At 43.7% G+C, this 144,179-nt stretch overlaps 1 protein-coding gene across 1 annotated transcript; it reads left to right on the forward strand.

Moving 5' to 3' along the window:
• The first annotated feature begins 107,078 nt into the window (after positions 1 to 107,078).
• On the forward strand, positions 107,079 to 108,017 carry LOC138262350 (olfactory receptor 1f45-like). The gene has a single exon (XM_069212248.1). The coding sequence runs from the start codon at positions 107,079 to 107,081 to the stop codon at positions 108,015 to 108,017; it is 939 nt and encodes a 312-aa protein (XP_069068349.1).
• The last annotated feature ends 36,162 nt before the right edge of the window (positions 108,018 to 144,179 follow it).

The following is a 144,179-nucleotide window of genomic DNA, read 5'->3' on the forward strand; positions in this document are numbered from 1 at the left end:
TATAGAAGGCTAAACCCGCTTTGTATTCACTTTAAAACTTTTTTGGGGAAGCTAACTGTTCATTCTTTTGTCCAAGAGTATTTCCTTGCCTATCCTATTTGTGGACAGCATAAATCCCTATATTTTAAGAATTTTGAATATTTTCAGCCAATTCCAGTGGCCCCTGAACCTTGGCATATGATTTCCAGGGGATTTATAGCAGAGATTCCACCTTAAGGGGAATACTCTATGATTTTAGCAGAAAAATATTTTTATAGCAAATGCATCAACAGTTACTAAATGCCACCACGTGTTGCCGTGTAATGGAAGGCCATTTGGAAATAATAACTTATCACCTTTCAGTTGGTCATTTCTTTACTTAGGTGTTAACTGATGCTAATAAGGTGAAACCTTTGCTCAGACAGTATTAGCATATGCAAAATGACAAAATAATGAAGTCATGCTGTCACTGAAAGTGCCCCACTACGCTGCATAATTTAGTCAACCCCACAACATAATTTAACAGCCCACCTGCATAATTTCAGACCCTCTACGTGTGATAGTTGCTATACTAAACACAATTCCACTTCTTGTGCTCCAGAGCAGAGCATTTTGATGTAGTCTCATTTCATTCCAGTCCAGGCATTGTTAATTATATATTTTCACAGTTTTTTGTCAATTTGTGATAACTCATCAATAACTCCTGTGGCCTTTTGGTTGAACTTGACTTTCGCTTTTAAGACTCATTCAGACTTTCATTCATCCTCAGTCAAACCATTTGTTCCTGATCCTTATAATCAGGCTTTGTCTGAACTTCTACCTTTTATGGTCTGAGGGCAAACAATTTGAAATTCTGGAGCATTACATTTACTAATGTTCATACCCTGGCTGGCTGCTGAAGGTCATCATCCTTTACCCATCTTCAACCACATCTTCAGCTCTTCTTTGCCCATCAAATCTGGATGATGTTACAAGGTTTGTGTTCCTATTTGTCCCTCTTTGGAGAAATGAGAGGAACTGGGGAGAACCAAAATCACAATTCCAAAGATCTATGTACACTCAGCTTCATTGCTCGGATATGGAGAAAATAAGCAAGAGAGTGAGCAAGCTGAGTGTGAGCTCATGTCTATCAATATCATAAACTACTTGAATTCCTATCACTTCATTAATGGCATTTCCTCAAATACTTTCTGTTAGACCTGTCATCCTTGGCATAGTTTCACCTGTCTTTTTGCCTCTCCTTCCTGTATTTTTGACTGTGTGCTGGACTTCGTTTTTGCTGGTTTTGGTACTCTGGACACCTTAACACTGCTGACCAGTGCTAAAATGCAAGGGCTCCCTGTGTAAACTGTGATTATGACTGGTTTTCCATGATTAGCATATTTGATTTATCAGTAAGTTCCAAATAAAGTGCACTAGATGTGCCCAGGGCCTGTTACTCAAAAGCTACCATTGGGCCTGCAGCACTGATTGTGCCATCCACATGGAGAGCCCTGTAAACATGTCTCAGACTTGCCGCTGCATTGTCTGTGTGTGTAGTTTTGCCCTGCCAAGTAAACCTGGCAAGTGTACCCACCTGCCAAGCCCAAACCTTCCGTTTTACTACATGTTAGTCACCCCTAAGGTAGGCCCCAGGTAGCCACATGGGCAGGGTGCAGTGCATTTAAAAGATAGGACATGTACTGACGTGTTTTACATGTCCTGATAGTGAAATACTGCCAAATCTAGTTTTCACTATTGCAAGTCCTAGCTCTCTCATAGATTAACATGGGGATTGCCTTTAAATATCTTTTAAGTGCAGTTTCCCATTGGGAGCAGATGGAGAAATGGAGTTCAGCGTCTCTGAACTCACAATTTAAAAACACATATTTTGGTAAAGTTGGTTTTTAGATTGTCTGAAAATGCCACATTTAGAAAGTAGGCATTTTCTTGCTTAACCATTCTGTGCCTCTGCCTGGCTGCTGAATCAACATCTGGGTCAGGCTGACAATTGGGCTTTTTGTGAATTCACTCTAGACAGTAACACAAAGGGAGCTAAGGTGTGTTCTGCATATCCTCATGAGTCTTCTTTAGTTAGAGTGGGAGAGAGAAGCTGTCACCTGTACTTGAAAGGGCTGTGTCTGTCCCCTCATAATACAGTCTCAAACCACCTAGAGTGTGGCTGGGCAGGGTAAGGAAGAGGCAGGGTCTTGTGCACTACAAAGACTTTCCTTTGAAGTTTGCCTATTTCAAAGGCAGAAATGAGTATAAGTAGTGGACCCAAAACTCCAGACTTTTAGAACACTTCTGGATCATGAGGAACCTCTGCCAAGGAGAAGGGCTGAGGAGCTGTGAGGAGGAGTACTGCCCCTTTGTTGTGTGTGCTTTGCTGGGTTGACCTGCAGTTGCTGCTTCTGCCTTAAGACAAAGACTGGACTTTGCTGTTTGTGAAGTTTTTCCAAGGGCTTGGACTGAGCTTGTTTCCTATTAAGAACTCTCAGGGTCATCAAAGACTTCATCTGCCAGCTCCTGGACTCTCTTGCTCAGACCCCCTGACTTGCCAAGTGGTGAAAGTTGTTCTGAACATGTGCCCCCAAAACAGTCTGGCCCAGGGCCCCCAAATACCTTACAATGACCCTGTCTCCATCAGCTGCTTGCACTTTTTACTAGCAAGGCTAGTGGGCTAGTGGGCTAGTGTTAGATCATAGTCCTGTGTTCACAGACAGAGCTTATGGCACCAAAGTTCCACATACATGTACCTTCAGTAATTCATTGCTGGTTATTCTATGGACAACTTTGGGAGATGTGCAGGGTACTGCAACATGGTATGTGTGGCCACCAGCACAGTTAGGTGCTGTCTCTCTGATCTACCCAAAAAACAACTGTTGGCTGATGGGGGTCCACACACCACTGTGTCCTTCCACTGATTCTCCCTGCCACAGTGCTGCATGCTGCTGTGAATGCTGTGAAATGTGTATGAAGTCTGTACGGAGTGAGAGGACAAGACACTTTACTAGGTAATTAGTTTCATTTCACTTACTCTCTGTGGCAGTCATTTTTATCTAGTAGGCCAAGGTAAATTTCAGTCTCTGTGATCACTCCTAATTAATTTTCTGAATTTTTCCAGACAAGGCCCAGAAAGTCAGAGGCCCCAGTGGACTACATCCCCAGGAGCCATAGTAAGGTGAATACTGGGTAACAATCAATCTTGTAAGACTTCACAGAAGACCTTTGTGAACTGAAAATCTCATTCTCATTCTCTTTCATCGTGAATAAACACACCCGGAAATTCATACTAGGAATACTTGTTATGGTTTTAATTAAGTCCAAAACCCATCCTAGTCCTAGTGCACACAATATTAATTGTTGTTACTTCGAAAATAAACATGATAGTGGCAACAATGTTTACTAGGAGGCAGAGCAATTGAGGTACTGGGTTTTTCAGAACCGGTACTGATCCGGTAACCCAGCGGTGCCAGGGTACACCCAAAGACCTCGGGTACTTTCCTGATTCAGACTACAGAAACTCAGAGTCTTCTAGGTGAAGTCAAAGATCGAATTTATTGGCTGCAACCAATTGACAAGTGTCCTAGAAGTACAACAGCACGATTTGTATGTTCTCAGGAGACTGTGTTTCAATGCAAAGTCAGGTTTCCTTATATACAGTTTTTTTAGCTTCAGGCAAACATTCTTGACATTTTGGTTGGTCATTCACATGTTTTTACTACAAAGGAAAAAACAGTGTCATGATGAAACCTTATATTTCATGTCATCCAACCCATAATAAATTACCCAGCAAGGCCTAGTATTTTACATCAGATAAGTGTGGACCCCAATAAAAACGGGCACCTCCCCCTCGTAAAGTAAGAAGAAGAAAAGAGCAGGTGCAGGTGTGAGCAAGATTAGGCAGGGTGTGTGAGCGATAATAAGGGTTTTATGGCATGGTGTGCCTTGATGCTATCTGATTCGGCCACTGGGAGAGGGACTGACCAAACAGGTTTGGCCTGAGGCAATGGTTCCAGCTTGCCCAGGCCAGAGAGAAGTCAATCAAGGTGTACGTGTCCTTGGAATCAAATCTGACTGTATTATAAGCCTATGTGAGGGCAACTTTTAAAAATGGCTGCTGTGTATAAAATGGGAGCCACGAGTGCAGGACGAAAATGGCGATTTCGAGGTGAAAACGCTGCTGGAATTGAGCGAAAATGCTCATGCTTAGTGTACTAGTCATTATCGGTCTTTTGATACTAAAATCGTACTGCTGTGGCAAAGTAAATTACATGGGTCCAGAATTTTTAGAACCACAAACCCTCCTTTTGCCCTTACATAGGCAATAAACCTATTCTCATGCTAATCTGAGTCCAGGTCTATGTTTATAAGGCCATGGAGATGTTGCTGGAGCAAAATTCTAGTACTTGGTAACTCTCTCTGGACAGGTCTCCTCGAACATGAAGTAGCACAAAAAGGCCACATATGGCAGGACAAAATAAGGAATATCTCTATCTGCAGTAGGTGGCATAAGATCACACACCCAACAATTAGTGATGTTCACTACTAACTAGTGTTGATGCAGAAGCTGTACAAAAGAATTGCTTACGAATTCTGATCTTCTAACCTGCTCATGTTCAGGAAAAGGGTGAAAAGAGTGCAAAGAAACAATAGTAGGAAAAGACATAGGTTGGGAAGTGGGTGCAGAAGTAAATTGAGTAGAGAAAAACAATCCTACCCATAAATGACAACGTCATGTTTAAAAGACACTAGAAAACACGTTATTAAGAACATATAGACAACGGGAGAAAGTAGTGACCACTATGAAATAATAATTTTTCACAACCCTAACCAAAAAGCAAATCCTAAAATTATCTAGTAACATTTTTAGGGCTCCCCTGCATTTCAGTAATTTTTGTATGTTCAGGTGGAACAGTGGTGACTCTCATCAATGCTCTAAGGTGAAAAGGGGGTACTCTTTCCACAGAAAATGGACTTTATTCTGCTTTTACTAAACAGAATAGTACTTTAAAACAATGCCAGCAAAACAATCAGTCTCCTAACACCTAGTCTATACAATCACATGGAAACCTCTTGTGAAACCAACTATGCCCAGAGTCCGTTCAAAAAGCCTCTCTGGCAGGCTTCTATTGTCCATCAAATTTTCTTTTGTTGTTTTCTTTCGCATGGGCCTCTCAATTCAGGCTTCTTCGTGAGAAAATACTGCTTAGTTGGAGTGCCCTCCTGGCAAACACCCACAGCTCACTCGAAAGTCTCAATGTCTTAAAGCAATGCACCAGTGTCTCTCCTCTGTGGCAGACACTACAAACAATGTGCTCTTCATTGATCAAGGGCACAAATCATCTCGTGCAGAAGCAAGCACCATTAATTGGGAAATAGCTCAAGCTCAGCAGCACTTTCAGACTCCAACACTCATTATTTAGTGTCAGAGGACGCTCAAACTGCTCTTTCATGGGCACCACAATATAGTGCCTTTTTCCAAACTTGAAATCTCCGGTGCACTGCCCTTCTTCCGTTGGAGCAAAGAAAAGGGGGGGTGTGGCCAAAACTCAGGCCAAGGGGCTCAAGGGATTGCACACTGTCAGAGGTTACCAGCACATGACAGGTAGAGAAATGAAACCTCAAAACAGCTCTGCCATCAACAACAGGAATCCTTCTCTTTAGCTCTTTTACACTGAAACTTTGGTTTTGTGATGTCCAACGCCGTCTGATGGAGCAAGTACGATACCATGCGCTGGCGATCGCTGTCCAGCTTTGCTACTTTCTGGGTGCTGAGACTGTAGGGCCAAGACGTCCGTCTTTCATCTGTAGCTGTCACTGATGGGAATTAGGCTTAAATCAATGTCCTGCAGGTTATTATGACTTGATACCCGCAGAATCTAGTGACGTAGGAAATGTGCCACAGTTGTTAGTTTCCTTCAATTTAGTAAAAAAAAAACAGTTCATGTTTTTTAACAAGGGGACTGCAAGCAGGTGGTCTGCAATCTTCAAAGGAGTAGCCATACACCATGGGCATAAAATACAAAGACAAAGGCAGAAGGGCAAAACAGGGTCTCTAGCTTCTGTAATTGGGTTCTCTCCATTATTCTCTGCCATCTATAGCTACATGAGAATTCTATCTGAATGGATTTCCTCACACAGTGGCATTGTCTAATGGGGTAAACACATATTTGCCTCAATGATTAAGTCTAGGTGTTCCTCCTTACCTTAGAACATCTCAATAGAGAAATCACATGATACCGATTATCAGGGACATGTAGAAACCTTCCTTTAAAAACTGTGCATCAGGTGCACTATGCAATACACAGGCTAATAGTCAAATGTGCAAACAAAAAGACAAGAACTAGAGGGTCCTGATATTTGCATGATTAAGACACATCTGATCCCACCAAAAATTAAAGTAGCAGGAACAGAAGGGAACCGAAAACCAAATTAAAATAGACATTGAAAATTCATCATGTTCAAAAAGGTAAACATAAGATATCTCCTATTGAGATGGAAAACTTGTCTTACTATAATATTGAGTCAGTTAACCAGTCTATCGCTACCCTGACAGTCAGGCTGGAAAACATTGAAGCAGGCCTAAGGCAAATTCTTGAAAACCAGTCTGGTCATACCAAAGGGAATTATACATAACATGGGGGTCCCATGGTACATCACTGCAGTCTGGAAATGTGAACCTGAACAATACATCAATAATAATAAAAGGGCTGACTGGTGAAAGGAATTCGAAAAAGAGAAATGGGACTAGGACATAGCTAAAATCTCAATAACTAAGCATGATGCGACATTGGTCAGGGGAAGTAACAAAAGAAAAAATCTATAGGAAGAACAAAAAAAATTATTTGGGTGATAGTCAGGCATGTGACAGAACACCGAGAGTACGGGTGATACACAAAGGCCAAAGTTACACAAATTTTAACTCTACCGTTGGCGACTACAACATATACGGTACTCCTAGCTAATGTTTCAGTTCCTTCTTCAGGAAAAAATGAAAACCTGGTTTTCTTTTAAGGAACGAAAGCCATATGCTACTTAGGAAACACAACATCATTAACTAATGTAATATAGAAATTAGGCCACCTTGAGTCACAGATCTATAATTTCATCCTTAGGTCCAATCAAGGATACATAAATGTAGGGCTGCCTGTTCCTTTAAGGGAAGGGGCAGTAACGTGACTAACTGCAGGTGACACACTTTGATCCTGTATATCTCTTTTTATTTTCCTTCAATACCATTATAGCCAAATAGACATTCACTGGTGAAGTGTTGTCTTTTATGTTCACAGCATGAAATATCATTATCTGTGGAATTTAGTAACCAGAACAAGTTCAACCAACTGTTGCGTAGCGATGGGCATCGTCATGACCATCCCCTCACAACACAGGGGAGCTTGTAATAGTATCAAAAGCAGCAACAAACATGCAAAAAACAAATAAAAAATAATAAAAACGCACAAAACGTCAAGCCATCAGATATACTTGCTGTGTATCAAGCACAAAAAGCATAGACAAAACAATAGCATGTGTGAATAAGCGGTGACACACAACACCATGTCATGTACTTTATGCACTGTAAACCTGCAGCCCAAAACCCAATATTTGGGCCTGTTTAATTTGTCAGGTTTAAAATCCTAACCCTCCTTTTGACAGTAGATCACCAGGCAATGGAAATCTGCTGTCAAATATAACTTTACTGTTTCTCTTCTAACATACAGGACCAGCAAGAACAATTCATGATAGGACCAAATACATGAAAATAAATTTCCATTACTTAACTGTTACCCTCTTGTCAGTTACTTCGCAACATCAAGCCACCTTAGTTTTACCTTTCTAAAAGTAAAAATTGTTACACTGACACTCCATATTAATTTGGCACCTACAATTTCCACTGTGAAAAATAAGTCTTAATTAGCAAATCGTTCTCATTAAGGCATGTAGCCTTCAAAATTTGAGAAAAGGGCTGCATCTTATTTTCTGTCTAAGACTTAATGCAACACTTCGTTTTCTGTCAAATAAAAGCATCTAGCAGGCATCATTTTATTTTTTTAGAGCGGAGACACAAATGTATCAGTTCTGCAGAGCATTTAACATGATGTTGGGACTTTCGAAGAAACCCCTTTTTTTTATATTTTCCCTTTGGAATTAAGTTCTTTAATTGTATTGATGTTCTTCTGGAGAAACCAGAAATCCCACTTTTAGAGGCCCGTAGGGTCATTCTGCATTTTACAGAGACAAGGCCCTAATTTAAAAGGTCACAAGTGTCAACACGACAGCCTCCTCCATTGTTTATGGGAAAACTAAAGATAGCATCTCAGCAGCATGACTTGAGCCAGCCTCTGTAGCTCTCCTAGCTTCTGCCACTCTGAATCTGTCAAAGACAGTAGGCCTTTCTATTTTCCTTCTAACCTGCAATAATTCACTCTATTTAAAAAATATATTTTTTCCTTTTTAGGCGCTAAAAAAAACGATCTCTATTTCCAGATTATTAAACTACATTTACTGTGAATAATTCACAAACCTTAATAACACACATACCAGTTGTTAGAATAAATGCTTGTTGCAATCCCATGCAATGGTACATATTTCATCAACCTCGAATGAATGAACGTCTCAGTAGGCCCAGCTGAAGTTAGAACCTTCAACCTTGATATTAAAACAAGCCTTTGTACTGGCACATTGACTCATTGAATCATAAGAAGGCACAACCTGCAAATATATATTAAACCTAAATGTATGCATTTACTGAAGCCTGAGACACTTTAAAAAGTACTCTGAATGAAAGAAAATGCAGTTTAAACAGTGCTTTTGCCCAAAATCGACTTTGATATTTTAGGCATTAAAAAATCAATATCCTACAATTTTCTTGCATAATATGCATTACCAGAATGTCTATTACACAATCCATGAGTCAGCCATTGAAAATATTAACTTATACTTTATAGAAATGAGCTTGTTTGCTCCTGCGCCAAGGGAAAATTGCACATACAAATGTCATTTTAGTGGTGCAACATAACTTAAATTAAATTTTAATGTTAGGAGGTCATAGAATAGGTATTAAGCTTTATAAATATTAAAAAACTATTTTGAAAGGCACTTATTTTTTTAAATAATTTTTCCATAATTAATAATTTTCTTTAAAAAAAAATAAAAACCCAATTATTCTTTTTTTTGTGATAATTCCACATATAAAAGCAAGCTGCATCCCTTGCCTATTATTTGGGATACATTAACTCACAAGCCTAAGCGCATAAGCCTAACTTGAAATGCGTCACATTTTTGCGCCACTTTCATTTAAAAGGAAGGTTATGCAAAATTCCACCCATGTTTAACTGGGAAAGTGCTGGCTGAATTGAAAATAGATAATTTCGTTTTTTTTTGGGGGGGCCCTATTTATATCTATTGAATGTGTTTTCTAATTTATTAAGCATTTAACGGCAGTTTTGTATATGTGCACAATTGCTCATTCTATAAATTAAAGAGCAACATATAGCTATGTTAGCACATCACATGGTTCATTTCTGGATTTTTTCTAAGTTTCTACTTAATATTAATTAACCAACATTTTACTTAACAAACTGTAAACATCAAGAAGACCCACAAACACACATTGAGCTCATTTCAGATATAAACAGAAAACACTCAGTACACATAATACAGCGCGCTTTAGCCATTTTTCATAAATAGCGCCGTCGCAATTTACTTACAGAACCGTTTGCAGATCCTAGTTGTAAGTCATATTTACAAGAAAAAAAAAGAAAACTTTTCTCAATTATTTCCAAGAATAGCGGACCCATACTTTATTAAACGTGATGGGGCCCACTCCGTGCTTCACATATAGTTCATAGGTTGGAGTTCCAATCGGAGGAACCGGACATGAGTCCTCCAACCGGGAGTCCCTTTTACAACCAAGACAAAACAAATTTCCAAGTCTGCTAAGACCAGGCATCTTCGCTCACTAGTCTAGCTTCAAACTTCAAAGGATTATCGTTTACGATAGTCTCGTGAATACACGAGTCCTTCAGCTTTGGTACTTGCAAGTTCCAAATCAAAGTGATCCCAAAGGGATACCAAACCAAATGTCCAACTAAGGACCAAACCAAGTGTCCAACTAAGGACCAAACCAAGTGTCCAACTAAGGACCAAACCAAGTGTCCAACTAAGGACTGGGAGACGCTCCACTTATACTTAACTGAAAATATCAATGACGTCACCAGAAGACTCGTCTTATCGTTTCGCTCTACCAAAAATCAAGGGTCCAAATCAGGGCGATAGCCAGGGCAGCAGTCCTTCATAGCCGTCGGGAAGCGGGGAACCTCGCAACAAAGACTTTCGGACCACGTCGACATGCAGGGGTCGATGAAGTGGCGGCCTTCCTCCAGAATTTTCACACGAAGCTCCCCACGGACCTCAGGCTTGGACCGGTACCGCTGGTATCGCCCCACGTTTGGGCGCCAACTGAGGTACTGGGTTTTTCAGAACCGGTACTGATCCGGTAACCCAGCGGTGCCAGGGTACACCCAAAGACCTCGGGTACTTTCCTGATTCAGACTACAGAAACTCAGAGTCTTCTAGGTGAAGTCAAAGATCGAATTTATTGGCTGCAACCAATTGACAAGTGTCCTAGAAGTACAACAGCACGATTTGTATGTTCTCAGGAGACTGTGTTTCAATGCAAAGTCAGGTTTCCTTATATACAGTTTTTTAAGCTTCAGGCAAACATTCTTGACATTTTGGTTGGTCATTCACATGTTTTTACTACAAAGGAAAAAACAGTGACATGATGAAACCTTATATTTCATGTCATCCAACCCATAATAAATTACCCGGCAAGGCCTAGTATTTTACATCAGATAAGTGTGGACCCCCAATAAAAACGGGCACCTCCCCCTCGTAAAGTAAGAAGAAGAAAAGAGCAGGTGCAGGTGTGAGCAAGATTAGGCAGGGTGTGTGAGCGATAATAAGGGTTTTATGGCATGGTGTGCCTTGATGCTATCTGATTCGGCCACTGGGAGAGGGACTGACCAAACAGGTTTGGCCTGAGGCAATGGTTCCAGCTTGCCCAGGCCAGAGAGAAGTCAATCAAGGTGTACGTGTCCTTGGAATCAAATCTGACTGTATTATAAGCCTATGTGAGGGCAACTTTTAAAAATGGCTGCTGTGTATAAAATGGGAGCCACGAGTGCAGGACGAAAATGGCGATTTCGAGGTGAAAACGCTGCTGGAATTGAGCGAAAATGCTCATGCTTAGTGTACTAGTCATTATCGGTCTTTTGATACTAAAATCGTACTGCTGTGGCAAAGTAAATTACATGGGTCCAGAATTTTTAGAACCACACAATAGACAACATTGGAACATAGTTACAATAGTTTTGAAATAGTATACATTACTTTCCAAACACCCCCCTCAGCTAATTAAGCTAATGTTAGCACTAGAAGTAGCCTATTGAGGTTACTAGATGGACTTCTCTGCATCTGCAAAACAGAAGCAGTGTTTCCTTGTGAGACAGCTGTCAACATCATCAACAGGTTGATAAGCTTGCCAGGAGATGAAAAGTGCCTTCTTTCACCCTTCAACAAGTTAAGGTGTTTACATGCTGGACCTCTGCAAAGTCCAAGAATGAAGACACTCTCTAGCTAATGATACATCGCCAAAGCTTATATACTTCTTTCTGAGCAGTGCTGAATATTGTGTAAAATAAACATAAAAACATGACCTACTCTAACCTTTCACTTAACATTCACTGTTTGTGTTTTAGTCTTGGTGAACAATGAAAAAACCTGACACAGACATAGTAAACCTGACACAGGGCCCCCAGACACCAAGCAAAGAATGTGTTTCTGTGAGTGATGTCTGTTTGACCTGGCATCCTTAGTGGGGTCTTCCCTAACTTTTTGGCTCTACTTCCCAGGGTGTTGCTGTGTGCTGGACTCTGTTTTTGTTACTCTGGGCTCTTTACCACTGCTGACCAGTGCTAAAGTGCAAGTGCTCCCTAGGTGAAATTGTATGCGTTATTGGTTTTCCATAATTGGCATATTTGATTTACTAGTAAGTCCCTAGTAAAGTGCACTAGAGCTGCCCAGGGCCTGTACATCAAATGATACTAGTGGGCCTTCAGCACTGATTGTGGCACCTACATGAGTAGCCCTGTAAACATGGCTCAGACCTGCCACTGCAGTGTCTGTGTGTGCAGTTTTTAAACTGCCAATTCACCCTGGTAAGTGTACCCACTTGCCAGGCCCAAACCTTGCCTTCTTATACATGTAAGGCACCTCTAAGGTAGGCCCTAGGTAGCCCCATATGCAGGAAGGTGGGATATGTACTAATGTGTTTTACATGTCCTAACAGTGACATACTGCCAAATTCGTTTTTCTCTGATGCAAGGCCTATCTCTCTCATAGGTTAACATGAGGGCTGCCTTTAAATACCTTTTAAGTTCAGTTTCTATTTGAGAGTAGATAGAAATATGGAGTTCGGTGTCGCTGAACTCACAATTTAAAAATACATCTTTTGGTAAAGTTGGTTTTTAAGCTGTCAGTTTGGTACCCAAAGGTAGGCCTATGGGCAGGGTGCAGTGTATGTTAAAGGTGGGACATGTACTGATGTGTTTTACATGTCTTAACAGTGAAATACTGCCAAATTTAGTTTTCACTGTTGGAAAGCCTATTTTTCTCCTAGGTTAACATGGGGGCTGCCTTTAAATATTCTTATAGTGTAGTTTCTCTTTGAGAGTAGATAGAAATATGGAGTTTGAGGTCTCTCACCTCACAATGTAAAGATAGATCTTTTACTGAGTCGGTTTTTAGATTGTTAGTTTGAAAATGCCACTTTTAGAAAGTAGGCGTTTTCTTGCTTAAACCATTCTGTGACTCTGCCCGTTTGTAGATTCCCTCTCTGGGTCAGACTGGCAGTTGGGCTGGTTGTTAATCTCCTCTAGAAAGTTACACAAAGGGAGCTGGGGTGTAGCCTTCATAACCTGATGAGCCTTCTGGACTACAGTGGAGGAAGGAGTGGTCACTTACACCTGAATGGGTTGTGCCTGCCCTCACACAATGCAGTCTCCAACCCCCTGGTGTGTGTCTGAGGCCTGGCCTGGGCAAGTCAGGATCCTGTAAACAACAAATACTTTTTCTTTGAAGTTGGGGAACATCAAAGCCAGAAAGGGGTGATAAGTATTAGAACCAAAACCCCAGACTTTAGATTTTCTTCAAGATTTGCTTCTGGAACCAAGAGGAACCTCTGCCAAGGAGAGAGCTGAGGAGAAGTGCTGCCCCTGCCTGTGACTGTGCTTCGTTGGGCTATCCTGCAGTTGCTGCTTCTACCTGTGAGAGGGGACAAAGACTGGACTTTGTGGTATATTCCTGCTTGAGAAGAATCTCCAAGGGCTTGGACTAAACTTGCCCCTCTTCTGAAGTCTCAGGGCCATCAAAGATTTCCTCTGCCAGCACCTGGACTCTCTTCTGAGACTCCTGCCCTGCCAATCAGTACCTAACCCAATCCCTAGGCCCTTGGAATGAGAAGCTGGTGGAAAATCAAGAAGATTCAAGGAAACCAACTTTGGACAACTCCAGACTGACGCCACTGCCAAATCCTGTGATGCTGACTGCAACCAAAGGGGTGGTCCTCGCTGGAGTGCAATGACCCAACAGCCCCGTCACCACTGTAGCCTCGCGGAAGTCTGCGACTCTTGGCAGTCGCTGCACCATATCGTGACTGCCGAATATTGACTTCGCTGGACTCTGCGCGGATCCAATGCTTTCCACTGGCGCTGTCTCACTTCCACCAATTCAAGGACCCGATGCCTCTTTGTGAGGCCTCTGCTCCTTCGTTTCACAGCACCGGAACCAGGACCGCCTTGGATCTAGCGATGCTGGGATCCCCAACTCCGTGCACAGGCTTATTTTCTCATTTTCTCAAGGTACTTTACCTGGGGGTCCGTTTGACTCCATGACTGGCGCCATTGGCGTCGGATTGTTGGGAACGACTCCGTCACGATGCCGTGATATCACCAATTTGCAGCATTTGTGTTTCAAAGCGCTATATTGAAGTTTATTCTTTCAAAATTCATAACTTTGCCTGTGTATGTTGGATTTTTGTAGTTTTGGCCTTGTTTTGTTCAGATAAATATTGGCTATTTTTCTAACCTGGTGTTGTGTCATTTTGTAGTGTTTTCACTGTATTGCTGTGTCTGTTGGTACAAATACTTTACACATAGTCTCTGGGTTAAGGCTTTCTACTCGTGCCACGCTACCAAGGTGGTGAGGGGAGGTTTACCAGGTGTGTTTCTCCTTTGCCTTGACTAGCGTGAGGGTCCGTGCTTGGGCAGGGGGTAACCTGACTGTGAACCAAAGACCCCATTTCTAACAGTGTCACACCCCAAACACCCCTGAATCTACGATCCTGTGTGGGCATACCCGTCTCACTTAGGATGTCACCCTGAAGTATACAAAAACTGATGGATGAAATGCTTGAATTAATCTCAGCCAGTGGTAAATACTTGGAGTTGCATTGCAGTTTATTATTATTTTGCACACCTATCATCTTACTTTGGATTAATACAAGTATTACTTCCATTGTTTTTTGTTTTGCAGTAGATTCCCTAAGTGCAGCAGGTATGCTCAGAGATGGGTCCTGTATCATTGTGCCACAGGGCTCAAATTATACCCCACTGATGAGACCTAAAGTATGTCAAAACTGTTCTGAGGTTGCTAGTGTTCCCTTCTGAAGAGGACTGGGCAGTTCCTGCTCGGCTGTTTCTATCTGAGCAGGACCAAGAATGATTTGCATAAGAGTTGCCTCTGTCTAGAATGGAAAAGTGGGCAAAAGGACGGTTGCCTGAAATGAGGTCTGGTCAATTACAAGTGGCTGTGATTAATTTAAGCACCTTGTCAATGTTGAAGAAAAATGGCAGTCCGGAGCCTGGGGTCAGCTCTGATGCTAGCAGCGTGAATCCTTCAAATGGTGTTGACTGACAGCCTTGTGGCTTTGTCAATGCTTGTGTTGACTAGTGTTATGCAAAATGTATTGTGCCAAACCCCATCAATCCACAAAAAAGAGAATCATTAGCTGCAAGCAAAAATCATTTTTGTCTTTAAAAGCACATTTTGCTATAGCAGTCCCAAGCAATGAAGGCAATTACTTTGTGTGTGAAAGTGTTCCATGTGAAAGGGCAAATGCTGTTGCTCACAGTGAAGTTAGTTAATGGCTTAAATGGGCTGACTCATGGTTCCATGCTGTGTGCTTTAATGGGAAGAAGAAAATATGAATCAAATAACCACTGCACTTTAGATGAAAGGTTTACCAGATTCATCACCCTGCAAGTGATGAATCTGGTAAACAGTCTACCTTTTGCAGTCTTGCTAGTGACAACTCCAGGTGTCTTTTGCAGACAGTTTTCTATGATATATTCCAACAAGCAAGCCCTTGCTCAAAGTTAGATGGCTGTTGTGTCAATGTCGTTTGTGTTGGTTGGTTGGTGGCTTTCTTCCCTATTCTGTGTTTGATCCATCAAGCTTTTTGGGTTGGTTTCACCACGGGCACATTTGTATTTTCAAATCTGACATTGTTTAAAAATATTTTCTTGTTTGCTAGAGAGGGGCTGCTGTTGGCTTGATGTAGTTCTGAAACATTCTGCAGCACACATAGAAAGAACAAATTGCCATTCAAGATTGTTTTTGTTCTGGAAGGTGATCCTTACTGCACAAAAACCATCTCCCCCTCAGTGCAGCCATCCTTGCACTTTGGTGCAAGGGTTGCTGCATTGGCGCACAGCATCAAATTTAGCACCGGTGCAGGGGGAAACACAGGGGTACGCCATATTCTAGTAAATACAGTGCATCCCTGAGTTTTGAAAATGACGGTGCTCGATGCTGCCAAATTTGGCATAGAGACACGCACTGTCATTTTCTGTTAAATCTGGCCCTCTATCTGGTAAGTAACAGCAAGATATGCAGGACATTAAAACTTTGCATTAGACTTAAACTTGTACATCTTAAACTTGGACCGCATGTCTAAGCATATGTCTAAAACAGGCTGTGACTAGTAGGTAACAACAGTGAGGTATACAGGGCACTAGAAAAAGCTTCGCATTAAACTTTTATAATAGTGAAAAACAGATTGCGATTTAAAGATGTGAAGGATATAACTTAGTGAGTTATTTGGGTGTCTGACATGTTTCAAAAAGTATTCTAGATCTTTAGGTTCATCAAAGAAATGTGGATTTCTTTCAAAGACGACTTTCATCTTGGCTGGACCTACAAAAGAAAAACATAAATATTCAAAGATCTCAATATAGAGCTTGATGCAGTAATTTGTTTGCGTCTCTCTATCATAGGCTTGGCATGGTCTTGAGATATTCCCACTCAATGACCTTTCTAGTTATTAGTTTGAATTTGTTGCATCCGTTCCAAAATTTGCTGTGTGTTCCTAATGAATTGGCCTGAAAATGAGTGTTGTAGGACGACTAGGTAAAACAAAGTTGATGTTTTGGAATCCTGTGGGCTCTTTCAATCTCGAAGGTATGGCCAAAGGATAATTCCAATACTCGTGGTAGCCATCATTCCAGGAAGACAACACGTGAGCCCTCATTGCTTTCAGTGTTTTCTGGGAGCCCAACAAATCTATTCTATTCCTGCCTACTAAAGCCGATAATTCTTTCCCTAGAGACAGCACTTTTTGTGACATTATATCAGAGTTCTAGACAAGAGAGTTCTATGTATTCTCCATAGTGCTTATTCTTGACTCAGCTCCTTCTAGGACATCTTGTCCAAGGCCACCCATTTCCTGTTATAGATTTTCCATGTTGGGTAGATCAGGTTAAGCCATGCAAAGCTTTGAGCTTTAACAAGATCCTTTCAAAGTTATTAGAAAAGTCTTGTTTCCCTTTGATTAGGGAGTCTGGTTATGGGGTTCCTGGTTTGTACATTTTTGCGTAGGTTTTGGTTCCCTTTCTTCTTTGATTCCCTTCTGCTCTTCTCTAATCAACTCCTCATTAGTGTCTGCCATATTCAGTATAGGTGCAAGTTCAGCCAGTATCAGTGAAAGAGCAGTATTGTTCTGATGAATTAAAAAAGTCCTTGCATATAGCCCATTGTTCTATACCTGAACCAAGAAGTGCCTCCTGGCATTTTTAAAATAAGTTCAAAATGCCATGACACACTTCTTGGTTGAGTTTATTCAAAGATAAATAGTTGTGCGGTAACACCTTACCAATGTTGCTCTGTAGGCCTTATCCATTTGAGAGCTGTATACTTTGTGTGTACTAAGCAGTACTATACCTAACTATTGTATATTCAGAGCTCCTGTAGTTAGTGTTGTAAATCACCACAAATCAGTCACTAGTATTGTGAATCTTCACCAATCAGCCTGATTCGCCATGAGAGGAAGGTTGTAGTAGTATAGGATTACACCGGCAATCATGTGAGGAGATGCAGTGTTCATGTTATTGCACTGCCGGGAAGGCCTCATTTATAGATATTTTCAGAGTGGACTTGTTCACTGTTAGATAGCCCGCATCCCACAAGTGGTTTCTTGGGTATGTAGAACTGAGCATGCGCGCAACAAATCAGGCCTCAATTTTAAAAGCAGTTATCATTTTGTGTGCATTCAGGCGGTGAATGTAGTGTTTATTTTGTTTTGTTTTTTTGCTTGAATCCTGTAAGACTTTCAGCCCACATAACATACAAATCTTACCTTTGGAGATGAACAGGATTGGGTTGGAAAGTGGTATAAATTCACAACACCGCTAACTTAAGCTGATTTTGTGCACTCATTTCATCTGGTGCAGGCACCATTTTTGAGCTCACTAGTGTCTTCAGGAGTCGCTTTGTCAAGAATCCAAATATGTTTTTGGAGCCAAGAATAAGCACTCAAATTGTGTCCAACCTAGTGCTGGGGCCATCATATTTTTGGACCCATGTTCCTTTTCAGCAAAGGGATCCTCTGGAACAACTTTATTGTAGTTGGAAGTCCACTTGCATCCAGAGCTTTGCTCCTACGCCGCCATCTTCATCAGGTGTTAGCCAGGCCACCATGGGAGCCTGACTTCTGCGTGTTTCCATGTGTTGGGGAAGGCGATCAGGGATGCGTTGAGGGTGGAGGTAAGTGCCACATTGATTTCTTTGTTCCTGAGGTTAAAGATGTGGTGTGGGCAGGGGTCTGTGGGTGCTCCAGAGAGGATGGATTTCATGATGGCTGTACTGCTCTGTGTGGTGAGCTGTTCCCATGCCGTGAGCAGCTGTGTGGTGTACAATGGTGTGGGGAGGCTGTCGAGGTCAGTGGGTTGGGGTTCGAAGTGACTGAAGATAGTGGATATCTTGTTGTGGAAGTAGTTGTAAAAGTGTGTGTGAAAGTGTGTAAAAATATAGCATTCAAAAAAAGCAAATACAGGTACACACTTCTGTCCTCACTGGCCTTCATCCCTACATTGACAGTCATTTTCAGGAAGTCACCAGCTGAATCAATCTTCATGAAAAATAACGAGGCAAAGGTTTTTGTGATTCCCTGAAAGTGGGCATTTTGTGCTGCATCTAACTAGTACATTAGTCACTGCACGAAACTAAGGTTAATTTGAACAGCAGTTAGTGTACAGAAAACAGCAACTGGTTGCAGGTATACTTAAGTATGCTGAGCATATAGGTATATTAAATGGGACAGAGAAACATCCTTTGTATACAACAGCAACATGTATCTCTGTCCATCTTGTATGTCTGGGAAAGAGTCACATGATTCTGATACTTAAGTGATGTGTATTTGATTCTAGCTGCATAGAAGATGCCAAAGCAATTATTATTGGTTTGTAAGTTGACCGATGAACAGTGTGTGGGACATTCAAATGCCTCTCTCATCTTTAAATATTGAATAGTATTTTCAGAAACACTAGGCACATGTAAAAGCTTGGGATAGCTGTAATTGTTATCACAAATTCTGCAAACACAGACGCAAGTTGAACTCCTGCATTAAAGTGCATAATTAGGCACAAACAATGATTAAAGTGGCTGTATTTCTATCAATTCGTCAGAGCCCTGATGCAGGGAAGTCCCTAATGTGAGTTACAGTCTGAACAGGAGAACATTTGTGGCAGAAGTAGAAACATTGCCCATGAGTCTATGCTTCAATCCCTATTGGCCCACCATGCCTTAGCCTTTCAGTTTTAAGCCAGCCTTGTTTCCCTGCCGCAAAACATTGTCTCAATATGTGGATCAGACAGTATTTTAGTGCCAAAACCAGATGTTTGTTTATGTGTATCTTTCATGTCCTGCCAAAGCAAGCAGAAGTTGATCAAGTATCCCTTCCTCCACAACAGTGAGATTCCAACATCTCATCATTAACAAGACGTCTTCTTTATGAAATTCAAATAAAACATGAAGATCTCTTTATTGAGTAGTGTTGGACTTCATGATTTTTGGATAAGATTCTAAAATCTCTTCATTAAGAAGAGCAGTGCTTAGTGAATTTTAGACAAATTTCCAGGATTAAAAAGCATTAAATTGAACATAAAGTTCAGTCAAATTATCCTTATGTATGTGAACGTTTTTTGGTTTAATCAGAAGGATGTTTTGTTTAACTAATGTAAATCAAAGGGTCCACCTGCTCATCATTGACTGGTCTTCAAAAAAGGCACCTCAGTTCTACTGGCAGCCATTTAATAAAACAATAAGCAGGTGAGACATCTGTTTGCATCCGTGCTTAAGCAAGCTGGTTGATCAAATTTTTGATCAGGTGTTTATTACTATATGCAGTTTAGTTTTTGTAAGTCTTCCATAGATGCATGGACCCCTAAGAATTGTTTGCAGCCAATATACCGTCTGTATGCTGGAACACAGCATACCCTCTGTTTTAGACTTGGCATCCTTAGCATGGTTTCCCTGAATTTTTGCCTTCAGACCTCCTGTTTTGCTTACCTCATTTTTGCTGGCTTTAGGACTCTGGGCCCTTAACCACTGCTAACCAGTGCTTAAGTGTTTGTGCTCGCTGCTTAAAACATGGTTACTTTCTTGTATCCACAATTGCCATATTTAGTTTACTTTTAAATCCCTAGTAAAGTGCACTACCTGTGCCCAGGACCTGTAAATTAAATGCTACTAGTGGACCTGCAACACTGTTTGTGCCACCCACTTTACTAACACTTCAAACATGTCCCAGGCCTGCCATTTCAGAGCCTGTGTGAGCAGTTTTAAACTGCAATCTTGACCAGTCAAGTTAACACGCTTGCCAGGCCCAAACCTTCCTCTTTAATACATATGTCACCATCAAGGTAGGCCATGGATAGCCCAAGGTCGGGGTGCAGTTTATCTAAAAAGTAGGACAGGTCTGTTAATTTTTTCATGTCCTAGTAGTGAAAACTTATAAATTTGTTGTTTACTTCTACAAGGCCTATCTTTCCCATAGGATAACATTGGGATTACCTTATTACATGCTATAAGTGCAATTTCTAACTGGGAAGATGAGACCCCCAGGCTTGGTGTCTGTGGAATCAACATTTAAAATCACAAATAATAGTGAAGTCGGATTTTAAATTCTAATTCTGAAAATGCCACTTTTAGAAAGTTGCAATTTCTTACATTAATCATTTGGTGCCTTCTGTCTGTCTCTAAATACAGGTCTAGGGTGGGTGATAGCTGAGCTTACTGCATTCCCTCTAGATAGCCACACAATGGAGCTTAGGTGTGACTGATGGGCCATCTACAGCCTGATGGGTAATCCTGGGTAGGATTGGAGGGAGGGGCTGACACACCTGAATAGGCTGAGTCCTGTCCCCACACAAAGGGCCTCATACCCCTCTGTATTGAGCCTGGAGCCAGGGCAGGAAAGGCAGGGAACCTGTGCAATTCAAAGGCCTCTCTTTGAAGTTTCCCCCACTTCAAAGGCACAACTGGGCATAAGTACTGGACTTCAGACACCACCAACTCGTAACACGTCTGGACCTGTGGATACTCTTCCAGGAAGAAGGACTTCTGTGTTGCTACAAGTTCTACATTTTGGGTTTTTGTCATTTTGATCTTGTTTTATTTATTAAACTAAGATCTAATTTTCTAACCAAGTGTGGTATCTGTTTGTGTGGTGTAAACACTGTTTCACTGTTTGAAGTGTTGCACAAATACTTAAGACATTGCTTCTTAAGTTAAGCCTGACTGATCTGTGCCACGCTATGAGAGAATGAGCACAGGTTAACCTAGAGTGTGTATGTGACTTATCCTGACCAGGACTGTTGTTCCTGCTTGGACAGGGTGCATACCTTTGTCAACCAGAAACCCACTTTCTAACATTCTAGGTCATCAGCTACGCTGTTTAGCTCAAATGTATAACCCTTAGTATTTTTGTAATCTGTCAAACTTTTACTCTTGGCCTGTCCTGTTATCCTGATGGAAGGCAGTTCAGTTAATTAGGCATTCTTGAATTGAATGTGGTAGTTTTCCCAAATCTGCACCTTCCTTTGCAAGCCTAGACTTAAGATGAATTGCTCTGGAACTACCTTTATGGTGAAATATGTTTTCCCTTTATATTCTATCAATACATCTTAGATCTGTAAAGACCATGCTTGTATGGCTTCTCCATGCATAGATGGTGTTCTTGTCTCTCTTCGTACAATTTCTGGTGAAGACCTTTCACTGTCCTCGTACCTCTCCTCCAAAATGTCCATTACATTTTCTTTTGGAGGTGTGGCTCCCTCCTCTGCAAATTTAACAAATGTTAATATAAAATCATTAAAATGTATGCAAAATTGTAGCAGATTTGCACGTCACCTTCTTCTCAGTTCAAATTGAAAAGGGTGTTGCTCAGAGACTCTTTGTAATGCCTTATAAGGGCATTCAGAAATCTGAGTACAGTGTAAACTCATGTCAAAATCAGCTTAGTAACTCTCACTTCACGAGATGAACTTCTTTCTGTAGCATCCTTGTCCTCTGTCACTGGTACAGGAAACACATTCAACTGTTATCCCATCACTGTTAATTAAATTGTTTTTATATGCATTTCATTTTTCAGAACTTTTGTAGATTTTTTTTTCATCTTGTTAATAATATTCATTAAGTTTCACATATTTTTCAATGAAGAGCAATGGCTTATGTACACCATGGATGTTTGCAATTTATGTAGAAACATTATACACCTGAGACCACTTGATATATATAACTCATTACCACACTATGTGCCACAGTGAACTGTTAAGTCTGTACAGTAGGTGCAGATGAGGAAATTGTGCCATATCACAGCAAATGTGCTGTTCCAACTGCAGGTGCGAACCCACACTTGCACTAAGAACTGAATATTGTTGAAAGATGAGTCATTTGAAGCTGCCAGTCCAACTTTCACTGAGTAGGTGGCACCCAACCTGCATATCAAATAGAAGCAGATATCGTCCTGCATGCATCTGCCTGCAGGGGGATTCCTAAGGCGTACATTGAAGTCCTATCCCTCCTTTCAAGAAGTGCCATCAGGGTGCATACTGATTGTGCACCACCTCTAAGTAGTACACAGACAACATGCCTCCTGGTGGCCTCTTTGCTTCTACACCTGGGTGTTTAGACCAAAACATCACGTTTTAAATGTTTTGAAACCAGAATATCATCACAAGAATATCATGATGTAGATAATTCCATTGGCAGGAATATTGCAGATAAAAATATTTTTTTTAATGTTTATTTAATATAATTGTTAAGAATATTGTGATTATTTGTAATGTTGTTTGTAGTATTTATTGTATGTTTTTGTGTGAGAATGTTTTATATTTTTTAATTTAGAAGTTATGTTTTTATTTTTAAAAAGTAAGAGTTTAAATAATTGAACAATTGCAGAATATTTTTTAAATAAAAATATAAATTTTTAATTTTAAATGAAATTATTTTTGTATTATTGGGATCTTAGGTTTGTAGGAGAAAATAGTGAGGAGATTATTCAGGAAACCAATACACGCATGTACACACATTTATATATATAAAAAGAATTCAAATTTAAAAATTGAATTCTAATTTCACCTTTTAAATATGTAATTCTGTACTTTTGTACAGATTAGTTGAACTTTATTGTTGCTTTGTTTGTTACTTTATGTAGGTAATATAATATGTTTTTAAGTTATTTGAAAATTGTAATTATAATTTGGAATCAAAATTAAAATATTTCATATATTTATTTACACATTATGATTGGTTTTGATTTGAAATGTAGAAATTTTAAATGAATGCTTATGTCAGATGAAACAATTGATATATACCTATATTTACACCTAACTATAGCTACCTAGTAAATATTTTGGGCCTAATTTAGAAATTGGTGGATGAGTTATTCTGTCACAACGGTGACAGATATCCCATGCGCCAAAATCTGAATCCCATTATATCCTTTGGGATTTAGATTTCAGCAGACAGAATATATGTCACCATCGTGATGGAGTAACTCATCCACCAATATCTAAATCAGACCCTTAGTTTTCTTTAAATAATGGAAAATTAATTAATTTTATATTTAGTTTGATGTAATTTTTAATTTTAGAAATGTATTTTATAGTATTTGGTTAAAGAGTTTTCTTTAAATTGAGTTACCATTTTAGTTTTCACTAGTAGTAGTATATGTAATATCTTTATTGGTTTCTTTAATATAACTTTTATTTGTATTGGGAATAGTAAATCTGAACCTTTCACTGTGCAATGCCTTCCCTAAAATGGTTTGGATTAGAGTGAGAATAGTAAATTTGACCCATTCAATGTCCAAGAACTTCCGCAAAATGGGATAGGAGTAGGTATAGTACATTTGGCCCATTTATTGTGCAACACCTGCCACAAAATGGTCTAGATTTAGGATAGAATAGTAAATCTGGTCTCTTCAATGTTTAACTGCTTCTCCAAAATGGTTTAAATTGGAGTGAGAAGAGCTAACCTGACCCTTTATGTCTAAACCTTCAACAAAATGGATAATATTGCAGTGGGAATAGTACATGTTTGTGTCTCCCACACCCCATATCAGGTCCTGTTCATTTTTTTGCCCTTGTCCCTGTGGTTGATGCATTCTCCTTCCCTTGATCCCCACTTATCCACAGGCCGCTACAATTCACAATATGTTTGCCATGGCTGCCATAGGTTTTACAACTTCTATGGACAGCCCCTGCCCTCATAAATCTGTTTTTCAACCATCCTTCACCAATCAATGTCATTTTTCAAAGAGGTCAAGTGGGGGGATGTGTCAGATCCCTAATTTGGGCCACTTTTCTTTTTGCTACTTTCAGCCTCACCATCAGGAGGATTTTTGTATGTGGGGGTTGCGTTCCATTTCCCCATATGTTGAGTATCATTAGTTTAGGAAAGGGTTTAGTCTGCATTCCGGTGACGCACCTCAGACAAGTCACCAGTGCCTCCCAGTAGCTAGTTAATCTCATTAAAAGTCTTCCCAAGCGATTACCTCCGTGATTATGATAAGGTCCTCCTCCCACTCCCCTTCCTCAATGTCTCCTAGATCATGCTCCCAGTCCCTTTTTCAGTTTCTCCATGATGTTCAGGGAGTTGTTAAGCAATTTTCCATAACTTAGAAAGATAGCCTTTTTGACTGGTGATTCTGAGAGTAGGTGGTATTCCAGGGGGGACACCTCCATGATCTATGCCCTATCACTATGTGGTTTGAAGGAATAGTAAATTTGACCCTTTGAATGTCCAACACCTTCCCTAAAATGGTTTAGATTGGAGTGGAATTAGTAATTCTGACCCGTTCAATATCCATCACTTTCCATAGAGTAGTTTAGCTTTGAGTAGGAATACTAAACATTACCCCTTCAATGTCCAACACTTCCCCCAAAATCTTTTTTTAGAACGAGTATAGTATGTTTTATCCTTTTGAAATTCAATTTCACAGAAATTGTATTGTAGAAAGAATAGGAAAAAATAGTTTTTTATTACATTGTTGTGTGTTGTAGTGCTGGTTGCTTTGTAGTGTTATTATGCTTTGACAAATAAAAATTCACTTGTATAGCAGTATATGTATTTTATTCATCCGTTTAACTAATTACAACACATAGGTATATGTAGTATAATATTATTTTTCACAAAAGTATATTCATTCACATACTTCTGCAGTGTCACACATTTTACATATTTATAATATTATTTTTATGACGTTGTAAAGCACTTTTTCATGTGACACACACATATATAGATAAATATATATACACACATATGTAGTTTACTTTGTAACATGTTTACACACCTTTTATATGTACATTTGTTTCTTTTAAAGAATAGAATAAATGAACAATTTTTAAAATATATATATTTTTATGATGGTATTATTGAGTACTATTTATTAATGACATTAAGTTTACAGCACTATTCAATATATTTAAAAAAAAAAATTGCATACTTTCATTATACTTCTTACCAAGTGTAAATATTTTTATATAATTTTTCATCTCATGCATTTTATAGTTTTAAATATTTTAGATGATTTTTGATTTGTATTGCAAGATAGTCTTTTTTATTATCATTTAGAAGCCATTTTCACTGTTACCTATTTTTGCTATGTTGTTAACAGCATTGTAAGGTGAATTTGGTTCCTGCCGCGGCAGTTCCCTGTTGGTCTATGGATAAGGTAAGTCAACTTGTATGTTATTTTGGGGGGATGTGGGGCAAGATAAGGGTAGTGGAATAGTATTGGGGTGTAGTGGTTGTATAACTTTGAGTCAAGTTGTCTTTCTTTTTTATCTCTTACCTTTAATATGCGAGTATTTTTTGTAAATGAACGTTATATTGTGTGTAATATATTTTGGGTGTGTTTTGCAAAGGTTGGGTTATTGTGCTTTTTTACAGGTTAATTGGTCAGAGTGGAAGACTTTTCTTATTTTGAATGTGTTTTTAAAGAAAATTAGTTTAAACAAGGTTACTTTTTAATTTCCTTTAATTTTTTGTTTTTTATGGATCAGTTTTTAAATGAATGTTTCATGTTTTATGGTTCTCCAGAACTGTGGATTCATTTTGTGGACACCCGTGTACCACCTATGTAACGCCCCCTCAGTGCTAAGTAATGCAAAGCTGTGTTTCCTGTTGCTTTGCGTTAATTTTAGGGTACTTTCCAGTGCAAAACAAGTTTTGGGCTGGAAAGTAAATTAGGAAAAAAACATTTTGTGACACTAAATCAGCACAAAATGTTTGTAAATCTCCCAACATGTCCTGGCTTTGAAAATATAAAAAATGTAAATATGCCAATTGCTCGATTTTTTAACTGGCAACAGTTAGTTAATTTTACTGAAGATGAGCTTAATAACATGGTACAAAAAGGTACATACAATTCTTCAATTTCTGACTCAGGCTGGTGGTTATTATGGCTAGTTGATACCAATGGGTGTAATACTGTTTTTTTAAATTCTTCAACTGAGTTCAAGGCTCACAAGCCAGACCGTCAGTATGAACAGTCACTACACTCTGGAGTTGTCACTACGTATAGTGTGGGTACACTATGCCAACAGTGGTTAGAACACTCAACTTTGTCAGCAGTTTAAGAGCACTCATCACTCCTCTCCGATAAAATGGATTTGGAAGATTTTCTGTTGGGTCCCAGGTCTCCTTGTTCTAAACATTTTATATATGCCACTCATAATGACATTTAGAAACTTTCTCAGCAGGATGTAGCTGATCGTTTATGAAAAATTGATTAAGAAAACCTGGACAAGGCTTTAGCTGTTGCTGACATTGGAATCCCCCACTGTCCACTCATATTTATTATTTACATTATTTTATTTTATCTGCTTTTGCTGTCATATGGAATGACATGCCTATGCTTCATCATGGCCAGAGTCAGGTGAGGTCAGTTTTGCAATTGAGTTGGAATTTGCAGGTCTTGAATTTGAATTCAGTGCCATGGAATTATCAGAATGCAACTGATTATTGAGAAAAAGGAAGCCACCTACACTCTTCCGATTTCCAAGTTTTATTTCACCTCTTGCCGTAGACATTTTCAGGTTTGTAAATATAAGCAGATGGGAAGACAATTTTACACAAAGTCTAGTATCTCCCTTTTCACTACAGATGCCTGCACAAAAACAAAGAGGCTTTTGTTAGTCTTCGAGATTGTGGGGCTTGTGTGGGTCTTTCCTTAGGTTGCAGGGAGATTACACTCCATGGAGTTTGTAATGCATCTGTAGCTAATTTAGCTAGTTTTTTAAAGGTGCCCCCATGACATTGATCAAAAGTGACTTACGGACCGCCGTATTGCAAGTCATGCGTGCCTATGAAGCAAAGACCGCCACGGTTCCGCCAATACCGTCAGGTAGCACTGACTCCCACGGCGGCAAAGCAGCACAAACAGACCGGCAGATCTTGTGTTTCTACTAGCCACATTACAAGGTTGCGCACCATTAATCTGACAATGGCAGTCAAAGCAACACATCTCAACAGGTGGAAACAGGAAATATATAGGGAGACACTCACCTGCAGGAAGCCTTACACATCCAGTGCCACTATAGACCCCATCACATGTCCTGCTGCTGCTGCTGATCATCAAAGGAGATCAAAATCCATGCCTTCATGGACGCAACTTACCGTAAGTACACACATGTACCTGTGTCATGCAGCTCAACAACAGGTCCTCACACCTTCAGCCACATTATATGTGATCATGTTATGGGCACCAAGTACACTTCTCATTGTGTACCGCTTCTGAATCATATCCAAAGAAGGACACATGGGCGAAGCTTGGTTAGTGAGGTGGGGGAGGGACCCTTAGATTTACCTACAATCAGGCTGGCATACAATGTTGAAATACATCTTACGACAAGCAGGGTGCATGAGAGGGGCCTAAGAGGCAATGGAAAGGGAGGAATGTGGCTTGAAAGGAGTATTAAGAGAGAAAACACAACATTTTGTAAAACAACCCACATTTTTGAAGACCACCTAAACAGAGACGAAGAGAGTGTGTGTGCATTTGTATCTGTGTTCATGTAAACATTCATGGTAAAACCTGATAGACACCTCAACATACCTGACTGAGAGCAACTGAAGCCAAATATTTCATCAGAAAAATACATTTAATAGGGGGGTGTAGCACCCCATACACCCCTGCCCCCGAAGCTACGCTCCTGCATGCACATTCATAATACTCCCTCTGTGGGCAGGTCACTCACGCCGTTTCACAACACCGCACACCAACACATGTCTGACCAGCTCAGGCACAGGGAAAGTGAACTCTACACAACATTATCTCATACAACACCAATAACACACCAACGTCACATATACAAATACAACTCACACACTCACATCCTTCGCATGTCATGGATTGTAGTCACATTCAACACACATATGTATGGAGGTTGCAAGGAACACAAATTCCACTCCCAATAAACAGCCCTGCTATGGACACACACAAACCCCACATTGCAACACAATGGAAGGACAATGGGATGCACAAAAGTCTGAGACACAAATATACAAAGATCACTATGCAAACAATACATGCACAAGAGGGATGGGGCATCAGGAACATTCAGGGAAGGGGGCTGCACGGAGACACAAATCACTTTGCACATGCTCAAGACAACATTTGAACTGGAACTGGCCCTACATGTATCTCAGGGACCAACAAAACTAGACCCAAATGACATGACGATCTGCACAATGTGGAAGTGCAAGTCAACAAAACACATGCAACTCCAACAGCATGGGACATACCTCTACATGAAGTAGCTGCACAGTACATACAGCTAAATTGACACATGCACAGGCAAATGCAAGCAAAGGTAGCACAATACACTGCATGTCTGCATAAACAAAATCCAAGCTAACACAAATCATATGAACCGATAATCAATATCAGGGGGAACAAAGCAAACACCATACATGCTCACATTGGACAACACAAGATGAAATAATTACCATACCAAACAGTACACAATGCTTCTACAACACAATTGCATTTACACTTAAATGTCCATAGAGTCAACATATACCTTTTCTTGGGGGACACCAGCATTGCCCACACAGTCAGATATTGCAAACAACAGCAAAATGATCAGCAAGCAGGATAAAATGCACACAACTGTAGGCAGACAACACAAGTCACTCAGAAACACCAGTAAGGTAAAAAAGGAATTACAGGACAAATGTATATGCAAACAAATTTAACTGTTTTGGATGTGTAATATACTAAGTTCTTCAAGGCCATTGGCCAGTCTATTAGGTCCCACACAGGCACATCACTGTGCTGTAACTTGACTCCCTACTGCCAGGGAGGAGGTGGTGGGTTTGGGAGGGGTGAACTGCTTCTTGGGAGGGGTGGGCTTCTTGGGAGGGGTGGGCTTCTTGAGGGGAGAGGTATGGCTGCTTGTAGGGGGGCAGAAGTGACAGGGGAGTACTTGGAGGTGGAAGGGATGGGTTGGGACATGGGTCAGGGCCTTTTGTATTTAGGAGAGGGGATGGAGGGAACAGGGGAAAGGGCAAGATGAAACAAAAAACCTTTTTTAGGTACACAGGGACTGTCATTAGAAGGGGGTAGGGTTTTGTAGGTCAAGGGAGTGGGTGTCTGCTGTGATGGTGGGATGTCATGGGTGTGTGCATGTGGGATGTATGTTTATGTTTGGGTGCTGTCTGTTGTGTGGGTGTGTGTGCATTTGTGTGTCTTGGGGGCTGGGAGGTGGAGGTGCTAGGGGATGGAGTGGTAGATTGTGTGTCTGTTGGTGTTGTGACTGTAGGTATGCTGGATGTGGTGGATATCTGGGTGTCTGTTTGCGTGGTGGCTGCAGGTATGCTGGGGGTTGAGGGTGTGTCAATGACTGTTGTGGTGGTGTCTGTGGGTATGTTTGATGTGCTGTGTATGCTGGTGGGGTGGTGAGGGTGTCTGGTGAAGTGGTCACTGTTGTTTTATCTGTGTGTGTCTGTTGTTTGCTTGCATGCCGGTGTGTTTTGTGGGGTTTGTGTCTGTGTGCGCTGCTCTTGTGTGTTGATGTAGGTACATTCGGGTCGGGCTGTGTAATGGGGGTAGGTAGGGGACTTGGGGATTTTGATTGGGAAGAAGGAGGTGGTGGGAGTACAGAAGGTGCAAGGTAACTGGCTGCCATCAGTGAAGAGGCCAAAGCCTGAAAAGATCTCTCCAGGCCATTGGGTTTCTCCTTGTCGCTGGTCTTGTGACCCATGGTCCCGTAGCCAGATGCTTCCCCACTCGGCTGTGCCCTGCCTCCTTTGGTTGTTGGTGCTGAGGCTGCAAAGATAAAGGGAAACAGGGTCATCACATGTCCATGATCACACTTGAACAATAGCTCTGATTAAAAAACACTACCATGATTTCAAGTAGGCCCCAGCAACAAGCTACAGTGAAGTGGCCCACACATGTGTCAGACCTTATGCATGTATGCCATCTGAACTGGCAACAGTTTCCCACTGGAAAATCAGGAGCTCACACACAACTGCAATTGCATGGCTGAATTTGGGCAATCACAGAAACCATTGGACTTGTGGGAGATCTCATGACTCAAAGTTGTGGCCCATGGAGCCTCAGTTACCTGTTGTCACCCAATAGTGGACCAATGCCAAAAGGCATTTCCACTGAACCCACACAAGGGCATGCACACATCCATTTGTCACATACATAATGGGACATGACTACAGACATATGTATTGGCATCTGCAGACCAATCCACTATCCTGTTCATTGCCTACAATGACAAAGTAAGCTTAATGACATCAGGTAGTCCATGCTCTAGCAACCTGTACTGTGATGTGAGCCGCTATGAAACACTATACACCTATGCAAGGTAAACTCCTTAGGCGTGAATGGACAAACACATTCACACTTTCTGAGAATGTCTCACTGCATGCAGTCCCTAAAGGCAGCTGCCAGAATACAAACTTAAACATTACACATGAGTAACAATCAAGGGACTGGCATGGTGGGTAGAGAAAGTGTCTACCTTGTGCGTGTGTGGACATGTGGCCTACCGAATGCAGACTCAGGGAGTGGAGTTCTGTGGCATGTACCTGTACCACAACTGAGTCTTTTGTATATATGTGTCTATCCTAGAGATGGAATCCAAAAACCAAAGGCATGCACTGTACTGTTTCTTCTATGTATTCAAGCTACTGAATCACATATAATGGCCTCCCAGGAATCAACACACTGTCTGTACTGTGGGACCTTCATTTCTGCAATGCACCTATACAGGACAAATCTGACCTGTGTGAATGTGACAGCAGAGCTGTGGGAGTAATTGACGTGTGATGAGTCTAAGACACACATTGACAATGAAGCTAATTGCACATATGGACTATTTCATTGATATAGTTCTGAACCCATTTCTTATCTACTCAAAGAAATGGGGCATTCAGGGCAGGTTTAGCCACCAGAGCATCCTATTGTCCACCTGACTGGATCTGCTGGTGTACAGGGAGTGGGCACGGTGCCAAACTTGCATAGCCACAGTGGTCCTACCACAGGCTAGACTAGGTCCCTTATTGGGAAATACTTTTGACAGACCCTGGTCTCTGCAGGCTGAGCTGGCATAACCTACATGACACTGCATTTCCATCACTTCCATGCATGTCAGTACATCATGTATCCAACATCAATTTGGCATGTGGTCTGTGTTGCAACCTGAAAGGCAGAGTGACTCATGATATGCCTTCCACATACGTTTCGCAAGGGCAGAAGTGATTTAAAGATCTGTGGCAGTATGCACATTGCTCACCTGACTCTCAAATGACTCCCACAACATCCATACACAGCTCATGCTGCCATGCACATACATGTTTTCTGCCATTTACAACAATCATGAGGAAAGATATGGCAGTGTATAGGAGTAATATCTCCCTACCTACTCATGTGTATCCAACACAAGGAAGATCTACGACCCCAAATTATATCACACAACAGAATGTGACTGAACTTGATATATGACACTGGCACCAATACCTGCAATGTCCATCATATTGATGCCACACAGACTTCTACAAGACGCACACAAGAAGTCAAACTTGCACACATAGGCACATTGCAGCCTGTGAGGAGGGAAAGGGTGGTAAAGTACAAAGAAAATTGTGCACATGAGGTACTAACCTGGTCCTCTGGTGGGACATAGAGTTGTCCATACAGGGGTAGAACCACATCCACCAGCCTCTCCAGCTGTTCTGGTGAGAAGGCTGAGGCCCTATCACCTGCAGGACATGGCATGACTGCCCCCAGCTGCGGCACGCAGCAGCTCATGTCATTGAGGTGTTGCTGGCAGCAGTGTCAGGAGTCAAGTGACTGGCGGGGTCATTCCGAGTTTGGCAGGTGGTTGAAGCCGCCCGCCAAACTTAACCCGCTACCTGACCACTGGTGCCATCAGGAGACCACCGGCCCTATTATGACTTCACCGCAGTGCCAGCAGGCGGAAACAGTGTTTCTCAGTGGGCCTCAACATTGACGTCTCCTCGGAATCGAGCCAGCGCCAATGTGTCAGTGCAGCGGGGGCTGCAGCAGCCGTCGCACATTTTACTGCCCGTAATTCAGACAGTGACATGCGCGATGGTGCTGTACATGGGGGCCCCTGCACTGCCCATGCCACTTGCATGGGCAGTGCAGGAGGCCCCTGGCATCCCCATTCTGCCAGCTTTTCCACGGTGCCATGGAAAGGCTGGCAGAATGGAACTCGTACCACCGGGACCGCTAGGCTGGAGGCTGACTCCAGCATGGCGATGTCGGCAGTATTACCGAGCCGTTTCAGCCGCATTTAGAATGTGGCGGATCGGACCGCCACTACTGCAGCAGTTCGATGGTCACCCCAGTCTGGCGGTCCCAAGACCGCCAGACTCGGAATGACCCCCTCAATCTGCAGAATATGGCGGTCACGTCAGCCACATACATTTTCATCACCATTGGCAGGCATAGCATTTGGCCTGTAACTGGCAACAACGTTAGCCTGTGGCTGTGTCTGCCACGGTAGCAACCACCTACCACCATGACGACTTTTGCTGGCGGTTCCTAATGTCCAGTGGAGAAGGTCAGGCAGCCACCTCTTTGGTGCACTGAAAAGCTGTACTGGACATTTGCACTGCATCACATGCTATAAATATGTCATGTTAACTCACAAACATCCTGGTTTTGAATTGCCAAGGAGGTCCTTCTAGTCAAACTCCACTGTAGCATGTTGCACGGCATAGATGGCATTTCTCAGTGGTGCATAATCCAGCACCGCATACGGTAATTTTTGTACTTGGGGAAGGCCTTCACATTTTGAGGGTCAATTGTGTCGCATAAAATCCATTTTGGGACAATCACATGTTGTGGACATGTATGTGAAACCATGTGGGTCACATGTGACTCTTGTGTAGTTGCCTGCTGGGATGGGTCTTGGGTGCCATGTCTATGCAGTCTGAAATGCTATGTCATGAAAAACTTGGCATGCATCATGTATGTTGCTGTGGACACACTGACTAATGTTAAAAATCACATCTTGTCACACATAGGTACCCCGGGAAAGGGAGGAGGTGACAACCTCTTGTCTTCCATCCACTACCAGACCGTGGAACAAAAGCACATCATAATGTACTACCACCTGGATAGGCAAACAATAGTAGACTTATGTTGTCAGTTGGAGCCAGATCTGGTGCCAGCTATTAGTTATCCAACCAGCATACCACCCATTGTACTAGTCATGACAGTGTTGCATTTCCTGGCCACAGGGTCCTTCCAACATTCAGTGGCCCTGTCTTCTGGTATGTCCCAGCCTATGTTCAGTATGGTGTTGAGGGATATCCTCACAGCAATATTGGTAAACACCTTGACACCTACATCTGGTTTCCCCGACGTGAGGATTTAGCCAATCTGAAGCTAACTTTTATGGTTTTGCAGAGTTTGGGTGTATGAGACCTGTGCCAAGACAGCTTGCACAGTGTTTTAGTGGAAGGTCAGAAGTGCCCAGTGGACTTGTTTTATGTGTTGTGTTGTGCTGGGCCACTTGCATCATGTGTGTCATCATGTGAGCATGACATATGTGACCATGTATTGCAAATAGATCACTTTACCCTCACATTGGCTAATCACTTTTTTCATGGTTGGTATGTAGCTGTAGATGTGTTTCATCATTGCAAGCGACATAGCATGTGTCACAACACTGACACATGTTTGTATTATACCACCAAATGCATAGTAACTGGGTCATGATGGGCCTGTGATAAGGGACTTTTGTACTGCTACCTGTATCTTGGATTATGTGGTGTTGGATTACTTTGGTGTGGTATGTGATAAGGATCAAGCTGGTGACATGATCCACTTCCATACTTGCCTATTCTACAGGACAATGTCTGGCAAATCCCTTTCCTACATGGTCTTGGGTGGTGTACCATGGGATATGTACTATGACTCAGTATGACAGCCTATGTGCTGTACTCTGGAATAATAGTTTTTTGGTGTAACCAGACCTAAGCAGGACTCTGTGGCTCATATTTACAAGACACTGGTGCATCTGTGCTGATGCACTAGTTTTCTTGCATCAACCCTGCCCCACATAACAACATCAAGGGTGCAGCGTATTTACAATGCAGTGCCCATGACAGTTGTTAGGCCAATAGTGTCAACATTTGTGACGCTATTGTGGCGCTTTGCTGCACTAGTGTCAAACATTTTGACGCTAGTGCAGCAAAATGCAAGGATGCCCATAGGTTTCTATGGGTGCCTCATTTGAACGCCTGCTTTGAGCAGGCTCTAAAAATGACACCAAAAATGGCACTGTGAAATCTTGTAGATTTCACTGCACCATTTTTGTGGGCCTCCTAGGGCCAAAATGCCCCCTTGCATACATTATGCCTGGTGCAGGCATAATGTGCTGCAAGGGAGTGAAAAGTGGCACAATGTGAGCAGTGCACCACTTTTTAAATGCGGCGCAGCAAAAAAGCCTTCCCAATGCCACATTAGCTTAAAATATTTGACGCTAATGTGGCGCAAGAAGGTGTTAGGGGCACATAAATATGCCCCTGTGTACCTGTGACACATCCATCCGTGCACAAATAGCTTGTGTCCTCATCATATAGTTCATAGAGTCTTACATCTCTATATAACAATTATTGGAAATTGAGCAAGCAGACAACAAGTTAGTGATGGGTGGATTTATTTCAATGCTGCTGCAGAACGTAAATTGTACACATTTTAGAAAATAGAAGTAAAATGAAGGGGTCAGTCAAGGTGGATCAAATCAACTGAGCAGAAGCCACACCATTGGGATTCAAAAGTTCAGAGTACTCCTCCCATTGGAACAGGTAGGTGGTTAAGAATAATTCAACAGAGTGAATGTGTGGCACAAAAAGGAGGTCTCATATGAAGAGGTCATTTGCTGGCAGTGGTGGGTGTCTTGCCTTCTGTACCTCCTGGATTCTTGGATGGGCATCTCCGCTTGCATGGGGGGGATCAGCTGCTACAGAGGCAGGCGCTGGTTGGTCCTCTGGTAGGGCCCCCTTCCAGTGGCTGGCATGGATATCGATGTGCCTAGTGTTGCTTCGCCGAAGGAAGGGTTGGAGTGTTGTTCAATAGCACTGCCTAGGGTGGTGGTGATGTTCCTCAACACCCCTCTTAGGGAGGCCATGTTGGTATTGTGGGCCTCCCATTGCTCCCACATGCCCTATGAATGTCCCTCTGCAGCTTCTTGATTTCCCCGAGTTCAGTCAATACCTTGCCCATCACGCCTTGGGACCCCTGATAGACCCCTAGGAGGTGGTTGATGGTGTGCTGTCTGACAGCAGCCCTAGTGGCCTCATACCGCTGGCCCACAGCATCCCTCTCATGCACACCACCCCATAGACCTGTGTCCTTGCAACAGGGTGCCCTCTCCCACTTGTTCCTGGTCCCTCATTATCAGAAGTGTTGCGCTGCAACTCAGGTTCCAGGACTGGGGGGCACGAGATGGTTGACATTGTGCTCGATACAGAGGTGGGGGGTGAATGGTTGCCTGTAATATAGAGGCAACCGGGCTGGGAGATGTTGATGTGGGGACAGTGAGACAATGTTACAGGTTGTGTTGTGACATCTACCTCCAACAGCCTAGTGTTGCAGTAAGTAGAGACCTAGCACAAAGTGGCATTGCAGTTAATCCAAATGTGGCAAGTACCCATATCATTGTTTGTGTTGAAATGACATTTGTGGAGCATGCCAGATCTTTTTGACAGGCGCAGCTGCTGGAATATGCAGCTCATTGACCCTTGGGAGTAGGGGCTGAGAATTCCATCTTGTCACCAGTGCAGGCAAAAGAGTTGCTATGCAGGATGTGGCTTTGGTCATTTTGTGGCCTAGTTGATTGTGATATAGGCAGAGGCATGGGTTTGTTGTATAGGTGACTGGAGTGATCATGTTGTCTGTGCCGTGTGAATGTGTCTGCTGCCAATCCCATTCTGGTTGTGCATCTTGAGGCCTTCGTAGGTCATTGTTTTGCACATGGGGTAAGCTGTCCTTCCTGCCCTCATTAGTTCCATCTTGAGTTAGCATGTCAGGATGGAGCTAGAAAGCCGGACACATCTCTGCGTAGAGCATGATCTGTATTTTGCTCACTCCCAGGTGAATAAACTTCAATTGAAAGTTATCAAGCAAGTGTATTTTGACAAGTGACCACTGGTCTGGTGTTTGGAGTAACAGTTACAGGGCCTGCTGTGAGCGCAGTCAGGTCACTCCCTATTGTGACAACTGGGCTTGAGTTAGTCATTTCAGAAACAGTTTCCTCCTGGCCTTCACAATCGTGTCACTCCCTCCAATTCCAACACTTGACACATGTTGTTCTCCCAGGTGGCTACACTTTATTTGTGGGTTACCTAACAAGGGTATCTTGAGTTGAGAACCCTGAACTGGTGGTTGGAGTGACAGTACCAGAGCCTCCTAGGATTTGTAGTCTGGTCATTCCCTCTACTCTACAAACTAGACAAATGTTCTCTGCCCAGGTGAGTAAACTTAATTTGTAAGTTGAAACACAGGTGTATTTGGATTGAGATACACTGGTCTGCTGGTTTGAGTTACAGAAACGGTCTGTTGGTAGCTGTAGTCAGCTCAGTCCCTCTACTTCACTCTGTATAGCAATGTTCTTCCCCCAGGTGAGTAAACTTAATTTGTAAGTTGAGACACAGGTGTATTTGGCATGAGGTACACTGGTCTGGTGGTTTGAGTTACAGAAACAGTGCCTAGTGGCAGCTGTAGTTAGCTCACTTCCTCTACTTCACACAGTATAGCAATGTTCTCCCCCCCAGTGGAGTAAACTTAATTTGTAAGTTGAGACACAGGTGTATGTGGCATGAGGTACACTGGTCTGGTGATTTGAGTTACAGGGCCTATTGGTAGTTGTAGTCAGCTCATTCCCTCTCGTACACACACTCAACAGATGGTATTCCCCAGGTGAGTACACTTCATTTTGCAATTGACTTACATGGGTATCCTGCCAGTTGAGCAGTGGGGTGGTGTTTGTAATAGTTGAGACAGTGCCTGCTGGGAGCTATAGTCAGCTCAGTTCCTCAACTTCACACAGTATAGCAATGGTATTCCCCCTGTGTGTGCACTTCATTTGGAAGTTGTTACACAGGAGTGTTCGGTCAGAGGCACTGGCCTGGTGTTTGTAGTTAGTTACAGCGACAGTGCCTGCTGGGAACTGTGGTCAGCTCAGTCCCTCTACTTCACACAGTATAGGTATCTTCTCTACCCAGGTGAGTACACTTCATTTGGGGGTTTACAAACAGGAGTATTTGGACAGATGAGCACTGGTCTAATGCTTGTAATTACAACAACATTCCCTTCTGGGAGTTGTATTTATATCACTCTCTCTACTACATTCACTAAAACAAATTTGAGTATGATATGTGTCAGTCTGCAGACTGCATTTAAGGTTTGGGCATACAGTTACCTTTTGAGACATACCCGGAGTCCTTATATTGTTGTTGTATATTACAAGCCTTACAAGCCCCATTAGTACCAATGATATATGATGGACCTTAGTAGCTGTGATGTTGGGTCTGACGATACAGATTAACAGTGTGGGCACCCAGATTCTCTGAATGTAGGAAGGCCAATCCCTTCTCCTCCTGTTGCACCTGGCCCTTTTTGCAGGGTCATCCCCAAGCATTATGTCTCCTTCCTCCTATTTTTTCTGACCAGTTTGTGTTGGCTTTAGGACTCTGGGCACTTTATCACTGCTGACCAGTGCTAAAGTGCATATGTTTCCTGTTTAAATTGTATGTGTAATAGGTTTTTCCATGATTGGTATATTTGGTTTACGAGTTTGTTCCAAATAAAGAGCACTAGAGGTGTCCAGGGCCTGTAAATCAAATGAATGCTATTAGTGGGCCTGCAGCACTGGTTGTGCCACCCACATGAGTAGCCCTGTAAACATGGCTGAGACCTGCCACTACAGTGTCTGTGTGTGCAGTTTTAAACTGTCAGTTCGACCTGGCAAGTGTACCCACTTGCAAGCCCCAAACCTTCCCTTTTTATACATGTAAGGCACCCCTAAGGTAGGCCCTAGGTAGCCCCATGGGCAGGAAGGTGGGTTATGTAATGATGTGTTTTACATGTCCTAACAGTGACATACTGCCAAATTTGGTTTTCACTGATGCAAGGCATATCTCTCTCATAGGTTAACATGAGGGCTGTCTTTAAATACCTTTTAAGTTCAGTTTCCCTTTGAGAGTAGATAGAAATGTGGAGTTCGGTGTCGCTGAACTCACAATTTAAAAATACATCTTTTGGTAAAGTTGGTTTTTAAATTGTCAGTTTGAAAATGCCACTTTTATAAAGTGGACATTTTCTTGCTTAAACCATTTTGTGACTGTGCCTGCTGGTGTGTTCCCTGTCTAGGTCAGACTGACAGTTGTGCTGTTTGTGAATCTCCACGAGACAGTGACACAAAGGGAGCTGGGGTGTAGCCTTCATATCCTGATGGGCCATCTGGGCTAGAGTGGATGGAGGAGGGATCACTTACACCTGAATGGGCTGTGCCTGCCCTCACACAATGCAGTCTCCAACCCACTGGTGTGAGTATGGAGCCAGGCCTGGTCAAGACAGGATCTTGTGATCAACATAGTCTTTACTTTGAAGTTTGCCTACTACAAAGGCAGAAAGGGGTATAAGTATTGGACCCAAAACCCCAGATTTTCAAATTACGTCTGGATTCAAGAGGAACCTCTGCCAAGGAGAAGAGCTGAGGAGCTGGAGGAGCAGTACTGCCCCTTTGCCTGTGACTGTGCTTTGCTGGGTTGGCCTGAAGTTGTTGCTTCTGCCTCAGAGGACAAAGGTTGGACTTTGTGATATATTCCAGCTTGCGAAGAATCTCTTGGCCTGGACAGAGCTTGCCTCCTGTTTTGAAGTCTCAGTGCCATCAAAGACTTCCTCTGCCAGCACCTGGACTTTCTGCTGAGACTCCTGCCTGCCAAGTGGTGCCCCATCCACTCCCTGGGCCCTTGAAAGGTGAAGCTGGTAGAACAAGGACTGAAATCCATGCACAGGACACCGACTGTAAAAAAAAGATGCACCACCCACTTTGTGGCTGAAATCGACGTACCACCTGCATCACGGCTGGGAAATCGATGTATCACCTGCATCGCAACTGGAGAAACGACGCAACACCCACTTGCGGCTGCTGAGAGTGATGCAAACTCCATGTAGCACGGTTTTCGATCACTGTGCCGCTGGATTTCACATGCATTATTGCTGGGCATCAAAAATCCATGCGGACCCGAGGTGCCCATCTAGAAATCGATGCATTGCTCTCTTGCAAGAGAGAAAAATGACGCAGTGCCGACCTGACCGGAGAAGAAAGGACACACGGTTTTGCTTGCGAGTGAGAAATCGATGCATTGCTGACTTTTTCGACACACGCTCACCCGTGCAGCTGTATTTGTGACACAAACCAGGTACCTTGGTAATAACAAGGTTTCTATTGTTTTCTATGGAGTAAGACTCGTATTATTTTAAAAATTCATATCTTGACTTGTATATCCTGGATTTTTGTCATTTTGGTCGTGTTTGCTTTAGATAAATATTGCCTAGTTTTCTAAACTGGTGTGGTGCCCATTTTGGAGTGTTTTCACTGTTTTTAGGTGTGTGTTGGTACAAATCCTTTACACATTGCCTTTGAGATAAGCCTGACTGCTTGTACCAAGCTACCAAGGGGGTGCAGCAGGGGATATAAAAATAGGCCAATCTGCCCCCAAGGGGGGCAGAAATGGCCTAAATATAATTTGCCCCCTATGGTAGTGACCCTTGCCTAAGGGGTCGCTCCCCACCTCTAAAACAAAAAACTAAACAAAAACAAAACAAAAAAATTTATCCCTGGTGCCTAGAGGTTTCTGCCTCCGGGGGGGGGCAGAAAAGGCCTTAAAAAAAATGCTCTCCCTGGGAGCGACCCTTGCCCAAGGGGTTGCTCCCTTATGCCAATTTCCTTTTTGAAATAAAATCCCTGGTGTCTAGTGGGTGTTTTGACAGACGGATTGCTTTCAATCCGGCTGCCAAAACGCAGAGAGAGACTTCAAAGGGAAGGAAATAACTTTTCTCTTCCGATGGGAAGAGGCCCTGTGACAAACAGCGCGCGATCGCCCACTGACGTCACATGGGGGGTGGGGGAGGTCATGGTGGAAGGGGAAGGGCTTCCTCTTCCATCCCTGCCTTGGGGGGAACCCCACAGAGGGAGTGCTAGCGCTCCCTCTGGGCTGTGTGCCCAGGACGTAATGGTTACATCCTGGGCACAGCAGCACTGTGCCGCAGGACGTAACCATTACGTCCGCGGCACAGAAGGGGTTATGTTGTGTTTCACTTTATTACAGTTTGTGTATGGTGTCCATATTTTATGTATTGTCTCTAAGTTAAGTCCAGGGTTAAGCACAGGTTAATTTAGTGACTTTTTTTGGATCAGCCTGCTGAGGGTTGTGGCTTTTGCTTGACCAGAGCTCAAAACCCAGTCAACCCACAACACAATTTCTTAATGTTGCATGGTTTATATGAATTTAGTAGGGCAGTGTATTTGGATCAACAAAACGTCATAATATAGGGACCGAGTCCTCATATAATTAGTGAATGTTGGTGCCGCTAGCTCACAGTACCACATCTAAACTCCTAAATGTCTAGAGTTATAGATGTTGTCAGTAAGTTTGCACATGAACACTCTTATTCACAAGCAAATCGTGGAAAAAGATCTACCCTTTCATATGTCACTTTTGCATGCTAAAGTGCTACAAAGAAAATAAATAATAATAATTTTTCAAAGATTTATTGCAAACATCTAATCCTTGTAAATAAAACATGAACTGATATTGTTAGACAGATGGGACACATTATTTTGACAAGCATTATTAGAATGGTGAAAAACACAAATAATTAAACCATATTGTTTTGTACCTAAAAATACTCCTCTCTAGCATTAAGGGTCCTTTGCTAGCATTCTGCCAGACATAGGGCCCCATTACGAGTTTGGTGGTCGGGCCGCCAGACCACCATGTTGGCGGTTCCAAAAAGACTGCCATGTTGATGATCATTCAGACCGCCCTCTCATGAGATGTACAGGCAGGACCACCGCCCGCCAACCAAAAAAGCCTGACCGCAAGTGGTGCGGCGGACTGGAAAAAGGCAGTCAGACCTCTTTTCCCACCAGCCCCACCACCAACCACCAAGCAATTACAAGCACCGAGTCGCCGTAGTGGTCCTTCAATGGTGGTCTGAACCACTGAATATTATGGTCTGCAGATTAGAAGACAAACTGCACGTTTGCACAAGAATTTAAAAACAACACAGCTGACACACATTGCCACACTGGACACACCTGCAAAGGATACTACAAAACATACCCCTTCACACACCACAATCCTTTGCATGTACACAGCAAACCAAGAAACCCAAAAACGTATTTTTGGGAGAGAAAATTGATTAGGCACCTTTATTTATTTCAACACCCTGCACACACTTCTAACCATACACACCCTATTGCACCACCCCTGTTTAGGAAATCCCTATCACCCTAATGATTTTTTCTCCAACATGTCATGCCTTAAAAATCCCAATTTTTCCTACGATGAGTTAAGGGTCATGGTGGATGAAATCATAAGAATAGAGCCACAATTGTTTGGAACTCACATCCAGCATATTCCTCTCAGTAGGAAAATGGAAATGTGGGACAGGATAGTTGACAGAGTCAGTGCTGTGGGCACCACCGTACGCACAAGGGAGGACATCAGGAAGATGTGGAACAACCTCAGGGGCAAGGTCCGTTACCTGGTCTCCAGGCACAAGCTGCAGGCCAAGAAGACTGGCGGTGGCCCTCCCACTTCCCCATTACAGCTGTTACATTTGGAGGTGTTAGAAATTGGGTCTCTGGTTGGCAGTCAGTTTGCACTCTGTCCAAGCAGGAACCCTAACTCTAGTCAGATCAAGGCACCGGGGATTTTTGTTGTTGTTGTTGTTTTATAGATGGGGAGCGTCCCCTTGGGCAAGGGTCGCTCCCCTGGAGGGGCAAATTGTATTTAGGCCATTTCTGCCCGCTTTGGGGGCAGATGGGCCGATTTTAGGTCAATCTGCCCCCAAGGGGGGCAGAAACCACTAGGCACCAGGGATCTTTTTTTTTTGTGCTGTCACGCAAGGGGAGCGACCCCGTAGGCAAGGGTCGCTCCCCGGGGGGGATGAGGGGGCACATTTATTTTAGGCCATTTCTGCCCCCCCTGGGGGCAGATCGGCCTATTGTTATTAGGTGATCTGCCCCGGGGGGCAGAAACCTCTAAGCGCCAGGGCAATTTGTTTTTTGTTTGTTTGTTTTTTTAGAGATGGGGAGCGACTCCTTAGGCAAGGGTCGCTCCCCTGGAGGGGCAAATTGTATTTAGGCCATTTCTGCCCGCTTTGGGGGCAGATCGGCTGATTTTAGGTCAATCTGCCCCCAAGGGGGGCAGAAACCACTAGGCACCAGGGATCTTTTTTTTTGCGCCGTCACGCAGGGGGAGCGACCCCGTAGGCAAGGATCGCTCCCCGGGTGGGGGGCAAATTTATTTTAGGCCATTTTTGCCCCCCTAGGGGCAGATCGGCCTATTGTTATTAGACGATCTGCCCCCGGGGAGCAGAAACCTCTAGGTGCCAGGGCTACTTTGTTTTTGGGTGGGTTTTTTTGTTTTTTTTTTTTCAGAGATGGGGAGCGACCCCCGAGGCAAGGGTCGCTCCCCTGGAGGGGCAAATTGTATTTAGACCATTTCTGCCCACCTTGGGGGCAAATTGGCCGATTTTAGGTGAATCTGCCCCGAAGAGGGGCAGAAACCACTAGTCACCGGGGATCTTTTTTTTTTGTGCCGTCACGCAAGGGGAGCAACCCCGTTGGTAAGGTTCGCTCCCCGGGAGGGTTGGGGAGGCAAATTTATTTTAGGCCATTTCTGCCCCCCCTGGGGCCGGCTGAGCTAGAGGCCAAAATCCACAGGTAGGCATTTTGCAAAAAACACCTCTGTTTTCTGTGAAAAAATGTGATGTGTCCATGTTGTGTTTTGGGCCATTTCTTTTCGTGGGCCCTAGGCCTACCCACACAAGTGAGGTACCATTTTTATCGGGAGACTTGGGGGAACGCTGGGTGGAAGGAAATTTGTGACTCCTCTCAGATTCCAGAACTTTCTGTCACCGAAATGTGAGGATTATGTGTTTTTTTAGCCACATTTTGAGGTTTGCAAAGGATTCTGGGTCACAGAACCTGTTCAGAGCCCCACAAGTCACCCCATCTTGGATTCCCCCAGGTCTCTAGTTTTAAAAAATGCACAGGTTTGGTAGGTTTCCCTAGGTGCCGGCTGAGCTAGAGGCCAAAATCTACAGGTAGGCACTTTACAGAAAACACCTCTGTTTTCTGTCAAAAAATGGGATGTGTCCACGTTGTGTTTTGGGGCATTTCCAGTCGCGGGCGCTAGGCCTACCCACACAAGAGAGGTATCATTTTTATTGGGAGACTTGGGGGAACGCTGAGTGGAAGGAAATTTGTGGCTCCTCTCAGATTCCAGAACTTTCTGTCACCGAAATGTGAGGAAAATTTGTTTTTTTAGCCAAATGTTGAGGTTTGCAAAGGATTCTGGGTAACAGAACCTGGTCAGAGCCCCACAAGTCACCCCATCCTGGATTCCCCTAGGTCTCTAGTTTTCAAAAATGCACAGGTTTGGCAGGTTTCCCTAGGTGTCGGCTGAGCTAGGGGCCAAAATCTACAGTTAGGCAATTTGCAAAAAAACATCTCTGTTTTCTGTAAAAAAATGGGATGTGTCCACGTTGTGTTTTAGGCCATTTCCTTTCGTGGGCGCTAGGGCTACCCACACAAGTGAGGTACCATTTTTATCGGGAGACTTGGGGGAACGCTGGGTGGAAGGAAATTTGTGGCTCCTCTCAGATTCCAGAACTTTCTTTCACCGAAATGTAAGGAAAATGTGTTTTTTTAGCCAAATTTTGAGGTTTGCAAAAGATTCTGGGTAACAGAACCTGGTCAGAGCCCCACAAGTCACCCCATCTTGGATTCCCCTAGGTCTCTAGTTTAAAAAAATGCACAGGTTTGGTAGGTTTCCCTAGGTGCCGGCTGAGCTAGGGGCCTAAATCTACAGGTAGGCACTTTGCAGAAAACACCTCTGTTTTCTGTCAAAAAATGGGATGTGTCCACGTTGTGTTTTGGGGAATTTCCTGTCGCGGGCGCTAGGCCTACCTACACAAGTGAGGTATCATTTATATCGGGAGACTTGGGGGAACATAAAATAGCAAAACAAGTGTTATTGCCCCTTGTCTTTCTCTACATTTTTTCCTTCCAAATATAAGAGAGTGTGTAAAAAAGACGTCTATTTGAGAAATGCCCTGTAATTCACATGCTAGTATGGGCACCCCGGAATTCAGAGATGTGCAAATAACCACTGCTCCTCAACACCTTATCTTGTGCCCATTTTGGAAATACAAAGGATTTCTTGATAGCTATTTTTTACTCTTTATATTTCAGCAAATGAATTGCTGTATACCCGGTATAGAATGAAAACCCACTGCAGGGAGCAGGTCATTTATTGGCTCTGGGTACCTAGAGTTCTTAATGAACCTACAAGCCCTATATATCCCCACAACCAGAAGAGTCCAGCAGACGTAACGGTATATTGCTTTAAAAAATCTGACATTGCAGGAAAAAGTTACAGAGTAAAACGTAGAGAAGAATTGCAGATTTTTTCACCTCAGTTTCAATATTTATTTTTTTCAGTTGTTATTTTCTGTAGGAAACCCTTGTAGGATCTACACAAATTACCCCTTGCTGAATTCAGAATTTTGTTTACTTTTCAGAAATGTTTCGGTTTCTGGGATCCAGCATTGGTTCCACGCCCATTTCTGGCACTGACTGGAAGGAGGCTGAAAGCACAAAAAATCATAAAAATGGGGTATGTCCCAGTAAAATGCCAAAATTGTGTTGAAAAATTGGGTTTTCTGATTCAAGTCTACCTGTTCCTGAAATCTGGGCAGCTGGTGATTTTAGCACCGCAAACCCTTTGTTAATGCCATTTTCAGGGAAAAAAACACAAGCCTTCTTCTCCTGCCCCTTTTTCCCATTTTTTTGAAAAAAACGAAATTTTCACTGTATTTTGGCTAATTTCTTGGCCTCCTTCTGGGGAACCCACAAAGTCTGTGTACCTCTAGAATCCCTAGGAGGTTGGAAAAAAGGACGCAATTTTGGAGTGGGTAGCTTATGTGAACAAAAAGTTATGAGGGCCTAAGCGCGAACTTCCCCAAATAGCCAAAAAAAGGCTCGGCACAGGAGGGGGAAAAGGCCTGGCAGCGAAGGGGTTAATACAAATCTAAAACCACTTTATAAAAATAGAGTTCATTTTAATAAATAATTTGACACCAAAAACGACAAAAATCTAATTAGTAGAAGCAGAGTTATGAATTTTTAAACTTTAAGATTCAGAATGGCACCTAAAAGATCAAAAAGCCAACCACGATCATCTAGCCGAAAAGTTAAATTCGAAAGGTAAGGTTCACCGCGATGGTGCATGGTTCGGATACAAGAAGTGGAATGGGCTCTGTCAACCCTTACTTTCAGACTTGGAACAATTTGGAAGAAAAATATCTGAGATGGTAAAGTTTAGTAGGGCAAGGCTGCACAAGATGTCCGAGGAGGGAGCATCAACATCAGATGGCCTTGGGTTGAAGCCGAGGTGAAGATTTCTATGTTCTGACTATGTTGCTGAAATGGAAGTCAAACACCTCTAGCGGGATTAAGCAGATGTCTGTAGTGGAAGACAGTTCCACAAGGTCATATGCCCATTTGGTGAAGAACAGGTGAAATGGATTTCCTGCTGTGGAGACTAATGTAGCAAAGAAGCTGCAAAGTCAATCTTACTGGGGATGCACCTTGGGCGGATTGGTGAGCAGGTTAGTCCCTGTCTCTTCCTGATTCTCAGAGCATGTTTTGGCCAAATTTTGTCTAAGTCCTCTGTTTAGGAAATTGGCTGTCTTTCAGCACCACAACCAAAGGCCCAGGGCTGGTAGTACCCCTCTTGAAAGTTCAGCACTTACTCAGGTGACAGCTCTTGGGGGTTCAGTACTCACTCTTAAATATCTTGTAACTCTGAGTCCCTTATTCCCTCCCAATTGGACCCTCATGCTGAGCCAAATCCATTAGAGTCTACTTCTCTCTTGTCTTGTATCACTCCTCCTACACATGAACTGATGGAGCTTTATCTCCTCAGTATGAAATCAGTCTCTCCACTTGAACCCTGTTCTCCCAATATTATGCTGGTAGCTGGGAGCTAATATGATTGCTCCTCATTTTACCGCAACTTTGAAAAAAGCCATTGCCCATGGCTGTTACCCTCAGCTAATCTGGACCCTTCCATTTTTAAAAACTATCGGCCCATTTCCTCGATTCCAGGTACCGCAGCAGTTGGGCAGAGTACATAGCAGGTTACTGCAGCAGGCAGTCCTCTGAGAACCCTTCCACAGGTCCAGTAGTGAACTGAAGGGTGGGTATGAAGGTCCTATCTTTATAACCTTTTGCCCTTCTTCTGGAAGGTGAGGGAAACTTCTGGAAAGGTTCTTTGAAGTGCATGGATTTTCCTGATTTCCATGCCCCGGCTCCAAGCTGGCTGCAGTGACAATAGAACAGTGTTAGGTCCTTTGTGTGAAGGCAGAGCACAGGTTATTGAGATATAAGTGGGGCTGTCCTCAGCTGTGCCCCTCCCATCCTGCCAGCAACTGGCTTATTGTGGTAAACCTAATCCCTCTATTGTGTGACTGTCTGGGAGGAATTCACAAAGTCTAACTGTCAGCTACACCCAGTCATGTGTCCAGGCTGCAGGCACAAAGGGCTGAGGACAGGAAAATGCCAACTTTCTAAAAGTGGCATTTTCAAAATTGTAATGAAAAATGTGACTTTACCATTAAAGAGGGTTGAACATTACAATCTCTTAGGCACCAAACATGACATATCTACCTCTTCTTAATTAGGAATTACAGCTCATTAAATGTAATATGGAAACCCCAATGTCATTCTATGGGAGGGGTAGGCCTCTCAGTAGTTAAAAACTAATTTGGGAGTTTTTCACTACCAGGACATATAAAACTCAAAAGTCAAACCTAATACTTGCACAGCACCCTGCTATGTGGACAATCAATGCCCTCTCTTAAGGGTTACTTATTTGTAAAAAAAAAAGGGGGAGTTTAAGGCTTGGAAATGGGATTTTAATACCTAGTTTTCTGCATTCAGGCTACCATTGAAGGCCTGGGAAAATGTTTAGGGTGCTACTTAGGTGGGTGGCACAATATGTGCTGCAGGCCTACTGGTAGCATTTAATTTTCAGGCCGTGGGTATATGGTATATCACTCTGCAAGGTGACTTATAATTAAATTAAATATGCCAGTTAGGTACATGTCAGTCATACCATGTTTAGTGGGTTGAGCAAAAGTACTTTAGGACTGGTTAGCAGTGGTAAAGTGCACTGATTCCTAAGGACAGCAAAATCCGGCAAAAATTTGAGGTAAGTAAGCAAAAGCTTTGGGGGAACACCAATCAAAGGCAGACATGCCTAATAATAATTAATTGGAACAACAGTTTTTAAATTTAGTTAAACAATATTTTTTGTGTTCATTATTCTTGTTTTGTATTTGTATATATGTTATTGTGAAGACAATGTTTTAAAATATTTTCGTGTTCGATATTATGGTATTTCAGATATTTTTAAACGCAATATGCTTGTTAGCTATATTTAAGTATTTCTTGTTTGTGTATAGGGTGAAGATATTTTGGTAAACAATATTTATTGACAATAGTTCCAAAATTTAATATTCTGTTATATACCCCTTCACTAGCATCTGTAATATGGAACTGGCTAAAATATGACAAGTAAAGATTTTCCAAATCTTTACTTCACCCTGAAATTGTTATGAAAAGGGACCTTGATTACACTGATGTATGTTTGAGTCTGATCAAGTTTTAGATCAACTGATAGAAGACACATACCAGGAGTTTGATATTTTGTTGGTTATTACTAATGGGCCATTAACTGTGCTGAAAACATTTTGTAATATTTACCCTAAGGCAATGTATCTTACCAGCAGACCTCACAGGAATAGGAATTCACCTTCAGCTCCAAATTGGTTCAAATGACATTGCTTCTTGGCTAATCAAAATGTAGATGTTCCCCATATCAGGGAAGAGGTGTCTTTCCTTGAGCATGTATATAGAAAGAATCCATTAGTAATCAAATATTAGCTATTAAGAAAAAATCGTAGGAAAAGCTTCTAACTCCTAGTGTAGATAAGGGTTGTAAAGTATTTTGGAGCATTGCTAATAGCCTTTTTTCCAAAATTGAGAATGTCCATCTTTAGATGCACATAACATGGCTGGTATATGGTTATCACATTTTGTTAACATCTAAAACTCATCATATATATCCAACTACTTCCCTGCCATAATAATTCAGATGCTACAATGATTTTTATATGCAATAGCTCACTTGAGCTGATCATGTGAGTTCCTCAGGTAAAGCCCCAGACCCCAACAGAGTTTGCATGGATTTAGTTAAACACAGTCCTGCTTTGTGGGCACTTATTGTTTCTAGGTTACTGAATGCATCAAGTACCAATCTTATCCCTCCTTCCCTGTCTTAATTAAGCCCAAGCTAAATGTGTTTAATTTATTCTTACGCGCAATTACATGAAAAACATGTACATAACTATTTGTATATTTTAGTGCGTAGCCCTAACTGCCTCAGGTATGCCCAGACGTGGGTCATGTGCACACTATGTAACTGGAACTAAATTATACCTGGCTGATGAGCCCTACTAGGGAAAAACCAGTCATGGGTTGCTTGTGTTCTGGTTCAGGGAGGGCCTGGCAATCACAGTTGGACTGTTCACATTGGAGCAGGATCAAGACTGATTTGCATATGACTGGGTCCAAACTGAAGAGGCATGATGTAGAAAATAATGATGGAATTGGATGTGGCTTGAGTGATTACCAGTGGTTAGGATTGCTTGCCCACTGAAAAACTAGAAGAAACAAAATAATCATTCTCATGTAGGCACTACGCCTGCAGGCACACATCTTTGGAGACTAATGCCCTGAGTATGGCCAAGTCCTGTTAGGTGGCTGACCTTCATTCAATGTCGAAGCATTCACAAACAACTAACCCCTTGTGGGCAACCATAGTCTTTGCTCATGGTCTTTGCCCTGTGCATTAGCCCTCATGGAGGGCTCACTTTCTCCAGACTACCAAGCCTCCTTAGATGGCCAAGCCGGTTGAGGGGATCCAATCGCACACAGGTGGCCTTTACTGTGTATACAACCACTTATTGAGAGCCTGCTTGCTTGAGACTCTCAACCCTCTTTTGGAGGCCAAAGCCCCACTTATGCACAGCTTTTGCCCTATTCCAAAACCTTTTCAGACAGCCAACCTCTTGTTGGGAATTTACTGCACATGGGTGGACAATCGTCTGGTGCACACTGTCTACACTTTATGCACTAGCCCTCATGGACAGACCACTCCCTTCAGACACTGAACCATTGCACTCAGGTGAGCAAGCTCATACTGCAAATGATCTTCCCACTTAGCACAACCCATCATGGAGAGTCCTGTACTCCCAGACACCCAAGCCCCCTCAGGAAACAAAACCCTGTTTTGCATTGCTTTCACCCTGTTACAAACCATTTGTTGAAACCTAATGCCTTGTTGGCAACCAACTGCACCTGTGTAGGCAAGCCCTTGGTACACACGATGTACACTAAGTAGGGCCACAATTTTAATTACATCAGAGTAATCAGAGTAATTTGGGTAATTTCTTTTTACTTTTGTGATGTAAAATTACAGAAAATTACATGATTATGCCCGCTTGCATAATTTAGAGTAATTTGTGGCAAAAATGCCTCCCTCTAGAGCACAGGAACAGATCATGAGCATCAAAAGGCTGCTACTGTTCTTGGTCTGTTGCATTTAACACTATTTTCTTAGTACAAAACACATCCACAGGTCTATTTTGAACACAAGCATGCATATTGCACTAAGAATATAGGGCCTGATTATGACTTCGGCGGAGGGGATTACTCCATCTCAAATGTGACAGATATCCTGCCCGCCGAATTACGAGTCCATTACATCCTATGAAGCTCGTAATACGGCGGACGGGATACCCGTCACATTTGGGATGGAGTAATCCCCCCGCCGAAGTCGTAATCAGGCCCATAGTGCTAAATGCAGGGTTATGATCCTCATATAATTCGGTGTAATTTTATAAACATGTTGGGTATTATGGTTGCACAAATGTGAATTTACCTTAAAAAACTGAAGACAAGAGGCTTTTGGCAAAACAGGATTGGTTTGTTTAATTAAACACTACAGCCAGGAGAGCAGTTACAGAATCAGGGCTGAGGACTGTCTCTCGATGTACAGCAGTTTGGAGTGGTGTTTTATACATTTCTCTGAGTACCATGAAGTAAATAAACAATCCTTTCTTGGTTAAGAATACAAACAGTTGTCATGGAGTCATAAATAAGGTTTTGATAACAAATGCAGGTGGGCCTCGACCTTGCGTTGACACAATGTTGGCCAGTGAGTATATGTCAAGATGCCTGTCCTGAGGGGCACCTGGTCACTGTGTGTGCTGTGTTCTGATTGACTACGTGTTTCTAACTACATGTGGCATTCCACTTAATGGTGTTTTTGCGAATGCTTGTACCTCTCTGGCCATGTGTGATTTATTGGGGCCAATCTTCTGAGATCATTGTGGTGTTGCTGCGCCTACCTGTTGGATTTCTTCTAAGTTTTCTGTTCGTGTGTTTGTCTGCTAGCTACGTGTTACCCCACCTGTGATATGTCAAGGCCACCCAGGGATCACAGATGGAAGTGGGAGAGTTTGTGCACTGGTTAGTTGGTTTTGCTACCTCCAAGAATCTTGAGGCCAAACAGCACACTCCCCTATAGCACCCTTTCGGTGAATCCTATCTAGCTCAGTTTGGATATTGCTAGGCTCAGTGAGAAGGTACAATGCTGTGGGATTGTGGATCGTAGTGGATCAGATTTACTACTACCCTAAAGTGGCTGTACTCTATTAGGTTGTATTTTGGCCCTTATCCTACATAGGTATAAATTCAGAAGGCATTTTGCTTTTTCAAGGGCTAACTCTTGGGATAAGTAAAGCCTGTCTGCACATACTGCATGTGGTATCAGTGAACAGATGTAACATGACCCGACTCATGTCTGGGAACCTACAGTGGTCATGTGCGCATACCACTTGTTGTATAAAATAGTGCTGTGAAGTGCATGTAGGATGCTAGTGTTGGGGGCAGTGTAACTATAGGTGATATGGGAGAGGTCCCTACGCAAGAGTGGTGGTGATTTCTGAATACACTCCATTAGACTAGGCCGCTCCTTGGAAATGCATGGATGCAGTGGCACCCCTAGTAAACAGAGGGTGTATAAATGTATAAAAGCACATAACTTGTAGAACATTGTACGTCTTGAGATGATACTGGTGGAGATGTTTGTAGTCCTCTGGTGGTGGGGGTTTCTTGGTTGTAAACTGTTCAAGAAAGTCTTGGGAGCAGGGTGTGGTTCAGGATCTCGCTGGGGGTAGTGATGTGGAAGTTCTTGGAGTGGGTTGTAGCTCTTGATCCTGTTGGGGGTATTGGTGTGGAAAGTTTTAGGAGCAGAGCATGGCTCTCAATCCTGTTGAGGGTACTGTTGCGGTGGCTGAGAAAGTGATAGTCCACTGAAGAGGTGGTTCATTTAGCTGCTCGACTGCAGACTTGTTGGATAAGTGCTAGGTTTGGTTGTTATAGAAGAAGAAATATTACTTCCTTGCAGGTCGCCAATTAGTTCTTAGGGGTTCCTGTGCTTATCTCTGGGGAGATGTTTCCTCATTTGTATATGCACTGGAGGGTGGCCCCAATTGAGGTATCTATTTTGGAAAAAGTGGGTTATTAATTTTTCATGGGTTGTTTTAATGTTTTAGTTTTTTGTGGGCTGTTGAGCCTTCCCCCTCTTCGTTCCTGACTAGGGGTATGGTGGTAAGTGTTTTACAAGATGATTTTGTGAGCCTGTGGGTAATGTGTTAATTGGTGCTTTGTGGGCACCACCAGTCCTCCAGTATCCTATTGTGCGCATGGGGTGTCATCGGTGTGGGTGGTGTTTTCTAACTGCACGTGCGCAGGAGATGTAGAATAAGGAGGTATACAGTGCTGAACGTTTGTTGGCAATTGCACAATGCCCTGAGGTCACGTGTGTACACATGCCTATTCTCTGCATGTGGCATGCAATGTGACCCTCCCAAGTGGTGCCAAGTGTCTTGACTACACACTTTTCTAGAGGCTTCCTTTGGGGTTCCTTTTATTGGTCTTTGGGCACTTTCTTAGACCTCTGCATGATCAGTTTTTTTTTAATTGTCATGAACCTGAGGGGGTTGGAGAGTTCTACTGCGGCCTGTGTGCCTCTGATTTGCATTGCTCGAAATGGGGTTGTTGCTCCCTTTAGACAGTGTGTGTGAGGCTTTGTGTGTTTCCTGATTGCTAGGCCTGATACAGGAGTGATCATATCTTTGTGTTCTTGTTCTGCTCAGAACTATGATGGTTCTGTGGGGCTCCCTATTTCACCGGGACCCACTCTCCCTCAGGCCATATCTTACTTGGACCTATGGTTATCAGCTGCTACTTGGAAAACTTTGAGGGAAAGGAGGAGACAAAAATATCACCACATGGAGAGTCTGGAGCAAGGCCAAGAACTTTTCTAAGTTTGCCCAGGTTATAGAATGGACTGGGATGGTTGGATGTTCTGTTCAAGCCCCTCTACACCACGAAGTGCTCCATGATCTGTTGGAACTAGTGCATGTGCTGTGGGGGTTAAGGGGTCTTCGCTATCCCAAGCATACAGGAAGCCTGGCTCCTGACACTGAAGAACAGTTTCGTTTTGGTACTCAAAGTGGGGCCTCCCTTTGGCTGGCGGCCACTAGCTTTCTGGGGGCTCTATTGCTGCTGGGAATACACCCCCAAAAAAACTTTTGGGCCCACCTAGGTGCCCGAAAATGGGGAACTCTTGACCTGGTTATTGGAACTCGTCCTATTTGACTGATGGATGCAAGAACCTGGATGTTGTTTTTAAGCTGTACTTGGAGAGCCATCCTACCCCCCTCATCAGGCTGCCTTCCCTCCGGGTAGTGGCTGCCTAACCAGAGATCATCAGCAGAGTGGCGCCTACGCTGCCATGGGCACCCCAAATGGCGGACTCTAGTGAGGATACCCGGTCGACAGAACACATACAGCAGCCCTCAGTTTTCTGAATGCAAGTAAAAGTGTTGAATCTCTAATGTTGTCCCATTTGTCCTTCTTTTGAGTTTTAGCACAGTGAATTTTAACTGGCTCTGTGCCCAGGATGTAATGGTTACGTCCTGAGGCACAGTGCTGCTGTGCCCAGGACGTAACTATTATGTCCTGGTCACAGAGCCCAGAGGGAGCGCTAGCGCTCACTCTGTGGGGTTCCCCCCCAACCCCCCAAGTCAGGGATGGAAGGGGAAGCACTTCCACCCCCGATCCCCCCCACCCCCCCTGTGACGGCAGCACGCAAGCGCATGCTGATTTGTCACAGGGCCTCCCCCATCCAGCACGATCGAAAGAGAAATGCTCAGCATTTCTCTTTCAATCACGTAGGGGAGGCCTGGAGAGGCTTCAAAGGGAAGGAAATGTAATTCCTTCCCTTTGAAGTCTCTCCCAGCGTTTCAAAAGCCGGATTGCTTGCAATCCGGCTTTTGAAACCCCACTAGACACCAGGGATTTTTTTTTTTTTTTAATGGACATAAGGGAGCGACCCCTTGGGCAAGGGTTGCTCCCAGGAGGGGTATTTTTTTGGGAAGGCCTTTTCTGCCCCCAGGGGGGACAGAAACCTCTAGGCAGCAGGGATCTTTTTTTTTGTTTTTTTTTGTTTTGTTTTGGTTCTTTTTTAGGTGGGGAGCGACCCCTTAGGCAAGGGTTGCTCCCCTAGGAGGCAAATTATATTTAGTCCATTTCTGCCCCCCTATTTTGATGAGGCCAATCTGCCCCCAAGGGGGGCAGAAACCACTAGACACCAGGGAGTTTTTTTTGTTTTCATGAATTTCACGAAAGGGGAGTGACCCCTTAGGCCTTTTAGGCCATTTCTGCCCCCCGGGGGGGTAGATCAGCCTATTTTGATTAACCACTAGGCACCAGGGATTTTTTTGTTTTACAGATGGGGAGCGATCCCTTGGACAAGGGTCGCTCCCCTGGAGGGGAAAATTGTATTTAGGCCATTTCTGCCCCCTTTGGGGCAAATCGGCCGATTTTTGCTACGCCAATCTGCCCCCAGGGGGGGCAGAAACCTGAGGTACTGGGTTTTTCAGAACCGGTACTGATCCGGTAACCCAGCGGTGCCAGGGTACACCCAAAGACCTCGGGTACTTTCCTGATTCAGACCACAGAAACTCAGAGACTTCTAGGTGAAGTCATAGATCGAATTTATTGGCTGCAGCCAAGTGACAAGCGTCCTAGAAGTACAACAGCACAGTTTGTATGTTCTCAGGAGACTGTGTTTCAATGCAAAGTCAGGTTTCCTTATATACAGTTTTTTAAGCTTCAGGCAAACATTCTTGACATTTTGGTTGGTCATTCACATGTTTTCACTACAAAGGAAAAATCAGTGTCATGATGAAACCTCATATTTCATGTCATCCAACCTATAATAAATTACCCGGCAAGGCCTAGTATTTTACATCAGATAAGTGTGGACCCCCAATAAAAACGGGCACCTCCCCCTCGTAAAGTAAGAAGAAGAAAAGAGCAGGTGCAGGTGTGAGCAAGATTAGGCAGGGTGTGTGAGCGATAATAAGGGTTTTATGGCATGGTGTGCCTTGATGCTATCTGATTCGGCCACTGGGAGAGGGACTGACCAAACAGGTTTGGCCTGAGGCAATGGTTCCAGCTTGCCCAGGTCAGAGAAAAGTCAATCAAGGTGTATGTGTCCTTGGAATCAAATCTGACTGTATTATAAGCCTATGTGAGGGCAACTTTTAAAAATGGCTGCCGTGTATAAAATGGGAGCCACGAGTGCAGGATGAAAATGGCGATTTCGAGGTGAAAACGCTGCTGGAATTGAGCGCAAATGCTCATGCTTAGTGTACTAGTCATTATCGGTCTTTTGATACTAAAATCGTACTGCTGTGGCAAAGTAAATTACATGGGTCCAGAATTTTTAGAACCACAAACCCTCCTTTTGCCCTTACATAGGCAATAAACCTATTCTCATGCTAATCTGAGTCCAGGTCTATGTTTATAAGGCCATGGAGATGTTGCTGGAGCAAAATTCTAGTACTTGGTAACTCTCTCTGGACAGGTCTCCTCGAACATGAAGTAGCACAAAAGGCCACATATGGCAGGACAAAATAAGGAATACCTCTATCTGCAGTAGGTGGCATAAGATCACACACCCAACAATTAGTGATGTTCACTACTAACTAGTGTTGATGCAGAAGCTGTACAAAAGAATTGCTTACGAATTCTGATCTTCTAACCTGCTCATGTTCAGGAAAAGGGTGAAAAGAGTGCAAAGAAACAATAGTAGGAAAAGACATAGGTTGGGAAGTGGGTGCAGAAGTCAACTGAGTAGAGAAAAACAATCCTACCCATAAATGACAACGTCATGTTTAAAAGACACTAGAAAACACGTTATTAAGAACATATAGACAACGGGAGAAAGTAGTGACCACTATTACAAATGAAATAATAATTTTTCACAACCCTAACCAAAAAGCAAATCCTCAAATTATCTAGTAACATTTTTAGGGCTCCTCTGCATTTCAGTTATTTTTGTATGTTCAGGTGGAACAGTGGTGACTCTCATCAATGCTCTAAGGTGAAAAGGGGGTACTCTTTCCACAGAAAATGGACTTTATTCTGCTGTTACTAAACAGAATAGTACTTTAAAACAATGCCAGCAAAACAATCAGTCTCCTTACACCTAGTCTATACAATCACACGGAAACCTCTTGTGAAACCAACTATGCCCAGAGTCCGTTCAAAAAGCCTCTCTGGCAGGCTTCTATTGTCCATCAAATTTTCTTTTGTTGTTTTCTTTCGCATGGGCCTCTCAATTCAGGCCTTTTCGTGAGAAAAGTACTGCTTAGTTGGAGTGCCCTCCTGGCAAACACCCACAGCTCACTCGAAAGTCTCAATGTCTTAAAGCAATGCACCAGTGTCTCTCCTCTGTGGCAGACACTACAAACAATGTGCTCTTCATTGATCAAGGGCACAAATCATCTCGTGCAGACCCAAGCACCATTAATTGGGAAATAGCTCAAGCTCAGCAGCACTTTCAGACTCCAACACTCATTATTTAGTGTCAGAGGACGCTCAAGCTGCTCTTTCATGGGCACCACAATATAGTGCCTTTTTCCAAACTTGAAATCTCCGGTGCACTGCCCTTCTTCCGTTGGAGCAAAGAAAAGGGGGTGTGTGGCCAAAACTCAGGCCAAGGGGCTCAAGGGATTGCACACTGTCAGAGGTTACCAGCACATGACAGTTAGAGAAATGAAACCTCAAAACAGCTCTGCCATCAACAACAGGAATCCTTCTCTTTAGCTCTTTTACACTGAAACTTTGGTTTTGTGATGTCCAACACCGTCTGATGGAGCAAGTACGATACCATGCGCTGGCGATCGCTGTCCAGCTTTGCTACTTTCTGGGTGCTGAGACTGTAGGGCCAAGACGTCCGTCTTTCATCTGTAGCTGTCACTGATGGGAATTAGGCTTAAATCAATGTCCTGCAGGTTATTATGACTTGATACCCGCAGAATCTAGTGACGTAGGAAATGTGCCACAGTTGTTAGTTTCCTTCAATTTAGTACAAAAACAGTTCATGGTTTTTAACAAGGGGACTGCAAGCAGGTGGTCTGCAATCTTCAAAGGAGTAGCCATACACCATGGGCATAAAATACAAAGACAAAGGCAGAAGGGCAAAACAGGGTCTCTAGCATCTTTAATTGGGTTCTCTCCATTATTCTCTGCCATCTATAGCTACATGAGAATTCTATCTGAATGGATTTCCCCACACAGTGGCATTGTCTAATGGGGTAAACACATATTTTCCTCAATGATTAAGTCTAGGTGTTCCTCCTTACCTTAGAACATCTCAATAGAGAAATCACATGATACCGATTACCAGTGACATGTAGAAACCTTCCTTTAAAAACTGTGCATCAGGTGCACTATGCAATACACAGGCCAATAGTCAAATGTGCAAACAAAAAGACAAGAACTAGAGGGTCCTGATAGTTGCATGATTAGGACACATCTGATCCCACCAAAAATTAAAGTAGCAGGAACAGAAGGGAACCGAAAACCAAATTAAAATAGACATTGAAAATTCGTCATGTTGAAAAAGGTAAACATAAGATATCTCCTATTGAGATGGAAAACTTGTATTACTATAATATTGAGTCAGTTAACCAGTCTATCGCTACCCTGACAGTCAGGCTGGAAAACATTGAAGCAGGCCTAAGGCAAATTCTTGAAAACCAGTCTGGTCATACCAAAGGGAATTATACATAACATGGGGGTCCCTGGTACATCACTGCAGTCTGGAAATGTGAACCTGAACAATACATCAATAATAATAAAAGGGCTGACTGGTGAAAGAAATTCGAAAAAGAGAAATGGGACTAGGACATAGCTAAAATCTCAATAACTAAGCATGATGCGACATTGGTCAGGGGAAGTAACAAAAGAAAAAATCTATAGGAAGAACAAAAAAAATTATTTGGGTGATAGTCAGGCATGTGACACAACACCGAGAGTACGGGTGATACACAAAGGCCAAAGTTACACAAATTTTAACTCTACCGTTGGCGACTACACCATATACGGTACTCCTAGCTAATGTTTCAGTTCCTTCTTCAGGAAAAAATGAAAACCTGGTTTTCTTTTAAGGAACGAAAGCCATATGCTACTTAGGAAACAGAACATCATTAACTAATGTAATATAGAAATTAGGCCACCATGAGTCACAGATCTATAATTTCATCCTTAGGTCCAATCAAGGCTACATAAATGTAGGGCTGCCTGTTCCTTTAAGGGAAGGGGCAGTAACGTGACTAACTGCAGGTGACACACTTTGATCCTGTATATCTCTTTTATTTTCCTTCAATACCATTATAGCCAAATAGACATGCACTGGTGAAGTGTTGTCTTTTATGTTCACAGCATGAAATATCATTATCTGTGGAATTTAGTAACCAGAACAAGTTCAACCAACTGTTGCGTAGCGATGGGCATCGTCATGACCATCCCCTCACAACACAGGGGAGCTTGTAATAGTATCAAAAGCAGCAACAAACATGCAAAAACAAAAATAATAATAATAAAAATGCACAAAACGTCAAGCCATCAGATATACTTGCTGTGTATCAAGCACAAAAAGCATAGACAAAACAATAGCATGTGTGAATAAGCGGTGACACACAACACCATGTCATGTACTTTATGCACTGTAAACCTGCAGCCCAAAACCCAATATTTGGGCCTGTTTAATTTGTCAGGTTTAAAATCCTTACCCTCCTTTTGACAGTAGATCACCAGGCAATGGAAATCTGCTGTCAAATATAACTTTACTGTTTCTCTTCTAACATACAGGACCAGCAAGAACAATTCATGATAGGACCAAATACATGAAAATAAATTTCCATTACTTAACTGTTACCCTCTTGTCAGTTACTTCGCAACATCAAGCCACCTTAGTTTTACCTTTCTAAAAGTAAAAATTGTTACACTGACACTCCATATTAATTTGGCACCTACAATTTCCACTGTGAAAAATAAGTCTTAATTGGCAAATCGTTCTCATTAAGGTCATGTAGCCTTCAAAATTTTAGAAAAGGGCTGCATCTTATTTTCTGTCTAAGACTTAATGCAACACTTCGTTTTCTGTCAAATAAAAGCAACTAGCAGGCATCATTTTATTTTTTTAGAGCGGAGACACAAATGTATCAGTTCTGCAGAGCATTTAACATGATGTTGGGACTTTCGAAGAAACCCCTTTTTTTTATATTTTCCCTTTGGAATTAAGTTCTTTAATTGTATTGATGTTCTTCTGGAGAAACCAGAAATCCCACTTTTAGAGGCCCGTATGGTCATTCTGCATTTCACAGAGACAAGGACCTAATTTAAAAGGTCACAAGTGTCAACATGACAGCCTCCTCCATTGTTTATGGGAAAACTAAAGATAGCATCTCAGCAGCGTGACTTGAGCCAGCCTCTGTAGCTCTCCTAGCTTCTGCCACTCTGAATCTGTCAAAGACAGTAGGCCTTCCTATTTTCCTTCTAACCTGCAATAATTCACTCTATTTAAAAAAAAAAAAATCCTTTTTAGGCGCTAAAAAAATGTATCTCTATTTCCAGATTATTAAACTACATTTACTGTGAATAATTCACAAACCTTAATAACACACATACCAGTTGTTAGAATAAATTCTTGTTGCAATCCCATGCAATGGTACATATTTCATCAACCTCGAATGAATGAACGTCTCAGTAGGCCCAGCTGAAGTTAGAACCTTCAACCTTGATATTAAAACAAGCCTTTGTACTGGCACATTGACTCATCGAATCATAAGAAGGCACAACCTGCAAATATATATCAAACCTAAATGTATGCATTTACTGAAGCCTGAGACACTTTAAAAAGAACTCTGAATGAAAGAAAATGCAGTTTAAACAGTGCTTTTGCCCAAAATCGACTTTGATATTTTAGGCATTAAAAAATCAATATCCTACAATTTTCTTGCATAATATGCATTACCAGAATGTCTATTACACAATCCATGAGTCAGCCATTGAAAATATTAACTTATACTTTATAGAAATGAGCTTGTTTGCTCCTGCGCCAAGGGAAAATTGCACATACAAATGTCATTTAGCGGTGCAACATAACTTAAATTAAATTTTAATGTTAGGAGGTCATAGTATAGGTATTAAGCTTTATAAATATTAAAAAACGATTTTGAAAGGCACTTATTTTTTAAATACTTTTTCCATAATTAATAATTTTCTTTTTTTAAAAAAAATAAAAACCCAATTATTCTTTTTATTTGGTGATAATTCCACATATAAAAGCAAGCTGCATCCCTTGCCTATTATTTAGGATACATTAACTCACAAGCCTAAGTGCATAAGCCTAACTTGAAATGCGTCACATTTTTGCACCACTTTCATTTAAAAGGAAGGTTATGCAAAATTCCACCTGTGTTTAACTGGGAAAGTGCTGGCTGAATTGAACATTCCTATCAAATATACTGCAGCTGAAAAGTTTGCCTGTGAACATCTAATACAATGCATCTAAGAAAAATGCTGTAAATGTTTTTTTTTTTTTTTTGTTGCAAAAATAGATAATTTCGTTTTTTTGGGGGCCCTATTTATATCTATTGAATGTGTTTTCTAATTTATTAAGCATTTAACGGCAGTTTTGTATGTGTGCACAATTGCTCATTCTATAAATTAAAGAGCAACATATAGCTATGTTAGCACATCACATGGTTCATTTCTGGATTTTTTCTAAGTTTCTACTTAATATTAATTAACCAACATTTTACCAAACTGTAAACATCAAGAAGACCCACAAACACACATTGAGCTCATTTCAGATATAAACAGAAAACACTCAGTACACACAATACAGCGCGCTTTAGCCATTTTTCATAAATAGCTCCGTCGCAATTTACTTACAGAACCGTTTGCAGATCCTAGTTGTAAGTCATATTCACAAGAAAAAAAGAAAACTTTTCTCAATTATTTCCAAGAATAGCGGACCCATACTTTATTAAACGTGATGGGGCCTACTCCGTGCTTCACATATAGTTCATAGGTTGGAGTTCCAATCGGAGGAACCGGACATGAGTCCTCCAACCGGGAGTCCCTTTTACAACCAAGACAAAACAAATTTCCAAGTCTGCTATGACCAGGCATCTTCGCTCACTAGTCTAGCTTCAAACTTCAAAGGATTATCATTTATGATAGTCTCGTGAATACACAAGTCCTTCGGCTTTGGTACTTGCAAGTTCCAAATCAAAGTGATCCCGAAGGGATACCAAACCAAATGTCCACCTAAGGACCAAACCAAGTGTCCAACTAAGGACTGGGAGACGGTCCACTTATACTTAACTGAAAATATCGATGACGTCACCAGAAGACTCGTCTTATCGTTTCGCTCTACTCATCATCAAGGGTCCAAATCAGGGCGAAAGCCAGGGCAGCAGTCCTTCGTAGCCGCCGGGAAGCGGGGAACCTCGCAGCAAAGACTTTCGGACCACGTCGACATGCAGGGGTCGATGAAGTGGCGGCCTTCCTCCAGAATTTTCAGACGAAGCTCCCCACGGACCTCAGGCTTGGACCGGTACCGCTGGTATCGCCCCACGTTGGGCGCCAACTGAGGTACTGGGTTTTTCAGAACCGGTACTGATCCGGTAACCCAGCGGTGCCAGGGTACACCCAAAGACCTCGGGTACTTTCCTGATTCAGACCACAGAAACTCAGAGTCTTCTAGGTGAAGTCAAAGATCGAATTTATTGGCTGCAGACAAGTAACAAGCGTCCTAGAAGTACAACAGCACGGTTTGTATGTTCTCAGGAGACTGTGTTTCAATGCAAAGTCAGGTTTCCTTATATACAGTTTTTTAAGCTTCAGGCAAACATTCTTGACATTTTGGTTGGTCATTCACATGTTTTCACTACAAAGGAAAAAACAGTGTCATGATGAAACCTCATATTTCATGTCATCCAACCTATAATAAATTACCCTGCAAGGCCTAGTATTTTACATCAGATAAGTGTGGACCCCCAATAAAAACGGGCACCTCCCCCTCGTAAAGTAAGAAGAAGAAAAGAGCAGGTGCAGGTGTGAGCAAGATTAGGCAGGGTGTGTGAGCGATAATAAGGGTTTTATGGCATGGTGTGCCTTGATGCTATCTGATTCGGCCACTGGGAGAGGGACTGACCAAACAGGTTTGGCCTGAGGCAATGGTTCCAGCTTGCCCAGGTCAGAGAAAAGTCAATCAAGGTGTATGTGTCCTTGGAATCAAATCTGACTGTATTATAAGCCTATGTGAGGGCAACTTTTAAAAATGGCTGCCGTGTATAAAATGGGAGCCACGAGTGCAGGACGAAAATGGCGATTTCGAGGTGAAAACGCTGCTGGAATTGAGCGAAAATGCTCATGCTTAGTGTACTAGTCATTATCGGTCTTTTGATACTAAAATCGTACTGCTGTGGCAAAGTAAATTACATGGGTCCAGAATTTTTAGAACCACAAACCACTGGGCACCGTGGATTATTTTTTTTTACGCCAATGTCACGCAGGGGGAGCGACCCCGTAGGCAAGGGTCGCTCCCGGAAGGAGTTGGGGGGGCAAATTTATTTTAGGCCATTTCTGCCCCCCCTGGGGGCAGATCGACCTATTGTTATTAGGCCGATCTGCCCCCAAGGGGGGCAGAAACCTCTAGGCGCCAGGGCATTATTTTTTTTTTTGTTTGTTTGTTTTTTTAGAGATGGGGAGTGACCCATTAAGCAAGGGTCGCTCCCCTGGGGGGCAAATTGTATTTAGACTATGGCCGATTTTGGGTCAATATGGCCCCCAAAGGGGCAGAAACCACTAGGCCCAGGGGATTTTATTGTTGACGCCAATGTCACGCGGGGAGCGATCCCGTAGGCAAGGGTCCCTCCCGGAGGGGTGGGTTGGGGGGGCAAATTTATTTTAGGCCATTTCTGCCCCCCCCGGGGGCAGATCGGCCTATTGTTATTAGGCCGATCTGCACCCAGGGGGGGCAGAAACCTCTAGGCGCCAGGGCAAATTTTTTTGTGTGTTTTTTTTTTTGAGATGGGGAGCGACCCAATAGGCAAGGGTCGCTCCCTTGGGGGGCAAATTGTATTTAGACCATTTCTGCCCCCCTTGGGGGCAGATTGGCCGATTTTAGGTCAATCTGCCCCCAAGGGGGGCAGAAACCACTAGGCACTGGGGATTTTTTTTTTGGCGCCAATGTCACGCAGGGGGAGCGATCCCGTGGGCAAGGGTAGCTCCCGGGGGGGAATTTATTTTAGGCCATTTCTGCCCCCCCTGGCGGCAGATCGGCCTATTGTTATTAGGCCGATCTGCCCCCGGGGGGGCAGAAACCTCTAGGCGCCAGGGCAAATTTTTTTTTGTGTTTTTTTTTTGTTTGTTTGTTTTTTTAGAGATGGGGAGCGACCCAATAGGCAAGGGTCGCTCCCCTGGGGGGCAAATAGTATTTAGACCATTTCTGCCCCCCTACCCCCCAGGTAGACACTGTTTTCTATGAAAAAATGTGATGTGTCCACGTTGTGTTTTGGGCCATTTCCTGTCGCGGGCGCTCGGCCTACCCACACAAGTGAGGTATCATTTTTATCGGTAGACTTGGGGGAACGCTGGGTGGAAGGAAATTTGTGGCTCCTCTCTGATTCCAGAACTTTCTGTCACCAAAATGTGAGGAAAATGTGTTTTTTTTAGCCAAATTTTGAGGTTTGCAAAGGATTCTGGGTAACAGAACCTGGTCAGAGCCCCACAAGTCACCCCATCTTGGATTCCCCTAGGTCTCTAGTTTTCAAAAATGCACAGGTTTGGTAGGTTTCCCTAGGTGCCGGCTGAGCTAGAGGCCAAAATCTACAGGTAGGCACTTTGCAAAAAACACCTCTGTTTTCTTTAAAAAAATGTGATGTGTCCACGTTGCCTTTTGGGGCGTTTCCTGTCGCGGGCGCTAGGCCTACCCACACAAGTGAGGTATCATTTTTATCAGGAGACTTGGGGGAATGCTGGGTGGAAGGAAATTTGTGGCTCCTCTCTGATTCCAGAACTTTCTGTCACCAAAATGTGAGGAAAACGTGTTTTTTAGCCAAATTTTGAGGTTTGCAAACGATTCTGGGTAACAGAACCTGGTCAGAGCCCCACAAGTCACCCCATCTTGGATTCCCCTAGGTCTCTAGTTTTCAAAAATGCACAGGTTTGGTAGGTTTCCCTAAGTGCCGGCTGAGCTAGAGGCCAAAATCTACAGGTAGGCACTTTGCAAAAAACACCTCTGAATGTTATGTGTCCACGTTGCATTTTGGGGCATTTCCTGTCGCGGGCGCTAGGCCCACCCACACAAGTGAGGTATCATTATTATCGGGAGACTTGGAGGAACGCTGGGTGGAAGGAAATTTGTGGCTCCTCTCAGATTCCAGAACTTTCTGTCTCCGAAATGTGAGGAAAATTTGTTTTTTTAGCCAAATTTTGAGGTGTGCAAAGGATTCTGGGTAACAGAACCTGGTCAGAGCCCCACAAGTCACCCCATCTTGGATTCCCCTAGGTCTCTAGTTTTCAAAAATGCACAGGTTTGGTAGGTTTCCCTAGGTGCCGGTTGAGCTAGAGGCCAAAATCTACAGGTAGGCACTTTGCAAAAAACACCTCTGTTTTCTTTCAAAAAATGTGATGTGTCCACGTTGCGTTTTGGGGCGTTTCCTGTCACGGGCGCTAGGCCTACCCACACAAGTGAGGTATCATTTTTATCAGGAGACTTGGGGGAACATAGATTAGCAAAACAAGTGTTATTGCCCCTTGTCTTTCTCTACATTTTTTCCTTCCAAATTTAAGAGAGTGTGTAAAAAAGACATCTATTTGAGAAATGCCCTGTAATTCACATGCTAGTATGGTCACCCGGAATTCAGAGATGTGCAAATAACCACTGCTCCCCAACACCTTATCTTGTGCCCTTTTTGGAAATACAAAGGTTTTCTTGATAGCTATTTTTCACTCTTTATATTTCAGCAAATGAATTGCTGTATACCCGGTATAGAATGAAAACGCACTGCAGGGTGCAGCTCATTTATTGGCTCTGGGTAACTAGGGTTCTTGATGAACCTACAAGCCCTATATATCCCCGCAACCAGAGGAGTCCAGCAGACGTAACGGTATATTGCTTTCGAAAATCTGACATTGCAGGAAAAAGTTACAGAGTAAAACGTAGAGAAAAATTGATGTTTTTTTTACCTCAATTTCAATATTTTTCTTTTTCAGTTGTTATTTTCTGTAGGAAACCCTTGTAGGATCTACACAAATGACCCCTTGCTGAATTCAGAATTTTGTCTACTTTTCAGAAATGTTTAGGTTTCTGGGATCCAGCATTGGTTTCACATCCATTTTGTCACTGACTGGAAGGAGGCTGAAAGCCCAAAAAAGTGTAAAAATGGGGTATGTCCCAGTAAAATGCCAAATTTGTGTTGAAAAATTGGGTTTTCTGATTCAAGTCTGCCTGTTCCTGAAAGCTGGGAAGCTGGTGATTTTAGCACCGCAAACCCTTTGTTGATGGCATTTTCAGGGAAAAAACCACAAGCCTTCTTCTGCAGCCACTTTTTTCCATTTTTTTGAACCAAACGAAATGTTCACTGTATTTTGGCTAATTTCTTGGCCTGCTTCAAGGGAACCCACAAAGTCTGGGTACCTCTAGAATCCCTAGGATGTTGGAAAAAAAGGACGCAAGTTTGGCGTGGGTAGCTTATGTGACCAAAAAGTTATGAGGGCCTAAGCGCGAACTGCCCCAAATAGCCCAAAAAAGGCTCGGCACAGGAGGGGGAAAAGGCCCGGCAGCGAAGGGGTTAAGGTGCACGCAAAATTGATGCTTTGCATTCTGGGTATTACATTTTAGGGCCCATTTAGATTCTGCGTCTGGGTGAAGGCATTACTTCCCCAAAAAGTAACCCCACCCTGTTGCAGATGGGGCCCTGGTCCTATTGGGGCTGGGTTCCCTGTCTCTGGTTGCTGATGTCATGTGTTGGTCCAACTACCTGAGCCCTGTTGTGGCGGTGCGGCAGTGGACTGACTTCCCTGAGGCTGAATGTAAGGTGCATTCAGGTCTCCCTGGGACTGGTTTGGCGGACGGAAACTTTGTGGGACCTAGCCCCGGCTCATCATTTTCTTCTCGTGGTATGCCTTTAGTCAGCATCTGTTTGCCACGTGGCTCATTCTGTGGCAATAGTAACATTCTGCGGGATCTGGCTGCTGCCAACCTTCCTGGTTTCTATTGTAATAGCTATATTGAAAACCTCTAGGGTTTTGCAGTAGAGCTCCCTTCAGAACTGGTGCCATGTGCGGCCCCTCGAGGCCAGTCTTCCTCAGTTTATGTTGGATCAACTTAGTAGTATCTCTCTGGGCTTGCTCCTGTTTTCCCTGTTATTTTCCTGTTTCCTTTTGTGAAATTGCAATATGTGCGCTTGCATCTCCCACCAGGGTTTGGTGTCTATCCCTACCATAATGTCCAATCTACTTTATATTTCCATAACCAGCCCTTTTTCCAGGATGTTGTAAAAGAATATGACCTGGGGGCCCGTATCGGTCCAAGGCCATCCTGTCTGCTGTACCCACTGTTCTCTCATCCTGTCTGGAAAATCAGATATGGTCTTTCATGGTTTCTGCCATTAACTCTCCTACATCTGGGCAGTCAGGGAACACTTCCGTCAGGGCTGTCCATATTTGGTGCCTGTCTGAATTGAATGTGACTCCATTCTGCTCTGTGTTTGTCAGTGTGATTGCTGGGATGCAAGCTCGGGCGAACACCATGTTAGTCTGCTCGCCGATACTACTTAGTAGACTTCTAAACACTAGGGTTATTCAGGTGGTGTTCTTCTCAAAGTATGACATCCATTTCCCCACCCCATCCAACAACAATTATGCAGTTTGGCTCTTAGCCCTTTCTTATCCATCGGAGCCCATGTCACGTAGATGGTCCCGGACATGCCCTTCTTCAGTAGCAGCATATTCTTGTTTTGGGCAGCTCCACTGATTTCTTCTCAACATAGCGTTCCCATCACCTTAGACAGTTCTTCATGTAAGGTAAGTTCCACTTGGGATGTCATCCACTCTGTGCCGGATGCAGTCTTCCACAACAGCTCTGTTCTCTGGTTCGAAGGATGTCTCCTCTGGCCAGGGTCTATCATACTGGTCCATTCTTTATGTCCAGTGGACTAGGAGGTGACCAAATAGTTGTGCAAAGATCTTGTCTTCCTCTTGAGCTACTATATCCTTTAGGGTTCACTTATACGTCCTGCTGGTTCAGGAGGAGCAGCAGACGTCTTTGTTGCTGGTGAGGCTCTGACTCCAGTCAAAAGCCCCTCCTCTAATTCTACCTTGGATTCTTCCTCAACCGGGGCTCTGCACCTATCCCTGCTCTCCTCAGGTGGAGGGCGCACTGCTCTACTCTCTTGTTGGGCTTACAGGGTGCTCTCTCTGTCTCTCTCCTTAGTTCATGCCTTGCCTCTAAATCCCACCTAGATTGTCTCCTTTGGTGTGAGCTATGCACTGTTCTGATTAGTCTGGACCTGACCTCAACTTGCTTTCTGTTGTTTTCTTTGGATACCTGAGTATACCGTATGGCTCCTCCCTTGTCATCAGATCCTGGAGGACTGGGTCTCCTTTCCTCATCCTAACTAGTTGTCTCATTGTCTATGATTGATTTGAAATTCCTTGTCACTTGGGTGTGTTCCCTGGAACCAGTCAGAGTGCATGTTCTCCCTGTCACTGAGGTTCGGTGAGCTGAACGCAGTGAATGGGGGGGTTAAACTTCGGGAGCTCTAGCGCTGGACTGAGGTGGTGCTGGGAGTGCTTGGGCTTGTTGGCCTGTTAGTCTGTCATGCCTAGATCTGACAGCTAGTTGTTCGGTAGGGGCCCCGTGGGCTCTCTTGACTGGCAGATTGGTGTATTTTAATGCGGGGATAGCAGGCATCAGGGAGAGCTCCTCCATTCCTCCAGATGGCAGGCGAGGTACAAACGCCTTGCTTGCTAATTGAGGGTTAGTGTTATCAGCCTAGGCCTCATCGAAGATGGCCCATAGTTATAGTAATGCTTCTCTTTTGTCCTTTTTTGCCCAATGTATTTTGTTCATATGTGTGCTCACATGTGTTCAATTATGTTAGTGTCAAAGGTTCCCTCTTCTGGCCAGAGAAATGTGTGTGCCTTAGTGTGTGTGTGCCATTTGTGACAAAACGTATCAAGCTTTTAAGCCTGTGTGGGGAACTTGGCCTGCATATGCTTTAGTGGTGAATCAATGATAAATTTAGGTAGTTTTTAGGGAACAGTTAAATTTCTAGCATCTATGACTTTAGGGGATCTTAATTTAAATACATCTAACTTTTCTGTTCTGTAGATAATTTTAGGCTTTACCTTGGTAGTGGGGAAATTTGTACACAGGGATTACAAGTTCTACTCTGGTAGTGGGGAAATATAGACACTAGATCTAATGAGCTCAACGTTATTTGCAGATGCATCAAAATAAACATTTAACAAGCACAAATATCTACACATATGAAGAATCACCACCTAGGAAAAAGTGCAATTGTTAATTCAAACAGCATGAAATTTGGGATCAAAATAGCGAGCCTTACTTTGGTATTAAATAGCAATGTGTAAAAATCAGCAACGCCTTCATAGCACATTACGTCATCAACAAAACAAAACACTTAAGGCAAACACAGTTACATTAATTTTAATTTACCAGTGTCACAATATCAAAACGACACCACTTCAACTGGCACGAAGAAAAGCTGACAAAGTACAAAAAAGTAAAGGGATACTTTTGTCAGAAATACCTTAGCCTGCTCCTAGTGAATGCAATCCTCTGACCAGGGGAAGCTCCGTGGAGTACTCAGGACTAGGTGAGCCTGATAATGTTGTCAATATCAACTCCGGGACGAAGATAACAACTACTTAGGCTGAGAAAGAAAGGAATAACTTCAACAACCATAGGCTCTTCCTGGTCAAACACCAGCTATGCCCAATCTCCTGGATGCCTATTGTTCTTGTTCCTTAATGTCTGAATTATACCCTATGTCACACCAAGGAGTCATGCATACCATCTGTATCACGCGCAGTGGTCCAACCAAACACACAACTCACTTCTTTCAGATACTAAGGGGGTCCTTACGACCCTGGCGGTGAGTGGTAATGTGGCAGCAGTACCGCCAACAGGCTGGTGGTACATACTGCCACATTATGAGAATGGCGGGTTGGCTGCAGCCAACCCACCACTTCTCCACTCAGACTGTCATGGCCGTAGATGTAAATCTCCAGCCTGACGGCCGGCATAGTACAGCCGGCGGCATTATCAGCCTGCCTACTACCATTGTTTTTGTGGCGTTAGCAAGGCCACGAAAACCATGGCAGTAGGCCCTACTGGTGATAGGGAATTCCTTCCCTGTCACTTGTAGGTGGCTCACCCACCCCCGCAACACTCCCCACTGCCCCCACCACCCTCCATCCACACTCTCCCCCTTCCGATCCCCTCACCCGCACCATACATGCACACACCCACAGACACGCACCACGCACACACCCACTCACTCACACTGGCATACATGCATTCATACATCCACTCATGCTCGCACACATTCGTACACACATTCACACTGACATGCAGGCACGCACGCACATTACCATTCTTACATGCATTCACACACATGCATACACCCACGCAAACTTACACACACTCACACATTCATGCACACAACCCCACATGCACACACACAACACCCCCCTCCCCTGTTGGAAGCCCATTTTACCTTCTTCAAGGTGGTCTTCCATCAGGGAACGGGAAGGGGCGTTGCTACCGCCAGCAGCACCCGCCAGCAGAACACCACCAGGCTGTATCACAGGTCATGATACGGCTGGCGGCGGTCTACTGGTGTGGCGGTGCTGGTGGTAGCAGTGCCACCTTACCACCATCTGCCACTATGATCACTGCCTGATTTCTGCCCTTCTTGTGGCAGAAGTCCGGCAGTGATCATAGTATGGCGGACGGATGGTAGCTGCGGTGATGGTCTTTTGGTGGCCGTCACCACGGCGGTAGGCGTTTTTTACCACCAGTGACATAATTAGGGCCTAAGTGTTAAGAAACTGGTAGCACAGAGACAACCAGCTTAGCCTAATAAGATTGAGGTGTGGACCCTATATCACACCCAGAGCCTGTACGTACCATCTGTGTCACGACAAGCAGTAGAAGTGATAGACGCCTTTTAAAACCAAGATGCCTGCTCTACATCACACTCAGAGCCTATGCGAAACATCCGTGTCAGCGGTCCCAGAGAAAACAATAAACAAAATTCACCTTTCCTAACACGCTGACTATGGAAAAAAGGTGATGCCCACGAGTTACGATTTTTCCTAGTTTGCCATACACCAAATGCTAGGGCTAAGGCTCTCATGTAGTCTCTTACCCTTCTGATGGCACCTTCAGGACAGGCCTCCCCTGTGGATTCAGCAGAACTTCAAATCAATTGTGGCGCCTGCTCACATTTATTGTTGCACAAATGTAAATCCATCTGGTTGGGGTCCCTTTCCTTCAGTCGCAGTCGGGTCCGAGGAACCAACCAGCTCCTGGCTGATCACAAAAATGTTGCTTGGATGCGACTTCACCTAAAGAAACAGAAGACAAGAGGCATTTACAAAACAGAAACTGTGTTTTTAATTAAACATTACAGCCCGGAGAGCAGTTACAGAACCAGGGTCTGAGGACTGTTTCTTGATGTACATTAGTTTGGAGGGGTGTTTTATACATTAAACATTCCTTTCTTGGTTAAGAATGTGAACAGTTGTCATGGAGTCATAAATGAGGTTCTAAAAACAAATGCTGGTGGACCCCAACCTTGTGTGGACACAATATGGGCCTACGTTTACGTGTCCAGATGTTCGGCCTGAGGGGTGCGTGGTCACTGCATCCTGATTAGCTCCTAACTACATGTGTCATCTAACTTTATGGTGTTTTTTGGAATGCGTGCACCGCTATGGCCATGTGTGTTTCACTGGGGCCAGTCTCCTGGGATCATTGTGGTGTTGCTGCCCCTATCTGTGGGATTTGATCTAAATTTCTTGTTTGTGTGTTTTACGGCTATGTGTTACCCCACCTGTGACCTGTCAATCAGTATCCTCAGACCTAGGTCTTACAGCCTGGCTGTACCTTCGTGCCAGGGTCGGTGGAGAGTTCACAACGGGGGAATCTAATAATGGTGATGCAACATTGTTCTTAAGTATGAATGCATCGTCGTGTTCATTAACATTGATTACTCCAATATTAACATTATGCTACAACAAATTACATGAGTTACACCCACCCCTAGTGCACACCATGTGCATAAACCCTGACAGAGAGCCCACTCCTTTGAATCACTGAAAGAATTGTAATCGGGTGGGCAAGCATCTTCTGCACATGGTATTTGCCATGTGCCCAAACTGCCAAAGAGACTCACTCCCTTCTGACACTCAAGACACCATAGTTTGCTCACCCTCTACCTCAGATGGGATTTGCCCAGTACTTAACCACTTGCAGACAGCAACTCCCTGTGGGCAACCAGCTCACACAGGTGGGCAAACTGCTACCTTGCACCATCTTTGCCCTGTCCACAACCACTCATGGACTGCCAACTCCCCCCAGACAAATAAGATCGCTTATGTGGCTAACTCCACATTACACACAGGTTTCATCCTGTGTGAATCCATGGGTCATTTAACAACACACAGGTGGCCAGCCCCTGCTGACCACGGTGTTTACCCTGTGCTCGAACTGTCTCCGAATGTACACTCTCTGTAGACATTCAAGCATGTTTAGGTGGCCAAATCCCTACTGTCATGGCTTTCACTTTGTCCAGAACCATTTGCAGACAGCCAAGCCCTTGTGGGCACACAACCACACTCCGGTGGGTAAGCTCCTTCTTGTGCATAGTCTTTGCACTGTGTACAACCTATCATGGAGAGGGCATTCCCTCTAGACAAAGTATGTATTTTAGTTGGCCAAACCCCTACTATGTACAGCTTTTGCTCTGTTTCTTACTCCTTGTAGACAGAGAACCTCTTGTGTGAACCAACATCATGAGTGGGCAAGTCTCTGGTTCATACTGTCTTTGCTCTGTAGACAACTCCTATGGACAGCACTCTCTTTGCAGACTGCAAAGCTCCCTTTGGTGATCAAACCCCCTAGTGATACAGGAAGCTTGGAAGGAATAATAGAATAATTATGCTCTAATTTTATCACCTTGGCCTATGCCAAGATGTTGACTAACATTTTGGCACAGCTGAAGGATGAATAGAGTGACTGTTGAATATTTTTACTGTTCTTTTGGTGACTGTGTGTGTGCTGCTAAATACCACACACATACAGCTAAAGCTGGGTAAGCTACTCAGGTGTAAGAGGTTCATGCAGTTGTGAACCTTCTACATTTCCCCGGAATCTGCTTTGTTAATCTAGTATTGAATTTCCTATTAGTTTTATAGACTATCATAGTGGCATATGCCAGCTATTAAAGGTCTACTCCCTTGTCCTAAACCCTCATTTTTTACTATGGCTAATTAATCTAGAGTGGGTCACTCATGACGTTCAATTACATCATTGATGACATTGTGGGAGCAAACCAGTAACCCAAAATTCAGAAATTCAGCCAAAAGCTCTTTACCTGGTGGGTTTCTCCCACAGGCTGATCTTGCATGTTACGGCAACTGCCTTTATATTTCTTGCATGTTACAGCAGCTTCTCAACATCAATTAGCTGAGTAAAAAATTCTAAATAATGAGTTCCCCTCAGTAATTGAGTTGTTCTAGTTCACTGAAAAACTAAAGAATGTTATTACAAAATTCAACAACAATTGGCACAGATTCAGTGCAAATGAGGCTCTCAGATGAAGAGTAATATGGATAATGCTAAGTAAGAAAATTATTCCAAGTCCCAAATGAGCAGCAAAATTATAAAAGAGTCGGACATGATCCCCAGTAGCATCAAGGAAAGCTCAAAAGCCTCTGGCTCACCCTCAAAATTAAGGGGTTCTTGTCATCATCCCAATCCTGCATAATATTATTTATAGAAATGCACCCTCTTTTTGGCATGGTTACCCCCACCTTTTGCCTACTGTCAGTGTGTTTTGACTGTGTTCACTGGGATCCTGCTAACCAGAACCCCAGTGACTGTGCTCTCACCCTCTAAATGTGGTTGTCTCTGATGTTGTACACCCCACAATTGGCATAGTGGTGCCCCATGTAAGTCCCTAGTATAGGGTACCTAGGTACCCACGGCATTGGGGCACCAGGGGTTCCCTACCCATGGGAGACAATGCAAAAGGTGTCTGCAGACTTGCCCTTGTAGCCTGCTTGAAAAGGCATGCAACCTTTCACTACATGTCACTACACCAGGTCATTGTAAGTCACCCCTATGGCAGGCTCTCCTGGCCCAGAGAGCAGGGTGCAAGCATCTGTGTATAAGGGCATCCCTGTATGAGCAGAGGTGCCCCTGTGAACTCCAGCTCCATTTTCGTGGACTTTGTAAGTGCAGGGAAGCCATTTTACGTGTGTACTGGACACAACTACATAATGGTAACTCTGAACCTGGGAATATTTGGTGTCAAACATGTGGGAATAATACCCCAACACTGTTGCCAATATTGGTTGTATGATTCCATGCACTCTGGGGTCTCCCTAGAGCACCCCCCAGCGTTGCTTTTAGCAGTTTGCAGGGTTTTCCCAGGCAGCTTTCTGCCCTCCTGCTGCTTGACTAGCTGGTTTCTGCCCTCCTGCTGCTTGACTAGCTGAATCCTAGGAAGGCAGAACATAGGATTTCCTTTGGGAGTGGGAGGCAACACCCTCTCCCTTTGTAAATAGCGTTACATGGCTTGGGAGGGGTAGCCTCCCTAAGCCATTGGTATGCTTTAAAGGGAACATTTGTGCCCTCCTTGCATAAACTGGTTTGCACCATTCCAGGGATCCCAGGTACCTGCTCTTGCATGAAACTGGATAATGGAAAGGGGAGTGACCACCCCCCATCCACCACCACCCCAGGGGTGGTACCCAGCGCTCCTTCAGGTGGCCACTTGATTCTGCCATCTTGAATTCAAAGTGGGCAGAGGCCCCTGGGAGCATCTGAGTGACCAGGTCGGGCAGGTGATATCACAGCCACCTCTTGATTGGTGGTCACCCTGCTAGGTGACCAGTCCCCCTTCCTGGGTTGTTTAAGGTCTCCCTCTTGGGTGGGTCCTCAGATTCATTGTGCAAGATTCCAGCAGGACTCATCCGCATCATTTACTTCAACTTCTGGCCACCGAGACTGCAACTGGACCCTACAGAAACCGACAATCTGCAACTCCGGTGATCACTTTGCTTTGCAACATTGTTTCCCCGGCTCCTTCCAGCAACTGCAACATTTCCTTGGCTGCACATACTCTGAGGGTGACGAGTCTTCAGCCTGAACAAGAAGAGAGAAGGAATTTCCCTTAGAGTGAAGGAGTCACTCCTCTGCATCTGCAGGCACTAGCTGCAATGACTACCAGCTGTGTGGATCTTCTCCCCTACAAAATTGCATGGACCCTACAACACAGGTGGAAGTCTGCAGTGGTCCTCTTGGTCCTCTCTACCAGCTTTCCAAAGTGGGCGACAGTATGGCCTTGCATCTCCTTGCAGGACAGTAACCGCACCACATCTCTTGTTACTATCAAGACTTGTTGGCTCCACTTTCAAGGGATCTGCAGGCTCGGTGTAACCCTGGCCTTGAACATTCTTCCCTGTAAAGCACAGTGTCCTGCCTGCTGCTCCAGTGATGTAGGACTCCTCTCCAGGTGTGCAGAATGGACCTCACTGCGATTCCTGTGCCTGCTGTCTGTGACTTTCCTCCGGGGGGGATGCATCCTTGAATTCTGACTCTCTTCACTGCTGAGGGTCACCTGGGACTCCCCTCCTTGGGATGAGCCCCCAGACCTTCCTGGTCCCCAACAGCTCTCCAACTCTTCATCTGAGACTCTTGCCTTTGCCAAGGCTTGTTGGTGTTTCTTCCATACCACTGACTGACTGCAACTCTTCTTCCGATGAGGGACATCGACTGCATCACTCTTGGAACTCTTTTCCTGCTCCTGTGCTGCATAGCCGACTCCTGGTCTTCACTGTTGACCTGGTCCTGTAGCTCCAGAAGGGTGAGTAGTGGCTCCTTCCCCAACCGGGCACTCCAACTCAAACTGGACTTCGTCCCCTTCGTTTGCAGGTCCTTCTCCTTCATGATCCACCTTCTGTTCCTTTCAGTCTTGTTTGGGTCTTGCACAATCCTTTAACAAAGTTTACCTGTGGGTTTTGGGAAACACCAGGTATTTACCTCTTCTTTCCTGATACTTACCTTTTGGGGTTCCTAGTTCCTCCAGCTCCCCTCTACAGATTCCACTTCCTTGGGTGGGGGACCGACTTTCGTATTCCACTTACATAGTATATGGCTTGGTCTCCCCCCAGGGTCTCCATTATTTTCTGATATTTCACTGTTTTCTATTGCTTTCTGTGCCAATTCCTGACTTCTAATGTGTATATAATAGTGTGTTTACTCACCTGCTAGTAGAGTATTGCCTATGCAGTATATTAGTATTTATGTTACCATAATAAAGTAGCTTTACTTTTGTAACACTGTGTGGTTCTTTCATGTGTGTAAGTCCTGTGTGACTATAGTGGTATTACATAAACTTTGTATGTCTCCTAGATAGGTCTTCACTGCTCATTTATAACTGCCTCTAGAGAGCCCTGGCTTCCTAGGCACCGCCGACATCTCACTAATAGGGGATGCCCGGACCTGGTATAAGGTGATAACACCATAGGTGCTCACTATACACCAGGCCACCTTCCTACATTATTCAACACCATCTATGCCATTGCCACATGAAGATGTCCTAATAAATATGAAACATTTAACAATAGGGCTTTCAACTACTGAATAGACCAGTGAAATCACAGTGAAAGAGCCTTGAAAATGTTATATGTCTTGTGAACCCAGAAATGTTAATCAAAAGCAATGTAATCATAACAGTGGAAATAAACCATTGCACATCAGCTTGTCTGTGCCCTGTGAAGCCTCTGGAGAGAAGACACATGCAAGTTGGGGGGGGGGATCAGGAGTCACTGTCAGAGATGAAATCCATCTTGTCCGCTTGGTATTTCACATGGAAATGTGCCATAATTAAACACTTTAATAAATACATTTCTAAACATTGTAAGAAAATTGTTTAAATTGCAAACATATTAATTCAGCCAATATATGTAAATGTGTAAGTAACAAACAACATTAGTGATCATTGTTAATGCACAAAATAGAAAACGTCTTAAACAATCTGAAAACGTCAGTGATGACTTCTCAAATGATATCACTGATGATATCATCCAACGTACTGCTGTTTAAATTACTTTACAAACCGGTACATCATTTGAGATAAGAATGTGACCAGTAAATGGTGCAGAATCATGTAATCCATAAATTGCCTGAACGCTCACGTATACATGTACAAAATACTAATAGTGTAGATCTGCATGCAAATGTTATTTACTGGGTGTAAAGGTTAAATGGTGCAAACTGTAGCTAACTGTAAAGTATTTCATTAGAAACAATACTTCATGTAAATAAGGAAAAGACAGCACACATATACTAAGAGTTGGAGACATATATTTCGGAAAGTTTGTAGCTTAAATAAAAAATCTGTTCTCAAAAATGTAAGGGAAAAAGTAAAACTTCGCTTTTCATAACATTGATTGTCCATACATTTCAGTAGGTAAGCTGATGTGATAGAGTTGGCAGTAGTCCTGGAAACAAATAGAATGTACACTGCAATTTTTTAAGATGAGCACATTTCTGTGATTTCTGAAACAATTATGACACATCCGATATTTTGCACAATATATAATGTTTGACTAATGCACAACATAACCAAGTGTGTTTCTCAGTTTTTTTGTAATGCTCTATGCCATTCTCCTAATTTCAAGATTATGTCAAACATTTTCAAACACTTTGGGCAGTTGTGTATATAATCTGCTTGTCAAGCTCATTAGTGCTTTAACAATAGCTGTGAACATATTGACTTATGATTTTTGTCAGATGAAGTATTTAATAGATTCATCACATTAAAATAAATGAACTTTCATTTAAACAGTATTGGTTCAACGAAATGGTGATTGCATAAATATCTAGAAAGTAATTATGTTTCTTATGTAGCTGAACACCAATAAAGAAAAAACATGGGCCCTCATTCTGACCTTGGCGGGCGGCGGAGGCCGCCCGCCAAAGTCCCTCCGTCAGGTTACCGTTCCGCGGTCGAAAGACCGCGGCGGTAATTCTGACATTCCCGCTGGGCTGGCGGGCGGCCGCCTTCAGGCCGCCCGCCAGCCCAGCGGGAAAGAGGCTTCCACGATGAAGCCGGCTCGGAATCGAGCCGGCGGAGTGAAAGCTGTGCGACGGGTGCAGTTGCACCCGTCGCGTATTTCACTGTCTGCGCAGCAGACAGTGAAATACTTGTAGGGGCCCTCTTACGGGGGCCCCTGCAGTGCCCATGCCAGTGGCATGGGCACTGCAGGGGCCCCCAGGGGCCCCGCGACCCCCCCTACCGCCATCCGGTTCCCGGCGGTCCGGCGGTAGGGGGGGTCGGAATCCCCTCGGCGGCGCAGCAAGCTGCGCCGCCTTGGAGGATTCAATGGGGCGGCGGGACACTGGCGGGAGACCGCCAGTGTTGCCGGTCCGACCGCGGCTTTACCACCGCGGTCGGAATCCCCATTGGAGCACCGCTGGCCTGTCGGCGGTGCTCCCGCGGTCCTCCGCCCTGGCGGTCTTTGACCGCCAGGGTCAGAATGACCGCCATGGTGTCTTATAAATATGGCTGAATGCCTTCCACTATGAAAAGAAAAGTGTATGGCAAATTGTCACTTTCATTGGATGATGCCATCATTGATGTCACCAATGAGGATTGAACATGTCAAGAGTGATTTAAAATATGAGATCATGTGCAGTGGAAGACAGGAGAGTAAGTTATAGCTAGCTCAATGAACTATAACAGGCAAATGGCAAATTTCTGGGTTAATCCGGTTTGAAACATTATGGTCCAAATTTAAGAGGCCCTGGCACCTCCTTGCACCACATTAGTGTAATTTTTTATGACACTGATGTGGCCCGAAACCTGGCCTTCAGGAGGCCAAAGGTACATTCAATTATCCTTCTTGTTCGCCAATGTGCCTCATTGTAACGTTCCTCTGCCCTCGTCCTGGGATTCCTCACAGGGGTCAGTAGCCATGATAGGTTGGGGTAATCTGAGTCACCTGCAAATATTGAGGGACAACATTTAGCCACACACTATGCCATATGGCCCACACCATAACCATACACCGACATCCACTGGGTGGGAACCAGGGCTCACCTATTAGCCACACCCTGTGCCTCTGTAGTTGGGCCATCACATTTGGGATGCTGCTATTCCTCAGGTTAAAGGCATTATGCACCAACCCAAGATACTTAGCATTGACGTGGGAGATGTGCTGGTCCCCCAGGCACACCATCTGGACACTCATTGAGTGAAAACTCTTTTGATTTCTGAACACCTGTTCATTTTGCTAGGGAGGGGACAAATGCAAAATGTGTGCCATCAATTGCCCAGTTATGTTGGGGATATGTCCCATTGCATAGAAGTCAGCCTTCACTGTTGACAAATCCTTCACCTGGGGGAAAACAATGTAGCTGCACATGTGTTTAATCAGGGCAGACAACACTCTGGTCAGCACTATTGAGAACATTTGCTGTGACATTCCTGCTGCCAAGCCCAATGTCACTTGGAAAGGACTTGCACAAGAGAGGGGATCCGAGTGAGGTGAGGGATATCAGATATCAGGTCAGTCTCCAGTCTGTGGGAACACAACTCCATGATTGTGGCCCTGTCAAGTCTGTAGGTGAGGATAATGTGCTGTCCTCCATTGTTGCCAGTCTACCAGGGATCTGTACACTGGGGTATGTCTCCATCTCCTATTCATCCGTAGCGGTAGCAATCTAGGGGGCAAAAGAGTGAGGAGCCGGTCACAAACTGTACATTGTAGCCACAACAGTACAATGCATGATGTTAATAATTTGAAATGTATAAGTGGCATTTGTCCTGTATGTCCAATTGTGAACTGTGACACAGTTATAATCCGGAGGCAGTCGGGAATCGCCGTGCAACGCCTCATTGGATAATATTGGGCCCTATGGGGTACAGTGGCCAGTGGTGTTCTACGCCGGCGGTGATGGTATGCACCTCCACGAACGTCACCGCCATTTTCTATTTGTTCACTCACTTGCTACCTGACCTTCAAAAGGAGAGGACCTACACTGCATGTGCTGCTGTGACCTGTGTCTGGAACCTACCATGGCCCATGTGACTGGGGAAGGGCCCCTGCCTTCACCTTGGCAGAGTTGGAGAGACTGGTGTATGGGGTCATACCCCAGGACGGACTGCTGTATGGTCCTCCAGACCAACAGGTGAGTACACTGTGAGCACAAAGCATGGGCCATGAATGCATGAAGTGGTGTGTGTAAAGGCCTCGTGTGGGGGGGGGGGGGGTTGGTGGATGTCCCCAGGGCGGCATGCAGCTTGTGTGCTGGGCCATGTCTGTTTAAATAGGATTGGGAAAGGGTATGGTGGGCCATGAGTGTAACACGCAGGATGTTCTGAATAATAGCTTTCCCTGTGTCTTCTTCCTCTGCAGGTCGGCGCCCATCAAAATTAGGGCATATGGCGTGCCATCGCCAAGGATGTGTGGACCCTGGGGGTCTTCGGCAGGTGGAGCACCTACTGTCAGAAATGGTGGGAGGACCTGAGATGCTGGGCACAGAAGACGGCGGAGGCCCAGCTGGGTATGGACTCCCAACGAGGAAGGGGTGCCTGTCGAACCCGGCCCCCCCGATGGCCTGCATACTGGCGGTGGCCTATCCGGAGCTGGATGGGCGCTTGAGGGCATCACAGCAGCCACAAGGGGGTGAGTACAGTGCCCATCATTACAACATACGCCTTGTGGGGTGGTATCTGGGTGGGGGTGCCCCTAGTCCAGGCCTGACATTGCAGAGTAGGTCCCATGTTAGGCAGAGTTCTGATGTGCTATTCCTCCTACCTAGCTCATTGGCATCCACTACTGGGCAGGGCTGTGTGGGTCCCAGGTATGCTGCAGTTTGCGGTATGTGTCCCTCCCCATGCCCTGGTGACTAGCATTGTTACTAGTAGTGCATTGCATAGTGCATAGGCCTGTTCCCCGTGTGTGAGTGTGTTGTGTACGGCAACGATGGTGTTTGTGCAGCCATTGACCCAGTGTATCTTTTGTCTCTCCCCCCCTTTTTTCTTTTGTCATCCTGTCCTTCTGTGCATTACCATCATTTGGCGGAGGAGCAGAGGCAACGACGATGGAGGGAGCTGCATCCCACAGGACCCAGGCGGCAGAGTCCACCGACGGTGAGGGCACTAGTGGGATGGAGGGTGAGGGGAGCACCATGGCGGAGACTGGAGGGGACAGTTCAGACACAGATACCTCCTCCAATGGAAGCTCTGTGGTGGTGGCAGACACCTCTGTGCCCATCCCAGCTACAGGTACAGCCGCCACCCTGTACCAGCACCGCCCTCCCATCAGCTCCTCAGTGAGTTGCACGTGCCTGCTCACCCAGGAGGGTGGGCATCTCCTTTGCCCCAGGCACCTCAGGCCCTGCCCCAGTTAGCCCTGCTGCACTGAGTGAGGAGTCTATTGACTGCCTGAGATCCATCTCTGTTGGGCAGTCAACCATTGTGAATGCCATCCAGGGGCTGGCAGCCTAAATGCAACAGACCAATGTATTTCTGAAGGGCAATCACACTGGCTTGGCGGCCCAACAGAGATCAATCTAGACTCTGGCTTCCTCTCTGATGGCAGCTATTGTCCCTGTTCCACCCTCCCCTCTCCAACTTCCTCTTCCCAGTCCCATTCCCCTGAACCCCAACCTATCAGCATGCACACAAGACAACACACAAGAGTGTCACAGGCAAACACAAACACCACACATCATCCCACAGGCACTCACACAAACACCATCCAGATGCAGACATACCAACATCCACTGACTCCACTGTGTCCCCCTCCTCCTCCAGCTCCCTCCCAATTCCGTCTACACTCACACCTGCATGCACTACATCCTCATCCACTACCGCCATCACCAGCACACCTATCAGTACACACACCTCACTGGCAGACACCACCCCAACAGCCATGCACATGTCCTGTGTGTCCTCTCCCACTGTGTCTGTCCCCCCCAAGGTACACAAACGCAAGCACTCAGACACCCAACAGCCATACACCTCACAACAGCATTCATCCCATGCACCTGCACCCAAACACTGCAGACAGACACCTCCTACAACCACTCCCTCTTCCTACGCTCCCAAACCTTCTCCCTCTTCCTGCCCCAATGTCCCTAAGCAGCTTTTCCTCTCCAACATTGACCTCTTCCCTATCTCTCCCCTCATCCTTCACTTCTGGCCAGGGTGATTAACACCTAGGCAAGCACCTCAGCCACCCAGTCCACGGGCCCAGTAGTGTCCACAGCAACTTGTGCTGGTAATGGATCCAGGGCACCAGGAAGCCCCACTGAAAGGGTGCCTGCCCCAAGTGCTGACTGGAAGGGCAAGGAGCCATCCCTAGCTGCTGCCAGGAAGGGCAAGGAGCCTGCACCAAGCGCTGCCAGGAAGGGCAAGGAGCCAGCACCAAGTGCTGCCAGGAAGGGCAAGGTGCCTGCACCAGGTGCTTCCAGGAAGGGCAAGGAACCATCACCAGCTGCTGCCAGGAAGGGCAAGGGGCCTGCACCAGCAAGCAGGAAGGACAGGGACCTGCACTAGCAGGCAGGAAGGAAAAGGGACCTGGTGCTGGGACTCAGTTGGAGCTCCCACCACCAACCATGGTTATGCAGCTGTCCGAGGCTGCAGGGGATGGGCAGGAGATTCCTTCCACAACCACCAGCACCAGCAGTGGGCAGCCGTCCAAGGCTGCCGGGGATTGGCTGGAGCCTCCCCCAACACTACCAGCAGTAGCACCACCACCACCACGAGCAGTGGGCAGCCATCCAAGGCTGCAGGGGATGGGCAGGAGCTTCCACCCACAACCACCACCAGCAGCAGCACCACTGACACCACTGAGCAGCCGTCACTGCCGGCGAACATTCTGTAGCCCTGCCTCCATGGGCTGTCGTGCGGCCTGCCCCCTGCAAATCTTGTGGGTATGACACAGCTGAGAGACTGTGACCTTGCACTCCCCAAGATCTGCATCACTGGGCATGATGCCCCCTCCAGAACTAGTGGGTAAGACACCCACTCACCGAATGCTCCCCAGGATGAAAAGCACAGGGCACGATGCCCCCTCCAGAACCAGTGGGAAAGACAACCACTCACCCCATCCTCCCCAGGATGAAGAGCACAGGGCACGATGCCCCCTCCAGAGCATGTGGGCGAGTCACCCACTTCAGAGACTGTGGCCTTGCACTCCCCAGGACAGAGCAATGGGCATGTTGCCCCCTCCAGGACCAGTGGTGTTGTTCCATCTGAAGGCTGAGGTGACCCCTATTCCCTGTCCCCCTGAGGTGCCTGCCTATTTTCCAACTGATGCCCCTGCAGTGTTCTCTCCGTGTTGTTGCAGGAGACAAGTGGGGCCTTGGACTTTGTCATGTGGCCCTGTGGCCCACGCACATTGAATTGTACATATGTAAATATTTTTACATTGGATGTTCGTAATTTTACTGTATTTATATTATAACACTCACTTTCATCTATTCGTGTTATCCTTGCATTATTCCTGAGGGGTATAGGGTAAATATGTTTTCTTACTGCATCTGATTGTGTGTATGGTGTTGGGGGGGGTGTGTGTTGTGTGTGTGTGTGTCACTCTCTTTTTCCTCCTCCTCTCCCCTGTGTGCTAGGTGGCTGTACTCACTGTGGTCGTCTTCGCAATCATTGGTGTTCATGGTGGAGCAGGACGTAAAATATTATCGGAAATATTTGCAGCTCGGGCTCCATGGTGGCGTGGTTCTTCCTTGTGTCTCCAATGGTGAGTCCTTTCCCTTAAGTGCAGTGTTTCCCCCAGCCTTTTGATGTTGTTGGTACAGTTCCGGAACCGTTCGGTGTGGTGAAGTGGCTGTCTATCTGAGCTCTTACCGCCGTGGTCATAATTTGGCGGTATTTACCACCAGCCGGTTGGCGGTATTAGCGCCACTTTATCACTGACCGCCAGCGTTGTAATGAGGGCCTACATGTGTAAGTAGCTCTTTGAAGCAAGTAGTGCCTGTTGGGATATCTGGCCCTGCTGGACCGTGAAAAAGTCAAGAGTGCAGACCGACGGCGATGGAGCTCATGCCGGATCCAGGACCCACATAGGTCCCACTGAGTAACAGTATCTAAATCCTTGTCACAGCACAAGATGCACCATTGATCCACACGCAATTGGGGTGTTGCGCCACAACTGTCCAAGCAACTGTGGTAAGAGGGGGATGTGTCGGGTCCAGGTGTAGCGGTTCTGGATGAGATGCACCGTGTAAGTCCAGGCTGGAGGGGCAATGTGTGTACCTTCTCCACTCATTGGCAGCGAAGCATTGGTTTTGAAGTGGTAGATCAGGGCCAGTGCAGTAGTTCTGAGTGCAATGTGCTGGTCCGGACCCTGCAGCGGCAGTGATGCATCCATCCTGCTCTTGCAACAGGTGATGCTTCAGTTCCCATCAGCAGAACGGCAGTGATTCAACTTTCTTCTTTGCTGCTTCTAAAACCGAATCAGAATAGCTCCTCTCTTTGAAGTGATCTATCATCACTTTATACTCTTCAATGAATTTTCATTGATGGTGCAGTTAGGTTTCGCCTGCAGCAATTTGCTGAAGGTTATTTACATTTTATAGTTTCAGGATGGCGGTTTTGAGCTTGAAGCATGTTATTTACTCATGTAATTTTCATATATAAGGAAATTGTTATGTAACAGTTCTCAATCTCTAATTCGATATCTACAAAAATAACACTCTCCTTTCTCATGTTATATGTAAAGTCTAAATTCATGTTATCTCTGTTGAGTCCCTGAATGAAACTTTCTAGGTGACCTGCTTTTTTTTCCAGACGAAAAACAGGTCATTATGTATCATCATCATTATAAAAGTGTATTCGATTTGACAAGCAAATCATGAAAGCACACAAATGACAATTCATCCCATCAAAAGTTCTGATAATAAAAGTGCATAAAATGATTAAAAGACACATATTCATTAGATCGTTGCTGAGTCAAATAAGAACAGTAGAAAACACAGACAAATAAGTTGGACAAATAAAAATAGCGATCCAAGTTAAATCTGTTCCAGCTTTCCTTACTCACCTGTCCTAAAATAAATACAAAAAAGCCACAACCCTGCTCTGCAGGGTGAATGAAGTGCAGAGAAGAGGAGAACTACAGCTTGATGGGGTAATTTACCCGTATCGTTCTTGTATTTTAAGTGCACCTCTTATAGAATTTAAAACAGCCACACGAATGTCAGACAAGTTGAGGGAATGTAAATGACTAAGGGCCAGATGTAGCAAAGGTTTTTACCCATTCTGTGTCTATGGGAAAAAGTGTTTGTACATATGGCCCTAAATCCTTCTCTAAAGAACAGGGGCAGTGAGACCTCAGTATTGGAAGAAGAAATTAATCACATTTTTATACAAAGCACAGAATAAGACGGGGAACATGGCAGCCAGTTATCGGACTGGGCCGCGAGCTCTCCGTCGGACGGGAGATGTCGGAAGCGTAACGCCGCATCGCGTTGTGCCTGGAGCGTTGGAGCTCCTAGGCCGGCGTTCGTTAAGCCGCTTTGCCGTTGCTGTTGTTTTTCTGCAGTGGCAGACCTGGAGATACGGGGAACGGATTTGGCTGGAGCCCGTTTGCGAAAAAAAAGACGCGGGGCGGAGCAGGATCGAATTGGCAGGTTTTTTCTTTCCTCTTTGTCATGCGGCCCGGCACGGTGTGTTTTTTTCTCGTGGGGGGGTTTGTCTGTGCTCCTGCGGTGTAGCTGTGCACGGGGGAGTGTGGTTTTTTTTTGAGCTGGGGACAGATTCAAGCAGTTAATCACGTCTTTGTTCATCATTGAACTACACATTATATACAGAACAACCAACTCGGTGTATATTCTTATCATTAAATCTGTCTGTCTTATTGACCGTCTCATAGGTTTTTAGTCCTATGTTTAAGTAGAGAGCGGAGAGCAGCCATTAATAAGGCTACATGTTATCTCTCTCAAGTCGGCGTCCTCGTCCTCCTAAGACAGTGCAGGAGGTCTTGCTGGGGGGATACTGATGGATCTGGATTGAGGCATTGTCCCGGGCTTCCAATCGCACATATGTACCCCTGGTGTAATTAACAAGGTCCTTTTCTGAATATACTGGGGAAACATAGGCCACTGCAGACTTGTGTTTTTATTTTTATTTTTTTCTCTCAGCAATAGAGGCACTAATAAAATCTTCAGGAGACCACAGGAGTACAGGCTTTTTTCACCAAGTCGGTGCGCACAAGGATTAAAATAAATAGTTGGAGTGTTTTTTTTTCTCTTTCTTCTCTTCCTTCTGCCACAGCCCTGTTGGGCCTGAGAGCATAACGGCGGATAGGGGATTTTAAAGGTTATACTTCACTATTTATCTATCAAAATATATATTTTTTTCTGCTTCACTGCCTTCCCGGCCCGGGTCGGGTCATTAAGAAAAACGTCGGATAGGAGAAGGGAGTTACGTGCTCCGGCGAAAGGTGGTGAGGTGGTGGGCCGGAAGCACTTAGCGGACTCCAGCATCTGGGCAGAGGCGGTGAGGGGTGTGCGACGCGGGAGATCTTACACCTCTCGCTGTTCTCTTCGTGGAGGCTTACCAGAGACTCCGGGGTTTTCAACTAGGAGGAATTTAAATAGAAGTTTGATAAGAGGAGAACGGAACAGAGTTGGAGCTTCACGGTGTATGTCGCCAGTCAAGCGTCACCCCAGGGTTGTCCGGGCAGAGGTTAACGACTTGATAGGTGTGAAGAAAGGTAAGCCTGGCCCCCTGGGGGCGAGTACAAATCCCCAGCTACCAAAGACCATAGCAGCAGCTATTGTAAGTACAGGATTCGAAACTCGTGGTGATGGTTCAGTAAGGGGGATTGAGCATATAGTGTCACATTTGGAACTGCCTCAACTCCCCCTAGAGGAAGTCCGAAGTGAGCCTCTGGGAAAGAGTGAGTCGTTGATCACAAGGTATTTTCGGGTCACAACCCTCCCCCCGCAGGTTATGGCAAATGCTCAACCTCTTTTAGGCGATTTGGGAGCATCAAAACAAGCCATGAGCTTGGACAAAAATATGTCAGATCAAGCAGTTAAGGAGGTAGAAGGACAGAGGGGGGACTCTTCCATTACATTAACCTTGCCGGAAGCAGAGGGTATCCCCCCTGGCGGTTCAGCAATTTACAGTAAAGTGGACAGGTTTTGTTAATTTTCCTTACTAAAGAGATTAGGGAGAAATTCGAGATCTCAGAAAATAATCAAGCCAGAATCCGGGAAGCCTGTGAAGTTTTGGAAAGCAAAATCAACCTGTTATCAGACCGGTTGGGTAAGCTGGAAGCTGTGGTAGAGACTCAGGAGGAGCGGTTGTTAGTACAATCTAAGGATATTTCTCAGTTAAAACGCGGAGAAAAGATGTTGCAGGATAAGCTAGAGTCATTGGAAAATAACATGAGGAGAAACAATATTAGGCTTTTGGGAGTTCCTGAGGGAATGGAAGGGGGGGATATTAAAGGCTATGTGATTGCTCTAAACAAGGAGGCTATCCCAAGCATAGCAGTGCTTAATTTAGAGGAGGATATCCAAAGAGTCCATCAGGATCCGTTCAAGAAGAACCCCGGAAGGAAAAACCCCAGGACGATTTTGATAAACTTTAGTACATATACAATTAAGGAGAGAATCTTGTCTGAAGCCCTTAAAGTTGGAGTCTTCTCCAAGGGAGACTGGTCCTTCCGTATAAGATCGGATGTGTCTAAAGCAACGTTAGATAGGCAGTGGGAATTGGGAAATTTTATGCGGGAGCTCCGCTCTCTTGGGCCTACGGTTCAATTAAGATTTCCGGCTGCTCTACGTATTATGTGGAAAAACAAAATGTATAATATGAGAGATCCGGAAGAGGTTAGCGCTTTTATAGAACAGATTAAGGCGTCTTAATGAGATCTGGGAAATTCCCGTCCGACGGTGAGTTCAAATAAAGGATAACAGGATGGCTATCCTAGGAGAAATAGGGAGGGTTCCCTTGGGGGGAGTTTTGGGTGTGTGTTGGTGTTGGTGGAGGGTGAGGGTGGCACTGGATGTAGGGGTTAGTTTTGGGTTAGGTGGTTAGAAAATGATAAAAAGAGGAAAGTCCTTATAATCTGCTTAGATAGGAGGGGGGAGGTTTGTGTTCAATTCTTTTTTTTTCCTTCTGGGAATGACTAAGTATGGTAATGTATGTTTAAAATTCCTATCTTGGAATGTTAATGGCCTAAGGGTGCTACATAGGAGGAGGAAGATTTTTGAATATTTAAGATTGGCTGAGGAGGATATTATTATACTGCAGGAAACTCATCTTCAACGAGAGGAGTGGGAGAGTTGGCTTAAACGATTGAATTGGGTTTTATTTAGTGTATGCTCTTCCCAAACTGGTGCGATTAAAGGTGTGGCAGTTCTGTTTAAAAAGTCTATAAGGTTTAAGATAGGAGAGGTGCAAGTAGACTCCAGGGGTAGATGGGTAGTGGTAGAAGTGTGTGTATGTGGCTACTGGGTTACAGTTGCAGGTTATTATGGTCCAAATCTAGATGACCCGAAGCCATTTCAAGACCTATTTAACATTTTACTTCTAGCTAGGTACCCAGTGGTACTAGGTGGGGATTTTAATATACTGTTAGATCCCGTTCTTGATAAATCAACCCCCCGGGGTACGGTCAATTCACCTAAAACAAGGGCACAGGTGAAGCAAGCCATGCGGGATCTAGGATTGATAGACATATGGCACTGGAAAGGGGGTGAGCGAGATAGATACACATTCCACAATTAAAAATATGGACATAGATCTAGAATAGATTTCTTTTTAATGCATAAGAGTTTATGTTCAGAGGTGATAAAGGTATCCCACAATCCAGCACACCTTTCGGACCACTCAGCTGTAAAACTACTTTTGGATATCAGGGTTGTAAGTAAGGTATTAGGAGTACAATCAATCGCTCTTTACTCTTAAATGATTCAATAGTAGAGGTGTTAAAGAAAGATACAAGAGATTTTTTCTATTTAAATTGAGGAACAGCAAGTTTATGGTGTGTCTGGGATGCTTATAAGGCTTATATTAGAGGGAGGCTTGTGAGTCTGGCAATATACAAGCGTTGCGAAGAAAGGAAGCAGTTGGGGGGAATGGAATCATCCTAAAATACTTTTCAAGTTTTAATTCATAATGCACGAAGAGAAGGGAAGGAAGAATTACTAGAGGAGTTGATACGCCAAGAGGAAAAGGTTCGGATCGACTTAGATTCTTTTTTGGAGAAGCGTAAAAGGTTAAAGTGGGAAAGTAGTCGATATGCACATTACGAATACAGAGAAGGTTGTAGCAAACTGTTAGCTTGGAAGGTTAAGTCAGATGTCTCTAAAAGGCATATTTTATCGGTTAAATCAGATCTTATGAATCAGATTTGTGTGGAGCAAGATGAGATTGAGGGGGCATTTGTATCTTTTTTTCAAGAAATGTATTCAGAAAGTTTGGTAAATTCAGAGGAGTCGATAAGAAAATTTTTGGAAAAAGTGCATCTTCCGGTTCTGGACGAGTCAGCAAAGCTGTCATTGAATTCTGAGATAAGTGGGGCTGAGCTTGCCGATGCCATAAAAGCTTTGAAGAAAGGGAAGGCAGTTGGCCCAGATAATTTACCTAATGAGTTATATAAGGTACTGGGGGAAGAACTTACTCCGATTTTACTGGAACTATTCAATTCTATGCTTGTAGAAGGGGCACAGGTACCTAAATCCTGGAGAGAAGCTATAATTTGTTTATTGTTAAAACCAGGTAAGGACTCAATGTCTTGTTCATCATACAGACTGATTTCCTTGTTGAATTAGGATTACAAACTGTATACAGGGATCTTATCTAGGAGACTGGGGAAAGTTATGGGTAACTTGATTCACTTGGATCAAAAGGGATTTATGAAAGGTAGACAACTCTACGAGTTAACTCACGAGTTATTCGCTGCAGTAGTCCTGGCAGAACAAGAAAAGGCTCCATTAGCGATTCTGACTTTTGATGCAGCGAAAGCCTTTGATCGAGTTAATTGGTCTTTCTTGGGGGTTGTGTTGGAAATAGGGGGATTGGGAACTCCTTTTATTAGGGCTGTTAGGGAACTGTATAGATGCCCTTCTGCAAGAATCTCGGTTAATGGTCAGCTATCACAGGAATTTAGGATTTGTCGGGGTACGCGACAGGGGTGTCCTTTATCTCCCTTGCTTTTTAATTTATATATTGAACCTTTGGCAATCTTATTACGGGTTTGTAAGGACATTCCCCTGTTTTGGATTGGGGGTTGGAAAAAGAAAGTAGCGTTATATGCGGACGATCTAATGTTATACACTAGTGATGTGATGACTACTTTACCTATTGTCAATACATTGATGGAGCAATTTGGTAGATTTTCAGGTTATAGTATAAATACAGAAAAGACGGAAATTATGTGTTGGAATTTGGCTTATGTTTCTCCCTTAGTTAAACAAGGGATCAAATACTTGGGAATTCGGTTTACAACTGATCTAAATGATGTAGCTAAGTTAAATTTTTACATAACTTATAGGGAAACAAAAAAATTGTTAAAGGCGTGGGCTGTTCTTCCACTTTCTATAATTGGAAGATCTAATATCTTGAAGATGTGTATTCTTCCAAAGTTTACTTTTTTATTTAATACAATCCCACTAGAGTTTAAGGGGAGTTGGTTCAAAAAATTACAGGGAGATTTATCCTCGTTTGTTTGGGCTTCCAAGGGAGTGAGGATTTCTTGGAAAAAGATGAGTAGAAAGAAAAAGTGGGGTGGTATTGCATCTCCAGATTTTTTTAGATACTATCTGGCCTTTCAACTAAAAAACACTAGAATGTTATTGAATAAGAAGTCAGAGTACTCATTGGTCTGGAGAGCTCTGACGGCACATCTTGAGGAAGGAGCGGATTATTTCTTATATAAATTTGGACACCCAAAGTTCTTCAAGAAGGTGCGTTTGAAGCTCCCCAGACAGGCTTGTAATGTTTGGATTCATCTTCGGAAGGTGCTAGGGATACCTTATTATTGTAATTCCGCTCCTATCTGGGACTCACCCGGTACTCCTGAATGTCTTATCGATAAACTATCAATTCCTTTGAGAACCAGCGGGATGGTAAGATGGGGTCAGATTATAGAAGGTTCTGAATTGTTAACCTGGCCTGCATTTCAGGAGTGTACTAGAGGGACAATGTCTAAATTTAAGTACCTTCAGTTATCTAGTTAGGTTAAATCTCGACGAGCAGGAGAATTAGGGAGGAGCTCATGGGAAGGGAAACTAAACCAGACAGCTATTAAAAAAGAAGTTGCTTTTTGGTATCATGCTCTGTTGGAATCAGTAGATGACGTCCCTTCCCTCCCTTTGTTGAAATGGGGGAGGATCTTTCCAACCCTAGAAGTTACAGCTTTGTGGCAGAAGTATTGTTCAGAACTGTGGTTTACTACTAAACCAGCGGGGTTGAAGAAAAACCATTTGTTTACACTACATGGGGTTTATTGGACACCTGCTAGATTAACAGCTGTCGGGAAATTCAAGAAAAACTGTCTGCGGTGTGGGGAAGACAATGCAGATGATGTTCACATGTTTTGGCAATGCTCAATGTTGATTAAGTATTGTAAGGATATAGGAAGTATTTTGAAGGTAATTTTTGATGTAAACTTAAGAATAAACCTTCTTATGGTGGTGTTTGGGGTTTGTGAACCGGGCATAAATTACCAGAAATTGTCAGTACAACAGGAGCACTTGTTGTTTGTCCTAATGCTTTTGGCTAGACGGGAAATATGTCGTAAATGGGTGGATCCATTGCCCCCCTTGTTCAGGATTGGCAATCATCAGTAAATCGATTGTGTAAAATGGAACAATGCGGTCCTCTTACTAGAAGAGATAATTTTTGGGTGGATTGGGAAAATGCTTATCAGTAGTTTATAAGTGTGGAGTAGTTTCAGTCATATAATTTATGTTTTGTGGTTTCTTTGTTTGCTTTCCTCCTCCTGGAATTTAAGTCCAATGATTAGAACTCCCCTCACCTTATTGGGTGCTGCTTTGGTTATGATCAGGTCTCGAAGAAAACAGTAAGACTTGGTTGATCGGGAAAAGGGCAATATATAGAACAGGTGGGGCGGCCCAGCAGCGCTGTGGTCCGCACACCTGGATTCATACCATAAGTGCCTCGGCCTTTGCCTTTTTCCTCTTAACCAAAGCGTGAGTGGCGAAATGAGGACAAAAAAAAAGAAAAAAGCACAGAATAAGACAAAATGCAGAGTGGATTGTTTTGCAAGATTATCACATGGACACGGCAAAAGATTATCACACAAACTGCCTTGGTTGGGAAAAGCTACCAAAAAATGCCCAGCGTGCAAGTTAGATCTCATTAGATAAAATCTATTTTGCGACTCCATAAAAAAATTAAATAAGGTGGTATCTCGTTTATAAAAAAAAAGCTACCATTAACCGTGCTCCAAGAGCTTCGCTGGTTCGGTGACTGTTTGTGATCAGCACTAATGCTTGAATGATATAAAGACTTGATTAAAAGTCTTGCTTGAGGAGGCATTTTGAGAGGGTCGTTAATATACTCTAATACACCCAGTTCACTAAATATGCATTTCAGGTAACCTAGCCTTGAAATCCTCTCAGCGTTGGACAAAAGAAGGCAATCCGAGATGTTGCGTCTTGTAAAATCTACTTCAGGTGTGTGCCAGATTTTCATCCGTAATAGCAGAGGTGCAAGACGGATACAATCCTCTATATACTCCATACCCTGTTTGGAGTGACAAAAGATGTCGGTGCACTCCTGGGGACCATCAGAAGCTCTCTGCTAATTTTATTCTCCACTATTTGGAGCGTACCACAATTACTAAGGCCCCACACTTCAGCTCCATAAGTGGCAATAGAGTGGCATTTAGCTTTATATAGAGTGGTCATCTCTTTGATAGGCCTTTGACACAATTTTGCTGCAAATCAAAACAATGTCCCCATGGCTCTTATCGTTTCTGTGCCCTTAGGGTCAGCAGTAGGTCCCACAATGAATATGTGTGAAAAAGAATCTCTAAGCATGAGAATTTTTCGATGTTCTCGATCCCATTGCCCAGGACAGTAAAAGATGGTGACTTTGTTGACTTAGGGTGGCATACCATACCGTAGGATGTTTATGGTTCACTTTTAAGTCCGGAGATTACATTAAGTCAACAAAGGCGTCTAAGGATCTCTGAAGGCTCATGGCAGTCATTGCATGAAACACAGCATTGTCTGCATATAGTAATATTGCTACAAAGTTTTTCCTGATGTTTGAGTAGTCTAAACCTTTTTGTAGGAAAAAAGCCTCTAAACTGTTTGTATAAACAAGAAATAGAAAAGGGGTCAAAATAAAACCTTGACGGACCCCCTCCTCCGAGGCAATTGGATTTGTTCTCTCACCATTGTTACCATAACGTATTTTAACAGTAGTGTTAAAATGTAGCCCATTCAATAGGACAACTAGAGGTTCCTCCACCCCATATTCCCATCATGCTCCACTATTTTTTACAACCAGGCCACAATATATTTAATAAAAGGTGTAAAGTCTTCTCCATGGAGTGCCTGCTCCTCCCACTAGCCCATATACAAGTTAGAATAGCTCTGGGACAAGCAGGTACCCATAAATGTTTTATCAAAAATAATAATATTCTCAGTCAGACACTACTCCATCATTTTTAGTAGCAATTTCATGTGATCACAGAGTGTTATTGGCCTGAATCTCAAAAAATTTTGCTAGGCTGGTAAGCCATTTCTATGTTGTCTATTTGTGTACAGGAAGGATAAATCCATTGTCTCAATCATAGAACTGGATCCCCATTTTCATCATCATCATCAACACACCTTTATTCGGCTATCAGCCATAAAAGGAAAATACAATCAAAAGAAGCATCATTTCAATAACAGATAGTCGCATAAATACTAAAACCAGTTTACATAAATAACAAATGGTGCTCCTAAGATCAATAAATAAGAATAATTTTTCATCATTACTTAAACTAAAAAGATTAAAAATGTCTATAATTAGTATCCTACCCAAAATAATACCATTACTTTATTATCTATCTAATAGAAAGCTATTTAACCATTGTATAAAACAATAAATATGGAATAATATTCTTAAGATGCAAAAATAACTATATTCTTCCTTCATATATAAAAACTAAAATTACATCTTAACCAAAATAACTACCCGGGGTCGATTAGCTTGCAGGGAGGGGAACCCATTAGCCATTTAAAACGTCATAAAATGTATCTATTTTGTTAAATCTGAACTTATTAAAACCTCAGGCCCTCCTTGTCCCTAATAACTGAAGTCGCTAGGAGAAAGCGGCTTATTCCAAAGATGGTAGATGGAGTAATGGTAGACCTTAACAGTCTGGCCGCTTCATTGTAATTTCTAATTCCTAGATTCCTACAAATGGGTCTAATCCATTTTTTCCTTGGCTTATCGTAGGCTTTACAGATTAACAAAACATGATCCATCGTTTCAATGGTCTCCATATTACACAACCCACACTTCGCCTCATGACTATTCTCGCTCTGAGGGCCACATTTGATAGTAAATGCCTTAATCTGAAGGATCCCATATCGAAACTTCATAAATAGTGCTTTCGCTCGCCTAGGCTGGATTGTGTCTAACCAATCCTCAGCTCTTGGTGTTGGTTTAATGTCCAAAAAGCTCGATGTCAGTCTACCTAAGTCCTTACTATGGAAAAGACTAATCGAAGAAAATTACCAGTATACTTGCTTTAATCGAGTCTTAGATTGTAGCGTAAGTGTATGGGGTTCATCCCAATAAGATTTCAGCCCTAGGTTATAAAACCAATACCTTATATGATGGAGCCACGGAAGGGAGACTGATTTATCAAGGTCCATTATCTCAATTAGTGCTTGCCTGTAATGAATCAGTTCAGGAATTGTCTAAAGTCTACACCAATAGAGTAATGGCCTCTAAACTGCCAATTTACCTATTTGCTTCATGTTTAAGTCATAAGTAAGAGGGATCAATGGAGTAGATGGTGGCAATCCCATTACCCCCCTCATAAAGCTGTTTTTCTCGTATACTAATGAGGTTAGGTTTGCAATTCCCCAAAGTTCAGCACCATATAAAGCAGCAGCCTGCACTTTATATCTATAGACCTCAAACACTGGTGAAACAATCCCAGTTCTTGAACTTTTATAATTGTTATTTATCGCCGTGGAGCTGTGGTCTAGAGAAGTTGCAGCTTTATTGACATGCGGCGTCCAGGACAACTTAGCATCCAACAATATCCCTAAGTAATAAAAGTTTTTTACTCGTTCCAGTTCGTGCCCCTTGATCGAGATACTTCTTTTAAGTGCTTTATGGGGATTGACAGTCAGATATTTTGTCTTGTTTGCATTTATTTCCAGCCCCTTCAAGCTACAGTATTTACTAAACATTCCTAGTAAGGTTTGTAGACCCATTGGAGTTTGCAATAGTAAGATGGTATCATCTGCAAAAAGGAGAGCAGGAACTGGATCTCCATTCAATCTTGGCGAGTCATGATTACTCCCTTTAAGATACTCTACCAGGTCGTTGATATATAACAAAAAGAGGGTTGGGGCAAGCACACAGCCCTGCCTCACTCCCATCTTAATAGGGATTGGGTCAGTCAGTTCTCCATTTGGGCCCCACCGTACCTTTGCGTATGTATTCTTGTGCAACCTCTTTGTCTGGTACAAGAGATTCCCCGGCATGCCTTGATTCCCTAACGCAGCCCATAGACAGTCTCTTGGAACCAGATTGAAGGCCGCACGCAAATCCACAAATGCAATATAAAGATGGCCCTTCTTTAGTTCTGTGTATTTCCACATTTTTACTAGTAGCCTGAAGGCCTCGTCAATTGTGCTTGTCTGCTGCCTGAAACCTGACTGGTATATTGTCAAAATGCTTTTTTCTTCTATCCAACAGCCTATTCTATTCAGCAGCTGCCTAGCATAAATTTTTTGCATGACATCGATAAGGCTATTTGGCCTGTAGTTCCCAGGGTCCTCACTAGATCCTTTTTTATAAACAGGGATTATTTCCGCACCTTTCCATGTCTCAGGAGATGGCTCTCCCCTTGCTATGGCATTACTGAGTATATTTAAATAGGGTGCCTAGATTTCTATGTTGTGTTTGAACAGATCCCCAGGGATTTTATCCAAACCTGGGGCTTTGCCTATTTTGATCGCTTCAATGGCAGTCACTGTTTCATCCAGGCTAAACTGTATAACAGTTAAAGTACCCCAGGAGGGTACTTCTTTATACCGGGAAGGATGTGAATCAAGGTTGGGAAAATCAGAATAGAGGTGCGTAAAATGGTTGACCCACGCACTGGGATCTATATGATGTTCATTACTGTATGTCCCTTCTTTCCTGCCGTGAGTATCTATCTTCCAAAAAGCCACTGCATCGTTGTGTTTGGCTGCCTCTAAGAGGTCATGCCATTTTTGGTCCTGCTATAGCCAGAATTTTCCTGTAATCAGCCCTTGCCTGTTGCACGGCTAATGAGTTATTCTGTTTTAGGGCCTATACCAATAATGTTTTTCCCTCTCTACATTCAGTGGTATACCAGGGATTAGATGAAGTGATTTGCTCCTTGCCCTTTTTATACTTTTGTTGTATCTGTTTAGTGAAATAGGGTCTTAGTGCAGTACTCATTGATTGATGAATATCCACGATAGGGATATCAGTACAGTTTTTATGGGTATGGGGTTCTAGCAGTTCTGTATATGTGTTATAAATGTTTATCATAACACCCAAGTTGCCCAATATCACCGGCCATTTTACTGCCCTTCGATTATTACTTAGAGTAGGTTGCAACTCCACCTTATCCTTTTCCATGCAGTTCAGGTCTATGAGGTAACCCCTAAGTTCAATTACTAATGGAAAATGATCACTTTCCCTCCTCTTATCTATTTTGAAAGTCAATATTCTCTCCCATGTAATAGTGCTATGCATAATATAATATAATTTTGAACCTATATTACCTCTCTGGAAAGTGTCCATGTTAAGACCACCTTGGCCCACTCTACCATTGCACGCCCTCAATCCATGCTTTAGTGTGAGGCCCATGAGTTGCAAAGCAGCAACCGTGCCGGGGACAGACTCTTCGATTGATAAGTGGGGGACTGCTCTTGCTAAGTCTTCATCTTCTGCCAGAAATTCAAGACCAATTATAGGTTTGTAGTTGCAATTAAAATCTCCCCCTATCATAATTGTCTCTCCTACCAGGATTTTTTTAAGCATGTCATCTAATATTTCTATTTCATGTGACTCCTGGTTTAATCTTCTGGGCCTTATATACACATTAAACAAATGGGATAGCACCTTGTTTTTGTCCCCTAATTCCAACCACAGAATGTCAGCAGACTCTGTATCATGTTTACATATCTCGATATTAAGGGAAATTTTCACCCATATAACCAACCCCCCAGACGGCCTCCCTCTTGCTGCTGCAGTTGCACTAATAAAAAAAGTTTTATATCCCAATTTGTGTGGTGAATCCTTTAACCAAGTCTCTTGAAAGAGACAAACATGGAATTGTTCAATATAATCATGCCAGTCAGGGTCTATAAGCTTACTTTTTAGGCCTGCTACATTCCAGGAGACCATAGTGACTAATCCCCTTCCAGTTGGGGTCATATCATTGGTAATAGGGCTCTGAGATATGGTTGGTTCCTTTCTACGGGGCAAGTGCTCCTCAATGCTTCCTACCCCTGTAACTTGATGATTATTTTCTTTCTGGGAATCAGCTACTATTGGGTCTCTAATCGGTCCCCAATATACTTGATTTAGTCAATCAACTATTTCAAGATCAGAATATCCTTTTCTCATTTGCACTCCCCCATTCCTGTGTTTGCTCCTCTGTGCTCTAAACTTACAAGTATATGGATCCAGGCTAAACCTCATAGCATTTTTTTGGGAGCACTGGCTCTCTGTTCTATAATAATCAGGCCTTCAATTAGTCTTTCATCCCTTAATGTCAGAGCAACAACATCTTGCATCCCAGCCTCTCCTGGCATCCTTTCCGCCCTCGTAATGTCTGAGCGGATTAGGGATAAGCAATGTCGTTTATATCTGATCCAGTGTATAAGTTTGTTCTTTAGGGAATCCTCATCCTCTATACTATTTTGGGCCAGTTTCGGGACATTTAGCAAGTAAACTACATCAGCCCTAGGGGGCCTTATTTTTCCCTCAAGGTGTCTACTCCTTGTAGTCGAGTGCATGCTACCATTATATAATAGAGTAAAGGGTTTCAATATACTTTCCATCTTCTCTTCTTGTAGCCCTGTTTCCAAGCGGGACTCCCTTAGGAAATTCACAGATTCTTGTCGTAACTCTCCTACCTCAACTACAGAATAGTTACATTACCCAATATTACACTCATTTTCCCCTCTCACACATCCTTGTGGTGCATATGGAATACTAACTGTAGTTGAAGTAGAATTGGGCTGGACATTCTGGCCCATATTTATACTTTTTGACGCAAAACTGCGCTAACGCAGTTTTGCGACAAAAAAATTAGCGCCGGCTAATGCCATTCTGAAGCGCCATGCGGGCTCCGTATTTATTGAATGGCGTTAGCCGGCGTTAGCCGACCGGCGCTGCCAGGTGTGCGTGAAAAAAAACGACGTACACCAGGCAGCGCCGGCGTAGGGAAAAATGGCGTTTGGGCGTCCCAAAATGGGGCAAGTCAGGCTGAGGCCAAAAAATCGTCTTAACCTGATTTGCGCCATTTTTTTTGGGCGCCCAGGCGCCATTAACATGACTCCTGTCTTAGCAAAGACAGGAGTCATGCCCCCTTGCCCAATGGCCATGCCCAGGTGACTTCTGTCCCCTGGGCATGGTCATTGGGCATAGTGGCATGTAGAGGGGCACAAATCAGGCCCCCCTATTCCACAAAAAAAAAAATATATATTTACCACAACTTACCTTTTCTTCCCTGGGATGGGTCCCTCCATCCTTGGGTGTCCTCCTGGGGTGGGCAAGGGTGGCAGGGGGTGTCCCTGGGGGCAGGGAAGGGCACCTCTGGGCTCCTTCTGAGCCCACAGGTCCCTTAACGCCTGCCCTGACCCAGGCGTTAAAAAGAGGTGCAAATGCGGGGTTTTTTGCCCCGCCCACTCCCGGGCGTGATTTTTGCCCGGGAGTATAAATACCACGCACATGCCTGGGAGTAATTTTTTAAGACGGGAACACCTACCTTGCATCTCATTAACGCAAGGAAGGTGTTCACGCAAAAAAATGACGCTAACTCCATGAACTTTGGCGCTAGACGCGTCTAACGCCAAAGTATAAATATGGAGTTAGTTTTGCGTCGAATTTGCGTAAAAAAAACGGTGCAAATTCGGCGCAAACGGAGTATAAATATGCCCCTCAGACTTTGGGGGGATATACGTCTACCTTGTGAATGTAATGATACTGTTGAAGTCTCCTCTGTACTCTGATCTCTATGGGTTCCCATATTCCCCCCCTTTTTCACAAGAGCTGATAATGTTCCTACTTCAAGTGTTAGCTCTCTGACTTCCTGCATTAATCCAATCATTAGATCATAAAGATCTGTTAAACTCCTTGTTTTGCATTATAAGCAGTTTTCTGGATCTTGATTAACTAATGGTGTCTTCTCTATAGCTATCTGTACCAAGGGGATGGCTTGGTCGTGCTTACCCACGGGTTTCCCCTCTTGAATCTTCTGTGCTTTATTAATAGCGGGTTCTGCCAGGACTGCATACTTATTAGAACACACAATGTCGCTCTTCTGCACATGGCCCTTCTTCCTAGTGCTTTCTAGTGTAGTTGGAGGATGGCATATGGCCCGTGTTATATCATCTTTGTGGCTAGCTATCCTGATAGCGGGAGATAGATTTTCCGCTTGCTGGCTGTTACTTTCTTTCCTATCAATTGGTTTCCCTTTCCCTAGTTCTATTTTCTTTGTATAATAGGAAGTTATCTTTTTTTCAGAACCCTCCCGAGGGGTGGTCCTATTACTTAGTAAAGACTCTACCTCCTCTATAAGGTCATCAATTTCAGATGTTGTGCAATTCTCGCCAGCATTCCTAAGTTTTTGTGTGGTTTTCTCCTTTCCCCGTGGGGGTTTTGATCCCTTGCGTTTCCCCATACCTTTTTACTTACTATTTAATTCTTCGCCTCCACTGGATCTAATACAGGGGCTCTAGGCTCTTGCCCGGTGGTGCTATTTAAATTATCCTTAAGTACCAGGCACGGGATACTAGGCCCCTGGACAGACTAGAATATATAGTCCCCTTCGATTCCGGTAAACGCTTTTATTTTTGTAAATTGGATATCCTGCCACTTAAATATCTGGCCCTGCCTTCCAAACCTCTCTAAAGGGTAGCAGCGTCCCACTCCTTGTCTATATACTTAGTTAATGAAACCCTCCAAAATATAGCCACCAGTAACAGCAGGAGAACATGAAAGAGAGACTAGTATTATTAGAGCTGAAAGGAAGTAATACTACTCAATTTAAGGTGTATGGAATGATCTCTGTTCTGTTGTGTAGCAGACTAGTCCTCTTACTGCAGGTGAAAGAGGGGGGGCCCAGCCCAGTCTCCTCCGGTCTCCGAGGGGCACAGGACAGGCCCGTCCTTGGCCCGGGCTTTGCCCGGGCACCTCCCGCGCACGTCCCGCGTGGCGGGAGCGCTACATGGTTTTTAACGGGCTCCTGCCCTTTCCTTTGCTGGTTGTTGGCTCCTCCTGCCCCCAGGTGCCAATGATGTGTTTCCCGCGTGGCGGGAGCTCTACGTGGTTTTTAACGGGCTCCTGCCCTTTCCTTTGCTGGTTGCTGGCTCCTCCTGTCCCCAGGTGCCCCCAGGTGCCGATGATGTGCTTCCCGCGAGGCGGGTGTGCTACGTGGTTTTTAAAGGGCTCCTGCCCCTTCCTTTGCTGGTTGCTGGCTCCTCCTGCCCCCAGGTGCCCCCAGGTGCCGATGATGTGCTTCCCGCGAGGCGGGAGCGCTACGCGGTTTTTAAAGGGCTCCTGCCCTTTCCTTTGCTGGTTGCTGGCTCCTCCTGCCCCCAGGTGCCGATGATGTGCTTCCCCATTTTATATCAAAGACAAGTCTAAGAAAATCTGTAAAGTCCTTAATATATGAGGGGAGAATCCCCACAAATGGACTCAGGAAAGAATCCATTTAGACTGAGAAGCTTGTGCACAAATCCATGTGGGTTAAAGCAATATTTCTTCAAAGACTAATGCTGGCACGCTCACAGAGGTCTTCTTCCCACCTCTGGCTTAGAAACCAAAAACGCACTGGTGAGACAAAATACCCTATCCCACCCTCAGAAGACAACTGGATCTTTGGACTTAGTAAGGAGTATAGTAGTCAGACTCGTTCAACACAAATCAATAACATAAGAACCATAAACAATTCGAAACACCATGAACAAATGTAAACTCAAAATCAAACTCCAAATCGAATACAGTTTCAAAGCTTTATCACAATCCGAAAATCAATGTAACGTATATGGTGGGAAAAACTAAATTATAACCATACATGAAAACTATTGGCTGACCAAAACGTCTAAAGAGATTTAGCCTACTAAACATCAATATTGTTAAACACTCCAAAAGAATGACATAAATCAGCAAGACGACAATATGCACATCAATTTCAGATTTCAAAGCAGATGATTGTGACATCAGTAAATCATAAAAATATAAATTTAACAATCAATTTATCAAGGCTGGGCAATCCTTATCACTAACACGAATTTGGACTGGCATGTGTGGGAACCAGCTAACACATGCGGGCAAAAACAAAAAGGAAAAGACAAAAGTAATTTGGAAAAATCATCTCACTAGGACAACTCTCTATAAAATATGTTGGTGCAATTGTCTAAGCTGAAAAAATAAATCACATTTAGTTATACCTCTCCTCATGTGAGAGCGGTTAGAAAAAACTCAATGAGCAGACTGATCACATTCTCATGACATCGGTTAACAGCAGCATCAGGACAGTGCAGAACACGCGTGGCACATAGGACTGGTCAGCAGTTAAGAATTGATTGGGCATACTAGTACTGAACAGCATAAGCAAATGGGGCATATCGACTGAAAGGAGACTCATCAGAAGACTTGGAGAAGGACAGGCGGTGACAGCAGCAGACTCCAGGCAGGAGTTGACTAACTCTGGCAGTCTACTAGACAGACTGATTCCAAGTTTCAAAGTCTCTCACTAATTAGAAATATCCACAGGCCTTTCAATTTGTCCTCCAGATGGGCTCATCTCATGCACAAGATTCAGCATCCAATGGTAGTCCCTGACACCATAAAGACTGCAACTATTCTGGATTTTTAATAATTTAGGACATCCAACATTACATCAGCAACCTATGGAAAAAACAGGTCAGAGGGAACAGAATAAGCACATAATTTTCCTCTACTTCTGCAAGAATGAATCTTCAGGCCTAGTCTAGTTATAAAAGCCTAAATGCACATTAATACAATGAATGCACTCATAAATCCTATTGTGCAATTTACAATTGAAGCAAATAAGCAAATCAAATTATTTTACTGCAAAGATTATTTATGACAGAAAACAATTTAAACGTTCATTTATTTTTCTACACACATATAACTTATGTTGATAAAATTCATATTTCTTGATCATTTAATACTCATAATATATTTCAATTCTGCTATTTCTTCTTAAAGATAATAATTTGAACATTAATTCATGTGAGTAATTCACTCAAATATAAGTGCACAATGTCTTCATGTTAAAACGTGATGTCAAATAAGAATGGAGGCCACATTCTCCACCATATTTCAAACGTGCACATTTTACATTTCCATGTTAAATTATTTCTGTTAGACTTTTAAATGAAGGTTTGTAATTCACCATACACTAACTTCTATGCCGCAAATGTGTTAGTAAAATCCGATCTCTATCACTAACTAGTTTTAAATTCTTAAATGCAATAACAGAACTAAAATAGCGTACTATGGCCTAGATAGTCTTTAAAATCACGGTGTAATCTCTGTATACATGTTGTCCCATAAAAAGAAAAATGTTTCCTTTTTTGCACAATCATCACTGTTTTGTGTGATTTCAAAATGAGTTTGATAACACATCTACTTGACACTTTCTAGTGCTTTCAGTACAACAGTGCATTTCAGATCCAACATCATGGTAGGTTTCAGTGTAAAACACCGAGAGAATGGGACAATAGAAACTACCGTCATGGGGGACAACTAGTTGCTGAGTAGAGTCTGAGACATGCTGTCCCAAACACCAAAGGATGGGTAATTGATTTCCAGGTAAGAAAAGGTAGATTCCTTATAAAAGGTTAGCAGATGCAGAAGGGAGATCCCTATAAACGGTTAGCAGATACAGAAGCCACCTTTCTTGCTTTTACCCTTTGTCAGTTACCTCAGTCTCCCTTTTCTTGCTTCCTTGTACTGACCACTGTATTTGTTTTTGAATGGTTCTTAGTATTTTGTCTTCACTACTTTTTTTTTTCTCTTGCTTTTGTTTTCTACTATGATTTGCCTCAGGCGAGTGGGAGTCTGTTTTAGGCCTGGCTTCAGATTTCCTATTTTGATCGGCAACTTTGATGCGACTTTCAGGTGGACTGAAGCTCTATTCATCAAGTTTCTTAGGTAAGTTTTTGGGTTTGCCTGAGACTAGTTACAGCAACAATTAATATCATGACAGGTAAGGCACCTCACATATTTTTATAGCACTTACCCATTTAGTAGAATTCTTCTTCTCTATTTAATACTCACTGTTCTATGTTTTCTCACTTGACAATGAGTGCCTCCGTGACACTATGCCTTCTTGTATCTCAGAGAGTTCAGTCCAGGCACAGTATCAACCATCCAGCAGGAAACTCTTGTTCTCTTTAATTCCATACCCACTATTCATGTTTTAGAATCTAGGGCTTCCTACTTTATAGGCATGTAATACAGGAAATAGGACCACACAGGAGGGGAGAAATCAAGATTAACTTTGCTGGCATTTGGTCTCACTTGCAAGGTGGTTACTCATGGTCCTCTGTTAAGGGAAAATTCACTTGCTTACTACCCCTCCTGGGGTATAGGCCACCAAGGAGGACTCCAGTCATCTCTGTCCTGGGTTTTTCTTTCAATCTGATTCCAGGTGTAACCCATCTCCAATAGGTTAGCCTTGAGGCCCCAATGCCAGGTGGCCTTCCTCTTTTCCTTTTCCCTTGAGAGTTCAAGGTGAGGGCTAACCTAGTGGTGTTTGATGCGAGCTTGCAGAGAGTGTGACCTATTCAGCCCCAGCTTGTTTTTGCATGATTTGTTTATGAGTAGAGAGCTGGAAAGTCTGCTTCATTACGTCATTGTTGCTGGTGGTGTTTGGTCTGTGGATTTGGAGGATTTTCCTCAGAGTGGTGTTGTTGAAGGTCTGGACTTTGTTGGTTGTCGTATCTGTTGTCCTCCAAGTTTCTGCTCCATACAAAATGAGTAACTTTACGTGTTAAAAAACTTGAACTTGGTTTGCAGCATTAGGTCCTTGGAGCTCCAGATCTTCTTTAGCTAAATGAAGCAGCCCTTGCTTTGCCAATTCTTGCCTTGAGGCATGAAATTGATTGTTGATTCTTTAAATGTGTTCTACCAGCAGTAATCGAAGATGGGAAAACAAAATCTTAAAACATGAATGAGGAACGGGGAAGAGACCCTAAGAGTCAGATCAAAACTCAAACATACTATTATTAGCATTTCATGAGCTTGCGGTATCCTAGATCAGAAGATATGTTTTTGTAGCTGATAACAGTAATGAAAAAGAACAAAAACAAGGAAGGAAACTCTTTGGGATAATAACCCTAATTCTACTTTGACAATACTATAATTATCAGTGGCAACAAATCCAATGGTGAAACTTCTGGGTTGATGCCCTTCATAGACTTTCATATTGAACTCTTCCAGGGTTTTAGCAACTGTGTGCTTTGTACATGAAGATCATTGCAACTACAACATACCAAGAAATGCTTGGTAAGGCATCAGCAATGGTGACACTAGCAGTTACCCTTTTTTAACTCCCTCGAAGGAGATATCACATGCAGTGACATATATGTAGACTACAGCTTGTTAGCTGGTTAATGAGTCTGTAGTGAACCTGATGGACTGCATAGTGCTCTCCTTCATTGCATGACCAAGCAAATCTAGCACCTGATAATGCAGCTGTGTCACAGCAACAATTGAAAAATAGTCCTGCTAGGGACCTTCCATTTTGGACAAACAGCCTCCACAAATTGCAGAAACTCCTCCTCTTCCAAAATAAAAATGGGAGAAGATCAAGCGGTAACATTATGCTGGCTAGCCGAATGTATAATTGGACTCGAATATGGGTTTCAACTCTCAAAAGGTATGGGAATTGTTTTGGTGGTACACATGCTCCTTACTGAGCACAGGTCTTATAAAGTGTTTGTTTAGTTTCTTTTTGTAATTTCTCAAATAACCAATGCACAGGTAGGCTGCTTGTGCACTTTAGAGTTACTGTGACATCCTTATTTTCCTTGTACTCAGTATTCAGTGTAAGCAGCAGAGAAGCCTTTATTGCCAAATACATCTTCTATATCATCAGCAGCATTGCCTTTCTTTTCAGCTTCTTCTCTTTCAGCAACAGCCTTATTTTTCGGTGCTGTTACCACAAGAGTGAATGTTGTTTTTACATGTGGACCCTCTTACCATTATGTCTGCACTGGTCTAAGGCAATCTATGCTATCTGCAATGTTGCCCTCTTCAGTCTATGAGCAAAGATGCTCTAAACTGGGGAGATGAGTTTCATTATAGAGCTAAAGTCAGAAGTTGTGGTGGAGCTAGGCTGTGCTAGGACTGTGTCTGCGTTGGTGTTGAATTTTGAGTTCTTGAGAAGCTTGGGTTAGATGGTGCTGGTACTAGAGGAGGCTGAACAGAAATGATTTGCACTTCCAGTGTGCCAACCTACAATTAAACAATCACTGGTTTATCACCCTTATTGCCAGATAGGCTTTCTAGATCCTCCATTTTCCTTTGTCTACTCTGGCATAACTACTGAGTTCACTCCAAGTCACCTTCAGCTAAAAGTAGACTTGGAGTATATGGGGGAGTGTCCTTTCTTTTTCTTCTTAAGATGGCAAAGACAGTGTATCTGGTGTAAGAGCAGCCACGACATCCTGCTATGCAACAAGCTCAACTCCTTACTCAGCTCCTACCTCAGGAAGACCAGGTGTAGCAGATTCTTGTTGCTGTTGAGTTTCTTGGAAATAACAGTTTTTCTATTACTGTTATAAATATAGATGTTTTGTTGGCTCTGATACTTTGTTGTGAGTATAGTATTTGCTTTTGGTGATAAACTAATTTCGCTGGTGTGATATTTTCTTTTTTCCTTTTTCATTACAGCCTTGACAGAGCGACTGGTGTTGAGAAACACACGTTGGATATGTTTTTTGTTTGTTTATTTCATGATTTGTGTAATTATGCCCAGTACTGTTTCTTTTTTAATCAAATGAATAAATGTAACATACTGAGAGAATATTAACAAATGTGATGCAAAAATCTATTACATGATGATGGTTATATAAACATTGGTTTGTTAATATTGAGATTGATACATTGTAAATAATAAATTAATTTTGAGAATATGGACTAGCATTATAGATTTTCTTAGGTGCCGCTTGCAGGATTTTTATAACATGGTTGTAAGTGACTAAAATCTATTTCTTCAAGAGTACAGTTATGGCTGCAAAGAGGTATAACAGTCTGGGCAGGACTTTCATCTTCAAAATCGCTACCTTACCTTTCGGGGACAAAGGCAGCTGACACAAAGACTGGAGAGATTGTCATATATAGGCAACCAATTTTTCCATATTTCCATCAATCAAATCTTGTTACGTATGGTGAATATTTACTCCTAAGTATATCATGGTCTCATATTGCCATTGCAACTGTGTGTCAGGGAGTAATCACCTCTGATAATTCAATAGTTTAATCAGTAGGAACATGCATAGTTTATTCCAATTAATTGACAAACCTAATATCCGAATGAATAAGTTCAAAAGTTCTATCAGTTATGCCACCACAACAGCTTCTGCTCAGAGATATAGCAGTGTGTCATCCACATATAAGGACACGATATAAGGTTGGCATTCAATCACTATTCCCCAGATCGGGCCCTTTGACCACAGCAGCCAGGCCATAGATTCCATCGCTAGTGCACAAATTTGATCTCAGCTCAACTTTGAGAGTGACACTGCCCTCACTACAGCCATGAATCAAGTACCATCACTGGTGGGATGTTATGGAGACATCTTTCTAGATTGATGTTCCAAAAAAATGAGTGTAAGGCTTAAAACCTGAATTCTTTGCGGGAAAGGACATTTTCCAAAGGGATAATTTTCACAGGTGTACCTTCAAGGCTTCACTATAATCCTTTGAATTTGAGCTTTATCATAATGTCTATATTTTACAATCAGACATGAGACTGTTCTAGTATTACAACAGTAGTCACAGTGCAGGCACAATAGTGCCCTAGTGTTGATATGTGCAGAGACAAAGTTACAGTACTGTCCTGACTGTGTCATCTTTCTTACAGTTTACATCTTCTCTCTCCATGTACCCAAATAATCAAACAACAGAGTTCATCCTCCTGGGGTTCACTGACCAGCAACATGAGACTATTGGTATCTTCTTGCTCTTTATCATCATCTACGTCATTACGCTGATAGGAAATATTTTCATCATGGTGGTCATTCGATGTGAGCCTGAACTGGATACTCCCATGTATTTCTTTATTTCCAGCCTATCCTTTGTTGATTTCTGTTTCAGCACTGTCACAGTCCCCAGGCTGTTAGCGAGCCTCCTTACGGAGTTGAAATACATTTCTTTTACGGCATGTTTAACACAGATGTTCTTTTTTGGGGTCCTGGGTATCACAGAAGAGTTCATTCTTGCTGTGATGGCTTATGACCGCTGGGTGGCAATCTGCAGACCTCTTCACTACACTGAGATGATGAGCCCCCGGCTATGCAAGGCTTTGGTGGTAGGATCCTGGCTTGCTGCCTCCTCGCATTCCCTATTGCACTGCATCAGCACCTCCAAATTGTCCTTCTGTGCTGACAACCACATCCACCACTTCTTCTGTGATGTGACAGTACTGCTCAAGCTTTCCTGCAGTGACACCTCCACCAATAAGCTTATTATATACACAGAGGGGACCCTGATCATTATGGGCCCTTTTCTGTTTGTAGTTGTTTCCTACATAATGATTATCTCTTCAATTCTGAAGATACATTCTGGGGCAGCAAGGTGGCGGACATTTTCTACTTGTTCATCCCACCTGACTGGAGTTTCCTTGTTTTATGGCACAGCCACGTCCATTTACTTCCGACCTACATTGAGCTACGCATTAGAATCTGACGGAATTGTAAGTGTTGGGTACTTTGTAATAACCCCCATGTTAAACCCATTCATCTACAGCTTTAGGAACAAGGAAGTCAAAGAAGCAATGAGGAAAACAATACAAAGAATTCTTTCCACCAAAAATAAATGACTATTTTGTGTTTAGGATTGCAGTGAACACACCAGTGGCCTTCAAAAGAGATGTGTTACCCTTTAAAAATTGACAGCTGACATATAGTTAATAACATGTGATTAACACTTTTCTCTTGACAGCATCAACCAGATGAGATCATGCTGGAGATTCTCAAATTAAACGAGATTGCAAGAATACATTCTGTCTCTTTCTTTGCCCACACCTTATTATAAAACTAAAACCTCCCCCTCATTTGAAGTAGGACCCCTTAGTCCTATCTCTCAGAAAATAACTCAACACCTCCATCTTTACCATTCATCTCCCTACCTAATGCTTAATTTCTGAAAGGATAGGTGCTGAGGATCAAAGTTTTACTCAGAAGCCTGTAGCCAGTGCTACTGAATGTCACTGTGCCGAATACCAAGGTCACACATTCTTGATTCCACTTCATGCCTCTTTAATCCACCAGCAGACCCTCTATGTCACTCTTGCAGATTCCTGCTTTCTTCATTTGTCCCAGTATTTCCATCTTTCACTTTCTGCTTCTTTCTTCTGTGTTTCGCCATCACTTGCTCTGGGTCTAAATCTGAAGAGCAAAAATAAATGCTGTTCTCCAAAAAGAAATGTGAGTGAGCTCCACCTGCAACTAATGGCTCAAATTAAGGGCCATCCCTACCTCTTGATCTTTCCTTCCACATGTAGTCAGTCTCCAACTTTAAGGGCCTCATTTACAAGGAAATGATGCAGCAAAGTGCAACAAGCCAGCTTGCTGCAGCACGCCAATTTAAAAGTGAGGGATGCGTCATATTTACAGAAATAGGACGCATCTCTGTGCTTTCCTCTGCACTGTTACAAAAAACTGATGGCAATCACCAATGCAGACACCCTTGCACCATGGTGCAAGTGTTCCTGTGCTGCAGGGATGATTGTTTATGTGCAGGAAGTGACACCTTCCTGCACATAAGCAATCATTAATGGTGGTTTCCTCTTTCAATTTGTGCTTCAGAATGCAGCACACATAGAAAGAGGAAAAAAACAGGGAGAAATAATGTTATTTCTCCCCATTGTACCACTTTAATGCCACCCCGGAGGTGGTGTGAGAATCTGACACATTCCCAGCCTTGTAAATCTGGGAATGCCACAGATTCTATCAGATTACATGTGTGTTGCATGTGAACACCCACAGCAACACCCCTGGAACACCCCTTTCATGCAGTATTATGCATGAAAGGGGGACATATTTACAAGGCCATAAAAAGCCATGCAAGGTGGCGTTGGGTGGCCCTGTAAATATTGGCTGGCACACTGTGCCACATGAGCTTAAAGAAAATGGAGCTCCGGTGGCGCAGTGTGCCACAGGGGCCTTATAAATGAGGCCCTAAATATTTATGCTTAGTGTGTCTTATATCACTTTTGTAGTTGTCCCTTTAAACTCCTGTAACTTGCAGATTGCATTGAATACTCACACGTTTTTTTATAAAGTGGTACGAGTTGCCCCTATGAGGTAGACATTGTCAATGGTGCATCTACAACAGAAACACTGGTAAACAATGTGGCACGTATATGGATATTTTGGCAGAAACTGAAACTTTTACATTATTGACATTGATGGCATGAATGCTTGGTTTTTTATTACCTATTTGTGGAATAAATGCAACTGGGACATCTGAAGTTGCTGCGTGATCATCTACTTAGGCTAAAAGTGAATAAAGATGACTTGTTGTCCAAACATCATGTTGTTCATATAATCCTTATATTCTGGGCCCTGGGCTCCAGCCTGACAGAGACATTGAAAACCAGTCATATGAGTGAAGAATTTTTAACCATCCTAAAAGGAAGACACAAAGACTTTCCATACATATCTTTGACCACAGTCCCAATGACTAAATAGATACTGAGATAATATATTAACAAATGGGTATCCGAAGTGAAGTTGAAAGCTTAGGTATGATTGGCTCAATTCGGTAGTTTCTGATGAAGGAATTCATTAAAGTGATTTTACATGTATTTGTAATACTTAACGAGAATGAACTAGAAGGTTAAATAGAAGGCTTGTTCGCTTTCACACTTAAGCAATAGACAAGCGAGTTGGAGCTGGTTGTGCAAATTCCTCACAATCTGCTTTTGGATAACTATTTAAAGTTTTGCAAAAATTATATTATGTACAATTGCACAAAAGGCAAAACTAGCATTTAGTGTGAAATGCATCCCTAGCCCATTTGAACACGAGAACATATTTCATGAGTAAAAAATAGCGCAAAAAACAAAAGTTTTGGTAATGTCACCAATTATGTAATTAGACATCTCATGAACGATGCATTATTGAGGTCATAAGAAGTGCATGATGGCAACACAGGTTATAATTAGGTCACTGAACTTTAACAAGTCAACTTAAGTTTATTTTTGTTTTTCAGACATTAGCTTTTAGCATATTTCAACACCTCACTTTGTCACTTTAACCTTTGCTTTTTTCTGCCAATTTCTAGTTTCTTAGGTTTTACCATAAGCTCTTATTACCATTTCCAACTATAAAACCACTTTAACCTTTGTTTTTTTTCAGTGAATTTGTGGAGGCTTTTTATATCATATTTAGACAATTCTTGCCAGGCGGTGCACCCATGCCACCACAGTCATCCAACTTCTCGTTGCGCTTGGCCTTTGGCAAATAGTTGGCCATAGATCTTGGGTTCCAGCCAGGAAATGTGCATGGACTTTTGAAATTATTTTTAATTATTTCAGCCCTGGTGGATGGGGGCCCCAAAGGGCTTGGTAGCCTCAAGGTGGGGCATGCATTCCTCCCTCCCCTTTATTATAGAATTGATTCATGGAGATAGGTCCCCACGGTGACAGAATGGCTTGGGGAGGGGTCTGGGCATCCCCCTCCCCTTTAATTTTCAAGTCAGTCATGGCCTTAAGGAGACTCAGGGAGGGCCCCTGCATGCTCCCTTCCCGCTAAGATTGATTGAGCTGCCACCTCAGGCCCTTGCCCTCCCAAGGGGGATTGTTTTTTTAAAGTGCAGATTTGCGGATCAACTGCAAATGTGTGGTAAAATACAAAAAATATAGTTTTGGCCACGGTGTGGGGGCCCTCTAGGAACCTCCACCTAATGAGGCGGGGTATCACTACCAGGCCCCCTTATAGCTTTTTTTACTATATTTCAGGACAGGGACTGAGTCCAGAGTCCTAAGATGGCTGCCGCCACATTGTTGTTGATGTGGTGGCAGCCAATCAGATATAATCCTGAGATCTGTCTGCTTTGGTGTAATTTATTCCTACATTTTGAACCTTAATTTCTCAAAAGCTACTGAACACATTTACATCCAGTTCCAGAAACCAAGCTTTCAGAATAATGGGCCAGATATACTAACATTAGGAATGCCAATTTCCTAATTGGGAATCTCTCTGAATCGTAATTAGGAAATTGGTATTCCTAATGTTGAAACTCTTTTCAGTTTCATTAACAATTCCTAGTGGGTCACAAATAGACCTACCTCATGCATAATAATGAAGCAGGTTGTAATTTGCATATCATTAGGAATTTCAGCCATCACAGGGAAGGTGACCTGCTAAGGTCAACAGACCACCATGTCTGTGATTGCTTTTTAATAAAGCTAACTTTTTTTTTTTAAATGCATCCCGGTTTCCTTAAAGGAGAAAGGGATGTGTAGAATTTTTTTTTTAAATCCAACTTCGCAGTTTTATTTTTTAAGAGTAGGCAGTGGTCCCTCTTTAAAAATATTTTTATTCATATTCTCAAATTCTCCTGAGGGACCCCTTCTCCTTCGCGAATGGGTTACCACCAGTTTTAAACTAGTGGTAAAGTATTACTGTTTTGCAATTGGAATTCTGTTGCAAAACAGTAATGCATACTATTGCTGATTTGGTATTCGGAAGGGACACTCTAAACATGCCCCTTCCAAATAACGAATTGCAAATGCAAATTGCGATTCGGTAACCAGTTACCAAATCGCATTTAACATTTTGTACATAAAAAAAACATTTTTCCAGTTGCAACCTGGTCCATTTGTGAGCCAAAAAAAGCTTTGTATATCTGGCCCTAAAATCTAACTTTCTGCCCAAATTGGTGTAATTCTGTTCAGCCATTTTGGGTGTAATTGTGTCAAATTTTCCTGTGGAAATTTGTATTAGTTGTATATTATTACAATTCCTAACTATAACGTTACTTTAGCCCTTTTATTTTTCAGTGTATTTCTAACATGCCCAGTGCAGTGCAAGCTCTGTCCTACACGGGAGCACCCCTCCCACCATGCATAGCCCAGCATGCCAGGGGTGACAACAACCCCCTTGCCCACCGAACACAGCCTCCTGTGCTTGATGGTGCTGCCTCTGTCCCTTCTTGAGGCAGCACCATGATCAAAGAATCTTACTGAAAAGCCCTTGCAGGTCATTATGGAGCCCTTCTTGCCAGAGCAGCGAATAATAAATGAACATCTTTTGGTGCTCATTCATTATTCTGTTTTTTGAGGATGAAGAGTGAGGTTTCTATTGCTTGGACACTCACATTTATTTTTACATTACGGGCCAAGGGGAGCACCAAGGCTCCGTGGTCCCTGCTGGCACCCCAGCCAGCACCCTGGTGGGATTCAGACATTTATTTTTTATCCTAGGTTGCCACGATGCACACCAAAGGCACCCACAATTTTTCTTTTAAAGTGGGGTTTCCATAGGGGAAGCTCCAAGGTCCCCAAGGCCTCTGCTGGCTCCCCAGTCAGTACCTAGATAGGGTGCAGACAGGACTTGGCTACACATTGAAAATGGGTGCCCACCCAGGGCACCCACAACATAGGCGTTATTGGGGGCCATAGAGGAGAGCACCAAGGCCCCCGAAGGACAACGTAGGCTCCCCAGTCAACACCCTTTATGGGTGCAAATGGGAACCACCTTTAGTCTTTTGCTCTTGCTCAGGCAGGGGCAGTTTATTTCTGTGCTCCAGCTGCAAAGAAGCTAAGTTGTTTTCTTTCCCTGCCTGGCAGATTGGGGGCAGGGAATAAAGTTTACATTCCCTGCTCGCACACTCCCTGGTAGGAAACACAGCAGTGTTCCAGCAGATGAGGTCCCCTGGACACTAGTCTCATTGGACCCCAGGGCTGATCTATAGCTCTGGAAGGGGAGCTCAATGCCTCATTCCCATAAAAAAATGATCCTGAGGGATGGGGTCCCTTTAGGCCTTACACAGACTCACCTCCCTTAAATAGAATAGTATTCCCGGGGAATGGGGTACCCAAGTCCAGTCACAGGTTCAGGGAGGCAAGCAGCATGGCCTCTCCCCAATGATTAACATATTGGCCACGGGCAAGGGGTCACCTGGGGCATCCTGAATTCTCAGGGATGGGAGATGCACAACCTTATCCCCTATAAAAACATTGGACTAAACCCCCAGCCCTGGCCTTCCCGAAGGGGTTATATACTAAGAGGGCAGGAACCCATGTTTTTTTCTAAAGGGACAGCTCACACATGGATCCTTATGGATCTGTGATCTTGTTAAATAAAAATTGGGTTTTTGCCTCAGGGAGTCCATCTGAGACCCCTCAAAACAAGGCCTGATGGGTATCCCTACCCTGCCCCATATTTGTTTTTTTCATTCATTCTACAGGACGGGGGGCTGAGTCAATGAGATCTAAAATAGCTGCTGCCACGTCTTTTTTGATGTGGTGGCTGACAGTCAGATCATATCTTTTTATCTGTTGGAGCCACAGTTCCTCCTTGCCAAAAATGTACCATATTTACCATTATATGACACATTCCTGCTCTCTGCCTGTGCTGGCACAAAATGTGCTGCTAGCGCCAACTCAGGCACCCTTGCACTGTGGTTTAAGAGTGGCTGCATTGTAGGCAACTTTGTTTTTGTGCAGAAAATGGCACCTTCCTGTACAAAAACAACACTTGGAGGCATTTTCCTCTTCCAATGCAGTACACATAGAAAGAGGAAACAAGGAGAAATGTATATATTTGCCCTTGTTGTGCCTCTTAGGGTATGGCATACACTTCTGATGCATTTCCAGATCATCCACTATTGGAATGCTCGCACACAACTCATGTAATTTCCTCACCACACAGTGTAATGGAAGGCGCTGCCTTTTATTACACCAGATTTACCAAGCCACTCAAGGCCACAAAGGGCCTTTCATGGCTTGGTTGGGTCACCATGCGTTGCCTTGCTTGGTGCAAGGCAATGCAAAATCTATAATAAAAATGCCCCTTAATTTCTCTAAAATTCCTGAACGGATTTACAACAAATCACAGATAGCATAGGTTCTGGACCAAGATTTAGCATTTTGCCAAATTAGGTGTAAGTTCTTTAGCCATTTTGACTGTAGCTGTGACTAACTTTCCACTGGAAAATTGCACAGGGAGAACGCATTTTGGGATCCTCCTCTATTTCTCAGCCCCCGCTTGATGGAGCACCAGTGGTGGGGTTGGACACATAGACCCTGCTCTCAACCCTTTGCTGGTAGGCAGTTGGACAGAGGGTCTGGCCATAAGGGCTGACAATATGATGTTACAATGTAAAGGGTATCATTTTAAGTAAGGCAGACAGATATACTGACTTTGTCAACAGGCCACAACACCAAAGTGTAAAAAAAAGTTGCTTTATTGACTTTATGAACACATAAACATATAAAGAATAGATTTTTTCTTTGTTAAAAAATCTTCAGTAATTGTAATCAAATTCATATTTCATTACTTGACATAGTGCAGTGTTTAATAAAATTGGTTGTTTGAAAAAAGTCTAATATTGTTTTCTTAAAAAATAATCCAAGTCTATTTGAACAGTTTTCAAGGTGCAGCCATAGAACCAACCACAGAAGGGCCCTGCAGTCCAACTGAAAAGTATAGAGCTCCAGCCAAGAGTCCATTAACATATTTGGTAAGCTCTCCTGGGGTCATGAACTTAACCCATTTGATGCTGAGGACAGAAAGATTCCATCCTCCGGCACGCGGGTCGTGTGCTGAGGACAGAACCATTCCATCCTCATCACATGACCACCAAATCCCTCTGCTGTAAACAGTATAGGGATTTCCTTTTGTGTTTTTTTGCCTCGGGAGCTGGGGAAGAGCTTCCCCAGCCGCCTGAGGCATTTTTTTTCAATGTAATGATGATGGCGCGCTGACGTCATTACATTGAGAGTGAAAGTGCAATTAGCTCATTTTACTTTCACTGCTTTGGTACTTGTAAGGCTATCTCAGTCTCCAGAGCACCAAAGCACACAGGAAAGGTATCATTGGAAAGGGGAGAATCTCTTGTTTTCAATGGTACCTATTCCATGTGAATCCCTGCTTGGGCATTACCCAAGAAGGGTGATCTCCAGGCAGGGATCCACAACACTAGACACCAGGAATTTGTTTTGGGAGTAGCCTCTTAGGCAAGGGCTGCTCCCAATATTTGGGAATTAATTTTGGCCATTTTCTGCCTCCCCTGGGGGCAGATTGGCTTTACTTGTAGGCCAAATCTGCCCCCCCAGTGGAGACAGAATACCACAAGACACCAGGGATTTTAAAAAAATCTAAGTTGGGGAGTGGCGCCATGAGCAAGGGCCGCTCCCCATTATGAGGTGATTATTTGGGCTATTTTCTTTATTTTTAAGCCAACCTGCTACCTGGGGCAGAATACCACGAGACACCAGGGGTTTTAAAAAATATAAGTTTGGGAGTGGACTGCTACCCATTATGGGATGATTATTTACTTTGGCCTTTTTCTGCCCCGGGACAGATAGGCCCTATTTTTAGGCAAATCTGCTCCAGGAGGGAGAGCAGAAAACCGCTAGGCACCAGGGATTACTTCTTTTTTTATTTGTAGAGGTGGGGACAGAAATCCTTATTTGTATCGGTGGGGGCTGCCCGGCATGCACATGGACATGCCCCCCCTCAAAATAGGGAAACAGCCTTTGGGCGTCAGAAAGCCCACTAGACACCAGGAATTCCTTTTTTATTTGTATCAGTGGCAGCTTCCCATCATGGACGCCCCCCCTCCTCAAAAAGAGAAATGTTCTTTCTGCTGGGGGCTTATGTAACAAATACCCCCATCTGCCCCCTCTCCCCCTAGGACACCGGGGTGGGGCACTAGACTAGGGTAGCCCACTAGACACCAGGGATTACTTTTTTGTAGGGTGTCAGCCATGTCCCACCCCTCAAAAATTGGGACACATTCTTTCTGCTTCCCTTCAAACTAAAGTATCTCATCCCAGTGGCAAGCAATAGGGTATTTGATTCTTTTGGGTGTTGTTTTTACAAATGGGCCAGGAGAGTTTGGCCAACTCCCACTATCATCCCACTTGCAATGGTGAACAGCTGCACTTTGTGGACTTAGGTAGGCTGCCACCTGGAAACACCTACCAGACCCAGACAGTTCCAGGGTGGTGTGCTTCACATACATCCCACACCATGTTCTTATCCACAATGCCCTGCAAACCACAAAGATTGACTATAGACACACTTTTTCCCTCACATTTCTGTGATGTAAACCTCCGTAATCTGCAGGAACCCCCAAATTCCTCCCACCCAACATTGCCGCACTACTGCTGATAATAATGTTGTGCCACTTGTGTGGTTGTGCCTAGTGCAACAGACAGGAACATTTCCAACCAATGCCATTAGGAGTTCCCCAAGCAAGGGCTCCCACTGTCCTTGGTTTAATAAGTTCCTGTCAGTGGCAATAGGTCCAGCCACACAAGTCAAGTACCTTTTTTTATCAGAAGACTTAGGAGAATTCTGGGTGGAAGGAAGTTTGTGACTGTGCAGATTCCAAAAGTTTCCATCATAGAAATGTGAGGAAAATGTTTTATGTCAACATTGCAAGGCATTCTGGATACTACAACCTGGTGAGAGCCTCGTAAGTCACCCCATCCTGGCTTAAGCTAGGTGTATAGTTTTCAAAAGTGTTCATGTTTGCTAGGTTTTCCTAAGTGCTGACTGAGCTAAAGCCCAAAATACACAGCTAGGCATGTTGCAAAAATGAGGTTAGTTTTCAGTTGAAAAATGTGATATGTCCATCCTGCGTTTTGCGCTGTCTCCTCTCGCGGGTGCTAGGTGTATCCACACAAATGAGGTACCATTTTTATCAGGAGACTTACACGAATGCTGGATGGAAGGAAGCTTGCACCTCTGTGCAGATTCCAGAACTTTCCATCAAAGAAATGTGAAGAAAATTTGTTTTTAGACAAATGTTGAGGTTTGCAAGGGATTCTGGGTAACAGAACGTAAAGAGAGCCTCGCAAGTCACCCCATCCTGGATTCCCCTTGGTGTCTAGTTTTAAAAAATATACAGGTTTTCTAGGTTTCCCCAGTTGTCGGCTGTGCTAGATCCCGAAATCCAAAGCTAGGCACATTGCTAAAAACAAGTCCGTTTTCAGTGGAAAAATGTGATGTGTCCCAGTTCCGTTTTGGGCCTACCCACACAAGTGATGTACCATTTTTATTGGGAGGCTTGGGAGAACACAGAGTAGTAGAACAAGTGCTATTACCACTTGTCTTTCTATGCATTTGCGCCTTCCAAATGTAAGACTGTGCGTCAGAAGGAAGTAATTCTGAGAAATGCCATCTAATTCACATGCTAGTATGGGTACCCACAAATTCAGAAATGTGCAAATAACCACTGCTTCTAAACTCTATATTCTGTGCCAATTTCAGAAATACATAGGTTTGCTTCACATCTACTTTTCAGTTACAGATGAAAACATAGACACAAATGGCTATTTTTGTCAACTCAATTTCATTTTTTTTAATTTCAACTGTTACTTTCTAAAGGGAAACCTTGAAGGTCCTACATAACTCATCCTTTGCTGAATTCAAAATGTTGTCTATTTTTCAGAAATGTATAACCTTCTGGCATCTACCATTGGTTTCACACCTATTTCTGCCACTAACTGGAAGGAGGTTGAAAGCACAATAAATAGGAAAAATGGGCTGTGTCCCAGTAAAAAGCCAAAACCTTGTTGAAAAATGCGGTCTGCCTGTTCCTGAAAGCTGGGAAGATGGTGATTTTAGCAGTGCAAACCCTTTGTTGATGCCATTTGCACAGAAAAACCAGAGGCTTTCTTCTGCAGCACTTTGTCTCCATTTGTCCTCCTAAAAACTAAATTTAGTTCTATTTTGGCTATTTTCTCACACCCCACCCCTGAAGGGAATCCACGATCACTGGATACCTTTAGAATCCCTGGGATGTTGGAAATAAATTATGCAAATTTCGAGTGGATACCTTATCTGGACAAAAAGTTATGGGGGTGTAAGCATGACCTCCTCCAAGTATCCAAAGAAAGGCTTAGCACAGAGGGGGAAAAGGCCTAGCAGCGAAGGGGTTAAAGACCTGGGATATTTATTGTTTTTGTTTTTGAAATGTTGATGAGGAGCCCTCCATTTAGACAAATTCGTTGTGGTGCCACTGCTCCTTCTAGGGACACCACCAAGCAGAAAAAATATGTTTAAAAGCCCTCGCAAGGCATCATGCGGCCCTCCTTACAAGGAGCAATGACTAAAAAATGAGAGGCTCCTGATGCACATTTATTCTTCCTTTTTAAAAAACATAATATTTTGGATGTCCCTGTGCAGACCTGGGACACCCAGATCTTTATGTTTTTGCTGGGGACTCTGGGATGAGCCTGAGGGCGCTCGTGGCCCACCTGCTGCCCTGCTAGTACCCACCCTGTGTTTCTGCATCAGTCGCAATAATAACTATTTTTTTTAAATAAGTCCTGGGGAGGGAGGCATTTGGCCTCTTCCTGAGCCTTTGTAGGCAAAGGGTGGTACCCCGGTTCCCGCCCGGGGCATGCACAAAACACAACATTGGGGGCCGGCGGGGGCAACTCCAGGGCTCCCTTGACTGTGCTCACTCCCTTGCATCCTTAGTGCAGCGGGAGCTGGCTTTTCTCCAGCTCAGTGGCAACAGGTTTCTTTCTCTTCTCCGCCAGGCAGGAGCATTCTCTGTTTCCCTGCCTGCAAGAGCACAGGAAGGGAAATAAATGTGTTTTCCCACCCATGACAGCATTTATGCAGGTCAAGCAGAGTGGGAAAACACTTTTTTCCCTGCCCATGCTCTTATGGCAGAGAAACTGTGTCCCATGTGTGGCCTCCCTGGGACCGAACAGTGTAGTAGTCACCACGGGGATGGCATTAGGAAGACGCCCTCAGGGGCCCAAACATACCTGTTTTGAGCCCTCGACATGTACTGCTTATTACCTCCCATATTACATCATACATGACACGTTCTATTGATAACATCACTGCAACATCTGTAATGACTTTATTGATAACAACAGAGTTCATCACAGGTGCATGAGTTATAGTTACTTTAGGGCAAGAGTTATAATTACTTGAGAAAACTATAAGCTGTACATTTCACTGGTTTTGTTAGTTTGAAACAGTATATTTTAACTGATATTTTCACAAAACTATAACATCCCTTTTACATTTTTTCAGTGATTTTTTTTATTTATTTTTATTCCTAACTATAATGTGACTTTATCCATTTCTTTGAGTAAATATATACATATTACCTAGTGGGAGTGAGAACTAAGTAATTATAGTTAGATCAGTTTATTCATAAAAAGAGTGGTTTTTGGTTTGCTAATAACTTTGACCCCGTTTGATGAATCTCCACAAAACGTTCCAAAAAACAAGTTCATCCACCTCAGCTCCTTCATGGAAAGTTTTGAGGTGATCCATCAAGCAGGGGGTGAGAGAAAAGGGGGCAAAATGCAAAATCACCATGCATTTTCCATAGACCTCTTTAAGACAGGCTACAGCAAACACTCCTGAATGGAATTGAACCAAATTTGGCAGGAAGTTAGATTGTAGTCCACAGATTGTGCTTTTTTTGTGATCTTTTTAAAAGTGTGTTCAGTAGTTTTCAAGAAATTAAGGGTTAAAAACAATTGTATATTTTGGCAGTTGGGGTCCGATCCTGTTGCGGGGGCCTCAATTTAAAAACAGAGCATTATAATCAGCCCAGGGAGCTTTATTTTCCTTGGGCCATTTCTCTCCTGTGGGAGTCAGACCCTGTAAGAGCGAGTGCTCTGACTGGCTGCCAACTACATGAAGAAAATGTTGCTGGAAGTCATTACAGGACTCTGGGACTTAAGATCCTCTCCTGAAGCCATAAAGAAATATATGGGGAAAGGGTAGGGATACCCTGAAACCTTGGGCTCCATAGGCGAGATCTAGAGGGACCCCTCTGAGTCCAAAAAGAAAAGACAACGCCAAAAAATGCTGCAATTAAATGAGACTTGCGGGATTGAAAAAAAAAACATTGCAGCCAGTCCACTTTTAGTTATTATAAGCCCCAGAGAGACTACCCCCATGCTGGAGTTTATAAAGCATAGGAAGATTGCATGGCCCCCTCACCGAGCCTTCAGAGACCCCGGGGAGCCCATTCCAGTAGCGAAAAACTATTTTTATAGGTAAATGGACACATGACCCCTCTTCCCTGAGCCATTGGAGGTCCTGTGGAGCTCAACCCTAGGTCCAATCTTATGATTTATTGGGATGGGGCCATGTGGCCCCTCTCCCCGTGCCTTAAGAGGCCCCAGGAATCCCACCTCCAGTGGCCAGCATTGATTTTTATGAGGAGGACGGGCTGCATGGCTTCCCTCCCCAAGTCTCTAAAGGCCCAGTGGAGCCCCCACCCAGGGCCTAGAATTCACAAAATAGGGAGGGGGCAGCTGGGCCCTTTGGGCTTTCTCAGGAGCCCCCAACGACAGTGTGGTGGGTATCTCCCAAATCTCAATGGTATCCAAAATTTATATCAATAGCAGTTATATATACACACCACTTTGTAATTAGTTATATCTTATATGTACAAATTGATAATTAAACCTCACATCCGAAAAGTGAAAGTGATCAACCACAACACAAAAGTGCGAATGACTACAAAATGGTGAATATCAATGAGTAGTTGTCAATATAAACAAATGACTATCACCAGCAACCAAATAATGTGTGTATCCCCATATCATCACCTAAAATCAAACAATTCTAGAAAACATACCTCGCTGACATACTCAAAATTGATTCAAATACACCAACCAATAGGCGTTTAGAAGAACACTGTTGTACAAAAAAGATGTAATTAGTACCAAACTTACCATATAAAAAGTTAATCGAAATAGAAAACAAAATAGGATTATATGTGCACCACCAAAGACCCAAAGTGCAATATATTCAAATCACCTACCCGTTCGTCGCAAACTACTGTAATCAAAACATATGGCCCGCAAATCTATTCAAAACCTGAAATAAACCTGAAATAATCAAATATAGCACTCAAATCACCACCACTACAGACAAAACGGGGTTGGGCGCCATCTTAGAGTAAGACGCTTATATATTAACAAATGTTATAATGCGTTACCACAATGACAATAGACAACATATTGTCCATATACAGCACAGAGAAAATTCTAATTAATGTGAGATACTATAAACGAACAGCAATTAACCATGAAATTTAGACAAAGCGGTAACAATAATTGAAATACATAATTTTATAGTAACAAAAAATAGCTGATCAGAAAGGCTGTATCCATCACCCTGCAGTCAAACGCACGTCCGCGTCATAGTGACCACCTCTCAATTCAGGATGCGAGGTATTACAATCTAATAGACTACATAATGAAGAAAATAATACAGTTTATAACAAAGACACGTTGGGAATAGCATCTTATACAAATGTAAATAAAATGCACAATATCATAAATATGTATAACTATATACTGCAAATATTTGAAAATATAACCTATATTCCATAGTTCAATAATTAGTAATAATACAACACAACAGTTTATGTATTTGATTAGATGCCTAATCCAAGAAATACTCCATTTCGTAGTTCGAATTGAGTCCTGTTTCCACCGCTCTAAGTTTAAGAATCCATAGGCATTCCCTCTTTCTTAATTGTAACTCTCTATTTCCACCACGAGAGTTTGCATATACCAAATCAAAACCAAAGAATTTAAAGTTCTGTACTTTAGTCTGTCTAGAACACTGACTCATATGTGTAACAATAGGATAGCGTTCATCAAGGTGTTTCAAAGCCCTATAATGTTCACTAATTCTCACTTTCAAGGGTCTAATTGTACTACCAATATAGTATAGACCACATTTACAAATAATCATGTAAATCACGAAACAACTATCACATGTTATGTGGGTGTTAATTTGAAATTTCTCACCCGTCATACTTTCAAACGATGAGATCCCCGATCTGCTCAACCTGCACATTCCACATCGACCACACTTAAAGAAACCCTTACTGTGGATTGAGAGCCAATTCTCTTGTTGCAATCTTGTGGGATAGCTCGGACACAAAATATTTTTAAGGGTTCTACCCCTACGGTAAGTAAACATTGGTGATTCAGATAGTAAACCCTTCAGAGTAGTATCAGCCCGTAATATATGCCAATATTTCTTCATACTGTTACGCAGGGCTGATGAAGCCGGGGTATAATCGACTATACATCTTATTTTGTTATCGGATACTTTATCCCTATTTCTCAAAGTGTCAATGCGATTTTAAATGAAATTGTGAACCAACATCAGTTGGAGGTTACGAGGAGAAAATCCCGCAAACTGAAGCGGGACGAGCTTGACTACAGTAGAGGGAGAGTCTTTACATTTTCTCGGAGATATGATCATTTAATTCAAGATATACAGAGACAACAGTCCCAACGAATAAGTGCTCAGTCATCACTTAACAGTATTTCAGCTACCAACAGTGAATCCAGTGACGTGTCTAGTGTCGCAGATCAGAATATATCAAGTGAACAGGGACCATCATCTTTTTTAGCCGAAGTACAAAGAATAAGACAAGGACAGAGAGAAGTAAACAGACGTATAGAAGACCCCGGAAAACAAGGAGAAGTAAGAGAGGAGGGACTCAAAGAAACAAGAGTAGGGGTCCAAACCAGATCATGGAACAGGCGCAAATGAGTAATATGGAGAAGAAGACAATTAGTATTGTTAACCTATCAGATGTAGAATTATCTGAACAGGCCAATACATTACTCACTAAGGGGCTTGGTTTTTGCCCATTTAGTCCAGGGGATTTTCAAAGGACCAAAATAGATTTTTTCAAATATGTGAGGAGACTAAAACTTAGGAAACATTTCGGTATGTCTAGTAGCACTTCCAACAGGGATATCCTTTCTTCTTGTACTAAAGATTATTACCCTCTTTCCATTCGGGACATACAGGATACAGCTGTACTGCTCTCTATTACAGACTTTGAACAGGATCCATCTATAGTGTCCAATATTTTGGATGACTTGGACATAATGCCTGATACTGTGGCGAGTGGTTTGAAATCCAAATCTAGATGGACGCCTGTCCTTAGTGGTGGTAATTGTGTGGATACTTTTTTCAAACTAGTGTGGCAGGACCTTCTTATAGCGGAAAAAAGGAATAAGTCTTACTATTACAATTGTCATAATAATTTGTCGGCTGGTGAACTTGAATGCCTTAAAAGTTTACGCACTAATAAGGACATTATAATTAGGGAGGCCGATAAGGGCGGCAATATTGTGGTTATGAATATTGCAGATTATGAATCTGAAATCATTAGACAGCTCAGCGATTCTGAATGCTATGAGCAGATTGAGAATAACCCTATACCTGCTCTCTCTAATAAAATTAACAATTATTTGAAACTTTGTTTTGATCAAAGATTGCTCAAGGAGGATGAATATATGTACTTACGGGTTTTCAGACCCAGATATCCCTGTATTTACACGCTGCCTAAAATTCATAAAGACTCTCGCTCGCCTCCTGGCAGACCCATTGTATCTGGAATGGGTGGCCCGACTGAAAAACTATCAGAGTATGTAGATATTTTTCTACAACCTTTTGTCATTAATCTTCCTTCCTATATAAAGGATACCAAACACATCTTAGGTATACTTGGTGACATTACTTGGGAACAGGGCATGAAGTTAGTAACTTTGGATGTGACTTCACTGTATACTAGTATCGAGCACGATTTGGGTATGATAGCGATACGTCACTTTTTACATAATCAATCAGCTAGTCTATACCAACACACTTCGATGATTTTAGATATGATTAGGTTAATTCTGGACAACAATTTTTTTCTCTTTAAGAATAAATGGTTTCGACAAAAAAGGGGTGTTGCAATGGGATCCCGCTTCTCACCATCTTATGCGAATCTGTTTATGGGTTACATCGAACAGAAATGGATATGGGGGCCTGAAGCAAAGACCTGGAACTCTAGTATTCTTTTTTGGGGTCGATATATAGATGACTGTCTTATGATATGGACGGGGGACCTCATCCTATTGAATGAGTTTGTGAATTTCCTTAACTCGAACCAATTTAATATAAAGTTCACATGGGATTGTAGTGAAACCTGTATATCCTTTTTGGATGTTGAACTTTTCATCCGCAACAACAAGATTGAAAGTCGTTTGTTTAGAAAAAGTACAGCCTGCAATTCCATTCTGCACGCCAGCAGTGCACATCCGAAACACCAAATTCATTCCATTCCCTATGGTGAAATGGTACGTGCCAGAAGGAATTGCAGTATTGATATCGACTTTATCAATACTATTCAAGATATGTCTTCTAGATTTGAGCTTCGGGGTTACCCTACAGATACTGTGACCAAAGCACGCAATAGAGTCGGTCGTTTATCCCGGACTGACACTTTGAGAAATAGGGATAAAGTATCCGATAACAAAATAAGATGTATAGTCGATTATACCCCGGCTTCATCAGCCCTGCGTAACAGTATGAAGAAATATTGGCATATATTACGGGCTGATACTACTCTGAAGGGTTTACTATCTGAATCACCAATGTTTACTTACCGTAGGGGTAGAACCCTTAAAAATATTTTGTGTCCGAGCTATCCCACAAGATTGCAACAAGAGAATTGGCTCTCAATCCACAGTAAGGGTTTCTTTAAGTGTGGTCGTTGTGGAATGTGCAGTTTGAGCAGATCGGGGATCTCATCGTTTGAAAGTATGACGGGTGAGAAATTTCAAATTAGCACCCACATAACATGTGATAGTTGTTTCGTGATTTACATGATTATTTGTAAATGTGGTCTATACTATATTGGTAGTACAATTAGACCCTTGAAAGTGAGAATTAGTGAACATTATAGGGCTTTGAAACACCTTGATGAACGCTATCCTATTGTTACACATATGAGTCAGTGTTCTAGACAGACTAAAGTACAGAACTTTGAATTCTTTGGTTTTGATTTGGTATATGCAAACTCTCGTGGTGGAAATAGAGAGTTACAATTAAGAAAGAGGGAATGCCTATGGATTCTTAAACTTAGAGCGGTGGAAACAGGACCCAATTCGAACTACGAAATGGAGTATTTCTTGGATTAGGCATCTAATCAAATACATAAACTGTTGTGTTGTATTATTACTAATTATTGAACTATGGAATATGGGTTATATTTTCAAATATTTGCAGTATATAGTTATACATATTTATGATATTGTGCATTTTATTTACATTTGTATAAGATGCTATTCCCAACGTGTCTTTGTTATAAACTGTATTATTTTCTTCATTATGTAGTCTATTAGATTGTAATACCTCGCATCCTGAATTGAGAGGTGGTCACTATGACGCGGACGTGCGTTTGACTGCAGGGTGATGGATACAGCCTTTCTGATCAGCTATTTTTTGTTACTATAAAATTATGTATTTCAATTATTGTTACCGCTTTGTCTAAATTTCATGGTTAATTGCTGTTCGTTTATAGTATCTCACATTAATTCGAATTTTCTCTGTGCTGTATATGGACAATATGTTGTCTATTGTCATTGTGGTAACGCATTATAACATTTGTTAATATATAAGCGTCTTACTCTAAGATGGCGCCCAACCCCGTTTTGTCTGTAGTGGTGGTGATTTGAGTGCTATATTTGATTATTTCAGGTTTATTTCAGGTTTTGAATAGATTTGCGGGCCATATGTTTTGATTACAGTAGTTTGCGACGAACGGGTAGGTGATTTGAATATATTGCACTTTGGGTCTTTGGTGGTGCACATATAATCCTATTTTGTTTTCTATTTCGATTAACTTTTTATATGGTAAGTTTGGTACTAATTACATCTTTTTTGTACAACAGTGTTCTTCTAAACGCCTATTGGTTGGTGTATTTGAATCAATTTTGAGTATGTCAGCGAGGTATGTTTTCTAGAATTGTTTGATTTTAGGTGATGATATGGGGATACACACATTATTTGGTTGCTGGTGATAGTCATTTGTTTATATTGACAACTACTCATTGATATTCACCATTTTGTAGTCATTCGCACTTTTGTGTTGTGGTTGATCACTTTCACTTTTCGGATGTGAGGTTTAATTATCAATTTGTACATATAAGATATAACTAATTACAAAGTGGTGTGTATATATAACTGCTATTGATATAAATTTTGGATACCATTGAGATTTGGGAGATACCTATTTTCAGTTGTCTGTACCATATATATGGATGTTCTTTCTTGTAATTATTTTGTTTTCAATGGTAAATGTTGCTTTTTGTTATGTTTTATAGCCTTGAAAAAGTCAAAGGGAGTATACTCCCCACGACGAAACACGTGTTGGCTGTTCTTCGCTGCCTTTCGCCATATTAAAGACGGATTGATTGTGCTTATGGGATCTTTGTTGTTCTTCTTTCTATATTGTCTTTTTATTTATTATGTATTGTTGGATTGTGTATTTCTAAAAATGTAATGGTTAGTTTATTGTTATAGTGTGCCTAGGTCCTTTCTCTTACAATTTTGTTATAGCTGTGTCTTCACAGATTTTGGAGGAAGGGAAGAATCCTCTAGGGCCGGGAGCACCTAAGTTTACACTATAGGGGACAGTTGGGAGCGCTTTCTTTTCCCCTTAATTGTTCTTCCCATTTTGTTGATTGACAGTGTGGTGGGTGCCTGGGTGAGCAACAGGGCACCCACCTTTTCTTGCAGTGGGGGTCCTTGGGAATAGGGTTGCTGGAGCCACAGTGGCCAGGGGAGGGGGCCATGTGCCCCTCCCTCTTCAGTATCATGGTGGGGCCTGGGAAGAGGGAGATACGTGCCCCCTACACATTCAAAATTGCCCAAGACCCTGGGGGATTGGATGCTCAGGGCCAAAGTCAGCCTAGGGTCAGGAGCTGAATGCCTCCTCCTCCATAAAAATTGTACCAGGCCTCAGTGGATAGGGACCCAGGGGCCAAAATGGGCCTGGGGAAGGGGGCTACATACCACCTGTCCTCATAAAAATTGGTACTGGGCCCCAGGGGATGGGGTTACTGGGGATGAATGCGATTGGGGGGATGTGTGAAGCACACCAGACCCTGGGGGATGGGTCCCCCAGCATTGAATTCACCCCAGAGAGGGGACTGTGTGCCTCCCTTTCCCAAACAAGCAAGCTAGGCCCAGGAGATGGGGATAAGAAAGGTACATGGGGTCCCCAGAGCAAAATAAGCCTTGGGGAGAGGGACCGCACAGCTCCCCTCCCTTTATTTAAATAGGTGGCCCCGGGGCATGGGGTCTCCCTCCACTTCCTTTAAAAAAAATACAGCACTGAGCCCCATAGCCATCACCTGTGGTTGGCTTTATGGGGGGGTGTTGGCTGCAGGTCCTGGTCACAGGCCAGGCCCTGCAGCCAATACCCCACCATGGTGGGCCAAAGACTGTGTTCTGTAGAAGGTTACATTGGCAAATGGTGATTAAGTATATAGAAATTTACTGACAAAATTTACTGACTAGTGTTATAGTTAGATGAGATAAAAGGGTCTGTGTTTTTTCATTTATAAAAAAAACTGGAAACAGCAAATACTATTGATTGCGTACTGTCTGTCTGCAGTATCATAGTAGCAATTTTATAATTCCTGATACCCCAATTACAGCATACCGGCACAATCCGCTTCTTCCTATAGGCATTATATAGAGGGCAAAAATACAAGACATGTTCTATAGTTTCCCTCGTCGCAGGGCAAAAAGGACAGCTCAAATCTGGCTCAACATCAAAAAGGGGATGTTGCCACTAAACAGTAAGTGATCAGAGAGGCAAGGTTCCCATGCAAACCTTGAAGATATCTAGCCACCAGGGGCTCAATAGAATCCATTTACTCTTCCAGACAATAAGTATCTTTGAACTCCAGAAAGCTCAAAGTTAAGGTGCCTAGTCCCCCAGACCTATATAATTTACTGTGTACATGCCTTCAATGCATCTCCTTTAGCAGAGACTTGGGGACCCCATATAATGTTTCTGAATGTACCCACAAATCCCCAGGTCCAATTTCTTTGAGGCAGTGCCTAATGAACTGCAACCATTGGGTCTTACTGGCCTGCAAAGTTTTAAGATTTCTTCCAATCCCGTCCGAAAAGGTAATAGACCGATGAAGAACAAATCTTCCCCAGGACAAAATAGGTCTAAGTCTAACTCTAGGGAATAGGTGGGTGAATGCCAAGATCTAACTAAGTGGCACTAATGGGGTGCAATCAGAGACTGAAGAAAATTATTTTCTGTTACTTCCAAATCATTGGTGTTATCATGTCCCCAGAGTTCCCTGCCATACAAAGACCACCTCTAAAGCCTGCTGATTATAAATCTGCAATGCATTAGTTATTGGACGGAAGCTGGATCAATTCAGAGCTCTCAGAATACCACCAACAGAATGTTCCAATCAGCGTTTGCTCTCCTGGATCTGGGCTGACCATCTAAAATGTTAATTGAGTTTAAGCCCCAGGTACTCAAAGGTATAAACCCTCTCTAGAGGGGAGCCATTAAGCACTTGATTGGGTCTTGCCATCTGGTAGGGGTTCAAGACCATATATTTTGTTTTGCTAGGGTTGATCTCCAGCCCTCTCTCCCTGTAGAATGCACCGAACTGGTCCAGCAGATTTTGAATACCCATTGGGGATTTCGAGACCAGTAAGGTGTCGTCTGCAAACAGGAGTACTGGGGCCTTCCTATTAGCTAACCTCGGGTATCATAGTTACCCAGCTCTAACATAGCTACTAGGTCATTAATATATAACAAGAATAGGCTAGGTTCCAAGAAACACCCCTGCCTCACTCCCCGGGACACTGGGATGGGGTCTGTCAGTTCCCCAGCAGGCCCATATCTGACCTCGGCATAATTACCTCGAAGAAGCCTCCCGATAACATAAATTAAGTATTTCGGAATCCCCATATTCATTAAGACTGCCCACAGAGCCTCCCTAGCAACTAAATCAAAGGCTGCCCGCAGGTCAACAAAAATGACATACAGGTGCCCAACCCCCAGCATGACATACTTCCAATAAATTAGCTACAATTGGGGCACTTGGTCAATAGTGCTTGTCCCAGCTCCAAATCCTGCTTTGAGAGAATTCAGTACTTCTGCATCCTCAATCCAACTTTGAAGTCTACTCAACAGAATGTGACTAAAAAGCTTCTGTGAGCTATCATTAAGGCTAATTGGGCAGTAATTACATGGGACCGACCTAAGGCCCTTTTTGTAAATGGGGACGATTTCAGCCTCTGGCCAAGTCTGTGGCATCATAGACCAGTTCATAATGTTATTAAAGAGGAGGGCAAACTAAGGGCACCAGATCTCCTTATTGGCTTTAAAGAAATCCCCAGGCACCTTGTCAAGATCCAGAGCTTTCCCTGGTGTAGTCCAGTCAATTGCAGCGGCAACTCTACTAGCTAGACTTGGTACGGACCAACATTTGACAATAAGGCACATTCTCTTATCTCCACTTCGTGGGGGGACAGACCTGCAAAAAGATCAACCCATGCTGCAGCGGTTATATTGCTACACAGTGGGGTTTCAAGGGCTAAACCCTTGTTAGCCACAATTTGCCAAAAAGAGCAATGATCTCTCCCCTTAGACGCAACCAATAGGGCTTCTCACCGAGCAATCTCATATTCTTTCTTAGCCCTGCCCAGTACAACCTTGTAGGAAGCTCTGGCTTCCTGAATTGCAGCTCTATTTCCCCTTAATAGTGGCCATCAAGGCCCTCTTGGCAAGCTGACATGCCTTCGTGAACCATTTGGCCATAGGAGACCATTTTGAAAGGGTCCTGGCATCTACAAGGAGCTCCTTTATAGAGCAGAACAGGAAATTATGGATATCAGTAGGATCCTCCAATCATGGTGTTACAAGCAGACTCTCCCCAAGGGCCAGAACTGCTTCTAGAGATGTAGCAACAGCCTTGTACAGCTGGGCCAAGATAGTTGGAGTGGAAACAACAGATTACATGAGCCTCCCATCGAAGGGCTGTAGATCGCACAAAGGTGCACCAGGGCCCAATGAATTAATGGAAAGAATCAAGGCATTGTGATCGTTGTCCTGCCTATGCACCACCTCCAAGTAAATTACTAATGTCCATAGCCTTATGTCCCCCAAGATATAGTTGATATGACTGGCCCCACTCAACCGATTAAAAGTAGTGTTCCCCTCTTTGTCTGACAAAGTCCTCCCATTACGCACTCTCAAACCTTTGTTGAAGGCAAAGGTGTTAAGTTGCAGAGCTGCTGTGGACCACTTTTTAACTGGTTGAAGTGGAAGCCAGGGTATAGCGCAGACCTCATCTTCCTCTCCACTAAGGGCTGCCTAGCTATACCAAGTGGGTCATAAGTGCAATTAAAATCCTCTGCCTTAATACTAAGGACTTCAGCTGGGAGAGTCGGGACGTGTTCATTCATGACATCAATGACAGCTAGACCACTTGTTTTACCTTCATGCCTAGAGTAAAATTGTACAAAGATAATTAAACTCCATCAGAAAGTTGAAGAACTACACATTACACATCTGGAGACCCGTACAGGCCAGAGTGGTTCTTAGCCAGATTGCAAGGTCCTCCTATGGTCTGTCTTTCCCTGAATACTGTGCAAGTAGATCACAACTGGCATACCCAAGCCTAAAACATGGCAATACGGCCCAGGACTCCTGGAAATACATAGATCGAACTGGTTCACAAAGCTACTCCACTCAGGGCATGCCAGCTTATTCTTGAGACCTGCAAAGTTCCAAGAGACAAGCTTAGTAGGGGGGAGCACCTGGGTGGTGGAATCATGGTCCAGGCTGGTACTGCAAGTGGTAGATGCAGGTAAAAAAAGGTTTCTAGATACATATTGCTGCAGGAATTCATCATGACCAGGAGGATCCATTGTCGGTTGAACAAACACCACAGGCTCCAAAGGAGAAGAATGAGGTACAGACATAGGACCAATTGCACACTCATTTTCTGTAAAGGTTCCAAACTCCCTCAATTGGCCCAAGTGCTGGAAGAGTCAGACAACTTCATCTAAACCTAAGTTGATTCACTACCACATTGTTTGAAAACATAGAAGCTCTCAGCAAAATACGCCACAGAGTATTTAAAAGACTCTACTAAGAACAGTGTGCATTCTATGCAACGGTTATCATAAAAGTCAGATTTGCTAAAAAATAACCAAGATCTAAAGGTGCTAAAGATCATATGCCCTGCACCATTCATACTCTGGAAAAAACTTTACAGATGGCCCATCCCCTGAGGCAAAACAAGCAGACATACATATAATAGTACCTGGAGCACACACTCTTCTGTGTTAAGTATAAATTATCATGCTGACACAATTCTCTCTAATAAGGATGCTTACAAAAGTTAGTTTGTACTACATAGAATCTTTCTCCTTTTAGAAGCTTTTTCTGCAGAACCAAAACACTGTGTGGAGCATAATAAATACAAGTAAACTGTTGCTTGCACACAGAGTTACGCTTGAATGCTAAACATTTTAACATGTTCAGTATCTCTACACAGCTATGGTGTGGCTTTAGGAACACAACCATTTTGTAAAAACTTAAAAACATTAGCTAGTCCCAGGCTGTACAAAATTAGGTAGAAATGTATTATTATAGTTACCTGCCACTATGTAAACTTTAAAACAAACTAGCACACTTAGTGGATGATATCATCAGTGATGTCATCAATGATGTCATAGAACATGTTGTGTGTGATGTCATATGTGAGGTCATTTGCAGTGCTTGGTGGGGCTCAAGTGTTAGCGCTGCTAACTATAATTGGTGAATTTGTGTGTTTTTTTAGATTAAAATGTTAATATTGTCACTGACAAAATCACCTAGCTACAATGTTACTTTAACCATTGTCCATTTTTATCTGTGCCCCTTTAAAAATCACTTCTAGAGACACCACTGAAGAAAGACGCCTGCCTGTCTCTGTGCTTCCTATCATCTGAGACAGGCTAACTAACTCAGGCCGTAAACCTGAAAGCAAAACCTTTGACTGGGACAACCTAATAGGTGTATCTGACTACCTCTCCATCACAGTAGGCTCAAAATTACACCTAGGTATTGGTACACGGCAAGCTTCTTTTCCATAGTGCTTCACATTTTCTTTGTGCTTTTTGCCTTGAACCTCTAAACATTCTTATCTCTGGGTCCACTTAATTGATTCCCATGATCTAAGTGTCTTATTGGTCCTTACATTTTTCTCTATTGTTCTATTTTTAGTTTTGTAATTTTATTGTGTTGTGCAATTTGTTTTAGAATTGTTGGTGGTGCTTCCCATCTGCTCAGACAGCCAAATTGTAAATCATACCTTAAATCTGAAAGTAAAACATCTGACCAGGAGACACCACTTGGTGTATCCAATGCACCATCAAGGTCAGCCTTATATTGCTCCTCAGTCCCGGTCTAACGTGAACTGTTGTTTTTCCATAGTGCTTGACTTTTTCTTGGCACTTTTTGCCCTAGAACTCCTGAAGTTCCTCATTTACCAAGGACCTCTGGTACATGGTGGTAGGTGCAATAGATGTGTCCTTGTGGGCCATTAGTGCTGAGTGGCTATCTGATATTCCAGCTTTGGGCAATTCTCAGCTATCCACTTCCTTATCACCATCCCACTTTGGGGAAATGGAGAAGATGCCCTTTACCTGATGATAGAGAGCTCCCATCTAGGTAGTTAGAGAAAGCTGCTCTTCGGTGGGTGCAAAGGGAGCTGGGCTGGTGACAATGGGAGCTGTCCCAGTGGTAGAGGCAGCTGTGGTGGTAGTGGTAGGTGTGATGGTAGTGTGGGCAACTGTGGTTTTGTTAGGTGCAATTGTGGTGGTGGGGTTGTTCAACTGTAGTGCGGTGGGTCAACTTTACGATTAGCAAATGTTGCTGTGGTATTCAAACCTGTGCCTTTGTCCCCAGAAGAATCCTCATGATGTGACTCATCCACTTGTGCACACAACCTTCTGACCTCTGGCTCCACCTATCACTCAAAACTATCAACACCCATAGGAAATGCCATTCATGCTCCATTGTGGTCTCAGCTAAAGTGATGTCAACATCAAATTGATGTTTTTTCCCATTAGATTATGGAAAATCTTACAGACAAGGAAAGCCTAATGACAGTCTATTTCCTACAATGTATACACTACATATATTCCTGATGGTATGTGTATTGAATAAAACCTCTGGGGAAAGTGCTTTTGGGGGGGACTTTGAAAACTTGAAAAACATTGATTTTAGGAAATTTAGCTGTTAATGCCCAATCAACAATAAGCCCATTATGATATTACATCTTCATTACACAGCAATGTCGTAACTCAATTGTGAACCTAACTGGCTTCTGCAAGTTGCCTCCAGCCTCTTGACCTCATGCCAGTGATGGTGTAGCCAACCTCAGAGCACACTGTCTGGTAGTTTTTGTCATCAGGTACTTAAAAGACCATCCTCCTCCTTCTCCACATCATCTGCCGTGACATCACCATTTTGATTTCCACATGGCTACTTCTTTGCCTGTGCAGGTTTGGGGTACAAAATGAGATTGCCTGAGTGCTCTCAGGCGTTGCGCTGACGGCTCACCTGTCAAGTTCAAACACACTTGTCAATGTGATTTTAAGTGTTTTCACATGCACAAGAATTCCAAATGTGGCAACATTGTATGTAATTTTAATTGATCCTTTCATAACACCTACTAAGGTGGTTCTAGTGCTAATTGTTTGTGCAGTACAACTGTGCAGAAGTTTCATATGAGGACATAGCAAAATTGTTGTTCATCATTGCATTTTCACAAGCTGCTCTACTATGCTTGTCAGTATTTCCCAAAGAGATTGCCATTCAATTTTGTCACTGGACTCAGAGTAGTATTATTTGTTGCTGTGAAAGTTCAGAATACATTGCTTTAATAAATTTGTGTCTGATTTACAGAATTACATTCAAAATCTTGGTCCACTTTCTGGGTGAATCCACAATGTTTCCCAAAACAGGCAGGTCATCTAGCAATGTGTAAAAAGAGAAGCCTTGATATGGCAGAAGTAACTTTTTACGTGGAATGGATTTTTACGTATTTAGTTTATACTTGAAATACAGGAAATCCAGTCAAAGACTTGTTCAGACTCTTCAAAGATGAAAGCATCTACAAAGATGGCTTGTAAAGTGCCCAGACAGTTAACCCTTTAAATGACATGATGGACACTGGTGAGCTGCTGACAAACTGAACCCAATTAGGAATATAGGTGGTCATTACAACCCTGGCGGTCGGTGTTAAAGCGGCGGTAAGACCGCCAACAGGCCGGTGGAAAAAAAATGGAATCAGACTGAGGCGGAAACCGCCAACAAAGACCGCCACTTTAACACTCCGACCGCCAAGGCGGTACAAACAAACACCGCAGCGGTAACCGCCAACAGACACATGGAGGACAATGTACCGCCCACAGTATCACAACCTACCAATCCGCCACCTTTTCCGGGGTGGATTCACTGCTAACAAAAACACGGCGGAAACAGGACTTCGAAGGGAAAACGCTCACCTCTACACACCCCACGAGGAACCAGGACGCCATGGAACCAGAGCTTCACATTTTTCCTGCCCTTATCTTCTTGCTCCTCTACCAGGAGCACAAACGCCGGCGGCGAAGACCACGGTGAGTACTGCACCTACGACACAGGGGAGGGAGGAGGGAAAAACCAGGGACACACACACGCAACACCCCCACCCTCACCCACGACAACACACACAGTATTACAGCATGATACATTACAGTTCCACCCCCCCAAGCCCTCCGGAAGAATGCGAACACAAAAGGAAATTAGTGTAACCATTGTAATCTATTAAAATCCAGCACGCAAAAATATGTATACACTATAAACATATATAAACACCAAGAATAGTAGTCCAGTTATTGCTCCATTGAAGTCCGTGGAACACTGGGCCCACACTGCATGGGCGAGGCCCACACTCAATACCCGAACATGATGGAGAGAACACTGCAGGGGCATCAGATAGTAATAAAACAGGCACCTCAGGGGGAATGGAAAGAGGAGGCACCTCAGCCAGTTGACTGCATGACGTCAAATCCACAAGGGGGCCCCATGCCCACTGTTCAATCCTGGGGAGTGCAAACCCACAGTCTCTCAAGTCTCTACAGTGGGTGGGTTGTCCACTGTTCAATCCTGGGGAGTGCAAAGCCACAGTCTCACAAGTCTCTACAGTGGGTGGGTTGCCCACTGTTCAATCCTAGGGAGTGCAAAGCCACAGTCTCTCAAGCCTCTACAGTGGGTGGGTTGCCCACTGCTTTATCCTGGGGAGTGCAAAGCCACAGTCACTCAAGTCTCTACAGTGGGTGGTTCGCCCACTGTTCAATCCTGGGGAGTGCAAAGCCACAGTTTCACAAGTCTCTACATTGGGTGGTTTGCCCACTGTTCCAATCCTGGGGAGTGCAAAGCCACAGTCGCTCAAGTATCTACAGTGGGCGGTTTGCCCACTGTTCAATCCTGGGGAGTGCAAAGCCACAGTCTCACAAGTGGATAACAGTCTCCACTGGTTCTGGAGGAGGCTTGGTGCCCAGAGTGCTTCATCCTGCCAAGGACTGTGTGAGTGGATGTATCTCTCCACTGGTTCTGGAGGGGGCTTTGTGCCCAGAGTGCTTCATCCTGCCAAGGACTGTGTTAGTGGATGTATCTCTCCACTGGTTCTGGAGGGGGCTTTGTGCCCAGAGTGCTTCATCCTGCCAAGGACTGAGGTAGTGGATGTATCTCTCCACTGGTTCTGGAGGGGGCTTTGTGCCCAGAGTGCTTTATCCTGCCAAGGACTGAGGTAGTGGATGTATCTCTCCACTGGTTCTGGAGGGGGCTTGGTGCCCAGAGTGCTTGATCCTGCTCGTGGCGGACTCAGTAGCGTCAGTGCCCTTGGCACTCATGGGCCAGCGTTGCTTGTGGTGGCGGTGTCCTGTTCAGTAGTGCTTGTGGCGTCGGTGTCCTGGTCAGCGGTGCTTGTGGCGACGGTTTCCTTGGCAGTGGTGCCTGTGGCAGAGGTGTCCTGTTCAGCGGTGCTTGTGGCGGCGGTGTCCTTGGCTGCGGTGCCTATGGCGGAGGTGTCCTGTTCAGCGGTGCTTGTGGCGGCGGTGTCCTGTTCAGCGGTGCTTGTGGCGGCAGTGTCCTGTTCAGCGGTTCTTGTTGTGGCGGTGTCCTTGGCAGCGGCTCAGCTGCTGGCGGTCCTGCCTTGGCCAGCAGGGCTGGTGCTGGCAGTCCTGTCTGGGCCAGTGGGGCTGCTGCTGGCGGTCCTGTCTGGGCCAGCGGGGCTGCTGCTGGCGGTCCTGTCTGGGCCTGCGGGACTGCTGCTGGCGGTCCTGTCGGAGCCAGCGGGCTGATGGCGGGGGCCTCCTGGGCAGCGGGGCTGATGGCGGTCGCCTCCTGGCCAGCAGGGCTGATGGCGGTGGCCTCCTGGGCAGCGGGGCTGATGGCGGTGGCCTCCTGGGCAGCGGGGCTGATGGCAGTGGCCTCCTGTGCAGCGGGGCTGATGGCAGTGGCCTCCTGGGCAGCGGGGATGATGGCGCTCGCCTCCTGGGCAGCTGGGCTGATGGCGGTTTTCTCCGCCGTGCTGCTCTTCCCAGACTTGCCGGGTTTCTTGTGCCCCTTCCCTACCTTGGAAGGTGTCGCAGCTGACTCCACACTCCCACCTGTACCCCTGGGAGTGGCTTTGGTGGCTGGAGTCTTCCCCCTCTCCTGCCGGGCACTGGCCAACTTTTGATGCTTGACAGGTGGGGGACTGTCCATGCTGTGGCTCCTTGCCACACTGGCTGCTCTGCTGCCTGGTGCACTCCAGAATCCGGTGACTACTGGCACCACTGAACCCGTCGTGGCTGAGGTGCTAGGTTGGTACCTGGAGAGTCAGCCCTAGGAGACTGACGGGTGGGGGAGGTGTGGGAAAGAGGTCAATGGTGGACAGGAAAAGTTTATTGGGAACACTGGGACAGGTAACTGGAGAGGGTTTGGGAGTGGAGGAAGAGGTTGTGGTTGTAGGAGGTGTTCGTTTGGTGACTGGGTGAAGGTGCATGCGCTGGAGGCTGTCGTGAGGTAGATGGCTGTTGGGTGGGTGTGTGCCTGCGTTTGTGTACCTTTGGAGGTGGCGTCACATACACACTGGGAGAGGACACAGGGGATGTGTGAATGGTAGTGGGGATGCTGACTGCACATGAGCGGGGTGTGGTGGTGTGTGTGCTGGTGATGGAAGTAGTGGCTGTAGATGTAGTGCATGCAGGTGTGAGTGGAGACGAGACTGGGAGGTAGGAGGGAGACGAGGAGCAGGGGGACACAGTGGAGGCAGTGGATGTTGGTGTGTCTGCATGTGTGTGATGCTTGCGTGAGTGCCTGTGGTATGTGTGGTGCTTATGCTTGACTGAGCTTCCCTTGTGTGTTGAGGTGTGTGCATGCTGGTCTGATGGTGTGCTTGGGGTAGGCTGAGGTACAGGGGTGTGGGTCTGGGTGGAGGAAGTTGGAGGGGGGAGGCTAGAGACAGGGACATTGGCTGCCATCAGTGCTGAGGCCAGAGTCTGAAAAGCTTCTGAAGGGCCACCTGACCAGAATGAATGCCCTCCAGGAATGCATTGGTTTGTTGCAACTGCCTCTCTACACCCTGGATGGCATTCAAAATCGTAGACTGCCCAACAGTGAGGGACCTGAGGAGGTCAATGGCCTCCTCACTGAGGGCAGCAGGGGTGACTGCGGCAGGGCCTGAGGTGCCTGGGGCAAAGGTGATGCCCACCCTCCTGGGTGAGGGGGCACAGGGCAAAGGCTGAGGGACTGCTGGGAGGGCAGTGCTGGTGGAGGGGTGGCGGCTGTACCTGTAGATGCGGGGGGCACAGATGTGGCCACCACCACAAGGGAGCTCCCATCAGAGGACGAGTCCGTATCACTGGTGTCAGCTCCTGCCCCAGCCATGGAGCTCCCCTCGCCCTCCGTCCCACTGGTTAATTCAGACTCCATAGTGTCACCCTCCAAGGCCATGTGTGATGCAGCTCCCTCCTGCTGCGGTGCCACTGCTCCTCCGCCTGATGATGCTAATGCACACAAGAACAGGGAGACCACAAAAAGGGGGGTGATGACAGAAGGAAGACATGTTTAGTGCATGCATTACTGCTACCGTTGGTGGACACGACAGACACAGAAGCCCCCTTCACTAAGCCGTGCACTTGGGGTCTACTCTTCTGTAGTGTGGTCAGTTTTATGTATCCTTTGCGTGTTAGCTTCAGGCGTTAGGCCTTTGTGCACTTTGCCCTGGATGTCTTTTATTCCTTTGCTCGCAGCATAGAACCTCTGTGCACTTTGCTCTAAATGCTTTTTATTCAGCTTTGTACTGTTATTTTTCAAATAGCCAGTTCTATGGTCTTGTTTTATTTTTTATATCACACTGTTCACCCTACTTCAGCACTGGAGTTTTCAATAACACATTCTTGTTCACTCTGTGCTTCAGTCAAGGATACAGTCTGGTACATTGCCGATAGACGTGGTAGGAGTTTAGTCTTTGGCATTCTTGCATAGGGACATTTTGTGATCACACTGACATGTTAGTTATAAAAACACTTCCTTGTCCTAATACACGCAAGAGGGAGATTCCGACCAGGGAACCACAACTAGACGCTGACTGCCTCATTGCAGATGCTGAACCAGATCACAGGCCTTTGCTCAGGTATGAGGGTTGATGGCTTCCCGGGGAATATGAAAGGCAAGCTAGTAGCTTAACATGCTGTGCTCGAAACAGAAGAGAGAGTAGAATCCATTTACACCATGATAGCGTTATTCTTATGTTTCACTCTCCTTGTGACTATATCAATCCTACTGTGTTGTATGGTTCTGGTTATTGCGGCTCACACCTTATTATCTAAAATGCAGTCGTTTTATTAAAAACAATCTATAAAACTTAAACTGCCTTTGTCATTTGAATATGAGATCATACTGTAAATGAGAGAGCTGGTTGGGACCTGAGTGACCACGACTTCCCTGTGAAGTTCCCAAGATATCATGCGCTCGGCTGCCCAATCATCCCTTCCCCATGGGAGAGATGAGGCACTGCTAGTTAGCCGGAGCAAAACCGGATTTAGGGTGACAGAGGTCCTTCCAAGTGGGTCAGACTCAGTCCTCCACACCAGGAACGATCCTGCTACCTAGAAATCCAGTAGTCTCATTTAGGATAATGAGAGCCCACGCGACATGGCACCGCCAACGATTGGTCTGGCTCTAATTTTCAGGTGCGGCTGACTCTCTCGGTCTCATATATATGTATTGACTCCTCGGTTCCGTTAACGGAGACGTCAGTGGCGCTGAGGATTTCCGCCACCACAATATAGGTACGTCCTATTATTTTGTGGTCGGTTGTTCAAGCTTGAACTCTGAAAGGAAAACCCCGATATTGGTGTGCCTTCTCTGACCTAGTGCTGTTTTCATAATGGCGAATCCCCAAGTAGTGAACATCGCACTTAATATGCGACACCCGCTCACAGGACATCTGATAGCACATGGTCTGACGAACCAGGGGGGTCCGGTCACGTTTGTGGCGGACGCCCATGCAGCCTATAGAACAGAGTTTTTTTATTCTTGGGTCGTATTTCCATCAGTTGATGGGGGTACACACACTTTTCATGATTACACTATTGCGAATGTCCCTGGACAATACAGGGCATATGCATACTTAGAGATACCTTTATCTTATCAAGAACACCATAATTGTCTTGATGGCGCCCTCCCACACACTGTAGCACAAGTTAGGTTAGGTCCACTGAGTAATGATGGTCCTACCTGGCCTTTATTGGCTACATATACACCACATCCTGCGGTTGCTCAATTGGCGGTGGCTGAAGTTCGTCGTTTGTGTACAGACTTAACGGCTACATATAGACGATTAGTTCAATTTGTAATGCAGACACTAAATACAAACGCAGTGTGTGCTGCTCCGGCGCAGCCACATGCGGTGGTTCCGGGTATCAATCCGGCCACTGTACACTCAGTTATGGGCAAAGTACTGGCAAAACGAGAGGAAACTCCATTTTGGCTGGCGCAAAAAATTCATACGCTGGAAGCAGTATTTCCCCATACGGGACCTCAGGATAAACATAGAATATTGACGATGTGTTTGCCGTATGGAATGGTTCCTACTGTGGACCATTGTAATACTTGGGGCACGGTGTTTGCCGCGCTCTACACTACAGCACACGGTACACCGACATTGGCTAATCTACCGGAAGTGCTAAAACTAATTCAAGATGAATATGGGGCTGCCCCAGCCTTAGATTTAGGGATGCAACTGATGGGCAATTTTGCCGCGGTTTCTTCTATTATATTGAGTAATCTAAAAGGGGAGGCAGTGGCACTAGCGGTGCGTATGCGTCTTCGAGACGTCCCGCAACTTAATCAAGAGCGGGAGCTGGCGAGAATAATAGCGGAAACATATTTGAGTATTGGTCGTGATAGCCTAGGGGCTAGACCGCAAAAACCACAGTTACAGGGTAAGAGTAGTAAGGATACTACTAAACAACAGCGACCTTAGGGTATTAAAAAGCGCTGGGAAAAGAAACAGAAAACACCTAAAAAAGAAAGGGGAGAATCTCCGCGACCGGAGACCCCGCAGACTAAATATAATCTCAGAAATAGGGATAATTTGAAGACGCCTGATAGATATCAATATACTGATACACGCCAATCTCGTTCCTTTCAGGACTCATCGGAAAAGAGAAATGAGAGAGGTGGGCGGTCAGAGCGGAGAACAGAGTACGTGAAACCGAGACAGGAATCACAACGCTCAACTGAGGTTTCTGTCAAGAAAGAAGAGAAGAAGAAGGTGGCAGCAGTCTCAGTTAGACATGCCACACAAGAAGAGAGTTCTCTTGAAGAACAAGACATGGGCGTTAGCACTGTTAGACAGCGTGGCAGAGGTCACAATAGTTCGCCGGAATCTTCTAGAGCATCTGGAGGTGAAAGCAACTGTTGACTTCATACAAGTCGAAACAGCAGATATGCGTGTCTCTGATCCCGATAGAGTTTATATAGTAACTTTGCAATTAGAAGGGGACATTGAGCGCACTATAAACGCCATCTTTTGGGATCGTGTAGTCAAATTGTATGACATTCTGCTGGCCGAACAGGATTGGCCCCCAGGCTTTGTTCGCGACTGTCCAGTTGGGGAGGAGGTTATTACACCCTAGTTCTCACCACTTGTTCCGGGAGAACTTGCAGAGTCCTATAGTAATACATGGGCTCTGGCACAGGCACTCGCCTTATATAGAAATCATGTGGGGTGGGATAGGGATTCACCTTATCATGTAATCCCGATTAAGGGCGAACCTCAGCCGCAACCGCAATATCCTATAAAATTTGAAGCAAGGGCATCGGTAAGGAAAATACTTACACAATTGGAGTACCAGGGAGTTATTGAACCCTGTGTCTCGCCAATGAATAATCCCTTATTTCCTGTAGCTAAACCGGACCATTCTTATAGGATAGTGGTGGATTACAGACATTTAAATGGACATACATGCACATATGCAATACAAAATTCACACAGCGCAGCGCTCATGAATAATATTGTGCGTAAGAAATACAGAACAACTTTAGATATCTCAAATGGTTTCTTCTGCCAAAATATAGCACCCGAAAGTAGGGATTTTACAAGCTTTAGTGCGTTTGCCTCTCAGAAAAAGTTTTGGACCCTGAAGCTTTGTCATATGTCGATGATATATATCTGACAGATGACGAGTTACTACAACATTTAAGGCGGGTAGCCCGCATTCTTGTGGGATTTGCCGAAATTGGCTACAAATGTAATTTTAAAAAATCAAAAATTGCCTTCCTCAGCGTCATTTTCCTGGGATATGAGCTGTCGAATGAGCTTAGCGCCACAATTTTTGGAAAAATGTGCACAGTTGCATCCTCCTAGTACGATTCAAAAACTCCAGTCGTTATTGGGATTTCTACATTTTGGCAGAACTTACATTCCTGGTTATGCTACACGTATAAAGCCATTATACGAGTTGATTCGCCCAAATTTTTCGAGTAGGTTTTGGACGATTGAGCATACACATATTCTTCGAGATTTGCAAACTGATCTCTTAGCGGTAAAGCATTTACACACACAGGACTATAAGACACATCTGGTCATCAGGGTTGTAGCTGGGGCCATTGGGTTTACATATGTCACCTTTAATGAGGGTGAGATAGTCCCGATAGCATACAAGTCCCACTTGTATTCTGTGGCAGAACAACGTTTTGCACAGACTGAGAAAATTCTCACTGCTGTACAGATGGCTGTGATTAAAGAGATTGGGTCAGACTCAGTCCCCCACACCAGGAACGATCCTGCTACCTAGAAATCTAGTAGTCTCATTTAGGATAATGAGAGCCCACGCAACACTTCAATCCCTTGGACATGGCCTACAAGGCTATTGGCCGACATCTGCACACATGGATGTCACAGGAGCCTGACTAGGTGTAGTTGGCACTGTACACAAGTGGGTGGGGTGCCACAGGGTCTGCCAGAGAAAGGGGACCTAACTAGCACACTCACCCTTGCCTAGGGAAACCCACAGCCCTCCTCCCCCACCCAGACACCTTCACTGTGCGCTGAATCAGCAGAATGAGAGTGTACTCACCCCCTTGTTGCTGCTGAGATGCCCTCAAGCGCCCATCCAACTCCGGGACGCCACCGCCAGGATCCTGAACATCAGGGGGGTCTTGGTGTGACGGGCACCCCTCCCACGTTGGGAGGCCATCCCCAACTGGGCTTCCGCCTTCTTCTTGCTCCAGCGGAGAATGTCCTCCCATCTCTTAAGGCAGTGGGTGCTCCGTCTGTGATAGACCCCCAGGGTCTGGACTTCCTTGGCGATGGCACGCCAGATGTCCTTCTTCTGGTGGGCACTGACCTACATGAATTATACAGGGGAAAAAGAAAGGTTATTACCAGCTGCACCCTCACAGTCATTGGCCCCCATCCCTACCCTTGACATGTGGCACATGCATCACTGTTGTTTCATGCACGCCTCATTCTCCCCCCCCATCTTTCATCCACCCCACTCCACACAGGCATAGCCCATACACCATGCTCCCAGTGTACTTACCTGGTTGTCTGGAGGACCGTAGAGTAGCGTGTACTGGGGGAGGACCCCATCCACGAGTTTCTCCAACTCCTCTGTGCTGAAGGCAGGGGCCCTTTCCCCAGACGCACAAGCCATCTCTTCCAGACTGAGGTCACAGCAGCACTTGCAGTGTCGGTCCTCTCCTGTCAAAGATCAGGTATCGAGTGATTGAACAGATAGAATATGGCGGTCACGTCCGCGGATGTGTGTACCATCACCGCCGGCATACATCTTCATTGGCTCCTAGGTACCCATAGGGTCCAAAGTTAACCAATGCAGAATTGCGCCGTGGTCTTCGACCGCCTACCGCGACGGTGTACAACGCCAGTGCAGTTACCTCACATCCCATCGTCCCACTTTACAGGTCAGGCAGCCGCCATTTCAAGGGCCCACATGGCTTAATTTTTAACTGCGTCACACATACCTAGGCCTTGCCTCAACACTCATACATGCAAATTTTTGATTATGAATCATGTGTAAGCTGTGTGTACGTACCTCTGAGTTGGTTGACTCAGTGCTCGCTGTTATCCTTCATAGGCACCGTCCACTGGGGCATGTGAGGAGATGGCGGCATCCTCCGGTGTACAGACCGCTGGTGGACCTGTCGACAATGGACGAAAGACATGTGATCATCACCTACAGGCTTGATTGTGCCACAATCCTGGAACTGTGTGCTCAGTTGGATTCAGACCTGATGTCAGCTATCCGCCATCCCACAGGAATCCCCCCTCTAGTGCAGGTGCTGTCAGTACTCCATTTCCTTGCAAGTGGCTCATTTCAAACAACAGTGGCCATAGCATCAGGGATGTCCCAGC

Source organism: Pleurodeles waltl, chromosome 10 (genome assembly GCF_031143425.1).
Source record: "Pleurodeles waltl isolate 20211129_DDA chromosome 10, aPleWal1.hap1.20221129, whole genome shotgun sequence".
Classification (NCBI taxonomy): domain Eukaryota; kingdom Metazoa; phylum Chordata; class Amphibia; order Caudata; family Salamandridae; genus Pleurodeles; species Pleurodeles waltl.

What these genes read in the sequence shown, in the direction of transcription:
- LOC138262350 (XM_069212248.1), top strand. Translation starts at nt 107,079, where the DNA reads ATGTACCCAAATAATCAAACAACAGAGTTCATCCTCCTGGGGTTCACT.